Here is a 135878-nt window from a genome sequence, read left to right on the forward strand (position 1 = left end):
GCGGGAAGAAGACGGGCTCCTCCCCTGCAGTTTGGGTGTGGGTCGGGGGCTTCGGGGGTCGCCGCCTCCAACCCCTTCTCTGGAATCTCCACGCTGTGAAGTCGTACTCTTGGGTTCGTGGCACCCTGTCGGTTGTCATGGAGACGACTCGTTACACACTGGCGTTGTCATTGGGGGTTGCATGGGTATGAAGAAGGTGGCCCTGGTGAGCGGGTACCCCCCGTTTAGACTGAATCACAGCGGAAGCTGCTGCATCTTTTGGAAAAGGATGAACCAGCGGCTGCGAGGGAGATGAGGCTTGCTCCAGTCCTGAAAGGCGTTGGGAGACGGGGAACGCAGAAGGGCGAAGGGACTGGTCCTCTCTCCCCCCGCCCCCCGGTCCAGCACATCGCAGAGATGACTTGGCAGAATGGCTGCTGGGCCACGCTGTCGGCTGTGACTCTGCTTTAGGGAAACTGACCAGAGGAGACGTGTCCTCGCCAAAGGCTCATGGGATGGGGTTTCTCTCTATGATCACACTCAAACTGCAAAGCTGTGGACCTCCAGCAAGAGAAACCCACGGTGGGGGCAGATGGAGGAGGGTGGCTAATTATACAGAGGCCCAGGCTCCAATCCAGACAGACAAAACTGATCCCTGGGGTAGGGCCCAGAACTCTGTATTTTAACAAGCACCCAGGGAAGTTCCGCTCCCTGAAGTCTGAGGAGCACTCATCTAGGAGGAGGGCTGTACTTTGTGTTTATTCTCTAAGATGTTAGGAAGACCCCTGTGCCCAAACCCCTCTAGGGAGTCAAGGTGCCAAGGAAAGATGGATACAGGACATTAAAAAACCATGCTCTGGGGGCACTTGAGCAGGTAAAGCCAGCAGCTGTTACAAAATGACCTGCCTGAACAGAGCCTCACCTGATATTTGTCGATTTGCCATAGTTGAAGAATATTGCTGAATTAACTTAAAAGGCATTTAGAAAAGCATGACATCAAGAGGGAAAAAACCCCTACAGCATTCAGAAAACATGAAATTTTCATTAACTTATTTTTGAGATTGTTTCTGAGTTTGATAAAGGTGTTCAGGTTAAGTAACATGATATTGGTTTTTTAAAGCTTGGAATTAAGTGTCTGTTGGTCTTGGGCAGTTTGGCCCAGTCACTTGCAAAAGACCAGTTTCTGTATCTCCCGTATGTGGCCTTGAAGGACCCAGCAGAAGTACAATCATTTGTTTTTTATTGAATGCAAAAGACTGGGGACAGAGTGTGGATTGAAACTTTAAAGATTCTGTCTGCAGGTGTTCCAGTTTGCCAAATTCTTAGCCTTCTTCACAAAGCAGCTAATTACTTTAAAAGAAATCTGATGTACGTCACTTTGCTTTAACCTATGATTTATAATGGGTCTGCATGAAACAGGGCTGCCTTTATTATGAACTGTTTTGCATCTACTTGACGTGGGAGCAAACTTTTAACAGAGGAGAAATTGTGTGAGGGTTTGCATTCTTAAAAAACAACAACTTACGTATATGTGAAAAGCCTGCTTAGTTTGAATTATTCACCTGGACTATCTGGATTAAACGCCCACTGGGCTTGTGTGGACACCACCCTCGGGAGGCCAGGCCCGGCTCCACGATGCACAGGTTGGGGAATTCCTGATTATTACCTAGTCCACCTACTGCAAGGGGAGTGGAACGCCCAGGACTTGCTATGATGTGCAGGCAGAGCTCAGGAAGTGCTGCCTGGGAAGGGTGAGCCCTTTTAACACCTCGGGGTGGTTTTGTCAGCTGCTCTGGGCGTTAGGCTTCTGAGGCTCTGGGACTGCAGGGCGCAAGCTCAAGCGGCCCAGGGCTCTGCCCCCATTTGCCGAGCTGGGCTCTGTCCGTAATAAACAACCGCAGATCTGCTCTAAAGCCAGAGATGCATGCTGGGGGCTGCGTCTTATTTAAACATTTCCCATCTGAGGCTTTTGGACTTCAGGAAAAGCACTTCTTTAGAAATCAAAAAAGTGGTGAAGGAAAAGCAGGGATAAATGCTGAGCACTGATTAGATCGTGAGACTCCCAGGAACTAACAGTTGCCTGTTCATTAGGGAAATCACTTTTGAATGACCCTGGCGCTGTGTCCCAAGCTTGGATTTGGGCAGAAAGAAACGATCTGGACTGGTGATGCATGACAGCATTTGGTCATGTGGAAAGAATGATCTTCAGGGAAAATCACACCCTCGGCAAGGGATTTTTAGAGGCGGGGCAAGCGAGAGCCAATTCTGACAGTATCCCAGCGTGGAGGGAGCTAAGCTGACTTAGTCATCATTGACTTCTGTTTCTCTATCTTCCTCCCACCTCTACTTGTGTAACTGTCTTTTGGGGAGGGGTAAAGTCATACTAAGAAAAACAACAGCACTGTGAAAAAGAGGGAGAAGAGATGGAGAGGCTGGAAGGAGCTCTTGAGTGATGGATGGGGCAGACGGGGTGAATGTAGAGGGGCCTTTCAGAGCCTGAGAGAGCTGGGTGGTCCCCCTACCCTGAGATGCTGGGAAAACAAGAAAGGATGAGGGAGGCCAGCAGAGATAAAGTTGGCTCAACGTGCCGTACACACTCAGCACTCTGTAAACACGAGCTTACTAATTAATCATTGCGAACACTGTGGTCACCGGGAAACCTTCGATGGATTGAGGAGGTGCTCAGAGGTCAAGATGTAGGGGCAGCCCAAGTACCCATTTGGAGCGATTGGAGGGATGATAGCAGGGAACAGGGTGGGGGACACAGCCCGGCTGGTCTCAGGGGCTCCCGCACCTCCTGCCGAGTCCGGAAGCTGTGGGAAGTGTGCACCGGGGCAGGAAGGAGCCATGTCAGGTAGGCGCTTATGGGATGCGGAGTGAGGCAGGAGGGAGAGGGCATGACGGGGACAGCTGCCGGGACCCGTGTGCGGATCATTAGAAACCAAGCCATCTATCTGTAGAGCTCTCTTTTTGTGGTTATCTTAGATGCGATGAATCTACCTGAAAACCGAGGTCGCCTTGCCGATTAGCGGCATGCGCTCAACTGGGCTGGCTGGAAAAAACAAACCAACAACAACAACAACCCGCTCCCCCAACCAGGCATGTTTTCTGCTCCTATTAAACCCCAGGCAGTTTGCTGTCCAAGTTTACCAGGCCTGAGTTTCAGCCTATTTTAAACTCTCAAAGAGTCCGGGTGTATGTGAGTGAGTGAGTGAGTGAGTGTGTGTGTGAGTGAGTGAGTGTGTGTGTGTGTGTGTGTGTGTGTGTGTGTACCTGTGGCTTAAAGCCCGGCAGAGCTGCACCTCAAGTGCCCTCCTGGACCCCGTCCAAAGGTGGCAAGACAACGGGCAGCCGATTACGATTTGTATGTTATACTGTGAAAGGAGCCGTGTATCCACACCCAGGCAATCGAATCGTACTTATTAAGTGTGTTGGGCACCGGGCTCTGGTCCTGGGATTCTTCTGGTCCAGGGCAGGAGTAGGGGGTAGAAGAAAGACTTGGTGATTTGAAGAGTGAGACTTGTTGTGCCCCACGCTGGGGGACTGGGAGAGGCTACAACTCTTCCTGCTAAACAGTCCTATGGCTGGAACTCAGCACTATTATGACCTGCCAGGAAGCTATTAATAAAGTACCTGATGCCACCCCACTTCACAACACAACTTCCTGGGGGTAGGGAGCTACCTGTCTCTCTGGTGCAACGTCAGCTTCTCAGTGCTCAGCATGGGGCCTGGCCTGGAAGAAATAATTGTTGAATGAATGCAAGATAAGTTGCTCTGTCTAAGGCTGGGGACAGACAGGGTGTTTTCTCCGGGTCCCCTCCAGAGCATCTGGTGGCCCACTTTTAGGTCTCAAGGTCACTGCCAAGAAAGAGAAGCTGCTAAAGTGACACCTCTATGTACCCACATGACTCAACACAAAAGATAACAGGAGCTCTTCAAAAACAAACCTCTCAAGTGTCTGTCCCCTGCTCCTCTGAGGACAGTGTCAGCGGCGTTAGATAGGGAGGCCAGGTGACCTGCTGGTCCTCGGGCATCGATGTGGCCCAGAGGTCATTTAGAGCTCTCTGCTCAGCAGACGGGGTCGGGGGAGGAGGGATAAATGGAAGGTACAGGTGACCCCCACATGTGGCTGCTGCGGGGACACCTGAGAATTTGGGAAACCAGAGGGAAATTGTAAAATTAGCACAATGTCCAGATAGGCACAGTCAGATGAGAGGGAGGGCACCGCGCCTCGGCCAGGGACACCTGACCTAAGGTATTAGCTAAGGAAAGCAGGTGACTCTCACAGGGGGCTAGTAACCAGGTTGCCCAGAGGAAGGGTGTGTGCGTCACGAAGGCTCGCTTCTCCCAGGCCGGGTCCAGGCTCACTGGCCGAGCTCCCGATTGTCCAGCTCTGACAGTGAAGGGCGGCGTGAGGTCAGGGTTAGGAGTCTGCAAATCCCCGTGGGGTGACCTTGGACAAGTGACTTTACCTTCCTGACCTCACACCGCCCATTGTCTTTAAAATGGCAGTAATGATCTCCTCCTGGAGCCCTTGAGAGGATTAAGTGAAGAAGAAAAAGTTGTGTAAAGTGTTTAGCGTAGTGCACAGCCCATAGTAAATAAAACTCAAAATGCTCTCCACGACGGAGGCGCTGAGAGTCTGCCTCCCTGGTAGTGACGTGCAGGCGACAGCCATGCAGGTAGTAATGGTCTAGTCCAGGCGAGAGTTTAACACAGGGCCGGCCTATCTGGCCCACTGCCTGTTTTTATAAACAAAGTTTTATTGGAACACAGCCCTTCTCATTTGTGTAGGTATCATGTCGCAATGACAGAGTTGAGTAGTGATGACAGAGACTCTCTGGTCCACAAAGTGGAATGGCCTTTTAATAGGAAAAGGGCTTTTCCTGCCTGGCATTGGTTCCAGACTTCACTGAAGAAAGCAATATTGGGGAGCAGTTAAGGGGACAAAGTCTGGGTTCTGAAGCTCTTGGCCTTGGGCAGGTTACTTCCTACTCTTCGTTGTCAACAGCGAAACAGGAGTCCTACACATGGTGAGTAATGGCCAAGCAGGCTAGTGTCCGGACTCCGCTTAGCATAGCATCTGATGGCTTGCCAAGGGCAACATAAAAAGTTTGCTGTTATTAGCTATTAAACGTCAACTGTTGAAAGGCACAAAGGAACTTCCAGAAAAGGGTCACCGCTGCACGCTGCATTTTCTACAGAACACCCAGCAGCAAATGCCAAAGATGGGCTTTCCCAGGCAACATAGCCAGTAAATCAATGATCCCAGCTCCTTTTCCGGGGAGCAGTGGATCAGAACAGGAAAAGAAAGGGGAGCAAAGGTCAAGGCCAGGAGGTCTAGCACAGTACCCAGGAGTACCTGGTGCAGAGTAGGTCCTTAGTGTTCGTTGCCTAAATGAATGAAGGCTGATTATTTAACTGTAAAAGTGATTTATCAGTCAAAGGGCACTTCTGGTTTCTACGATGATAAGACCACAGTTAGCCCAAAGATAAAATGTTCTGCCTCCAATAACTTCGTGTCTTAGGAATGAAAACAATGTGCTCAAGTGGAGAGGAAACTCAGAGCAAGGAGCCTGCTCAGGCTTCCCACCGCGGGACAGAGGCATTGAGGTGGCTTCCTGGGGGAAAGGGTAGGCAAAGAAAAATGTTTAAAAACAAAGGCAGGCATGTAAGGTCACGAATTGGCCCAAAATAACTTGGGACACTGAGCAGACGGATGCAAGCAGCACACCTCCCCGATGGAAACCAGGCCAAGCTGATAAGCTGAAACAGTCTACCCTCGCCTGGCGACCCAGCTCCTGCGTCAGGAGGCCTCGGCTCAGAACAGAGGAACGCGCTGGCATTGGCAGGTCGGGCTTCCTCTCATCGTCAACGTGTGGCTTTCATTCCTAAGACCCTGAAAACCTGCGAACCACTCCACGTACCAGGAGCTCACTTGGGAACGCAAATCCAGAAGCTGTTTTTTCTGCACACTCACGACTCTGGTTTCCAGAGCAGCAGGCAGTGGTGGCTCTGCCAAGTCCCCGGAGAAGGGCACCTTATCTGTAAAGTCACGAATCCAAGAATCCACATGGGCTGCCGTTAGGGAGGGTGGAAGGAAGTTGTCTTCGTTTCTTGGGGGATCAGAAGATTGTGAGGGGGTGGGGACTGCAGATGTCTTGTAGTTTGATATAACCTCAGGGGAAAGGTTTCTGGTAGCTTCTCAGAGGAGACTGTATAACAGAGTTTCTTAGTAAAGGTCACTTTGGTTGCACGTAACAAAAAATCAAACCAGCTGAAGCAAAAAGGGGGAGAAAAGCCAGTTCCCAACCATCCTGACTCTTCAGCTTTGCCTGCCCTTTGATCCTCTAACTTCCCTCATTTTCTTTCAATAAACTCCCTTTCTGCTTAAGTCAGCCACAGGAGGTTTCTGTTGTTTGCAACCAAAGAATCTTGAGTGACACAAAGGGTCCTGGTGGAACCCAAGGGCAGACCCAGGAACTGGCTCTCCCAAGGAAAAAGACCAAGGACCAGAAACTTATCAGGTATCAGCTGGACTGCATTCAGTTTCAAATAACAGAACACCGGATTGTAAAAATTTGGAGCCCCTCCCAAACTGACTCTGGCCACGTGATTTGCTTTGTCTGATGGAATAGTAACAAAGCGAGGCAAAGGAGAAGTGTTTGTTCTTTGGGGCTTGGCCTCACCTGCTGCTCCTAGGAACCTGTGCCCAGCCCATGTGAAAGAGCCTGGTCTAGGCAGCTGGGTGATGAGAGACCACACTAGAGACAGGCTGTCCCAGCTGATGCCCCTCCCGGCCGGGGTTCCCCCCAATGGGGAGCACCCCTGGCCTCTACTCATGGATGACGGTAGCACCCTCCCCGCAACCCCCTCCCAATTGTGACAACAAAAATTGTGTCCAGAAATTGCTAGATGTCATCTGGGGGGCAAAATAGCCCTGCGACTGAGACCCGCTGGCCTAACCCAACTTGCCTGCCAGTGACAAGGCGTGTAAATGAGGCCATCCTAAACTCCCTAGCCCCAGGCAAGCCAGCCCAGACCAGCACAAGCGCCCAGCTTAGCCCATGGAATCATGAGAGATTATAGTGTCATCTTCAGTCACTATGTTTTGAGTAGTTTGTCCCACAGCACAAACAGGTACACCTGACTACAGTGGCTGAAACAGGAAGAAATTTATTTGTCTTCCACAACAGCAAGTCCAGAGGTAGGCAGTGCAGGCATGGTGCTGAGCACAGGGATGCTGCCCCAGGCCCTTCTCGACTTTCCATTCCATTGCCCTTGGAGGTGGGCTTTGGCCTCTGGCTTGTGGCCTGGTGATCCCCAAGTGGCTTCTCCGGCTCCAAGTCTGAGCTCCAGGAGACAAAAAGAAGACCAGGTAAAGGGACAAAGGGCAAAATCTCTATCTTATTGAGGACTTGCCTTTTATTGCAGAAGAGAAGCCCTCCCCAGGGGCCTTCACTTACATTTCATTGGTCAGAACTGAACAACATAGGCAGCTCTAGCTGCAAGGGAGGCTGGGAAAACAAGGCCTATGGCGATGTTAGCTTATATAACAGAGGGAGGCGATGACGAAGGGGCTGGTAGGTAGTATCTGCTGCACCGTCTCTCTGGGGGTCTTGGGTTCTTGTGTCTATTTGTTGCATATCTACCCTAGCATTCTCTGAAGACTGGCTTTGGTTCTCCAAACACAAAGTGGGAAATGGCCACACAGCTCTGGAGCTGCATACGACTCCCAGCTCCAGCACCACTAATGACTCATGTGGCAACCCAGAGTCCACTTCCAAACACTAAAAACGGAGATGCTGATTGGCCCAGCTTGAGTTAGAAGAAAAACCTGATTGGTCTGGCTTGGGTAGGCTATCTATTGCTTGACCAACCAGCTGTGGCCAAGAGAGCAGCAATAGGTAGGACTAACCTGATTTAGGGGGAGACGTATTCTCCGGGGAAGGGGTGTGTGGCTGCGGAGCCACCCCAAAAGCTACCTAGTTGAAGGAGTGAAGAAAGGAACTTGCCATCATGGGTTGTAATGTTCATATGATAAAAATTAACATGTCCTTTGAAAGCCCTAAAATATAGTGGAGTCATACAGTCATTACATTTAACTTATGCAAATTCAAATATACATGTTTAACCAACAAACAACAATTTTTTTCCCCCACAAAACTTGGCTCCCAAACATGAGCCAGCTGCTTGGACTACTTACTGCTTAACCAAGTGATCTCTGATGCTGGAGAAAAACTTGCTGTTTTGGGCTTTTGGGATGTGGTGCATAATAAATAATACTATGGTAAAAAAAATTTGCAGGACTGTGAAGAGTATTTGTAAGATCAGGTAAGGCTCACCTTTCTCGCTGACTTCAGATCCTAAGCGCGTGTAAGATGTCCCTTCAGTGGAATATCTTACAAAGAAAATCTATTTCCTTCTAGTTTTAATCAGTATAAAGAATGTGTTTGGCTTTGAAATATGAAAATATTTTTATTATGGCTTTTGAAAAAGAAAAAATAAAATGATATTCTGGCTCTTCTTCCCATTTATTTTGTTTGGCGGTCGTGGCCATACGAAGGAGGCAGTAAGAAGCCAGCTGGCCGGAGGGAAGGTGAAACACGGGAGAGGCAGAGAGTGGAGCAAGAGAGAGGAGGGTCTCTCCGCACACCATGAAAAGGGGGCGTGTCTGCCTGGGTGGTGCGTGCTCTTTGGTGACTGGGCACTTGGCCTGTCCAGATGGCCTGGGACTTGAACTCCTGGATAATCTTGGTGTAGCGGAATGAGCAGTATGAAATGCAACTAGAAACCTGGGTTCCAGGCCCAACTCTTGAATTTGCTCACTATGTGATTTTAGACCGGCCACTGAACCTCTCTGGGCCTCAGCTTCCTCATCTGTTAAATGGAGAACATACCACTCTTTACCTCCCAGGGCTTGGGGAAGGACTAAATGAGAAGTGTTTTGAAAACTGCGCAGGGCCATATAGATGTTAATCATTATTATGGAAGTGATAACCCTGATGGGTGTTCTAAATGTGTTATAATAAACTCAGATAGGAAAGCACTGTTCCACAGCCCCACCCTCCCTGAGGTTACCATTCTACCCTGAGGCCCTAGTATCAGTCTTGGGTTTTCTTAACTGTAGGTTTCTTAGAGCTCCTTGGTGGTGTGACATTTGGGTATGCCACGAGTCAAATGTGGAAACACATAATTATATCTATTAGACCCAGGAGTCTGCGTTTCAAACCTGTATTCTCCCTATGCCTGAGTAGGTATACATTATTAGGTATTTATAAAAAGAACCCCTTACCCCACACACTCCAAAATAGAGCACTGTGCAAAACACCAGTCTAGGAGCGGAACACTAGGGTAACAACCTTTCAAGTCCTACAAAAGCATCTTAGTATGTTGACACAGAAGAGTCACACTGACTCACAGAGGATCGTGCAAGGCCAGCGGGATGACATTTCTAGTTCCTTCCGCCAGGCTTAGAGAACAGAAGACTCTGGCTGGATTTGCTGGAACAGTCTCTCTTCAGCGTCTCTCTTTCTTGGTCCATCTTTGAGGTGGCCTTTCTGGCTCCAGCCTTCAATGAGCAAGAGAAACAGATGTGCAAACTCGACAATGGCAGTGAGACCCCCAAACTTTCCACTCAGATGGTTTTTTCTTAAACTCAAAATAAAACTTTTCTTAGAGAAGAGTATAGTATTGTATATTTACACAGAGATATGAGCAAAAGGAAGCTGAAATGATCCACCATTATCACACTACTCAAGGTATGCATTATGAAGATGTTTAGGTTCCAGCCTCCCAGATATACAGGTAACATTTTCCCTTCTTATCTTCTTGTCTTTGAAACCAGGAGCTTCTTAGAATGGGCACATTCACTGGGATAGAGTATCTTTCTCTTGAAAAAGCTGTTACTGAACTGCAAGTGTCTTATGTGTCTGCTGTCATAGGGAAATGCAGGATATTGGAGGGGGTCTATTTAGCCATTTTCCAAGTGCTGTCCCCTACCCCCACCTCCCGGAAGCCATGTGTGTGACCCTAGCCCTGGTCTAGTTGATTGGAAACTTGGCACAGGCTGGGCTTTTAAGATGACCATTCCCAGTATTTGGGGTTCATGGGCTCTGAGAGGTTACTCACTCCCTGGGCCAGTCCTTTGAACCAAGGGACCTTGAGGTCACCCCTTCCTGTCACATGACTGGAGATCAGCAGAGATCCAGAGAGATGCACAGAGGAGATGTGATGTGTGTGTGTATAAGACGTGAAGCCTGGGTCTTACCTGTTCTCTCCTGAAGCCAGACTCTCTTTCTGCTCTTTGTTTTTATGAGATACTCACTCTGGCTTCCTTATAAAAGCCCCCTCCCTCTGTCTGAATTGGTTTGTATTCATTGCAACCCAAGAATCTCTCTCTTCCTCTTACAGTTCTGCACCTACTGCGGGTTCATTGTAACTTACAAGTTTCACAACTGGCTTCAAATTCCGGCCCTACTTCCTACAGGTTTGGTTTTGACTCTTGACAGCAAGGACACACAACTCTTGGGGGAAGAGGGCTGTGAGGAGGCGAATTTCAGCTTTGCCACATACTAACTATGCGACTCTCAGTTTCCTCATCTGTCAAATAGGGACCAGAATATCTGTCCTGCCTTCTTCTATGGCCGACAGGAGGTTTGGGGTAAATTTCAACAGAAGAGCTGTTGGACCATCTTGTGAGCTCTTCTTGCTTTCAGACAGGCTTAAGCACCCACTCCCGCCACCTGGGCAGGAGGCCGGGAAGTGTCTTGAGACCGCGTTCAAGGGCATTTTGGGGTAAGAAGGGCTAATGTCTCTGCTCTAGCCCACAAAGCATCCTTGGTCAGAGCACCAGGGAAAATGAAATGGACAGCCAATCTTGGAGACCTTTTCTCCACAAACCACCTCTCCTTTTTAGCCCTTTTGATTTGATTTTCAGTAAAACTGCTGGCTGGGGATGGCTCCCCAGTGCCGGTGCCCTGACCCCGCGTGGGGCTGGCTGTCGGAATTAGAGCCAGGGAGTTAGTTAAAAAGAGTCCTCAGTTCAGGGTCCCCTGCTCCAAGATCTGCCAGGAACCTGGAGGTTTGGTCCACTTTATTAAGTGACAAGAGCGAGGGAGCAGAAGGCAGTCAGAGTGGGTGACAGAGGAAGAGAAGTAGAAGGAGAAATTTGAAAATGCAAATGGGGGCAGGAGGGACAGGGGGAAGGCGGCTGGGTCTGCTTGAAGCCTGGAACCACAGGTGATCGCCATGGGGCATTCATCTTGGGTGTTTGGAAGCCCGTGGCTCACCCTTAAAGAATGAAAAGTCACAGAGAGAAGCCAGTCATTTACATAGTGACACCCAGGTGGACATTAACTCCACACAGGGGAGTGGCTGCTCCAGGCGACTTCGAGCATTGGGCTCTAGAAAGGCGCCGGTCTGTTCTCACACAACCTCAGGCCACCGGTTAAACAGCCCTTCTGGGAGGCCTCTCCTGGCCCTTGGACTGGGTGGGTCCCTGCGGAATACATTACTGAGCTCAGTCCCCTGGCCTTTGCCCTTTAAACATTATGTACAAAGTAATTATTTCATCATTACTTTTTTTTTTTAAGTGACCCAAGAATATAAGCCAGAAAGCAAGCAGCTTTGTGCATCTTCATTGGCCCAATCGGGGGTTTCTCACCCTTTTTTTTTATCATTATGGTCCTTCCCTAAAGAGTCTTCTTAGACATTTCTGCCTGATTGCCCCCACACCCATGAAATGTTAATATCACAGATAGCACCGTATGTGTATCTGTGCTGTACACATTTTAAAAAAGGAAGTTTTGCTCTCTCAGGAGTGACACTGCCCGCTCTGGGGACTAGGGACCGAATCCCACACCGGGGCCGCACCTGACGCGTGGAGGAGGCGCTCGTAAATATTTGTTGAATGAATGGGGCCTGGGAGAGTGTGTATCTTTTTGTTTACTTTTCTGTCCCCAGTGCCTAGCACAGCATGTGGCCTGGACTAGGTATTCAATAAATATTTGTTAACCAGAAGATTTTCCTCATTAGCCTGCAACTGACAAATCATTATAAAAGACTGTTAGCTGCAATGAAAATAAAATTAATGAATGACATTGTGGAGGACAGAAAACCATACCCCACAGGACATTAAATTGGAAGGAACTGCCAGTTCTGAAGCCTGCTGGGGTGGAGGCTGCTTTGTGAATGGGCAAGACTGAGAGATCAGATTTTACTCGCCCTTTTTCAAGGTGGCCACGGTGACTCCATACCCACACGGACTCAAGGCACATGGGGGAGGAAGGAGACCTCAAGCCACGGTTTGCAAGGAGCCTGGAGGAAGCCTTTCTGTACCGAGGAGGTCCTAGATGCCAAGCCTCTAAGTGTGGGCTGGGGGGCTCTAAGAGCAGGGAGCTCATCTTTGCTCTCAGCTGAAGCACCGCCATCTCTCCACATTACCCACCTGCCTTCTGTGAAGACCGGAGGTGGCCTGAAATGCCAGCAGGCTTCACAGTGCAGAGGAGGACATGTTCCTACAACATCCGAGGTATCGGCCGCTCTGCCACCTCCGCTGTCACCTTACATCCCCAGCCGTCCTCAGACAGACCCTCACTGGCCGGCGCTTTCTGCCTGCTCCCGGGCCCCCCATATATATGCTCGAAGAAGTGACTAGGCTCCCTCTCTTTCCACTTGGAGGGTGGCAAAGGTCTCAGATCTAGGGGGGCCCTAGGGACGCTCTCTGTCCTCTTAACATCCTGCCCTGGGTAGCGACTACCCTCTAGTCTTAAAAACAGGGTTGAGAAGGGACTTTTATTTTCCTAAGAGTTCCCTTACCTAGAATCGTTTTTTCCAATGATAATTTTGTTGTTTCGGATTGACTGTGGCCTTTTATCCAACTCAAATATATCTCCTTTCTCTTAGCCAGTTAAAATGTGTTTGCTTTTAAGCTTCCTGAGAGCTTGCTTCTGGTCTCTGCAAAGTGGGAATGTGGTTTGGGTCAATTCCAGTTCCTGGGCTGAGCTGTGAATGGCAACGTTTCAGCGTGTTTAAGATATCATAGTCTTGATTCTCAACTCTTAAGAGTATTCTAGAGGATGCTTCCTTGAAATTCAAGAGAAATGCCACACAAAACGTATTAGGTTTATTACCTGGACCTTTGTTATCTCAAGGCGGGTAAGCGACACTCACCTGGGCGTTGAGTTCTGGCTCGCCTCCTTGGCTGTGTGGCTCTGGACAAATTGCCTAAGTCTCTGAGCCTTAGACACCTCATCTGATAATTGGGGATAATAGCACTACCCACTGCATAGGGTTGTTGTGAAGATTAATTGAGAGGATGCTTAGCTCCGTGCCTGGCATGTACTAAATGCTCAATACATAACACATGTGGGGTTACTGACAACTGGATTTCCTACTGACCTCCTACTGTTTTCTCTCTTCTCCTTCTGGCTCACCTGGGAGTTTGAGTTCTGCATCTTGTTCTTCACCGTCTCTACAAACATTCGTCTCTTAAACACAGAAAGAATAGTGGCACACTTTAGCTCAAGTTCTTCTTTGACCTTTGCGTCAGAGCAAAATGGATTTTTCTTAACTTTCAGCTGCCGCCCATTTGGATGGAACGTCGGGCCTTCCCAGGGACGGGTCTGCGGACGGGACTTGGCTTGGGGGCAATGCCGCACCACCTGCTGCGCCCCTTAGGGACCTCTGCTCCAGGTTCGGGGGCAGCCAGGGGGAGGAGGCCGGTCAGCCGACGGCCCCTAGGGGACTCCCGGGTCATAGGAAGAGGCTGCAGACGTGCAGTGGGTTCCCACCCGGGTGTCCCAAGACCGAAGCACAATGAGAGCCACAGCAGCTAATTTCCCTGTCAGGGACGAATTTGGAGCTTCCCCTGGGGTGTGATTACTGTTGCTGACCCTATTCTCCTCAAGACCCCCAATCTCAGGGACAGTTTGCTGAAGAAAAAGCATCCCCTAGGCTCTGGGGACACAACAGAGAGAGCGAGAGAGAGAGCTGGGGCCTCCCCTCTCCCGGATTGACACTCTCGCAGGTGGCTGTGCAGGGGTGCTGGGAAGGGGACACAGGGCGGCGGGGGTGGGGGGGGTTGTTCTCAGAGAGCCCTGAGCACCCCCTGGGGCCACCAACCTGCTGCCTATAGGGGCCAGGGGAGTAAAAGAAGTGACGCAAGCTGGGGGCGGGGGAGGGGCCTGCCAGCCCCCAGGCCAGCGCCTTTCTCAGGGGCCCGAAGTGGCGGCTGCGGCACTGCAGGCCTACAGTCGCCACATCTTCTGAGTTTCCCGGAGAAGCCAGAAATCCAGAGTATTCCCTGAAAGTGCTGTATCTTGAAATGCTAATAATAAAAAAAAAATCCCATGGGTTAAATGAAAACATCTGTGGGCAGCCATCTTGTGGCATCTGCTTCGGAGCCCACGCCCTCGGCCGCTAGTAGGTGCGCGGTGAACATCTGCGGGTGCGGTTGCCAGGTGAAATAGAGGGTGCCCAGTTAAATGTGAATTTCTGAATGAAACCAAAGAATTTTTTTAGTGTAGGTAGGTCCCATGCCATATTTGGGACGTACGTATAGTAAATAACTGCTGTTTATCTGAAATTCAGATTTAACTGGCCATCCTGTTTTGTTTTACCCCTTTTCGTTCTGACAGCCCTACTGGACATTCACAGAACTCACGGAGGAAGGAAGGGCGTCTTTTGGGACGGGGCATAGCTGCTTGTCAGTCTCTTCCGCTTTTAGGAAAGGTGCTAACTCTGCTCTCAGGGCAACCGTCTCCGTCTCCGGAGGAGGTTGAGGGGCCTGCATTTAACCAACAGCTGCCCTCCAGACATTTTCTGTGGCAAAGTCTTTGAGCCTGCAGCTACTCACTATTTATGACAAACTTAGTTGAGAGGAACCAAGCTCCGAAGACAGTCACCATCCAAATTCCCAGATATTATAAAGCAGTGCTTTTAAACCAATGACCCCCCCCCTTTCTTTTTTTGGTAGGACAACTCTTTACCCAAGCAAAATCCCTTGAAGAACATGGCATAAGATGATGGAGAGCTTCCCCGTGGAAGCGAGGGTGTGTGTGTGTGTGTGTGTGTGGAGTCACACCCTCCCGTGGCACCCAGAGCCTCCAGGGAACCCCTGTTTGAACACTGCTCCAGAATATCTTCCTGGTCTTCAGTGGACAGCTGGGCGCCGAAGGGCAGAGTCTGGCCCCCGCACAGCTGCTTTTCCTGGACTCACTGGGATGTGCGATGACATCAGTCTCAAAAGCTGTTCTCAGACATGGCTCAGCCAACGTTTCATTGCTATTCTTAGGGATGTTGTTCATTATATCACACGATGTCCTCTCTGGGGAAAATCCAGTATTGTCTTTGTTCTGAAGACACTTCTGAGCATCATGTCCATCTTATCTCGTGGCCCCGCGACCTCTGGACCATGCTGGGTTCTCCATTTCCCATTGGCCACCAGAAAGCCCCCAGTCAAATGAGGCTCCCCCTTTGGTAGATGGGGAGGAGGTTACAATGGGCACTTTCATCCTCATTCCTGGCTCTATTTTATACCCACTTTTTCCTTTCATTCACCCAGGTATGTAATTCTTCCGGGCACGGGTTCCGGGGGCTCCCCACTCTTCTCTTCTTCTCTTACAACCTCGTCTCCAAGACCCCAAATCATTTAGAGCCTAAAATGGTTGCCACATCAGCCAAAACTGGGTGTGCACTTCCCCTCTGCCCTCTCTCCCCTCCAGATACTGAGGCAGGTGTGTGCCAGCCTCTTAGGCCACGCCTTCAGCCAGCAGGCAGGGGACGGAGCGGGGCTGGGCCGGCGGCCGGGAGGGAGTGGAGGTGTGCAGCTGTTCCTTGTGCTGCACACGCTGGCATCGACACCCCCTATGCTCTTACCCTTGAAAACACTCTATGGACTTTGTGCCTGGCTGCGAGGTCAGGAAGGTCCTCCATACCTGCTTCTCTTTCTCTTTGAAGGAACAGTTGCAAGGTGTTGATGCTTTTGCACTTCTCTGTTCACGATCCTCTAAACGTTCCTGAGTGAAAATACGAGGTGAGCGAGAGAGCGTTTAGGCGAGCGACAGAGCGTTTACGTGAGTGAGAGAGCGTTTAGTGTGTCCTAACCTGCCCCATTCTGGGACACACCTCTGAGGAGACCTGGGGATTCAAGAGTTGGTGGGCTAAAGATGGGGGGCAGGCGAGGGTCTTTTTCTTCATCTTCTACCCATACACTGTGCCCCGCTCACTGTTTTACTTTGTCATCCTTGTGAGGGCCAGAGGGTACCACCTCCAACCCCCTCCCCCCACCCCATTCTCATCCTACCAATTTCTACTCCGTGGTCAAAAAAACACAAGTGGCACCGAGGGAACCAGGATCTTGCGACTATCTAGGCCCAAGAAAATCTTTGAAAGCACTGAGTTAAAAGAGTGATAAGAACGATGATGGTATCAGAGCATCTATCAGAGTGGTCGCTCCTATGCACTAAGGGTTTTGTATCATGGAATTGAATGCTATGCGTTAGGTGCCATTTTTATTCTCATCTTAAAGACAAGGAATCTGAGCTAATCAAGTAGAGGAAAAGTTAGGGGCACGAGCCCCGTGGAGACCATCCGGCAAGGCTGTGGCCCCACCCCTTGGCCAGGATTTGATTGGCTGGAGATTTGATTGGCAGGCGCGCGCAGCGGCTTCTCCAGCCTGGAGCAGCCAGTGCACTTGAGCCTTTCTCACCCTGGGGGCCGGAACGAAGGGCTGAGAAAGGGCTGGCATGCTTCCCAAATGGCAACTTCTGTGCATTTCAAATTTCCCAATTAAAAATTCCAGCCTTAACCTAAGTCACAAAAAGTATCTGGGCCTTTCTTGGCTGTGGCCCTAGCTGTATTCACCAAGCAGAAAAAGGTTCACAAAAGAGCTGCCTGCTTTGCGGGGGACGGGGAAAGCTGGAAAGCGGCTCCGGGTCTGCGGAGCCTGACAGCTGGCAGGAAGCTCTCCGGAGGAAACACAGGACCCCTCCTGCTCAAACACTCCCCCCGCCCCCGCCTTCCATGAGTTAGTTGCTTTTCCTCGCCCTTGTAGTAACCAAACGTCGTCGTATCATTGAACCCTCCCGGTGTCCCCGTGAAGTCAGATCCCATTGCTACTGTTTTTGGTTGTTTTTGGTGACGACCCTGAAATATAGAGAGGTTAAGCCGCTTACTCAGGGGTCGCTCGAGGGCAGAGGTGGGGCTGGAACGGTATTTGTTTGACTCCAAAATCTGCCTGCGAACGCTGACAGGCATTGCCGCCTTCTCTAATGATGTGGGGCATAGACTAGCCTGAGCGCGGCCTGGGCCACCGTCATCGTCACTCGTCCCCTGGACGCAGCTGCGGACCCAGGACATTCCAGGGACATCTGGAGGCCGATGACCACAAGGTTCTCCGTCAATGCCCAGCACTGAGGTTTTCTCAGCATTTGATATCATCTCATTTTCATGAAGGTATTAGTATGGTAGCATGACTTTTGATTCTGGAACGTTCTGCTTGGTGAAGAGATGCTCAAACATTAAAACTACAAACTATGTTTTTTGGAGAAAGGGGGGTGGTAGTTCTGAAGCTCAAGGTGAGCAATTTCATTTTCCAGCACTTCAACCAGGCAGGCCATTCCTGTGAACGGGTGCAATTTTATACAGGAGACTGAAAAAAAAAAAGCTGGCTCTTACGTGGAAATATTAGGTGTAAAACTTAAAAAGGAATTCTATTTTTCTTTAACTTCCATGTTAAAAACGAGTATATACTCCTTGGAAGGAACCAATGCCAAGATGGATGTGTAGAAGTTCCCTTCAGAATCCAGCAAAACTTTAAACATTTATTATTTTTTTTCCCAACAAACAGGAGTTCCTGACGACATATGAACAGCCAACCTTACGCGCGCAACCAAGCCCTGGCGGGAAACCCCAGGCGCCGCGGAGAGTGCAGGTGCGGGGGGTGCCCTGGCAGGGAGGTGGCGAGGCTGGGGGCGGAACAGTGGCCCGGGTGGGGGAGGGCCGCCGGCGCGCGTGGGAACCCTGCTTCCGCGAGGAGCGGCCAGGTACCCTGACCCTCTGTCAGCCTCGGCGTCCCCGTCCTCCAACGGGCTGACACTCACCAGCATTCCTTGCAGGGTTGATGAGACAGAGGAAGCACGTGCCCTGTGGAGCGGTGCCTGCCACTCCGTACGCGCTGGATAAATAATGCCACCAGTGTAGCTGCCATGCTTACGGTTCTAGCTCTTAGACATCTTCCCCTCAACTGTGTAGGCCATCAGCTTGAAAGTCCCCAGCCCTAGCTTTTCCGGGGTTCCTGTCACAGGTTCAACTTGGCCATTTCAGATCCTTCTCCACGGAAGGGTGTCTAATGCCCAGCAGGTGGCCACAGCCCCTGCATTGTGTATGAAGGGGGTGGCCCATGAATAATGCATGTGAAGCCTGATTATGTAAATCCGCAGGCTTTCTTACATTTTTAGCCAGCACATGACAATGGCCTTTTCTGGGCCCTTGGCTGTCCCATTCTGAGGTCTGGTGTCTCTGATTTGGGGCCTAGCCTGCCATGCCCTGGGGCGGGGGGCGGGGCGCCTCAGAAGGGATGAGCACCCCAGAGGGCGCATCAAAGGACAAGTCAGAGCTCTGCCCCTGGCTCAGCTCTCCCTGGCGTTGCTTGGTGTGACGCACGCAGACAGGGGTTTGTGATGTTTAACTCAAGAGAGGTGAGCACCAGAAACACTGTAGCAGTGCACCTACAGAGCAGGGCGCTGCTTTCAGCTCTGGGGCTCCCAGCCAGAGAGCCTGTGGTCGGGAAGGCTTGCGGGATGGAGGGCAGACTTCTGCAGGGAACTCATCTGAGCCAGCTCTTTACCTGCCAGCTCTGCACGAAAGGATACTTTCTTTAAGGACACCCATCCATCCCCGTCCACCAAATATGTATTTATTGAGTGTTTCCTCTGTTCTGGACAATCAGAACAGTGAAACCAAAATCTCTTATTCTCTGAGCGCTTATTCATCTATGTCTCCCCAGGAGCCAGCAGAACAATAAAAATACGAATAATAGCCTCCATTTAAAAAAAATACAGATGAGTTTCTGAGAGGTTAAGAAACCGGCCTGAGATCACACAGTGAAGGGCAGCTCGAGGGTGTAAACCAGCGCGGCCAGATGCGAAAGCTACTCTGCCACCTGCCTTTGCCTGGAATCACCCGGGAGCGGAGGGGCAGCCCCGGAGCTTCTGCTCCGAGCCGGGCTGCTCACCTTGTGCTGCCTCATGGCCCTGTTGAGCCGCTTCTCCTGGTGCAGCTGCTGCTCCAGGCGCTCCAGGGCCTCCTTCAGCAGCGCCTTCTCCTCCGCCCCCTTGTAGACGTCGTCCTCCAGCTTTGCCACCTGTGACTGGTACATCTGAACGGACACTTTGCTCTGCCTGAGTGAGTGAGAGACACAAAACCTCTTTTCCCTTCATCTTTCTTACTCACCATCAACGTCCCCGATCAGGGAGGTTCTGCAAAAACTCCCAGATACTGCGAACTTAGGGTTTTCATTCCCTGCGGGAGAGAATGACTTTGGGGGAGTGGAGGGCAGAATAAATAGCAAACCGGCTGAATCAGGGAAGTGTGAGGGGGGCAAAGGGTGTGTGGCCGGCCCGCCCCATTTCCCAGAGTGGGTGGGGAGAGCCGCGACCACGGAGAGTGTGACAGACGGAGCTATGGAAATTCACCAGCGCCGAAACCTAAGACAAAAAGGTGCAGCTCGTTCACTGGGAGAGCAGTGAATGGAGGACCCTGAGCTCTTCCGTGTCTGCTGTCTCACCAAGAGACTTGCCACTACCAGCCTCTCGTCAGAGTCCTCGTACTTCAGTTATTCCACACCCTGGTCTGTGTCCTCCTGCCCTGACGTGGAGCCCGGAGAGGGGAAGCCTGGGCCTGTCCACGGGGGCACAGCCATACCTGAGCTGTTCAGCGTCCTTCTCATATCCTCTCAAAAGCTCCTCCTTTCTCTCCAGCCGGTTCTTGAGTTGGCTGATCTTATCGAACACCAGGTCGAGGTCCCTCTGTCGAAGCTGGTTGACTCTCTCCCTCTCTTTGGGGGAGAGGTGTTTCATGGACACGTGACCTGCCATTTCCTTGATGTTCATCAGACTCCCGAGCGTTTTGCTCATATCCATGTACTACAAGGAAGGTGTTTCTCCGCTAGGAGGCCCGGCCTGAGGCCGCGGGTGCCAGCCCCATGGAGGCCAGTGCCTAACTCTGATGCGTTCATTTTGGCGGTCACAGGGCACATAGTTTGAGCGCAATTGGGGTTTTTAGTGTGACTTTCTTTTCCCCACATTCATTTATACTATGCCTTTTTGAGAACTGGGGGCAGGGGAAGTGACAACAGAAATAAACATTCATCCTTACTCTGCAGGTTTTCGAGGAGGCCGGTCATGCCACGCCTGGCCCCTGCGGGGGTAGTAGACGGGTCTTGCAGAGCCATTATAGCTGCCACGTATATGTGCAGGGCGGTGTTTAAACCGCCCCGTGGTTCACACTGACTGCGGGGGACCCAGGTTTGGGCAGGAGGCTGTATGTACGTACCAGCTTTTCACTGAGATCCAAAGCCTCGGCCACGTCCATGTTCCCCGGCTTCTTGGGGGCTGAGTTGGCAAGGCCATTTTGAGCCTGAAATAAAAAAGAGTTAAGAACTCTTGGCATGCCATCATGGATTTCTGCACCCAGAAGCTAAGATGCTGTGTAGTTACCAAAGAATAACTTGGCAGAGTTGGTTTTCATTTCAGTTCCTGACCTTCTGGTCTGATTCCTTTGTCAACTGCTTTCTTGTAACTGTGTTCCTACCCTCCAGAACGTGACTCTCTTTGAAACAACACATCATTTGTCTTGTTCTTTGTTCACTGTCTTTCCAATAGACCAGCTCTTGTCCCTCCCCCTGCTATTTAGCCTGGGCACATTTGGTTGTTAATACTGGGGGTGGCGGGTGCTACTTGTATCCAGTGGGTGGAGGACAGGGAGGCTGCTACACATTCCACAGCTCACAGGATGGCCCCCCAACAAAGCGTTACCTGGCCCAAAATATCCGTGACATTGAGGTCGGGGGACCTTGGTCTAGATGACAAGCTCCCAAAACACGGGAGCCACGTTGCTTTTGCTCACTGTCCCACTTCTTGTGCCTACTGGGGCACTGGGCACAGAGGGGCACAGAGTGGACATGTTTGTTGAATGAATAAATAAAGGTTAAATTGAAAATAGCCCCGCCATTTTACGAAAGGAATCTGATTTTTATGCAGTGGAAACTACACCCTCACAAAAATTGGCCCAACCTTCTCCTAGTACTAGACCCTGGCAGGTGAGTGTCCCTTCAGGTTCTTTCTAGAGACACCGCAGGATGGTGTTTTAGCTGTGCACTCATTAAGACCCCAGCCAGCTGGCTGCTCGAAGTCCTTGCCGACTGCTTGGAAAAGCCACCAGACCGATCAGGAAACCTGAAGGACCGCAAATAGCCAATAAATCTCCTTAAAAACTCAATTGGGCTTTCAGGGCTCGCTATGCAGCATCCCTTCGTCTACAGCATTTGCTGGCACTAGGCTGTAAACCTCTGAGATTTAAACAAAAACCCAAACACAAAAGTGTAGAGGCCCCAGAAGGGACTGTGCCAGATAGGAGTGGACATATTTATTATGCACTTGCAGAGATGAGAATAAGGGAGACCATTTTAGGGTGGCGATGAACTGGGCCCATCTGCTGCAGGCTGCGTCCTCTGCTCCCCTCTACAGGTCCCCCCTCTTTTCCCCAGGGAGCGTCACCTGAGGAAGGGCCTGGGCTTCCGGGTTCAGTTACCCAGACCCTGCCCCCTTCTTTGCAGCCTAGCAGGATGCTGGAGACAGCCTGCCAGGGTCACAGTCCTGGCTCCATAATTCCTTACTCTGTGACCTTGGGCGAGGCCCTTGACTTCCAGAAGGCTCGGCTTTCTTCTCTGTAAACCAGGGATAATGATAGCAACTAGACACAGGCTGCCGTGAGGATTAAATGAGATAATGTGTGTAGAGGGCTTAGCTCAATGTCTGGCACAAGTCAGCACTTAACAGATGTCAGCCACTCTTCCTCCTGCTCCTTCTCTTCCTTTAACTCCAGTTACTGCCAACCTGGAAGCACTGAGGTCTTCTAAGAGAGTGGGGAGCTTTGGTGCTTTGCGGTGTCAGTGGCGGGATCAAGGGTCATTGCCAAAAGGAAGGAAAAAAATCTTGGAAGCGGGGTCAGGATATGAGACCCTGCTGAACGCCCCACCTGGAGACTGTCCCCCGACTCCCAACCTCAGAGTCCAGCTGCAGCAGCGAGCCCCGCCCAGGAGCTCCTGGGACTGACCCCGACCTGGGCTCTCCATTGTCCTGTGTCAGTCACACATCCAATCAAACATCCATTTAGGGCACAGGGTACCTTCATCCTGCCACATAAAACTGTGCCCTCTAAGAAAGGAAGACTTTCTTGACTAATACTATTTAAATACTACTTAATAATAATAGTAATAATAATAGCTACCCTTTATTAAGTGCTCACTGTGAGTGAGGTGCTGGGGTAAGGACTTTACATAATTATCTCCTTTAACTTTTTTCATCATCATTTTTCAACTGGGCCACGGAACCCAGGAAGGTTAACAGCTTCGCCTAAGGTCACAGAGCTCTCAGCGCTCGGATGTCAACACAGGTCTCTCTGATTTCAGAACTGGTGTCCCCTCAGCCGTGGCTGCCACTGCTACCTTTTATGTGTTCATGTTTTTCGGTTTACAGCAAAAGGCAGACTTTAGGCAAACTCATGGCATGATGTTATAAGCCCGTTGAATATTTTCTGCAAAATATAACACACGGTGTGCAATGGAGGGTCCACCAGAAGTTGACCTGGCCCAGTGTCAGTGCAAAGATATATCATGCTGTGCACAAGTGGAAGGTCATCTCTCTCTTTGAACATCGGACCGCTGGTATGCAAGGCACTGACCGGGCGGTACAGACAACAGCCCATCAGGGCGGGCCTGGCCCCAAACCACTGATACGCACGGCCGTGCCAGGGCGCACAGCTAGGGTCGGCCCTCATGACCCCCTCCCCACCTGTCGGTCATGCAGAGACAAACTTGATTTGGCTACCGCTTGGATCTCTGTTCTTGAGAGAATTGGCCAATCAGGTTTTGCGTCCAATATTTTCTGGACATTTTTCTCCATTCTGAGAGTCTTTAAGTCTAGACATGATTCACCCCGGTGGTCCTTATGATCTAGAAAAGAAATAATGTAGATTCAAAAGAAAGGCTTGGAAGAAGCTATTGCATGTCATAACCACAATCACTTTTTTCTGGTCCTGTCCAAGGTCACGCAGCTAATGTGAGGCCGCCGGAACAGGCACGGGACTTGAACCGGGGCTTCTGGGTCCTAGCCCAGTGCTCCACCAGCAGCAAGCTCAGCACCTGGAGAGCCCTATGCCCTCTGAGCAGGTATCTGAGGAGGTTCCCCAGGGTCAATCCTGGCACAGTGTTGGTCCATGAGAAACTTTCCAACAGGCCACAGCGAAATAAGAAAAAGTAGGACAATGTATGTGGTTTTCATGAAATCCTATTTATTTAATAACAAGTTCTGCACGTGACTACCTTTTTTTTTTTTTTTTTGGTACTACAACATCCTCTTGGTTATGAATTATAGGCATAGAAGGCGGTGGTCCTGGCAAAGCGGTCAGACCCCAAAGTGAACCCCAGAGTTGGAGGCCGACTAGGAAGGAGGAGACTTACTTGACGAGCAGGCCTTCTCGAGCTCTTTAATTCGCACCCGAAGTTCAGATAAGGCCTTTTTCTGACGCTGAATGACTTCCTCGTGTCGGGACCCCTTGCACTTGACCCCCAGGTCACTGAAGGACTGCTCCTGCGGCCAGAATGGTACAGACGACAGCTTTACTAGGGGTGAAGCTTCTCTCATATTCGAAGGAGCGTGAACAATAGACGTGTAGCAGAATCCTTACCACTGGGCTCTTTGGAAAATATTTCTTAAGGGGCTTCAGCAGGGAAGGAGTTTACAATTTTCACTTCGAATATAAAGCCTTATCTAGGAAGATTTCCAACTTTCCTACCTATTTAGCGTAACTATAAACAAAAGATCCCCTCGTTGTTTCCTCCCCACGTTTTGTTTATATTTCATCTAGGCTTGGGTTTCCATATGTTGTCATTACAGACTTGTCTCTAAACAACACATCAAATTCTGCTCCAGAAGGGACATTTTTAGATGAGAACACATGATACTTGCTTCTTAACCGGTAATTAGGATGGTTGTCTAACATTTGCCGGGGGAATTGGACAGACGGGCTCTTGGCGGGTCTGGAGAAAGGAAAACCTCCCTCTGAGACCTCTGAGCCCTTAGAAGAGCGCTGTCCCACCTGCCATGAGGGGAACCTTCTCCGTCTGCGCCGCCCACCCCGGTAGCCATCGGCCATGCACCTAGAATGGAGCTTTCAAGGGTGCAGACAAGCAAAGGTCTTCTCCATCTTTTATGGGTCATGCGCCCCTTTGAGAATGCGGGATTCCTTTCTCCAGAAAAATTCACAAACACACAGTAAGTTGCATACAAATTCTGGGGGTTCAGGGATCCCCCCGAAGACCAGTCATGGGCTCCAAGTTAAACAACACTTCTCTAGGGGACACAATTCCCTCATTCACACAGTCATTTATTTCACAAAGATTTACTGAGCACCTCTGTGTGTCAAGCCTTGTTCTAGGCGCTGGGGACTCAGGTGGGAACAAAACAGGCAAAATTCCTACTGTCCTGGATTCTGTGCCCTAGTGTGGGGAGACGGGCAATACGCAAGAGGAGCGTGGAAAATACATGGTAGACAGTGGTAAGTGTTAAAGAGGGAAAAATGGCAATGGGAAGGGGTATTGGGCACAGTTTTCAGTTGTAGATAGAGCTGCTAAGGAAGGTCCCAGTCAAATGGCAAGAAAAGGAAGAAATTGACAATTTGGTTCTTTTATAACAATTTTGGCTCATTTCATACACTCAGGAGATAAGTATACATATGTAGAGAGCCAGACGCTGTTTGAGGCACCGGGACGAGATCAGGGAAGCAGGCAGATGTGCCCTGCTGCTGCGGGGCTCACGGCGAGCAAGCAGACAGGCATGGGGATAATTCTAGAAAGTGGCCAATGGGCCAGGAGAACGGAGCTCTTGCTTTGAATCATCAGATGCTTATGTTACAGGCCTGTCTGACACGTCCCGGGCCCTATGGTAGGCACGCTGGCCACTGAGGGTACCAGCCCACGGCTCCCCCCGAGGAGCCCGGCGGCCCGTCTGAGGTCCTCCTGGGGCTGCAACCTGTACCACCCCCCATGTCCCCTCCACTCGCTCCTCCAGGCTCCGCTCCAAGTCTCCTCTTGGGGAGGCCACCCCGAGCCCCTGATGGGAAAGAGCTCCCCTGTCCACCCTCTGTCCTGAATCCTGCTGTGTATTTCCTCAGACCACTGTCCCCTCCGGACATTTTGTTTGACTTTTACTTGTTTACTGCCTAGCTCTCCCTTTCCAGAATGCGGGCTCTGGGGGCAAAATCTTTGTCTCCAATGTGGCCTGTGCCCCAGCATAGGAGATGCTCAATAAATACAGAGCCCGAGTGAAGTGAAGTCAGAAACAGAAGCTGGAAGGAGCTTGCTCTGCTTTCCAGCTGGGACCAGGACTTGGCAGCAGTGAGAAGGGGTGCTCCGCCTGGCTGCACTTAGTAGGTCCTCACTGGGCCCCGTCCCTGCCTCCAGCCCGCTTGCAGGACACACAGCTGGTCTACTTCCCGGTCAGTTCTACGCTGGCCTCACTCTCTTTGAAGTGACACCCGAAGCGTGTGGGGGAGTGTGTGTATGTGCGCGCGCGCGCGCGCGCGCACGCGTGCGCACCTACAGTGTGCAGAGGGGCGGGCAGGAGATACTGACCCTGGGGTGGGACAGCCTTTCCTCCGCATGAAGAGTGTGCCTGAGCCTGACGTGACCCTTCACTCACGGCCCTTCTGGGAACTTGTTTATTTAGAGAGGATGGAGATTCTTTCTCATACAACTCTTAAGCCCTCTGACCCACTCTGGCTTAGAAAGCAGGAAGTGGCCTGAGCTTGGAAACCATTCTGAGAAGGAATAAATCCTTTTTTCCTTTTATCTCGCAGCTGCCCTCCTCCTCTGCTAATCCCGCCTCATAACCAAAATGAACCATCATGGCGACCAGTCAACAGTCCATCCCAACACACCCGTGCAGAGTTGGAAGGGCCTGGTGTGGGCGGAAACCCTGTGCGTCCTCCTCTGCACCCAGCCCAGGGCCTGGCATACAGCAGGTGCTCAATGGTTGTTGAATGAGTGAACGAGTACAGGCCAGGTCTGGCACTTAGAGATCGGGACCCCGGCAGGAGTGAGACCCGCTCTCTGCCCCGCGGAGCGTAGCCGTGCGGACCCGCCGCAGCCCCGGCGCCAGGCCACCCTGAGCAGCACGGAGACACTTCTGTGGAGTGCTCTGGGCAGCGGTCGGTGCCAAGGACAGCTGCTGGGCTGCTGAGCCCTTTCGTGTGAGCTGTGTGCGGCCCTGGCTCACTGCTGTTTGGCAGGAGCGAGGCGTCTTTGAGGAAGCAGGAAGGCAAGCTGACACATTTGGCTCTGTTTCCAAGTGAAAATCCGAAGCCCATTACCGAACCGCCCTGCTCTCTAGTTTCATAAAGCAAAGGGGGAAGTGGCCCCTCGGGACTGCAGGAAACCCGGGCCCCCCAGCGAGCGCCCAGCCCACAGCCAGCCAGCCACGGACGACGGGAGCGTCACAGCCCCAGCCACGGGGGTAGAACGTGAGCGCCGCTGCCGTCAAGGGTGGTGTCACTAAGGCCGTTCTCACTCAGACACACTCCGTTTGCTGTGCCGCTGGGACTGCAGGCACGCAGGGGTTTCTGGGCAGCACCCGAGAGGAGTCCCCGTGAGACAGCCACGGGGCGTAAATGGCACCGCCCTTTGGGAAGGCACTTTGGCCCCGTCAAGCACCATTCAGGATGTCCTCTGGACCCAGCAATCTCACATCGAGGGGTTTGCTCTCCACACGTGTAAGGATGTTGGCTCAGTAATGTGTGAAAGCAGAAACCGCCTAAATGTCCACCCAGGGGGCGCTGCTTGGACAGAAGGGACACAGCGGAATTCTACGCAGCCATTTAAAAGGAGGAGGTAGATCTTACCTACTTACTTGAAAAGATGCCCCTTAAGTAGTGTTATTTAGGGAGAAAATTTATAGAGTACATATGGCTTGATACCATCATTTTGCAAAAAACAAGCTATGAAATAAATATGTGTGTGTGTGTGTATATAGATATGTGTGTGTGTTTGTGTTTATAAATAAAATTTATTTCTCAACGCACCCACAAGGTGGTTAGTGACTGTCCTTTCTCCCACTTTCCAGACAAGGGAATTGGCTTGCGGTAACCTCCTGAGGTCACGGTTTCTGAGGGGAGGATCTGGGCCCAGATCCAAGCCAGGTCTTAACCACCACGCAGACGAGCCTGGGTAAGGGTGTGGAAGGTCCGATGGCACAGGCTGACAGCTCTCTGGTGACTGCAGTCAGAGAGGCGGGCTTCTGCTCTTTAACTTTTACATTGCACAGAAGCAAGTACTATTTTTGGAACTTAGAATGGGAGTGTTTTCGAAAGCGGAGAAAGCCGCCACTGGGCCCTCTTCCTTGCGAGTCCTTCCCGGTGCCCGGGGTGGGGGCGGGCACTCACCTCCTGGCTGCTCAGGAAAGTGTCGGTGTGGACCGGCTCTATCTGCACCGAGATGTCACACATCTGGGTCGCCTTCCTGGGCTTCTGTCCCTTCTCCTTGTGCAGCTGGAGTCTGTGTTTCTCTTGCGAGGCTCTGGAGCAGAAAAAGTGAGTCACTGGGCTGCATGTTTCCAGGAGCCATGGGCTCCTTTTGTCCCCACCGGCAGAACAGGAGAAGGACCTGTGTCTTCAAGTCTCCTGCCCACAGATCGGTGGAGAATTTAGTCTCAGGGGACGTACAGGAGGAGAGTGGCCAGAGGGGCCGTCAGCACCCACCTGCTCTTCTTTCTACCTGGGTCTGCGGGACGCCTGCTATGCTTCTTACCGCGCGTTTATTGTGTGTGTGCTATTTCTTACTCTTTATAGGTTGGCCCTTCTATTTCTCATAACAGTCCCATGAATTGGGGACTCTCCTTGCCCCATTTTACAGGCAAGGACAGAGACACACAGCAATTTGCCCGTGGTCACAGAGCTTGTGAGTGGAAATGCCTGGTTTTGAACTCAGACAGCCTGGGTCTGGAGCCTGTTCTTTTTTTCTTTTTTCTTTTTTTAATCCTCACTGGAGCATATGTTAATTGATTTTTAGAGAGAGAAGAAGGGGGAGAGAGAGAAAGAGAGAGAAACATTGATGTGAGGCAGGTACATTGATTGGTTGTCTCCTGTCCATTCCCTGTCCCGGGATTGAACCCACAACCTAGGTATGTGCCCTGTCCAGGAATCGAACGTGCAACTTTTTGGTGTACAGGATGATGCTTGAATCACTGATCTATGCAGCCAGGGCTGGAGCCTGTTCTTCTAACCACTGTGTGAATCTGCTTTGGCCATGAGCCATGAGGTACAAGAAGCCACAGTATATACACAGGACGCCAATTTTACTCAAACTTTCTTGGGGAAAACATTATATTTATGTCAAAACAAGGATAAGCTGTGAATGAAAATGCAAACTCACATATATTTTTTAGACAACTGCACAGGACAGGGGTATTTTATATTTATTTTAAGCTGACCTCTGCTGCCCCCAGTTTATACATTTGTTCAATAAATATTTATATTTATTGATTTCCCTATGTGCTAGGCACCGTGCAAATGCTGGGAGGCAATTCTAGGCATAGTCTATGCAGACTCTGTCCTCATGGGAAGGTGGACAATTAAACACAGCCTGCCTGAGGGACCCCAGGCAGAGCAGGAACCCTTGTCTATGTTTGGTGAGGGTGAGGGACAAAGGGCTTCCTGGAGGAAGTGGCTGCCATCTGGAATGGTGGGCGGGAATGTTTGAGCAGCACACACTAAGCAAAGCCCTGTTTTAACTGACGAGGCTGTGAAGTAATGAATCACATCATCCATCCATCCATCCATCTGTCCGTCCGTCCACCCATACTCGTCCATCCATCCATCTCTTCAATCAGCGCTCCCCAAACCCCCCCTATTTGGGAAGGTTCCCCAGGCTCTTGGGCACGCCTGGGCTCCCCACGCCACGCAGACCTTCCCACACACCTGAGCGTCTCCTTGAGGACCTCCAGCTCCCTGTCCTTCCTCTCAACCAGGCTGGTCATCTGTGCCATCTTTCCCTTGAGCACACTCAGCTCGTTCTTTTGTTGCTGGACGAGGGCCATGTTTCTCTCCAGCTCCATCTTCTGCTTCTCGTTAAGCTCCCCTGGGGGTGGCATGAAAGCTGGGGAGGGGGTGTCCTGCCTTGGGTCTCCGCTGGGAACACGGCCGATCTGCCACGGTACAAGAAGGGTGTGCCCGCCCGGGATTCTCTGGGGGCTTCAGCAACAGCCAGGAGGCCTGCTTGCATCTTAGTGAACAGCAGAGCCATGGCACACGAGCGGTACCCATCAGTGAGTGCTGGCTCTGTGAGGACTGTGTGCTCCTGCTTCACCCAGGGTCACACTGGCAGGTGCTGTCTGTCCCCGCCTATGTGCCTATGGCATTTTAGGACACTCTGGCCTACTCTCCGCTGCCTGCTTCTGTCTCTGATTGTCTAAGGGTGTTCTAAGGCCTCCGGAATCTGCTCTGCTCAGGTGTGCGCCAGGTGCAGTTGCTTCCAAACAATGACAGGTACAGACGAGTACACAGCTCGGCTCCCCCACCCTTGCGTGGGCAACCTGAAGCTTTGAGCTTAGAGCTATTTCGCCCCACTGTAGGTGGCCTCAATGTGCACATCAACCCTTGGGAGCAGGTGTGTTGCACGTGATTTTGCATCAGAGGGAGGGGACCCTAGACAGGGTAGCTGTCCCTAGGTCCCAAAGCTGGTGAGTGCCAGGGCTTGTGCATGTTGCCCCGTCCCAGTGGGGAGGCTTTGCTCCCAGAGGCAAATTCTCAGTGGTAAAGGGGATTCTCCCCGAAAAAGAAAGCTGCATGTCATCGCAGAGGTCCAGAGCCCTCTGCACGGTGCTCCCCACGGCCCCTCAATACGCGCTCAGTGCCACGGCCGGGATACAGCTTTGCTGCCCCCGTGCCAAGGGCTGAGGCAGCCCGGGACGCAGATGGAGCGGGACGTTCAACGCCACGCTTCCCAGCCCCGTGTCCCTCTTTCTCGAAATGGGCCAGGGAGTCAGAGGCAGAGGCAAGTGTACACACCTCTCAAATCTGACATTCGGCCATGGGCTTCGGTAAGGTTCTTCCTTAAGCTCATGATGACCTCCTGCTGAGACAGGATTTCCTTCTGTGCAATCAGCAAGTCCTCTCTGAAATTCACATAAACACGCAAAGTCAGTCAGCTCCACCTCCGTGGTGCCTGGGAGGGGCCAAGTACAAACGCAAAGTGATGCTCCATCAGTGATGGTCCCAGCTAGGGGGAGGGGCCTATGCTTGGAGACTTCTCAAAACAAAAAGTCATTTTGATGTACCGTCATTAAAAAGAAATACATTGAGGTAGAGAAAGGGTCCCGGCTGAGTTCTATCTGAGGTGGTATCTCTCTCTGCCAGAGCACCTGTCAGCATGAACTGATAGGCTTGTGGCCTTTTGGTCTTCGGTGGAAAGAGGAGGGAAGACTATTTTGGGGGGCGGAGCTCAGGGATTCTCTGGAGACAAGGAAGGAGAGAGAAGGAGAGTACAGCTTCTGTTTGCACACCGGCTTTGTTTAGTTTCTGATGGAGACAGGTGGGGCGGGAAGCAAAAGAACGGTGTTCATGGGACCCTTTGTGGAAGTGTGGGCTTTGGGACCCAGATAACCATGGGGACACAGGCAGGGCAAGATGAGGACAGCTTCTTCCCCCACCACACCTCACAGGGCAGGACACCTTTGGTACCATGAGGCTCAGGGAGGTTGACAGATGGCTATGTCCAGTGATGGGTGTTCCATGGGCAAGAGCCTCATGTAACAGGTGAGGGGCCTCGCTGAGGTTTAAGTGGGAAGAACGCGGGCTGTGTTTCTGAGCACATGTGAGACACCTCGGCCCTGAGGAAGGCATGTCGTGTGCGCGTGCATGTGTGTGTTGGGGGAAGGGTTGAGGTCTTGCATGTTCCCATGGGGGCTAAGGGCCCTTGAGTGAGAATTCATGTCATTTCATTTGAGTTCACAGGCTTTTAAAATTCAGGGTCTTTTTAGACATTTGAAGGTAAAATATATATATGATGAAATAAAGCAAAATACCGACAGGTTGCATGTCAAAGTAAAAAGACTGGTGATCATTGAAACAGAAACAACTATATATGTATACATACATAGGTATGTATATATGTGTCTATCTATGTATCTACCAATCATCTATCTATCAATCTAATCTCCTTGGCTATAACTCTTCCTACTTGAGGGTGAAACTAAGACTCAAGGGTGTTTGCAGGCTAAGGAAGTGGGACCGAGAGGAGCAATGTGGCTGCTAACTCCTCCCTGGTCGCCTACTGGTGTCCTCAGAGAGTGCACGCACCCAGAAGTGGGGTATCTCTGCCTTTTGGGGCTTAAATCCCTGATGACATTAGACCTTGGTAACTGGAATTCGGTACAAGGATCAGGCTGGCGGTTTGCCTTCTTCCAGAACCTTCCTGAATCCTTCCTGAACCACATGAGTTCTGGCCTTTTCTTGTTTATCTGCTGCTTGGTGATAGCTTTCCCAACCACGGGTTTCATTTCTCTGGAATTGTCAGTTCCCTGAGGCTCAAGGAGCTGACTTTTGGGTTGGGAGGGATCTTGAAGGTCATTCCGTCCAGCCTCTTCACTGAGCCCTCCCTAGGGCCTCTCCACCAAGTGGTCTCCACTGTTTCAAACCCGCGCTGTCCGCATGCCTTGAGCAGGTACTTGGGGTAAACAGCTCACCGCAGCATTAGCTCGCATTTACCAAGCGACTTTGGGGCACCCAGCACGCACCTCCTTATTGTGTAAACAAGGAAGCTAAGGCCCAGCGAGGTGATGGGACTTGCCCAGGCTCATACAACTGAAGAAGCTTGAGTTGTGCTATGAACATCGAACCACCCACATCTTTTCATGACCCCATCCTGACTTGCTAAAAGAATCGAGTCATTCCAGTAACAGCAAGAAGAGCCCGGACTCGACTCCTTTCCCCAGATTGTGAAAACGCGACCAGGGGCCAGAGTTCGGTTGGCTGTTCTTGCTCTCGGCACACCAGGGAGGGTGTTCTGGCGCGGACCTGCCCTCTGGGTACTCACATCAAGTGGTCACATGCTGCGTCTTTGGCACTGGTCTCCAACGGGGGCCCTGCGGGACGGTCTTGCCGTGCCTCCTTCTCCTGGGCTGAACCAGAGGGACAAGGGAACGTTATCACAGTCCTGCAACCGATGCCTTCCTTCCTGATGCTTAGCTTACCAACGCGCCTATGTCTTTCCCAACTTATAAACACTCCCTACACCCGGCAGCCCTCTCTGCCTACTGGGACCCACCATATTTTCTGTGTCATAGGCTGAGGGCCCCCTCTCCCGCCACGCTGAGCTCGTGAAATCGTTCCAGCTACTCTGTGAGGCACAGATCATGAACTTCATACAGATGAGGAGATGGGCACAGGAATGGCGGAAGCTGCGCCCACTCAGCAGGCTGGCGAGAGGTGGGGCCTTAACCACCGGGCCACACCTCCTGCCCTACTTCCTCCTCTCCTCCCAGACAGGGTCTTGTCTGGTCCTCCTCTTCCACTTCCTCCTCGGCCCACTGCCTCTGGCTTCCACCCTCACCACTCAGCCACACGCTCTCTCACTCGCTCATTCATTCAACAATTCCTACGGGATGTCTGCTTTATGGCAGGCACTGGTCTAAGTGTGGAGACAAAGATGTGTCATCCTTCAGGTCTCAGCTTAGGCATCCTCCCTGTGACCTGGACCTGGGTTGGGAAACCGAGTCCCGCTCCATGTTCTTGTCATGGTGCCTTGTTCATCTTGGGTCACCTGTCAGGGTAGTAATTTGGTTCATTGCAGGGACCCTGCTTTCTTGCCCATCAATGTGTCCTCAGTGCCTAGAATGAACTCGAAACATAATAGACGTTCAATTAAGAGTGCTGAGTGAATGCATGCATGAGGTGAGCCCCGACACCTCGCCAACTGACTTGAGACCAGGACCGTGGCTGTCAATCAGGAGTGAGTTTGCTTTCCCTAGGGGACATCTGTCAATGTCTGGAGACATTTTAGGTTGTCACACTGGGGTGGCAGGTGCTACTGGCACCTAGAGGGCAGAGGCCAGGAATGCTGCTCAACACCCTACAATGCACAGGACGGCCGCCCAACTAAGAATTATCTAGTCCCACGTGTCAACAGTGCCAAGACGGAGAAACCCCAGCCTAAGGCCTCTCCTCCCAGAACTCCTCTTGAAGTGAGCGCAATCAACGACCTTGGCCTTAGAGAGTAGCTACAGTACTTCCCCAAGTAGCAGGCATCTTTGCCATAAGAAATGTCACCTGGATCATATGGGGCAAATAAATACTCACTGCTCTGAGTTCTGTTTTAGTCTCTTTTGAGACACAAACCCTGGCTGGTTCTGAAAGTGTTTTAGACAGAGTCGCCAATTGCTGCTGGTGGAGGGAAGCCTTCGAAAGGTCCCCCGCCCGGAAGGTTTCCACATAGAAAAGACGATCCCTGCCATGCGGCTCCCACGGCCCTGCCAGCCAGGGCCGCCAGCGCCTCTGCTGGCTGACTGGCTTGGCACAAAGGGCGTCCACACTTCTGCTGAACCTGCGCCTTGAGGGCCCCTAACCTTGTTGTGTGATAAGAACAAAAGGGAGCTCTGGGGAATGAATGAGCTTCTTAATGAGTGGAGACCTTTTCTTATCCACCAGCCTACAGGGACCCGCAGGACAATCTGAACCTGCCGCGACACTAAGATTTCCTCGTGGTCTCTTGGGACCTACCTGGGTCATTTTCCTTCAAAGTTGCGATCTCTCCTTCTATTTTCTTGTGGTGTTCAGTCACTTTTCTGAGTCTTTTCTCTAGACTCACGATGGTCTGGGAGTGCTGTTTGATTTGCTCCTTGTATTCCATGATTTCTTCTTCAAATCCGCGTTTCTGGGTTTCTTGTTCTTCCTGGAGAGCCTTCATTGTTTGCTGTTGCAGCTGTATCCGCCCTTCCATCATGACCTGGGAAAAGAGAAATGGCTGACACAATCCTGGGAGCCTGATCAGACAACAGCAACAGCCAAAACGTGGCCCCTTTGCACCCACAGGCACCGAGCGTGGTCCCACCGCAGGGCCTTTGCATGTGCTGTTCCTGCCGCGTGGTACACTGCTCCCCGGCTCCTCGCACAGCTGGCTCCTCATGTTTCAGGTCTCAGCTCCAGTGCCACCTCCTCCAAGAGGCCCTCCCTGACCACCTAGCCACAGGAGCAGCCTGAGACATTTCTATCCCATCACCTGTTTTGTTTTCCCTGAGGCGCTTACCACCATCCGAACTATCTAGTTTCTCTATTTCTCACTCCCACTTTCTTTACCAACATACTCCCAGCCTCAATCAGTGCCTAGGTTCCTGCCACAGCACAGGACCTAGATGCTCAGCAAATAGTCGCTGGATGAATGAATGAACACTTCTATAAGAAAAAAGTGGGTGGATTGGTATTTCTTAAAAACCAGAAATTACCAGTGGACCCAGATGGTGAATCGGACCCTTTCCCACGACCGCCCATCCCTGCGGCTCTCCTGGGCGTTGCTATCTCAGTGCCTCATCCTCGCCCTGCTCTCCGACCAGCCTTCTGCTCTCAGGCGACCTCACCATTCTCCTGTCCCTGTTCCCAGAGGCACACTGGGCCTCCACATTCCATCTCCTCCCGATATGTACGTTCTTTGCCTGAGAAACTCACACGCATTTGGCATAGTCTGAAGGCACTTTCGGTCGCCACAATTGGGGGGCGGGGGCTACTGGCATCTGGTGGGTAGAGACTAGGGTCCTACGTTGCTAAACAGCCCGCGGTGCGCAGGATGCCCCCCAGCCCCCCAGGAAAGAGTCCTCGGACCCAGAACCCCCACCGTGCTGAGGCTGAGAACCCCCGGTCTAAGCCACGTGTTCCCGCGCTGTTGGTCTTGCACGGAGAGGAACAGTCTCCCGTCTCTCACCATTTTTGTCTTGGCAGTTTCCAGTTCAGCTAATGTTTCACTTAATTTCACGCTGAGGCTCTCTGCTTTCAGACTCTCAGCCGCCTTTGTTTTTTGAGTCTCTTCTACCAGGGCCAGCGCGTCATTTAATTTATTATTTAAAACGTCTTCTTTTTGTGCTTTTAAATCAATTTCCTAGACAAACAACAAACATCAAATTGTAACAGAGATTCAGGAATACGTTTACCCTAGCCTCTTCCTTTCCTGTTTTCAGACAGGAAGTGAACTCTATTCTGTCATTGTTCTGCCGATTCTGAAGTCCAAAGTCCATGCTTTCTCTGGAAGGCTCCAGGTATTACAGAGCTCTCTTTTCTGTTCAGCTGACACCTTGCAATTTCTGGTCTCTGAACTCAGTTCCGCCACCTGGAGCTCCCTAAGTTCTAGTTCTCTTTTATGAGCGAGCCCTTAACATACCTGAGAGCTGTCGTTTCTCTCTCTAAACGTATTTTCCAGGATAAATGTGCCGAGTTCCTTCACCCGCACCTCCCCCCTCATCACAGGACCTGCCTTTGGGACACTCCTCCATGGTCCTCCGTGGCTTTGGCCCGGGGATGACCTCCCCTCCCCCTCGGGCCCCTGGCCAGCCTGGACTCCAGTCACCGCGTCCTTGTACGTCCTGTCCTTCCTCCCGCAGCCCATGCTCCCAATTTTTGACCGTCACCATTCTAGCCAGCCCCTGAGTCCCTCCTCAGACCGTGTGCCGTGTGGGCTTCGTGACAGGCACTGTGCCGGCCGCTTGACAAACTTCAGTTATGTATTTGACCTGCCGATTATTTTTAGAACAGTTTTAGGTTTATAGCAAAATTGAGGGGACGGTACCGCGATGTCCCATACACCCCTGCCCCACACACGCACAACCTCCCCCATTAGCAACACCCCCTGCTGGATGGTCTGTGTGTTACAGCCCATGAAACCACGCAGATGCAGCATCATCACCCAAGTCCACAGGTGACATGAGGGTTCACACTTGGTGCACATTCTGTGGGTTTGGGCAAGTGTGCAAGGACGCGTATCCACCATTACAGTGTCACACACAGAGTCTTCACTGCCCTAAAAACCCTCTGTGCTCCTCCCATCCGTCCCCCGTCCGTCCCCCCGCCTCCAAGTCCCGGATCTTTTTATTGCCTCCATAGTTTTGTCTTTTCCAGAATGTCAAGTAGTTGGAATCAAAGGGCATGAAGACTTTTCACAACCTTATCTACTCCAACCTGAAATTATTCCTGAGAAGTCGTGCTGAGCATTCTCTGTTGGTGGCAGTCTAAACTGGTGTGACCTTTCTGGGGGGTCATTTGGGAACATGTATCATGAGCCTGAAATGTTCATACCCTGGGACCCAGTATGTCTACTTTTGGGAGTTTATCAGAAGCACATACCCCCACACGTGCACAAGGACTGATGGCCAGGGGTGTCCCTCCAACCATCTTTTACTCTAGTGAGGAGTGAGAAGCTGTCTCAGGGCTGGACCGCAGGGGACAGGAAATGATTTGGGGTCCACCCGGCACAGTGCCAACCTGCGTCATCCTTCAGCGGCAGGTTGTGGAAGGATGTTCCATGATATGGAGAGGTTTTTATAATATGTTAAGTAAAATAGCAGGGTGCCCATCAATGTGCACAGTTGTAAGTGTAAAGTCACTTTGTAGTAGATCGGTATTTGGCGATGTCTATAACCCTCATCAACATAAAGACGGTCTGGAAGGAGTCCCATCATAATGTCACTAGTGGTGGCTCTGCTCAGTGGATTCAGGGGAAGTTTGATTTTCTTCTAAGTGATTTTCTGTATTTTTCAAATTTTCAAGAGCAAATCGGTGCTCCTTTTATAATTGGGGCAGGAAGCTGATTTTTTAATGAAAAACGAACAAACCCTGCCCCCCTCCCCTGACACCATTTTCGTCATGCAACGCCCTCTCCAGGCAGTTGCCTGATTCTCTTAGTGTCACCGCTGAACTCCTGATTCCTTTGTGGGTCTAAGCATTGCCGTTACTGTTGAAAAATCCCAGTGGGGACGACGCGTGGACCTGGCCTAAGGAGATGCTCGCTGCGGACCCTGCAGGTGTCCCGGAGAATCCACAGCAAACTGAGATGGAGTCTCTTAAGGGCCACGCAGCTACAGGTCACCCTGGTTGGCACCTTTACTCTTTGCCAGCTACTCAGCAGCTTAACCAAGGCCAGGAGAACAAAGTTCAGTTTTCACGAGTCTGAATTTATTTTGCTTCTCTACTTTCTCCTCTTTCTTTTATAGAAATTCTATTTTTGCCTGTGTAGATGAAATCAATCTTTCCATTGCTCTTCTGCGTATACAGCTCAAAGAGCATTCAAATGAGCAGCTCTGTGTGAGTGTATCTTTGACCTTGCGATCCCTTGGTCTTTGCTGGTAAGTGGGAAGTTGCTGCAGTGAGTCCCTGTTTCTCCTTGTCTGGTGTGATGCCACTGGCCTGCCTGGAGGGTTGTCACAAGACTCCGCCCTCTGAAGTCATTGTTGTTCTAAGGCTGTGGTTCAGGACACTGTTGGTTGCATAACAGAGTCCTCTATATGATCATCCTCAGGGAACATTCTCTCTCCGTCGAGTACCAAGACTGGTCCAATTTTCATGAACAATCAGTCCATTTTCATCTAGTGAATCGCACAACCAACTGGGCTTCCCCTTTTCACGGTAACTTAGAATAAAAATTGTGACCCCTTCATTGATGTCATGATACACATTTTTTTTGCCTTTGTCTCATTCCTGATCTATTTTATGCCCCAACTAATCTATGAAAAGATTTAATTTCTCCTTTTCTCATACCCCCACAGGAAGTATTTTATGGAAGGTCCCCTGGTAAGTCGTTTGGGGAATGGGGCCTGCTTTCTTGGGCTCCCTCCCGGCCTGCGCAGCGTGCCGCGTGCAGGGAGCCCTCCAGAAGCTGGCAGGCCCGCGTCACCCCCACACTGTGGCCTGCCTTCCCTGGACACAGTGTAACACAGCACCCAGGGCTGACCTGTAACCCAGGTGCGCTTCACTGACATGTCTCCCTCGAGCAGTGACGTTCCAGGTGCACCTGCGCCCCTTGGGCTGCTTGTTAAAAATGCAGATTCCTGGGCACACCCTCTGGCAGAGTCAGAATCTCTAGGGGCAGCAGGATCCCGGAAATGGGCAATTTTGGGGAATCTTTCTTCAGAGAAAATGATCCAAGACTGATGCGAATATACTTTCTTTAGTCCCATCTGGTCTTGAAAACCTTTTGAAATTGTAATTGCCTGTATTTAAATTTACCCCACTGTTGTCAGGCTGTTTAAAGCATGTGTTTATTGCGTGCCTTGACTTTTCAGATGGGGGCCATTGAGTGTGCATGCGTCCCTGCTCTGTGGGGACCCAGGAGGAGCAAACTGCGTCCTACAGCGTGGAGGTGCCCAGGGCAGGGTCATGTGGCAACTTCTACGTCTATTGCGCCTGCTGCTCCCAGGAATTACCATAAATGTGGTTTCAGGTGAAGGTGACGGTGACGATGATGACAACTTTTGGTGGAGAAACGACCTCAAGGTGATCAGAAATTCAAGTGCCCCTGTCCCGACACCACCCCCCTGCAGCCCAGGCCGCCGAGCCCGCACAGGACTCAGGAACAGCAGAGAGAGGAGGGGTGATGATGAAGGGCCCTGGAATCCTGTGGTCCTGGGTGTGGGTTCTGCCCCTCTGCTTCCCAGCTGTGAGCTAATACTAACACTAACACTACTGATAACGATAGCAGCCAACACACACAGCGTTCATGCAGTGCCAGGTACTTTTCCTATGTATTTTATGTGCACATTAACCATCGAGCATTACAGCTCAGTGAGGTCGATCTTTTGGTATCATCTGTGTTTCATAAGCGGGGACACCAAGGCACGGAGATGGTGAGTAACTTGCCGAATGTCCCACAGCCAGGGAGTGGCAGAGGTAGGACCGAAACCAGACCACCCGCCTCCCGGGCCTGCCCTTAACCGTGCCGTCTCCTCCGCGTCTTTCCTCGTTGGGACCCGTACCTCTTTCTGCTTGGTTAGGCGGTTCTCCAGATCCTGCACTCTTCTCTTCTCGTTCTCCATGGCCTCCTTTGCTTTTTGTTTCTCGAAGGCGATGCTGCTTTCTAAAATCTGGAAGTCAAGGACAAGTGGTTTGAGGGTGTGCGCATGAGAAAGAAAAGGAAATGGATTAGTAGTTAGTTGCTGAAACGGTGAGTCAGGGTTCAGGAGCAAGAGCTCAAGGAACAAGACACCCATTGGAAAGAGATGAGAACCTGGAAGTCCCATCTAGGTTAGTCATGCGTGTAAAAGGGAAGGTTATTCATCATTCAGGATTGTGGGGCTCGTGTTCAGGAAGTGACATGCTGGTGAGTTTTCAGCTCCAGGTATCTGGCGCTGAGCCACTGAGTAAACGGGAGTATGTTGGCGCCAACGTGGGCCTCCTTTGGGAGTACGTGGCTTCCTGGGAGGTGGGGCATGAGGGGCAGAGCCCGGAAGACACCTTCTGTCCCAGCAGGCCAGACACCTGTGTCTTCAAAGGACATTGATTGTCTCTACCTAGTCTACAAGGCTTGAGTCCCAAAACTGACGCCCTGGGCAGTTTGGAACTGAGACCATGTGCCCCGCATAGGCCTGGTGATGGGGAGGAGACTGGAGTCCAGCCTCAGCCACACACCCCCAGGAGGTACACAGCCATGGGGGTTGGAGAACTCCATTTCCAGCTCATGGAGCGCTGGCCGCTATGCCCCCGTAAATACATAAAGTTCACAAGGAAAACATTTTCTATATATACACGTACATGTGCAGACAAAGACCAGAGAGCTATGTACCAAGATGTAAATAGGGTTGTAGGGGAACTCAATTAGAGATGCAATATGGCTCCAAAAGCAAAGGCATCTGGGAAATGCTGGACTCTGTTTAACCTTCTGTGACTGTTTAACTCTCTGCAGCCTCAGGCTTGGCTGACTAGCCAGAAAACCGGATGCGGCCCAAGATAAACCTCGTGCCCCCAGGAAGGAGGTTAATGCAGGTACAGAGCGTGATAACCGCCTGATGTTATCTGTTCACTTAAGATGCATTGTTCTTTCTGGTGGTCTCTGTGACTACTCTCAGTATGGTTTTACGATTAACCCCCTCTACAAAAGGGACCCTGTCCTGGGAGGGGTGTGGATTTTTCCTGGCCCGCCACCACTGCGGGCAGCTGCTTTGCCCATGTATGCAAGTCTCTCCTATTAAAACTCTTAGGAATTTGAAGAAGTGCCTGTCAGTTCTTTAGAACTGATCCTGAATTTAGACTTCAGGGGTTTTCCCCCAACAGGTTATTTTGGGAGAGTTGGAAATTATCGCAAGTTACATTTTCTTCTTTTCACTCGTCTGTATCTTCTAAATTTTCTTTAGTGAACACACACTACTTAGCAAAAAGGAAAACTACTGGGAATGGGATGCTGGCGGCAGGAGGAGACTTTCGGGATGCGCAGCCCTGGAGGAGGGACGCGCAGCCCTGGAGGAGGGACGCGCAGCCCTGGAGGAGGGACGCGCTTTCCAAAGCCGCTGGTTCAGCACAGCAGCAGCGGCCTCGCCCACCCGCCCCGCTCTGCTCTGCACACGGGCCTCCCCCGCCCCGGGGGGAGCCCTGACCCACCTCCCTGCACAGCTTGGTGTTACCCTACTGTCAAGTCCCCTTAAGAAGGTCTAGACCCCACCACGGCTGTCTGTGTCCCGCCTGCTGTGAGGGTCTCTGTGGGAGGGTTCCTTCCCTTCTTTTCTTATGCGCTGCTTGGCACGTTTCAAATGGAAATACTAACGGTGACACCGAGCACTCTTTAAGTGTTTGCAGCGTGGGCATCTACACTGCAACCCCCCAGAGAGCATCTGCGCAATCGCCCCCATTTTACAGGTGAGGACAAGGAGGCTGCAGGTGAGGCAGTCAGAGGGCAGGTAATAAGGGGCCAAGGTCACACGCCAGGACGCGGTGGGGCAAGCTCGGATGCCTGCGCCCTGCCCTCACCACCCGGACGCTGGCCCCTGGCCCCTGCCCAGCCTGGCCTGATCCAAACCCCACCTGCCCGCAGGCCGGGGACCGGCTTCTGTGCTCACAATGAGGCGGGAGCAGAGATCACTACACGGCCCAGCAGGTGCCCGAACTTCAAGACCCCACCCCAGCCCACGTGTATGAGGGATGCTCAGGGGACAGCCGCTGACCAGTGTTTGGGTCAGACACTTCTCGAGGCCTGCTCTGCGTGGCGCGCCCTCAGCCACCAGCACTCTGACCCCACTTCCCTGCATTGACCGGCACAGTCCCACGGCCAAGGCCTTTGCTTGATGCTCCATTCCCCGCCCCTGCTCCCCCCTCACCCTGCGGGGCACCCAGCCTCCCTACCCCACCTGGACTCTGACCTCTGACCTCACTTGGGCAGGTGCTTCACAATGAGTGCATTGACTGACTCCTCACATCAGACCCCTAGGGTGACCTGTCACCGCACCCACATTACAGAGGAGGGCACTGGGGGGCAGGGGGGACGGACCAGGGCTTGCCCAGGGCCACACAGCACGGCAGGGCAGAGCTGGGGCCTGAACCAGAATGGACACTTGGCCCACCAAGCCCTCCGGCCAGGCCTCGCTTCCCACGGCCTGAGACTCCCTCTGGCGCTCTCCCCGCGCCCTTGTTTCGCTTTCACCTTGTCCCAGCGTTCACCCCGTTCCTTATGCTCCGGTCCCTGCCCCTGGCTGACTGAGGTCCCTGTCCTTGGCGCCTGGCCACTTTATCCAGTGACATTCTCTTCCCCCAGATGCTCCTCCATGTCTCAAAGGCCACCTCCTCAGAGAGGGTCCCCCCCACCTGCAGGCCACTCTCTGACCCACCCCTGCGGAGCCACCCTGGGCATTTATTTAGGTGGTTTTTGTCCCTCCACCCCAGGGAGGGGACACTCTGGGAGGCATGGTTGGGGCTGTCTTGCGCCCCGAGGCCTGCCTTTCCTGGCAGGGCTCTGGGCCCGGCCCGGGCTGGGGGTGGTGGGCGGGACACGGATGTCTCGGGCTCTGTGGGATGGCGGCTCAGACTCCCCCGCGCTCCCCCGCCCTGGTGTCCCCTGTTCCTCCTCATCCGCTCCAGCAGGCCCTGAACAGCCGGTTGGTTGCTGCGGCCACCACGGGAGCTCGTCCTGTTCCTACCTACTCTGTCTGACTGCGGGTCTGTGGTGTCCTCACTGCAGGTGGGGGGCGCTCTGCTCGCTGGTCCTGTGAAACCAGGAGGCTGGAGCCGGGAGGGAGTTTTCCTCTGGCGTCCGGGCTGGACTGCATCATAAATATCCCCTGGTGACGATCAGGAGGACGCTGGCTGAGGGGCTGACCCCGACTCCCCCCCAGGCGATCTCCTGGAGGCCACGTTTCTTCCCAGGCGGTCACCCTGTGTGTGCAGTCCATTTCCAAGGACTTTATGTCTATTCACTCATTGGATCCTCTGAGGCAGGGGCTGCCGCCACTCCCACTTTACAGATGAGGAAACTGAGGCACAGGAGGTGGAGCGATCCGCGCTAGGGTAACCGGCCAGTAAGCAGTATGAGGTGACTGGCACTGCCCACGTGACCACCACACACCATGAGGACAGAGACACACAGCCTCACGCCTGGCTGCACAGCCCCTTCCGCTGGGGCTTGGGCAGCCGCCGCCCCCTTTATGTCTCTGTTCCTCGTACCTCCTTCTGCTGCGTTAAGTGGTTCTCCAGGTCCTGAACTCTCCTCTTCTCTGCCTCTAAGGCTTCCTTTGCTTTTCTTTTCTCGTGGGCCATGCTGTTCTCCAAAACCTGAAAATCAACGGCCCGCCTTTTTCAGGGCCTGCACATTCAGGGGGAAAGTAGCCCATTGGGATGACGCCGAGAACTACAGTGGTAGCTAACAAGCTGGGAGCGGTCTCAGCGGCCGGGGTGCACGGCCAGCACCTCACGCACGGCCTGCTCTCACAGCAACCCTGTCATCGGAGAAGTTAGTGGCGCCAGTTTTTAGACGAGGAAACCGAGGGACAGAAAGCTGGTGTGAACCCCGGGGCCATGCAGTGGGCTGGCGGTGAGGCCAGGACTTGAACCCCGCGCAGAGGAAAGCTGCCTGTGTGCAGGGGCCCCCGGGAGGCAGCAGGTGCGCAGAGGCAGCCAGGCCTTGTCTTATTCGGAGTCCGAGCTCTTACCCCTGTGCCAGGCAGCCTCCCCGATAAGAAGAAGAATCTCATTAATAATGGAATTTCCCACTATTGAAATAAATCTCTTAAAGAGCCTCAGGTCTCCAGAGAAGCGCAATGTATTGAATGAATGAGCCACAACAAACCGGCTTCTAGAGGGGGTGGGGCTGGGCCTCTCGAGCCGAGTTCTGACAGGGAAGACAGTATGGTCAGGTGCTTGTTATAAAGGTATTCTATTTAGGAAGCTATTTGCCGAGAAGCCATTCAGTTAAATGGCTTAATGCAAATCGCTGAGGGATATAAATTGTTGCCACAAGAAAGGGCACCTCAGCTTTCCAAAGCGTTGTGTTTTAAACACCATCTGCCGTCAACTGTCTGGAACTGGGAACGTGGTTAGGGCCCTCGGGTTTGCCTGCAGAAAGTATTCACTCGACAGTCAGGCAGCGATGCTGTGTGTGAGTCATGACTTCATTGACTTCAGTGACGTCAGCGAGAAGTCATTTGAGGAACCCCAGCCCCCAGCTGTCCGGACGGCAGCCCTGGACAAAGCGGAGCGGCAGCAACCTCCCGGGGTGAGGATGGGGGGCCACATTTATTCTGAGTGTTTGAGGCAGGTTTCAGAGTAAGGTATTTTCCTGTAATTTGTGAAGGAGACTTTCTGGGCACTTTCCAGTGACTTGGGTTGGGTCCAGTGCACCTGACCTCAGGTCTACACTCGGGACTTCCCTCTCGGGGGCTCCCTGCTGCCTCACACGCAGGTCTTGTCCCCTCAGCAACTTCGCTCCCAAGTTCCTGGGCAGGTAATGGGTATTAACCGTTAACCCTGAGGACTGTATTTTATGCTGTTGACAATTTTCCCGACAGGTTGTCAAGACTACAGCGCTAGGGTTCCCTCCTCGAGACCTCCATGCCTTTTCCCGAAGCCGCTGAGCCCTCCCAAGGACAAATTACTCTCGGAAGGTGCCAACATGCTCTACCTGCCATCCCCTGAGGTTCTGAACTCACTTCTGTGACCCTCAGACTGGGTTAGGGCTCCAGCTGACCCTCTCTCCCCAGCCACGTACCTCCTTCTGGCGGGTTAAGCGATTCTCCAGCTCTTGGACTCTGGTCTGTTCTTCCTCTAATGCTTCCTTCACTCTGCTTTTCTCTTGAAGAAAGCTTTCCTCCAAAGCCTGAAAGCCAATGACCGTTGTTTAATGGACATAGTTACCATGGCAGGAACCTGGACTCTCTGCCAAGTTAGCGCTTCACTACTTTCACAACAACCCCAGGGAGAGGGTGGGCAGCCAAGAGCCTGGGATTGGGCGGCATGGGGGGCAGGGCAAGGGGAGGTGGGAGGGGCCCAGGTCAGAGCCCCAGGCCAGCACTTCCTCGTTGTGTGGCGACTCTGTCTCTCTGAGCTGAGTACCTTCTTCTGGTGGGTTAAGCGCTTCTCCAGCTCTTGGACTCTTCTCTGTTCTTCCTCTAATGCTTCTTTGGCTCTGTTTTTCTCTTGAGTAATTCTTTCTTCCAAAGCCTGAAAGCCAATGGCTGTTGTTTAATGGGCATGGTTACCATGGCAGGGACCTGGACTCTGGGCCAGGCGCTACCTGGGTTAGGACCTCACACGTCACAGAGCCTGGGGCTCTCATGGGCGGGCCCAGACTAGAACTCCAGGCCCATTCTTTCTGGTTGTGTGACCTGGGGCAAGCGAGAAGCTACAGAAGCCTCAGTTTCCCTCTCTGCACACTGGGCCCAGCAATAGTGCTTCCTACATTGGGTCGATGTGAGGAGCAGATGAGATGGAAACACGAAATGCTTGGCACATGAGAACCAGTCATTAATAAGGGTCGCCATTTCTTCTGTCATCTCTACTTTGCAGAGGAAGAAATAGGACAGAGAGATTAAGGAATCTGCCTGATTTTCTAGTAAATCACTGGAGCAGGGATTCAGACCCTGGTCCAGGGGACTCTAGAGCCTGTGCTCTAAACCAGGGGTTGGCAAACTACAGCGTATGGGCCAAAGCTGGCCCTCTGCTTATTTCTGTCAATAAAGCTTTATTGGAACACTCCATGCCCATTGTTTGTGCATTGCCTGTGAGCGCTTCACAGTACAACAACAGAGCCGAGCAGTCACGACAGGGACTGCGTGGCCTGCCAGTCTGAAAGTATGTACCATCTGGCTCTCTGTGGAGAAAGCTTGCCGACCTCGATCTAAATCAGTAGCGTGCGCAGAAATCGGGTGCATGCTGTTAATAGATAACAATAAAAGAGAATGGTAGCTCAATAAAGGAACCTAAAATGTCTTACCCTTGCAACAGAGTCCTCAAATAAGTCAGGATTCCTGAAAAGCTTAATTAATTAATTTTTAACAAAGACTTTATTTATTTTTAGAGAGAAGAGAAGGGAGGGAGAAAGACAGGGAGAGAAACATTGCCATATGAGAGAAATATCAATTTGTTGCCTCTCGTACACCCTCCACTGGGGACCTGGCCCTCAACCCAGGCATGTGCCCTGACTGGGAACTGAACTGACAACCCTTCAGTTCGCAGGTCAGCGCTCAGTCCACTGAGCCACACCAGCCAGGGCTAATTAATGAATTTTGACACATGTACTTTTAGAGAGGGTGGGGGTGATGGTGCCGTACAGTATGGAAAAGGTGCATTTAAAATTGGGGCACCTGGTGCTAAAGGCGGGGGGGACAACACTTTTGCACACGTCCCTGGGGCCAAGCTGATCACCATTAAGTGTCTGGGGAATGATGACCCTTGATGGGACCGCAGTGAACGTGAGCAGTGTCGCTGTCCGGGTGGCCTCTCCCTCCGCAGCGTGTGGGGCGCGCTGAGATTGGTTGTGTCTAACCGGGGTGTGCAGCCGCCCCCTGCAGCCCTGTCTCTGTCAGGATCGATGTGATAAGTGCGCGTCTGGGGGGCCCAGGCTGGTGCCCAAGGCGGTGTGGAACGTGGCGGGGCTGAAGTGCTGTGCACCCACAGTGGAGAAAGTCAACCCCCAATTAAAAATAAAACCAGGCATCCGGAAAGGGCAGAGCTAATCAGGGAGGAGCGAAGAAGCAGGTGGAGAGTTAGTTCTGTGAAGGTGAAGGTTTGTCTCTTGCTGGTTTTATTTTCCTCTCTGTTGAACGATGCCGGCTTTTTGTATATCTCATTGCCCTTTCCAAATGGTCGCACCTTGATTTAAGGCTGTCGTTAATATTGCCTTGATGCGGCTCAGATGTGATTTTGGTCAGATCGTTCTTCCTTTTCAATCCTTTATTTCATGAAAGGCAGACAGGCAGAGAAAAAGAGAAGAAGAGATAGAAAGAGGAGAGAGATTTCTTGAGGGCACGAATTGGAGGACGAAATGAAACAGGCAGAGGTCCCTGCCTCGTGGAGGGGTCTGGGGGTGATGTGTGTCACAGAGAACAGACGGAGCCAGAAGTCACTGAACTTCGGCTGGTGAAAGCAGGAGGAAGCGCAAGCCCAGTCCTCCTGGGAGGAAGAAAGGACGTGCAGGGGAAGGGCCAGGGTCCAGCGGATCCGGTGCTGCCCTCTTGAGGGGAGTGGGGACGGGGCGGATGTGGTGGAAGTGCCGGGAGGGCTTGCAGGTCCTAGTGCCTGGGCCCCTCCCTCAACCCCGTGGGATTGGAACCTGGGGAGGGGGCCAGAACGTTCTTTTTTCATCTCCTGAGTGACAAAAGGGCAGCCAAAGTCAGGAGCCACTGACCCAAGAGGGTGGCCATGAAGTGGCTAAATCCACGGTGGGCCCTGGATATCAAAAAGAGATGAGAACGGGCTTCTTAAATGCTGGTTCCTGGCCTTCTGCGGAGACTCTAATTCCACGGGTCTGGGTTGGGGCCCAAGAATCTGTGTTTTTAACCAGCGTCCCAGTGGCTCTTACCAGGCGGCTTTGGGAAAACCCTACTCTGAGGCGGTGCTGCTGAAAGGCGGTCTGCGGGCTGCACCATCAGCAACAGCTGGGAGCTTGTTAGAAATGCAGAACCCCGGGCCCCACCCCAGACCTGCTGAGTCAGAGTCTGCATCTCACAAGATCCTCAGGTACCTTTAAGCTTGAGAGGGGACACAGCTGTGTCCTCTAATTGGCTTGATTTCTAGAAAAGCGGGTAGCAATGTTTGCCATTTGTTTTCTCTGACATGTGTAAAGGAAAAGCAAAAGACTGAAATAAACTGTACAAAGAGAAAGCAAAAGACTGAAATAATATAAAGTTGGTCTCGCATACACTTAGGAACAGCCTGTCAGTTACAAACTGGGACCTGCAGGGTCCCAGTGCATGGCTTGAATTTGTAAAATCAACTGCAGTATATAAACAAATGAGGTATCGTTACTGTAGGTAGTTAACTAGTTATTAAATAGAGCAAAGGGAATTAGACTCTGAGCTTAATAAACTGGGGAGCATAATAAGCCTGCTTGCTTAGCCAAGAAGCTAGAGCATTTACAGACTCATTCACACACTCTAGGGGACCGCTTAATCCTCAGAACACAGGAAATCTTCCCGGGAGCACTTGGTGGGGGTGCAGGGGGAGGTGCTTGCCCATAGAGGCCTGTCAGTCTAACTAGGGGGCGGATCTATCATAAACCCGCAAAATCTTGCAAAGCTGACCGGTTATTTGAAAAAGCTCCTGGTTATAAGCCCAGGGGAAAAAGAAGATCTCCCAATCTCTCTCTCTCTCTCTCTCTCTCTCTCTCTCTCTCTCTCTCTCTCTCTCTCTCTCTCTCTCTCCCTCCCCCCCCATCCTTCTCTCTCCCTCCCTCTCCCAGTGACCCGCACTCTCTGTCTGGGTTTGCACACTCTCTCTTGCCTGGGAGCACGCAACCACGCGGGCCCAGCAGCAACTGGGACCCACAACAGAGGGTGCGGCCTCCAAAGGACTAAGCTTTAATATGAAGCAGAAACTCTGGACACTGGCCTTTGCTTTGGCCTTGCTGAGAACAAGGTTGGACTTTTTCCAGGGCAGGACAGATGGAGGTGGGACATTGGAAACCCAGGGGCAGATTTTCACCCAAATAAACCTCGCTGTCACAATCTCCCACGTGTGGGTCCTTGGACCGCTTTCCTTGCAGGGCCACGGGAGAGCCTACTTTCCACGGACAACACTACCAGTTTCAGAAATTTGAATAACCTTTCCTTTTCCAGTTGATTTTGCTCTGAGTTTTAGAATTCAAGCTCCATGTTAATTCCTCCAACATCATTCATGTGTTTAAATAATTTAGTTCCAAATACCAAATGAGGAGTTGCTGAGATTTCTCTATCTGAGTATATGCTCTTAATTTCTCAAAGAAAAGGCCATTTCGTCAGCTTTCAGGAGTACAGAAAATGACAGGGACTTTACCGTCTTTTCTTCTATCAGCCACTTCACTCTGGCTTTCAGCTTCTCCTCTTGCTGTAGCCTTTCCTCGTTCAGCTTCTCCTTCTCTGCCAGATGCTCCCGCAGCTTTTCTTGCAGCAAAGACTTCTGAGTTTCCTGAGAACTGCTGACCTTGATCTGAAATGAGAGGAAAGGACACTGAGGCTGACAGGGGACAGGACTAAGGACAGGAGTCACTTCAACACGTTTTAGTAAGTTGTTTACCTTGACGGTGTGGGTGGAAAAGGGCTACATACTAAACGTGACAAGCGCAGGGGAGGACTGCGTGGTGGCCTTACAAACTCAGAGACCTACAGTAAGCACAGAGGATGGTCTGCAATGAACACTTTCCACCTAAAAGCAGGTCCTGGCAGGCAGTCCTGTTTTAGGCCAGTGTTTTTCCCTAACAAAGGTCATTCTTCTCCTTAACTGAGCCTGTCTGTGGTCTTTTTGCATCTAAGATCATGTCTGTTGGGAATGTCTGAGTAATCTCTTTTTCCTGACCCTTCAGGGCATAATCTCCCCCCAGGGATCCCCTCCTTGTTATTATGTTAATTGTCAACTATCTTATACCCACCTTTGTAAGGGAAAACTGTGTCTATTCCTTTTACCTTTTATCCGGTCCCAGGGATTTCCCTGCTTTGCTTTCTCCCATCTCCCTGATCCATCACCAGTGGATTTCATGTGACCCCTTTTGTCTTCCTCTTTGACTCTGGTATATACAATAACTGGTAAAACTACCATTCTCTGGAGCATTTTCTCAATCCTTTGAGATTTTACTTCCCAGCAATTGTTGTCAGTTTGGCTCAAATAAACTAATAAAAACTCTTACAGGGTTCGAAGTTTCTTACGTTGACAGTGGGAAGGACAAAGGTTAATACAAAACTTTCTTAAAAACAGAAAACCCATGCTTACTTAGCCTGGCTACTAGTAAGAAAGCACTCTAATGGTTAAGAGCTAAGACTCTGAATCTAAATAGAATCTTAGCTCTAGTTTTTTCTAGATGCTTCTTCATTTAGAAGGTGAGGTTAATAATACAATCTACCTCTTAGAGTTTTAAGGATTAAATGAGATAATGATGGAAAGCTTTAAGCACACAGTAGGTGCACAGTAAATGGTAGCTATAATCATTAGTTGTTATTTGCTGAGTATAAGAGAAAAAGCGGTGAGCTAGGGTCAGAAGGCCTGAGCTCTTGTCTTGACTCTTCCCCCAACTAGCTGTGTGACGCTGAAATAGTCACCTAGCCTCTGAACTTCGTGTCCATATTTGTAAAATAAAGAGAATGGACTGGATCAGGGCAGACGAGCTACTGTCTGCAGGCCAAATCTGGCCCACCACCTGTTTCTGTAAATAAAGTTTTATTGGAACAGGGCCATGCCCATGATGCTCATTCATTTCTGTGTTTTCTACGGCTTCTTTTGTTGCTCTACAGCAGCAGAGTCAAGTGGGTGTGACAGAGATGGTATGACCTGCCAAGCCATCTGCAAAGTCGTCCGCAAAGCCATATTTACTCTCTGGCCCTTTACAGAAAACGTTTGCTAACCCCCGGACTAGGTGGTCTCTGCGCCTGACCACAGTGGTGGTCCCAATGCTCCACCCTTCTGTGTCTTGGGCTATGAAACCTTCAGTGCCCACTCTATCCTGCCCCCTGACATTGAGCTCGGTCATGTGACTTGCTTTGGCCAATGGGATGTTACAGACATAACACAAACAGGGGATGATTACAAAGCACTCCATGGTTGGTCCTGCTTTCTCTCTGCTTCTGCTAACCATGAAAGTGCGCTCGGGCTGGCCTGCTGGCGGATCGAATACACTGAGAGGAGCAGAGCTGCTGCCGCGGAGGCCAGCCAAGATCAACCAGCACACAGACACGCGAGCAAGCCCACCCAAGATCAGCGGATCTCCCTAGCGGCAGACTCCAGGCAGTGAGCAGTGATGGGGGAATGCCGCTAAGGCTTTGTGGGTGTTCATTACACGGCATTATTATGGCAACAACTACCCGGATGATACAATCCCTAAGGATCATTTTGCCCCTAAAACATTTGTTGACGTTATGTAACTTTTGGTAATTCTGCTACCTGGACTCTGGCCAGCTATACTTCTTCCTCTGCATTTAAATACAATTTTCAAGATCACCTAAGCCTTTCTGGTTTTTGCTAGAGGGAAACAAGCACCTGCCCTTGCTCTCCTGGGTGATCCCAACCACTCTGTCTGAATCTCTTCACGTGCAAATGGAGATCTCACTTCCCCTCTTGGAGGACGTGGACTGACCAGCTCACAGAGAGAACGGGGTTAAAATGCTGTGTAAATGCTCAGGGGGTGCCAAGCTGAACTTTCCAAATGCTAAAAGATTACCTGAAGTTCCTGGGTCCGAAGTGTGATTTTTTGGTAATGTTCCAGAAGATATTTCAGATACAAAGGCAATCCTTGAAAAAAAAAAGAAGCAAGGAGATTGTTAGGTATCTATTCAATTCACCTCCTTTGCTTTCCAAATGATGTTTTACGGAGCTGGCCAACTGGTGAACGGGGGTAACGCTGCCCTCCCCCATCAGGAAAATGTGAGTTGCCACCCAAACTTGTGCTTTTAAAATGGCTGATCAGCTTGGTTAGGCTCAAAGCCCAGTCTCCTTTGGGAGGTGGAAGATAAAAAAAAACAGAACATCAACAGAACACCTATTGACTGAGTATCCACTGTGCGCAGAGCTGTGAGCTGAGTATGGGGCGATGATAAGAAGCTTACGGTTCAGCCTGAGAGACAAGGTCTAAATGCCTGAAAGGGGACACGCGGAGCCTCCAGACAGCACGTCAGCGACTGCTGAAGGCGGTGGGGGGAGGAGTGTGAGAGTCTCAGCAGAGGAGAGATCAGAGAAGGCTCCTTGGCCGGGAGCCACTGGGTGCGGGCAGAATTCAGAATGAAGAATGTGCTGGGCTGAGCGGCGGCCGGAGAGACACCAGGTCCCGATCCCTGCGGCCTGCGAATGTTGCCTTCCAGGGCAGAAGGCACTGTGCAAATGAGGCGGAGCTAAGGGTCCCGAGGTGATGGGGTGGGATCGTCCTGGATTACTGGGATCGACCTGGTACAAACGCATGGGTTCTTATAAGAGGGAGGAAGTGGGAGCTCTGCCTCCAGACAAAGAGAAGGTGATAGGACAGAAGCAGAGAGACTTGAAGATGCTACGTGTCTGGCTGCGAGGAGGGAGGACCGCGAGCCCAGAGGAGAAGAGAACAAAGCTCTGGAGACCGAAAAGGGCAAGGAAGCAGATCCCTTCCTGGAGCCTCCAGCCCAGTGAAACTGAGTTTGGACTTCTGGCCTCCAGAACTATGAGGGGATAAATACATGCCGTGTTAAGCCACTGAGTTGGTGGTAACTGGTTACAGCAGCCATGGGAAAGCCAGAAGGGGCACGAAGGCAGGTGGGGCGTGGGGGACGCAGAGCATGTCCGGGCCAGGGCTGAGCTGAACTGGGCTGCAGCAGATGATCGGGGGGCGGGGGTGGACGGGAAGGCTGAGGTCACTGCGTGGCAGGCCTGGAGCGGCAGCGTAAAATGTGTAAACTTGATTTTTTCAGACATCATTGAAATGCACCGAGCGTGTCCTGTGTGCCTGGTGCTCCGTTAGGCCATCCACACATGGCCCTACTGTGTCATCTGCTCATCGCCCCATTGTACAGATGAAGGCGGTGCAGCGGGGAGTGTGAGGGTCTCAGCAGAGGAGAGATCAGAGAAGGCTCCTTGGCCGGGAGCCACTGGACGCGGGCAGAATTCAGGATGGAGGGTGTGCCGGGCTGAGTGGCATCGCGGCTGATGAACGCCACACCGCTGGCCAGTGGCGGAGCCCGGACTTGGGCCCAGGAGGGTGTGACTCCATGCTCTGAGTCCCTGTTACTTCAGCTGCGGGTGGAGTAGTGACTGGGCTTGATGGAGAGCGTTTTCTCCCCTGGGAAAATAACTGGGATGCATTAGAGAGGAAGGAGCTGGCAGGGTTCCTTAACCACGGCACTATTGACACGTTAGGCTAGACAATTGGTTGTTGTGGGGCCATCCCGTGCACCGTAGGATGGTCAGCAGCGTCCTGGCTTCTTCTCACCAGAGGCCAGGAGCACCCCCGCCCTAGTAGTGGTGATAAAAAATGTCTCCAGACATTGCAGGTGTCTCCTTGTGGTGAAATACCCTCCTCTGAGTTAGAGGCCGGGTACTCGCTAAGGGCCCCACGCATGCCCAGGTCTTCGGTGCTGATGTTCTAAACCAGGGTGAGAGAAACAGGTATATGAAGAGAGAATGAGAGAGAGAAAGCCTTTTGTAGGAGTAGAATACTGGTCCCATTGTGAGACAGAGGAGGAGGCAGGTTGAGCTGATGTGGGGGGCTGGGGAGAGGGGAGCTCAGTGTTAGACATATTGCGTTTGGGGTGCTAGAAGGTCTCTAAGGAGAGGTGGTCAGCAGAGAGCGGGGCATGCTCGGTGGGTAAGACCAGCCCAGCTCATCCAGGGTCATTGTGTGAATTGGGGAAGAGTGCCCTTCTTCCTGGGGGACATGGCCCCAGCCCGGGGCTCCACCTGCTACCTGGGCAGGGCTCCCTTAGGTGGTACCAACCTGTACTACTGTTCCTAGCAGCCTGGCCACTTGCCGGCACTGAGTGGGCGTGGCTGTTGAAGTGCATGGAGTGGAGAATCACTTTGTGAGAAGGGAGATGAGACAGGAGGACCACGGGCTGCATTGGAGCAAACACTCAGGTAGGGAAAGAACTGGAGGAAGGGGCAGCCGAGGACACATGAAGACCCTCAGGAGAGCGGCAGGGTGTGCCAGGCCCAGAGGGCCCAGGGGTGAAAGGGTGTCGAGACAGAGAACCAAGGGTGCCGGGTAGGCCAGAGGGCACAGAGGCCGGGAGAGAGGGTGGGCCGGCCCGCGCAGGATGGCTCTGTGCCGGTTACCCAGCAGGGGCAAAGCAGAGAGGCAAAGACAAAGTAGGACGATGGCAGTAAGACAGGGTGTACCACACTCCTTCAAGGTCATCAGGGAGAGAGGAGGCAGATAGCAGAAAACGAGCGGAAGCAGCAGTGGGTTCCCGTGAAAAATTACCATCCTGAAGTGCCTGTCTGATTGTAAAGAGAAGGAGTAGAGAGAGAAAGGCTGAAGGCCCTGCAGACGGAGATCCTCGTTCAGGACCCTGTGCACTGTTCTCTGGGAGGGAGCGGGGAGGGGAGACACAGGGAAGGAGAACACAGTGGGGAAGATGGAGCAAGGGGAGGAAATGTGGGTGCGGAGGGAGAGAGGCGGGGAGCTGAACGTGCTTGTGCCCAGGCCCCACTCTCCGCCCATGCAACCTTCTGAGAATTTCCATCACGGAAGAGTGAGAATAATATCATGATAGCTATCAAGTATTAAGCACCTGCTGTGTACCAGGCACCCAGCCAAGAGTTTATACATGATACTTTCTCACCATCATAAACAACCCAGCAAGGAAATGTGTTTGTCTTCATAGGTGAGACAACAGACATTCGGCAAGGTTGGATTACAGGTCTGGTCAGTGGTAGGATCAGAATTCAGACCTAGGTCTGCCCTTCTCTTTTAAAAGAGGCTGGAGGCTCCAGAGTAAAGGGTTGGGTTGGCTCATGTGGAGTGTGCATGGGGACAGGTGCGTTGGGTGGCTCCAAGTTGGCAGGGAGGCGAGATGTCCGGGGTTGGGGGGTTGTTGGCTTGGGCTGTAAGAACCTGGCAGGAGCCTGGATTTGCAGTGGCTGAATTGGGAAGGGTTTGGGATTGGCCTCAGATGCAACCTGGGACCCAGGAACCCAAGGGGAAGGATCTAGAGAAGGTTAGGGACAGGGAGTCAAGGATATTGAAGAGGAAGAGAGAATGAGTGACTATGCTTCTAGATTCAACGTTGAACAGTAATCATAATGAAATTTCTCTCCTTCGGAGAAGGAGCATTCTATCTTATATTTTGGGTTACAAAAGTTTCATGTGCCTATTACAAAAATTCAAACATTGCAGAAACCTGCATTGTAAAAAGTGTTCACTGCTGTATCTTCAGTGGCCAGCACACAGTAAGGCCGCAATAAATAGCTGTGGAACGAATGAGTGAAAGTGAAGGCCCTAGACGCTGGGATAATACTCTCAATAGGTTTATGTCTTTTCTCCAGAGTTTTCTTTTGATCACGTACTAACACCATTAAAAAACAAAAATGGGAGTACACTGTGCACATTGAATTAAGACTTGCTTTTTTGTCCTTAAAAACACTGCATATCTGGGATGTCAGAGTAAGAGCGATTTTCTACATATGTAGGGAAGCCTTCTGTTTGTGACAAAGTCTAACAGAAATAGACACAAAAACTGAGCTTGCAAAAGAAAAAAATGTAGAGTCCGCTCTTTCCTTTATCAAAAGGAGCCGAGAAACCAGGCGGGAGGCTCGGGGAACTCAGTTTCAAGGTTCTTCCTTAGATGTTTCCTATCTTTCAGGCTGGACCACACAGCTAATCCTTCACCAATCAAACCTTTTAGTAGCAATTCCAAGCTCTGGGCCTCTCCTGACCTAGCCAAACAGCGCAAGCGGCTTCTCTGTTTACTGGACCTGGAGTCCCCTGGGGAACTTACTTCAGGATTTACAAACCTAGCTTGTTAGGTATGTTTTATCTCCTAGGACAATATTCTGAAAGGCAGGTAGTATGTGACTAAGGGCAGGGGCTTTGAGAACAGAGAGACCTGGATTGAGTCCCTGCTTTACCAGTTGGCAGCTGGGATACACGTCCCATTGTCATGGCTCCAGGAAAGTGGCCAGGGAAGGGCTCTGGCTGCCACCCACATTTAGGCCACGTTAAATGACACGTACTGGAGGCTGATGATGATGGCAGACCACATTCATGAAGGCTCTGCGACCCAGGCTCTGCGACTGGTGTGTTCACATGTCATTTTATCCTCACTACAGCCTTAGGAGAATTTGGCCCCATTTTATAAAGAAGTAAACAGAGGCATAGAGAAGCTGAGCAACTTTCTCACACAACTAGAAGGCGCGCAGGCAAGAGGCAGAGCTTGGCTGGTTTCCAAGGCCCAGGTTCGGGAGCGTCTGCCTGGCCCAGAGGCAGACGCAGACACCAACGGGGCTTCCTGGGGCGTGGCTCAGGGTGGGAACGAACACACTTAGCTCTGTCTCTGCCCAAGCTGATGACGGAACCTGCCATCTAGAACTGGGCGTGTACCTGGGGCCCCTCTGGATCCCTCAGAGGGAGTGTGGGGTCCCAGAAAAAACACAGGCTTCAGGATCGCAATGACTTCAGTGGGGAGTCCTGACCATATCATGCACCAGCTGTGTGGCCTTGAGCAAGTTTCCTAGTGTCATTGAAACTCAGTTTCCTTACCTGCAAAATAAAGGCAGTAACAGTCTCTAGGTCATTGGGCTGTGGGAGGACAAAAGTATGTAAGGCTTGCAAAACAACTCAGCTATTCGTACCAAGTAGGAGCTCGGCAGTCTGCGGCTGCTGCGCGTCTCAGGAACTGTACGCACAGGCAGCTCCTAGGAGCGCCTGTGGGGGGTACGGGATGACCGGGGACCCCTGCTGGCCTCGGTAATGGAAAGTACCGGAGTCACCCCATCACGGCAAAACACTAATAAAGCATCTCTTGAGCCAGTTTCTTCATTTCTAAAATGAGAATATAGTACCTGCCTCATAGAATTATTGTGGGGATGAAATGAGACAATGTATGGAAAATGCTTAGAAGAATCCTTGGAATGTAAGCGCTTGGTAAGGAATGATGACCACCGTCGTGACCACCATGCCCGTCACCATCGTCCTCCTCCCCGTCCTCCCCATCATCATCATCATCATCACCACCACCGTCAGCCTTGTGTAGAAGGCTCTGGGTTAGGAGTTTGGTGCAGTAGCACTTAATGCAGAGAATATATGGAAATACCCTAGCTTATCTCTCTCTCTCTTTTTTTCCAGTCTGGTAGGACGTTGCCGTACTATTGCTTGTACTGAACGATAAATGCCTTTTACCACCAACTTCCGGTCCTGATGGATGGGTGAAGGATGGGCCCTGCTCACTGACCTTCTTGCCATGACCCTCTGTGCTGCCTCTCTGCCTTCTTAGAGCAAAGTAGCCGTAATCCCAGCGCACAGTCTGTGTTTCCCAACACGTGTTCCCTGGAGCATCGTTCCTGGAGGTGTTGGTTGGGGGAGGGGCGTCAAGGAAGGAGGAACGTACTTTGGGAGTGCCATTCTTTATCCCGTCCTTACAGCCCGCTGTGCGCCTTGGTACCGAAGGGGCCTGCAGAGGCCTGCTCAACGTTGCTCGGGCCTCCTAGCGCTGTGAAGGAGGCGGGTCTGTGAAATGCTGCCTAAAATGAGTCTTCCTGGAATTGCCGGCCCGGTGGCTTAACTTTACAATCTGCATTTCTTTATGGTAACATAGGACTCGATTTGGACATGGGCTACAATGACTAAAATATCTTGGGATTGGGGAGGGGACAGGCCACACAGAGCTTTTCCCCACTATGACTCTGGATCATGGTCTGTCTCTATTTTAGTTCAAATCTTAGGAACAGCTAGAAGTGTGGTCACGAGTCCCCCGATTTCACGTACCCTCAGGACCCTGCCATGGCTGCAACCACAGTAAAGCTGGGACTGGAGGGCCACTGAGGTGTTGGGAGAAAACCAGCCCCTTCTCTTCTATGTTACATATAGGTGTTGATATAAAAGTTAATTTTGTTTTCTCCCTTTTTTGGGGGGGAAGAACATTATACCACCTTCTAGATTACTTTGGAGACATCCTGACTGAGGGTGTAGCATCATCCGAGTTGAAAAATCACTCCTCTGTTGTCATTCATTGCTGTAGAAATGTGAAATCCAGGCAGCCTCAATGAAGGGCAATTTGGCAAGGAGCGTCAACAGTCCTCAAAGTGCTAGAGCTTCTTAAGGTGTGGCCCTGGGCTCTCCCTTCTCTCTCAGTAGTTTCTTCCTGATGCTATCACACATACGGCTTTGACAATCCACCCATCCATCCATCCACCGATCCATCATCCATCCCACAGATGGTAGGCACCCACTGTGTGGCACATGTTCTTCTGGGTTCTGGGTTACATCACTAATGTCTATTTCCAGGATAGACATCCAGGGTGACAGCTGCATCCTTGGCACCTCATCTTGGGTGTCTCACGGGCACCTCGCACGCATCCTTGCCCTCAAACCGGCCCTCATGCAGCATTCCTTGGTCTGGACTTCGGTGAAGGAACTGCGCCTGTCCTTTTGCGGCCAGAAACCTGGATGTCTGTCGACCCCTTTCCCTCAGTCCCTTTTCTTCCCCTGGGATCCAATCCCCGCTGAGTCCTGTTGCTATGCCTCTTAAATGCCTTGGGAATCTTCTCCCTTTCTCCATCCGCACCCCTGTTCTAGTGCTAGCCACTGTCATCGCCTGTGACAGCTCCTGCCTGGTGTTCCATGCTGGCCGCCTTCCAGTGTATTTTCCACTCATGGCCAACATGACTCTCTCCAAGAGCAAACCTGCTCCATCGGTTCTTTACTTAAACCGTTTCGTGAGCTGCTCTTAGGATAAAGCAGAGCTTCTTATCAGGGCCCTGTAAGCCCCCACGTGACACAGCCCCTGCTGACCTCCCTTGCAGGCTCCACCCCGCCCCCACGCCTATTTCTAAATTCAGCCCTTTGTGTCTTCCATGCACCCCGCACCCTGCTCCTTTTACCCAGGGTGCTGCTTTGTCCCCCTCCCCTTTTTGGCAAAGAACTCCTATGCATCCTGCCCCTCCCCCAACCAGGTCTGAGTCCTGCACTGCTTGTTTGTAGCAATCGTCACCATTGAAATTCTATGTGAGTGATTTTTCGATTAATGCCCACCCTATGCCTCCCCAAGACCACAAGATCTACAAGGGCAGGAATAGTGCCTGCTTTTCCTCCTCAATATTTTATTATACAAAATTTTAAATGTGAAGTGAGAGGAATTTTGCAGCCAACACCGAAACACCCCACAATCTGGATTCTGCTGGTTTCTGGACCCATCATATCTCTGCCGTGCATGGGGCCTGGTGTCTGGGGGGCCTGCAATCAATCTTTGCTGAGTGGAAGTGGTCCATGCCCTTCCATGTCTAGGATGTTAAAGGTAAGGTGCACAGGTACAAGACTGTGCAAGAATGTTTATTTCAGCACTATCTATAAGTGTGGAAAACTAGAAGCAACTTAAACGCCCATGATAGGGGACTGGCAAAGTACACTATGATCATTGTACACAACAGGATTCCTGACCATCAGTAACAAGGATGACGCAGATCGGTGTGCACTGACAGAGAAGGGTGTTCCTGGGGTACCACTGGGAAGAAGATGAAAGAGAAAGGGTATAACACTATCTTTTGTAAAATTAAAGAATCAACAAACATAGGGCTAGTGCCTGTTCTACGCCAGGTACTTTATATGCATCTCTGCATTTCAAAACTCACAACAACCCTACAGTTGGAAGGATGAGTGATCCTTATTATTCCCATTTGCTGGCAAGGAAACTGAGACATAGGGTAAGTGACTTGCCTAGGATTACACAGCTATTTCCATGGGAAAAATGCCTTGGGAGTCACATACGGAATATAATAGTAGGGACAATATCAAATGCCGGCGAGGGTGTGGAGGAATGGCAACTCTCATTCATTGTGGGTGGAAATGCAAAATGAAACAGATGCTTTGGAAGACAGCTTGGTGGTTTCTTTGAAAACTGAATATGCTCTTACCACATGACCCAGTAACCACACTCCTTGACAGTTCCCTCAAGGAGCTGAAAGGTTATTTTGCACAGCAGCCTGTGCGTGGATGTTCAGGGCAGCTATTCCTAACCGCTAAAACTGGCAACCGGAACCTCCTTCAGTGAGAGAATGAACACGCCGTGGTGCTCCCGGACAGCGGAGTATTCATTACTCAGCACTAAGGAGGTGTGAGCTCTCAAGCCTTGAAAAGCCGCGGAGGGAATGTAAATGTTGACTACTAAGTGGAAGAAGCCAATCGGAACATGCTGCATATATACTATACAATTACAACTCTGCGACATTCTGGAAAAGGCAAAACTATGGAGACAATGAAAAGATCAGTGGCTGCCAGGGGCTGGGGCAGGGGAGGGGCGAACACAGAGGCAGAGCAAAGAGGGTTTTTAGGGCAGTGGAAATACTCTGTAGAATATGTAATGGCAGATACATGTCATTATAAAGTTGAGCAAACCCACGGAACATCTAACACCAAGTGTGAACCCTAAGGTCAGCTACGGACCCTGGACAATAATGAGGTGCCTCTGTAGGTTTGTCAGTTGCAATAAACGTACCACTCTGGTGCCTGTGTAGAGGCAGAGGGCAGATGGGAAGTCTCTGTACTTTCCCCTTAATTTTGTAGTGAACTGAAAACTGTGCTGAAAAAGCCTATAAAAAATATATATACAACAGCAGTTACTGCTGAGAGATAAGATTGAGTACGACTTTGATTTAATTTTCCTTTGGCCTCTGTCACATCTCGTTTCCCTTCAGGGATCCTGTCTCATGTGTTTTCTCCAAGGAAAAGCACTTCTCCAGGGGGTGAATGAAGAAAGTCGAGAGAAGGGCACACCTGGCTGCCCGCCTAAGGAGCCTTCCTGAACAGATGTCCCACCGTGATAAGAGTCAACGCGACATTTTAGAGCCATGCAGCTATGTGAGAAAAAAAGTTCCAGTAACCTTTGTCGGAGTTGGATAGCTGGATCCCGACGTCACGGAGGAGACGCTCGGCTTCCTCCAGCCAAGACTGCAGCAGGCGCAGGATGTCCAGCGCCACCTTCTGGAGCCCGGAAATCGGCGGGCTCACCTGAAGGCAGTGGAGGCGGTCCACCTCCTTCTTCAGGTCCTCGCTACAGCAAGGCATTTTCATGCAGGCCTGGAAGGAGATGAGACCATGAGGGCACGCCACTGTTGCCGCAAATAGCGCCTGACGTGTCCCGTGAAGAACAACGTTCTTGACTTTGCCATGAAGCTAGCAGGGCCACATGTCAGCCAGCTGCACTGGGGTGGCCCTGTCGGTTTTCTTTGCTTTTATTTTAATGGCGGGGGGGGGGGGGGGAGCTGGGAGGAAGCTTTTATTTTTTTTGCACCTTAACTTGGGTTTTTGGTGGTCAGAGGCCCCGAGGACGCCTGTTCCATTTCAAAGCCAGATTGGCCAGGACAATTGGCTGAAATGAGAACCGAATTTGGCTATTTTTATTTGTCGAAATTCCTGCTGACATCAACACACAGGCTGGTCAGAAAGTGTGGTTTCCTGATTTGAAAGAGCTGACAAGCCAACATTTGCAAAAACTCCCCAAATAGTAGCTGCTGATTTCCAGAGAAGCAGGAGCAGCTGCCTGCTCTCATAGGCAGGGTGGGGGCCGCGGGGGCCGCGGGGGCTCGGCCAGGCCCCCTGGTCCTGTCTCCATCACAGCCAAAGACAGCCCTTCCGTGGCTGAGCCAAGGAGAAAACGCAGTAAAGAGCAGGGGTGTTTCCTTGGCTTCTCTGGAAACAACACAGGGCTCCTCCCGCCCCTGGAGGCCGTGGCCTCCTAGGCCAGTAGGTGCAGTGATTTAGGCACCTCTCCTGAGGCCACACCAACTTCACCTGGGGGCAGTTTTTGAGGTCCTTCACTTTCAGCGCTCAAAGAAGCTCCTCGGACAAGAGAAAGGTATGCAAAGATGGAGAGCACTTCTGCCTAGCCTGCTCCGCGAAGGCTGGCCCGTTTCCCGAACAAGCAGCACAAATTTAGACAAAGGGGACAGGTGTGAAAAGCAGAGAGGGGCCACCTGGCAGCTGTCTAGAGACGCCTTCAGCTTCTCGACGTTCTCCGTGATTTCCTCCTGCTTGCAACTGCTGAGCTGCACCTCCGCCTGCAGGCTCCGTTTTCGCTGCTGGAAGCTGATGCTGTCCTCGGTGACCTGGGTGATCTTCTCTAGTAACTGGTGATAAAGAGGAAAAAAAAGATTTAAAATACAGGGTGGCTCTGGGAGGAGTAGCCGGGCACCGTCATCCTGTCTCTGCTGAGGAAGGCGGTCCTGGTGGGTTTTGGCGTGGCCCTGGATGGAGGAGGCCATAAGCTCTGGCACCAGGACATGTGTCCCGGGATTGCAGATGGTTTTTAAGATCCCAAGGCCTGTCTTGTTGCCATCCATTTGTTCTAGATTTTCCTGCCTCCGAGGAGTGATTCATAACACAGCCCAATGCTGGGGGCCCATGGAGGAGGTCAGGTTGTCTTGCGGCCATCAAAGGCATGTGACACGGAGGGTGGGAGAGAATTATTGGAGGACAAACGTGGCCGTCACTCCAGCCAGAAGTGCATCTGCGCGGCCATCCTTCCTCTTCAGAAGGAAGGATCCAGCGTACGTCGTCCGTGGGGAGGCGGTCCTTCCTCCCCGTGTGAACAAAGGTTGCACTTACCTGTCTGGCGACCAGAAATACCCTGAGTGATTTAACTGGATAGTCACAGAAACATTTCAAGGGAGTTTAACTGGCTTTTACTTTGAAAGCCAAAAAAAAAAAAAAAAATCCAATAAAATCAAAACAAATTTTTATGGTGTAGCAACAGTGTGAGAAACCTGGGTCACCAGCAAAAAGCAGGGACATATGCTCCCAGTGTCTGCAGCCCCAGGTCCCCAAAGAAGACAGCGCACGAGCGGGACCAACCTGTTGGTCGGTGACGGGCTTGTCCGGAAATGGCTTCGCTCGCCCATAGGTGGCCTGGATGACTTGACTCCTGAAGTGCTCCAGCTGCGGCACAAAGCGAAGGGAACGGGTCAGCAGGGCAGCCGGAGCCGGCGAGCCCGGGGGTGGCCTTGCCATCCATCACCAGGAGGCTCGCAGAACTCGGTCAGAAGCACCTGAGCACCGTTAATGGTCGTTGCGGGTTATTAAAATCTCCACGCCTCGCTGGAAGGGGCAGTGCACACGAAAGTGAAGGCAACAGCAGTCTGTCATTACTGTTTCGGCCTGCCCGCCTGCCCCGGCTGCTGCATGTGGCCAGCACACATGTCTCAAGCCCTCAGAAGAGCCGCTCGCTGCCAACTAACCAGTGGGAAGCCCGGGGCCGGGGGCGCTCCGCCGTAATTGCTAAGCTGGCACCAGACGGTGACAGGAATATTGAGGCTGTCAGCCCAAGGAGACCGTGTAATCAGCAAAGGAGCCAGCAGGCAGGGGAATTCCCCCCCTTCCGCCGTGTCGCGCCTCACGCCACATGTGTCCTGGAGACTCCGTCCACGGCATGCCCCTTTGTGTCCCCAGGGACTGGTACAGTGCCGGGCACAGAGCAGACACTCCATAAACATTTACCGAATGCCTGTGAACGGGAACGTCTGTCAGAGGCGGAGCCCTGGGCTTCAGCCCCACCTGCTCTGAGTGCCTCCTTGGTGCTGGTGTCTTCAGCATACGGCTGGTGGAGTGGCTCAGTTAAATTAAATCAGGGCTTATAGAATTGCAAGTTCAAGTTTCCCTGAGGAGGGAGAGGCAAAGGAGCCCAAATTTATCTGGGAATTTACTAGCACGGTCGCCCCTGGCCTGGGTTTTTGGTTCACTGGCAACACATGGTCATTAAAGACTCTAAAAAACCAAAGTCCTGAAGGGACCTGAAGGGCCAGTGAATCAGCTTAAAAGTCAGTGGTCCCGAGATGCCGGAGTTCACTGCACACGGTGGGGTTCTGGGAAAACGAGCAGGAAGTCGTGACGCCCCTGAGGACACCCCTGCGGTCGGCCGGCCAGAAGCCGAGGGGGGTGCCACAGCTGAGGGGGGGTGCTGGCTCGTCCGAGGAACAGGTCATGCGCAGCGGGCTCTGTGAGCGGTGGCCCCCCGTACTCCCAGAGACCTAGAGAGACTGCTCAGGGGTGGAGGGACAGGTTCTCTTGGACGATGGGCTCGGCCCTGGGGTCACTTGCCTGGGGAAGGGTGACTCTTAGATAGAGATCAGGACCGTGGCGACAAGGTGCTGGGGCGGAAAGCCTGGGGACAGAGAGGGCCTCATCCTCTCTACCTCTCGAGTCTAGACCTGAAGGACTCTCAGTATCTCCGAGGGTGCTCTCCAAGATGACTTGATCCTAAGTCATAACCAGGACCTTGGCTCTCGGGCAAGCGGCACAGGTGATGCCCTCAAATCAGGTGTGTGCCAGGGAGTGCGGGGTGCAGGAAAGGTGAGGGGCGGCCCACGTGCGCAAAGGAAAGCCCGGCAGGCAGGAGCTCGCCCTTGCCAAGGGGCTGGCTCCCTGTAGGGGAAACAACCCTGGGTTGCTGGCGGTGGACGTCTGTTGATGGAGCCTTAAAATCCGCCCAATATCAGCATTGTTATTTAACCCGTGTGTGCCCGTGATGAAGATCAGCCACTCTGCTGGGTCAGGCTCGGACACTACCGAGTGGCAGGGCTTTGGGGACTGGGCTGGGTGGGATGGATGGACCCTGAGGAATGTAGTTCTTAGCCTTTTTTTTGTGGTTCACAGATTCTTCTGAGAATCCACATAGTCGCCTGCTGGATCCGCCTTCCCAGGAAAACGTAAAAAGCACAAACACACGTACATGCTAAACGTTCTCGGACACCCTGGATCTGTGGTTGCCAGGAGGGGCTCCTTGAGGAGGAGCCCAAGGCAGGCTGCCCATGGCAGGCCATGTTCTGGAGGGTCCGTGCCCCTATCCTGGCTTCCATTTGCTCTCCCTGAGCCTTTGGTGACGTCTCATTTGCATATTCTGGCCCTTAAGTCTGTGCCGTGTGTGTGTGTGTGTGTGTGTGTGGGGGGGGGCGGTGGAGGGGGAGAGCCTGGGCCGTCCTGGGTCAGAGCATTAGACACATGGTGCCCCAGAGCAGCCGGGCCAGGCCTGCCCACCTCCCTGCCCAGAGATTCCCCATCTTTCATGAGCTTTGACATTCTGGGGTTTTACTTTCTTAAGAAAAGTGGTATTTTGCCCGGGCTGGTGAGGCTGAGTGGATTGAGTGTCGGTCTATGGACTGAAAGGTCACTGTTCGATTCCCAGTCAGGGCACATGCCTGGGTTGTGGGCCAGGTCCCCAGTTGAGAGGCAACTGATCGATGTATCTCTTGCACATCAATGTGTCTCTCCCTTTCTTTCTCCCTCCCTTCCCCTCTCTCTAAAAATAAATACATAAAATCTTTAAAAACAAAAAAAGGAAAGAAAAGCGGCATTTCCTTATGGACACTGACGGGGCATCTGCTGGGGCCCCGAGGAGGGGAGGCAGCGGTAAATGTCAGGATGAAAAATGACAGGGAGAAAGTGCTAGAAACACCACTGGGGTCAAGAGGCGCAACCCCCCCCCAGAAGTAACAGCAGGGCTGGGTGACTGGGGCAGGGATTGGGGAGGGGCTGCCCGGTCAGGGTCCCGGGCAATGGCGGACCACCGGAGTGGCAGCTCCCCCGCAGGGAAGGGCCCTTCAGGGACATCTGCTGGGGCGCAGGAGCCACGCAAAGCTCCTGCCCATGACACAGCTGGGAGAATCCGACCGCAGCTCTTGTCCTCCTTGTGTGCCCCCGCCAGCCACCTGGGCGTGGAGCGTCCTCGGGGACCGTGGGCTGACGAAGGGGGCTCTGGAGCACGGTCGCCTACCTGACCTACTGCCCTTTCCAAATTGACTTTAATGAGGTTCTCTCTGTTCCCCATCTCTTGTAACTGAAGCAATTTCCTTCTGGAATCCTCCTGCAGCTTCTCTTCAACCTGAAAGGGCGATGAAAGCAGGCGCTTGCTGCTAATGCGACCGTAAGGCACTCTGGGGAAATCCCTCCAGGAGGTCTAATGGCCTCGGGGGAGTCCCCGAGGGGCAGGGACAGCTGCGGCCCCAGTGGCAGGGGTCACAGGCGTGCACGGGGTGTAGGCGGCCGCGCGGGGATCCGGCTCCCAGGGCAGAGGGCCAAGCACTGCATCCTGGGCTCCCCTGTGTTTGCCCGACCGCAGACTCCAATCCAGTTCGGTCCTTAACAAGCCCTATGACCCCGGGAAAGTTATTTCCCTGTTCTGTGACTCAGTGTTCCCATCTGTCCCGCGGGAATGATGATACTAGCACTGCCTCATAGAGATATTGTAGAGACTCACGATGGTTAGACTAGTGCAGTACTTCTTACGGGGCTCGAGTACTTAAGCCACTCTGGGAGGCTTGCTAAGCTATGAATCACAGCCTCTGCGGGAAGGCGCTAAAAGCCGGAAGCGTGTGGATGTCTTCCCCCTTGTTTGGGGAACAGTGAGCTGGGGGTGCTCGCTGCTGCCCTCTGCTGGCCATCATGGGACCCTGCAGCTGCTCGATTCATTTCTCAACAAGAGACATTTTGGCACCATGTCTGAGCCCAGGGCTCTGGCATTATCAGGAAATGGGGCAAACTCTCCTACATAAATGAAAGGATTTTATATTAAAATAACTTCACAAGCTATTAATTAGGGAGCTGCAGGGGGGAAGGTTACACAGATGTAATAAAAGACCCAGACAAACCCTTCACAGCTCACTTCCGGGCAGCATGGAAGCCTCCAATGGGCCTGTTGTCTTGGAAAAGCCATCTGACCTCTCTGGGCCGAGTTTCTGCCATAAACAAGCCTCCCAGATCTAAATGCACTCTGACTCCTCTTTCTGCAGACTTCTCTACACTCTTCAAAAGCGAAATCCAACCCTAAACTCTGCCCTTATCTACACCCCCCTCTGTAAAGAACAGCCCCCGGCCCCCACCCCCAGCGGCCCCCTTCTCCGGCTCTCGCGGCCGGAGGTCTCCGAGCCCACCGCTCCGACCCCCTCACGCCAGCCTGCTTCTCCACTCCCGCCCTGCGCAAGACCCTGGCCAGGCACTGAGAACCTTCGGCCTGTGGCAACTGGCCTCCTCGCCTCTGTTTTCATTTCCTTCCAGAACATTCTTCATGGTACTGTTCTGATACAACAGGGACAGAAATATTCTGGCTTTGGGCTACTAAGCCTTGATTCCCTCATCTGAAAAGTGAAAAGGACAGTTTCTAGGTAGAGCTCTTGTGAGGAGGAAAAGAGATGAAATGTTTGGCAAAATACACGAGAAATTATAGCCATCATTTTCACCATTCCCATTGATCACACATGTAACCCTGTAAGTCCCCTGGGTAGGCCTTCGGGAGCAGCTCCTCGGAGCCTTTGCCTTTTACGGCCCGAGGGCAGAGCGGAGGCAGAGCACCAAGCCAAAGGCCCAGGGAGCCCTGTGAACTCCAACACAGTAAGTAAAAACAAATCCATACATAGAAAAATCATAATAAAACTGCTCGAAATCAAGGGAAGAGAAAATCTTGAAAGCAGCCCAAGAAAAAAAACCCCAGAGATTATGCAAAGGTATATTAGTTAGGCTTGACAAGGACTTCAAAACAGAAACGACAGGAAAAGACACTAGAGACATGTGCCCAATGCCACCTGTGAGGCGCTGAAGGAAAATAATTGCCAACGTGGAATTCAGGTCTCAGACAACAAGTGCGCTAAGAACGGAGATTAAACATCCATTTTCAGACACAGACACGCAGCTGAGAGAACTTGTCCCCAGCAGAATCGCACTGAAGGAAAACTCTCAAGGGTGTTCCTCCTTCAGACAGGAGGAAAATGACACATTTGGAGGGGGAGGTAAGTGAGGCTGAAGTGTTCCAAAGTCGTCACGTTGTCAAGGACAAGGGCAGAATAATCAACTAGTGCTGGATATTGGTAAGTGAGGAATGCATATTACAGTCTTTAGGATGACCACTAAAATACTGGATTTTGGTAAATCAAGGATGAAAACTATTGTCTTACTATTCCTAAAGGGGTAGTTAAAGAGTGAAACATTTCCAAGCTAATAGAGAAAAACATGGAATGATAGAAAATCATCAATTCAAAGGAACACAAGGAAGGAGAAAAAAAGAAATATAGCACAGAAATGTAGTTCAACTGGCATTGAGCAAGAAGGTAAAGTTGAACCTCAATATATTAGCGATTGTGTTTTAAATAAATGGGCTAAAAGACAAAGTTTCTCAGACTGGATTTTATAAAAAATGACAGACTATTTAGAAGAGGAAAAAAACTCTTAAAGATTGACAGAAAAATTAAGAAGGTATCAAAGGTTTTTTTCCCCCTTAGTGGGAAATATTAAAATTCTAAAGTTATATGCACCCAGTAATATAGCCTCAAAATATATAAAGCAAAAATTGGCAACACTAAAAGAAGAAATACACAAATCCACTAGCATGTTGGGATTTTTAAAGGCATACCTCTCTCAAACATAGAACACACAGACAGAAAATTCAGTAAGAACATTTAAGTTTGAATGACTTCATTGGCAAACTTGATTTAATGGATCAGTTATTTTTTGGTAACTTTACAATTAAGATTAGAAAGCAGCCCTGGCTGGTGTGGCTCAGTGGATTGAGTGCTGCGCTGGCCTGTGAACCAAAAGGTCACCTGTTCGATTCCCAGTGAGGGCACATGCCTGGGTTGCAGGCCAGGTCTCCAGTAGGGGGCATGCAAGAGGCAACCACACACTGATGTTTCACTACCTCTCTTTCTCCCTCCGTTCCCCTCTCTATAAAAATAAAGAAATAAAATCTTAAAAAAAAAAAAGAAAAAAGATTAGAAAGCAGTCTGGGCTAGTGGCTATACACAGGAGCTTTGGAGTCAGGATTCAAATTCTGCCACAAGTACTTTATGTGAGTAAATCTGGGTAACTTCCTTCACCCCCGTGAGCCCCCGTCTTCCCAACTGTAAAGTGGGGTTAATACCAGTATTGACCATTTGGGCTCATTATAAAGGTTAACAGAGATGATGGGTGAGGAGCGCCTGGCCTGAGGGGTCACTGGGCCAACACTGCCCTGGCCGTACCTTGCTCTTTTCTCGAAGTGTCTTAGAGATCATGTTCTGCTCAGCACTGCTCTTCTTCAGCTCCTCCCTGAGCTTCTTCATTTCTTTCTCCATGTCTTGGATTTGCTGAAAGAGAGTCAACAAAAGTCAGCTTCCCCAACAGCAAGCAGGACGTGCTTTCCGGGCAGAAAGGACTGAACCTCCATAACTCATTTCATCTGGTTCATTAAGGCGGAAACAGTCTGGTGTGAGCTAAATTCCGTCCCTTGGGGGAAAATTCTACATCTGTAGAGCAAAGTAGACTTCTTTCAGTTGATATATGGAAGGTGCTGGACAAAGGAAAACGATTAGTTTCTTTTGAAAATCAGCATGTACATTGGATTAAACAGTACAAGATACCTGTCAACTCATTAGGATCTCTTAGGGAATAGTTTTGAGATCAGTTTAAATAAGTGCTGTTTGGAAGTCACAACAGGCACAGTTTGCATTAATGAAACAATGCAAACCTTCTTCTTCCCCCTGGGGGCAGAGCACAGGCACGGTCCTGACTTGGGGGACGGCCCCTGTCCGTGTTACCCGCCGAAGGCGCTGTGCTTCCCAGCGGACGGAAGCCGTGCGCCTGCTGATGTGGACGAGGATTCCCTTGGCCCAGGAAATGAACATTTTCATTTTAATGGTCATATCCTCCTTGTGTTTTTTATAGTCACCTTCTGTATAAGGTAAATAAGGTAAATGACATCTTCTTGTGTTTACGCATTGGTATAATGTTGATGTATTTAAATAAAGTTACTTAAGGAAGACTCTGTGTTCATAGTAGCGCCCACGGCTATGGTAAAAGTGTGACAGCGGAACCTAACATCACCGGTCCGGGGGCAGGGACCACAGTGAATCTTTGGCAGCATGTGGTGGCCACCTGGCCACCGCCCGTCCCTGTCCCCATCCCAACCCCAGCCCAGCTCCAAGGGAAGCCCAGTTCGGGCGGCGGGGGCGGGGGGGCTGGAGCCAATGCCCAGGGAATCCCAGGAAGGGGTGTTTTCCATGGTCTTTCCACCCATGCCCTCCCAGAGGCAGCAAACCAAAGCATTATGAGACCATCCTAACAAACCACCATAAAGCCCCAGACTTTGAGTGATCTAATAGGCCAAAGACCCTCAGCAAAACCTGAAGGTCAAAGTCTAGCCTTTTTGTGGACACTCAGCCATGAGAAAGTTCTACTCACGCATTTACAGAGTTTTAACTCCTTCTCTTGGGCTTCCCGGTGCTCCTTCTGAGCCTCTTCCCTTTTCAGCTCCTCGTTGAGCACCGAGCACTGTGGAGAAAAGAGAGACCACAAGGCCACGTGGGGTTGTTTGGGGGCTCCAAGTCCCTAGGTTCGCCTCTCGGAGCCTTTCCTGCTGTTTAATCCAGTCACACCGCCAAATTCCGAGAGGCAAGACCAGTCGTGTCTGATGGGTGCGTGGGATCCTTGTGCTCCCTGCTCATGAGTTCTGAGGAAGAAGGCGTCGAAATTCTCTTTCAAAAGCCAGCAAGCTACACCCCAGGGAGAACCCAGCTTTGCCGAGTCTGGGTGCTTAGGGAGGAGGAAGGGGATGATTTTCGCCCGCGGAGCACAGCTTTCAGGAGCGTTTGGGTGGTGCAGGCTCACTAGTGAACGCGGCTGGCTCTCTGTGCTTTCTGCAGTTTCACATCAGAGACACAACTGCCCTGGTGTGGAAGGGTAAGTGGAACAGCTTTCTAGAGCACAATTCAGTGACAGGCAAGAAAGCATAAAGAGGTGCCTTCTTTTTGACCCAGAATTTCCCATGTTAGAAATGTATGCCAAGGACAGAGAGACACCAGCGAATCTGTAGATTCAATGATGTGCTTCTCAGCATTGTTAGCAACATTAAAAAAAAACCAAAAACAAACAACAAGTGTCCAAAAAAAGGAGACTGCTTTATTGTATTAAGGACACCCAGGAAAATATTATGCAGCTTTTAAGACCCATGATAAAAGTTTTTATTCAATTACATGGGAAAACAGTAAGCATTTAAGATTTTAAAATGTGCACAGTATAAATTCACTGTGAGATAGAAATACATAATTTATTTATTTATAGGTAATATATAAAAACAACTCGAAAAAAATATATTGAAATATTAACATTGAGCCCTGGCTGGTGTGGCTCAGTGGACTGAGTGCCAGCCTGTGAACCAAAAGGTTGCTGGTTCGATTCCCAGTCAGGGCACATGCCTGGGTTGCCGGCCAGGTCCCCAGTTGGGGGAGTGCAAGAGGCAACCTATCTGTGTATCTCTCTCACATGATGTTTCTCTCCTTCTCTTTCTCCCTCCCTTCCCCTCTCTCTAAAAATAAATAAAAAAAATATTTACAAAACAAAGAACAAAAAACAGCGTATATGTGACAAAGTTTCCTTAAATGTTAAAAAAATTAACCTTGATTTCTTAGGGTAGCATTTCCTCTCTCCTCTTTTTAATTTTGTTTTTTAATGCCATCTACTTATTTTTCTAAAATTCACACCACGACACACATTACTTTGAAAAAGAGAGGCTCCCAAATGCTCATGGAAACAATACTTCTAGTGGGGAGGGGCCTGCGTGCTGCCGGCTAGAGAAGAAGGCAGACCTCGTGCCAAGGTCAAGGAGGAAGGGGAAACGGGAGAAAAATAATCCAAACGCACTCCAGGAAGTAGAGGAGCCTCACAGGCACTGTTTTTCCATATTTCTCCCTCTCAGCATCGGCTGAATCTCTCTCTCTCTCTCTCTCTCTCTCTCTCTCTCTCTCTCTCACACACACACACACACACACACACACACGTACGTCTACCACAACACAAAACTGATCACAGGAACCTAGGACGTCAACGTGCTCCGGAGGAACAATGGCAGAGAGTTTGGCGAGGCGACCGACCAGAAGCAAGGGCAAAAGAACACAAAACCAGCTCACTTCTGAGGAGGGGATTTTGTTATCCCCATTTCACAGACGGAGAAGTGGAGGCCAGGGAGGTTACCACAGAAGCAAGCCCTGGAGTTGGCCCCTGTCTGTCTGACCCCAAAGCCTGATCAGGCTGTGCCTTTCACCAGCTCCAAACAGGGTCCCATCCTGAGCACCAGACGCCACTTCTTTCTTTTGGAACTTCACCGCGGTTCCCACCCCGGCACCCACGCAGCTGATCAGGCAACTGCGGTGGATCCCAGTTGCCGCCCTGAGATGAAAGGTATTGGGTTTTACCGGGACTCACCGAAACAGACAAATCATACAAATACCAAGAAATCTTATGCTATTGGAGGAGGATTCTAAAGTCAGGACTGAAGGAAAAGTGTGTAGAGAGTCAGTTACATTTAAAAAGCTCTTAACTTGCCCACCAGGCTCATCCTCATACGCACCGAAGTCTCAGGGCAGAAGCGAGAGTCGCACGTCTGCGTCCAAACCCTCCAACTTTCTGCTGCGGGAACTGGTGGCGACTGGGACCGTGAGGAAGCCAGCGGTCCCCCTGCCCCCAGAGAACCCTCCTCCATTTTAATATGCAGCCCTGGCTGCATATTGCAAGGCATATGCTAATCGCGTACGTGCTGTGGGATCAAACAAACTAACTTACAATAGGTGTTAGGAAGGGTTTGCTGGATTTGAAAATACCTCTTGCTCGTTCTGAGCCACATACACGCTCTTTTTTGAAAAGCTGCAAAGAACGTGGCTGCCAGCGTTTAGTCTTTCCAGGACGCCCACCCAGCAGCTATCCTGCCTGTGCCCTTGGGCACCGCCTCATCTCACCGAGGTCAGGGAAGGCAGGAACCTTTGGGCCCACGGCCAGTGAGAAGAAGCGGTTCCCTTTGCCTGACAGCTACGATGCGATGTGCGGAGGGTGACACCCGACAGCTGACACTCACTCTGGAGCTGAGGGTTTCCAGCTGGTGGTCCTTTTCTTTGTTCTCATTTTTTAGCTGGTTCACCTCCTTTTGGAGTTGTTGAACTTGCTCATCCTTTGCTAACATGTCTTTTTGCAAAGAGGACACCATCCCTGTTTAAAAAAAAAAAAAAAGACTCATCAAGGTCAAAGAGGCAATAGGATCACTGTTATCACCACTGAGAGCAGGGGCGGGGGCTGTTTGTTACTGCAGCATAACCCGGCCCCGTGCTCGGCTTATGAACTTGGACATGCCTATGGAGCGCCTGGGATCTTGCTGATGTGCAGGAGGTCTGGGCTGGGGCCTGGGGCTCAGGGAGTGACCCCGAGAATGCCAATGCTGGTGGGGGCGGGGACCGAACTAAGTGGTATCCGAGACGGGCTTGCAGCGTGGATGAGAATTGGAGGAGCGGATGTCGGGGAGGAAGGCAAGGGCCCAGCGAGTCCATCCTTATATTTCTGGTGCCCAGAACAGGACCTGGCCCGCAGGGGGGCTCAGCAAATATCTCAGGATTGTCCAAGTTAGAGAGGCGCATACGCAGGGGCCTGACTGGACAGGTGGGCTGGGGTAGAGGAAGAGGGTGTGTGTAAATAATGAGGCTGAGGAATAGCCAACGGTCAGGCTGGCCCCGGGCACAGCACAGCGCACAGATTCACACAGAGACGTGATTCACACACGGCCCAAGGCTGTGCTGAGCTCCTGGAGCCGAGCACACACTTTCTGCCGTGTGCTGGGCACTTTAAGGACAAGACGCCCAACCCAGACTCATTGCCTGCTCCCCATCACCTGTGTCTCTTCCACCCCTCCCTCTCTCCTGATGACCCCATCCTCTTCAGTCTCTAGAGGTGTCTTCTTCTGCTCTAAAACTCCCCGTCGCTTCACATCACCCTTAGAACTAGACCCAGGCTCCTCCCTGAGAGCCAGGCCCTGCTTCCCTCACCCCAACCCGTCTGGCCCCGCAGTCCCTTGTCCCACACGCCAGCCCTCTGGCCTTGGCCCCTCCAACACAGCCAGCTGCTCTAGCCTCAGGGCCTGTGCGCTTGCTATCTCTCTGCTCTTCCCTTTCTCTTCCTTAGAGACCTGTCCTTGCCCACCCACAAAGCTAGTCTCCCTTTGCTTCACCCCCTGAAGCACTGTGCCACCACGTTGCCCAGTTTCGTCTGAAAGGGGCTTGTTTATTCATCTATTTTCTTACTCTTTTCCGACACCCACTCCCAAATGCGAGCCTTGTGAGTTCAGAGATGTGTCTTGCTTGGGGTTCTCTCCCCGGACCTAGAATAGGCCCTATGCCTAGTAGGTGCTAACTAAACATGAAGGAATGAAGTCCATTAGCCTCCCCTCCCCTACCCCGTTCCCTGCAGTGGGACAACCTCCGCAGGTCAGTTAGAAAAATGTTTTCCCTTGGGCCCAAGTGCCCTACGGTGACATGGGTCAGACAGCGGATGCCTTAAAGCGCTGACCCCACGTGGTCCGCATTCTAGTTGTGTTTACAGCAAGCTGGCGTCTGGAGCTGCCCGAGCCACAGGGCGTCCTGTGTCTCCTGGTGAGGCGAGCGCTCTGCAGACCTCTGGCTCAGAGGTAACATTCGCTCACATGTTTAGCAGAGCCTGCCCTGGGAACTGGAGGGCAAGAAACCTCCCAGAGGGGCAAACTCTAGTTCACTGACACTGGCTCCCCAGTGGCTGCTGAGCGGATCTCTAAGGCCACACTCCAGCCCCGGGGGAAGGGCGCCGTGGCCCTGGAAAGAGGCGGCCGGTGGCTGCGACTCTCAGCCGGACTCCAGGGAGAGCTCACCTGCGGTGATGGCGTTGTCCCTCCGTAAGTTCTCACCCTCGTTCTTCAGGGATGTGATTTCCAAGTTCCTCTCGGACAGGGTCTGGCACAGCACCTGGCTGTAGCCTTTCTGTAGGGCACTGACCTGTGGGTGGAGGCGACACACAGTCACAGGGGGTCAGCCCAGGTCTGCAGGACACACCTCCAAGGTTGGACAGCAAGTCGGATTGATCTTGGGTTGGGGGGTTGCGGAAACCAAGCTTCTAAGTTTTAACTAGTGCAGGGGACAGGAGAGGGCCTGGTCCTTCAGTGACCACAATTTCATGTGTAATCAAAACGCGCAGCTTTGTGCCTACACAGGAGCTCAGGCACAGTGAATACCCGATCCCTTATGACCTCTGAACTTCCTATGACCTTTGAACTCTCAGCTATATATAGACCAGCCCTTACTTAGTTCCAGATCATCCAGCACCACTGGATGCAGAGAAACGTTCGAGAGAGGGGAGCAGGTCATAAAATTAATTCCCTCCAATGCCAATAACAATCACTTATGTCTCATAGAACACTCCAGAACTTACAGAGCCCATTCACAAATGCTACTTCCTCGACAGTGCATCACAACATCACTGAATGCTAAAGGTGCCGTCACTGTTCCTATTTTGCAAGCGAGCAAATTGGGACTAAGAGCGGTGAGGCCGCTTGCTCAGGGTCGCAGGGCGAGGCCGAGGTGGAGTTAGGATTCAAACCTCGTTCCTGGTTCCAGTGCCCCCATCCTGCCCCATGGCTCCTGGAACCACTTGTAAAGGCTGGAGGCTGCCAAGCAGAGCATGGGCTGGGACCTTCAAATTCTGCCTCTGCCACTTCCAGGCCGTGTGAACGTGGGGAGGACAGCAAACTTAGTCTCAATTTTCATTCTGCGAATGGGGCGATGGTAGCCCTAATCTGATAGGACTGTGAAAACGATTCTAATAAGTTAGTATGTGTGCAAGTGCCCCGATCATGCCCGGCACGCCATCTGCGGGTGTGAGCTGTGACTACCATTTCACCTGACTCCCCAGAGCATGTTTTTGCTTCTGTCTCGGGGGAGGGTGGATTGGTAATACTCTTGTGCGCATTGTAAGCCTTGTCTCGGTGCACTTGAACCCCAGTGTGACTGTTGTTAAGAGGAAATACAGGAATCCTGGTAATGGTCACATCGTGTTGTGGGCATAGCATGAAAGAGGATGGGGGTCAGGCAGGCACAGACTATGGGTAAGGGCCTTGCCACCAGGTGGCGCTCATGATCTTTGTTCTTGGTTTCTGTCCCTCAAAATTTTGTCATTCTCACGCAGGTAGAATTAACGGATTCATCAAGGTTTCATTTCATTTTCTGACCCATTTCCTGCCCCATTATGATTCATATTCTATGACATTTGGGGCAGTTACATTTACTTTTTCCCTGGGGCATCTGAGACATGGGGGGGAGTTTTGTTAGAAGGTGAGGGAACAAAGGACACTGTCCCTCACCTTCCCCAAGGCTATGCTTTTGCACGTTTGTGTTTTGGAAACTCTGAGTGAAAAATTTCTTTTACCTCTTACTGTTCTCTGTGGAGTAAATGCAACTTTTCCATAAAAAGTACTTGGAATAATTAAAAAATTGTTTTTCCAGCTCTCCTCAGCTTAATGCTTTTATTTGTCTGATATCAGAGGCACAACAGAAACTTCCAGAAGGGATGGGAATTCCCCCCCTCCAAAAAAAAAGACTCCAGTGCTTCTAACAGATATAAAATATTTCAACTGAAGTATAAGTTTTAGGATTTCAGATTGTGGGAAAACTCTTATAGTCTTCAAACCCCTTCATTTCTTTCACTACCAAAATAAACATCCATATTGTCTATGACTGGCATAAATACCAAGAAGTTTAATGTCTGTTCTGCTGTGTAATAAAGTAGGCACTGAATCACGAGAAAGCTAACAGCAAGAGACAGAGCAATGGCTTCAAGATAGTAATTGGGCTGCTCATCAGCAGAGGCGTACAAGTGCCTCTGGAGGTAGGCGTTTTCCAGTGATACCGTGGCGGAGTGAGGATCCTTGAGGGCAAACCATTATGCACATACTACCAGGGGCACAGGGAGAACATATAAAATAATCAGACCAATAAATCAATCTGCCATGTGGTATCCAAGCTTCTGGCTGAATGTTCTGCAGGCAATAAAATATTTAAGAAACTAAAATATGAGTGGATCAAACTCGATTTGAGTTCCAACCCAGTGCAGCCTCTTGTTCAGATATGCCTTGTTATAAAATAGTCTCCTTCAGTTACAAGCGAAGACCACGGAATGGGGCAAGGCCACAGTATGGTGAGTCAGTATAATTATTTCTAGATAATTTCTCCATAAAAAACCCCTTCCCAGATATTACCAGCCACTTCAAACAATACGCAAACGTGGCGGGCTGACAGTCAGAGACTTGTGGGAATCACACAATGTTATATGTCAGATACATGTCAACTAAAAAAAGGTATGTGGGGAGTATTTATCCTCGCCCATGTACCTGGACAAGATGTGTCCCTCTTGTTCAGGAAAGCTGTGGAATGGGAGAATAACTAAAAGGGATATTTCTCCATCCACTGGCCAAATGGGGCTCAGAAAAGAACAATGCTCCCCAATGAGTCAGCTACACGTCAAGGCGGCTGTCTGTAGTAGTAGTTCCTATAGGGCAAGCTACTTTCATTGTTTTTTCCAAAACGGGTCCGAAGGAGAATCATTTGTTCATTTAAATGTTAGGATATGTATTTGTTTACTTGGTTATTGTCTCCCTCATCAGAATGTAATTGGGGGAAGGCAAGGATCACGCCTGCCTTGTTTTCTGCTGAATTCCCCGAGCCTGGAAGAAGGACGACAAAAGGTAGGCACCCCACCAATATCTATCTGAATGAGTGGACACATGGATGAGCAAATGAATGGACGGATGAATGAATGAACAGGTGTGGTGCTATCAGGCGGAAGGACCATGGAAGGTAACCAGGTCTAGCTTTGGCCTCATGGAGTGTACAGTCTCCGGGAGAATCTCCAAGGTCCACTGTACACAACCTATGTCCTTTTCTAGGGCATCGTGTCTAGGACGGAGACTGTGCAGCTTGAGTTGGTTACAGAAGGGAAATGCAGTACCGGAACCAGGGAGTAGAGGCCCCAGGCCTGACCAAGGCTTTACACAGCACCACGCACTGAGGCCAACATGCATTAGTGGCCGATGTCTTTTTCTCATCAACTTCACTGAGCTATAATTTATGTACACAAGCTATGGTCAATTTTAAAGTAGTTCTTAAAAAAAAAAATTGGATCTAATTTTCAAGAGGAAGACCATGACTGGTCTTCCATGCAGAAATTCTGGGTGGAGAAGTTTTGTTTGATGAAATTCCCCACGAGTGAGCCAGCAGCTGCCTTCGGGGTGCGGTAAAGGCCTCTATGTTTGGGATACTGGGGGCCCTGTCTCTCCTTCTCTAGCGAACTTCCCACAGCTCTTTCTGGCTGGGGGTGGGTGTGAGAGGTGGTCCCCAAAGCGACAGAGCTGGGTGGAACTATTATAGTGGGGCAAGAGAACACAGGGCCAACAAGGAGCTCAGGTCGTGCTGCCATCGCTAGCTAGCTGTGCGAGCTGCAACAAGTTCCTGGGTGTCACCGAGCCTGCCTCGGTCTTCCCATCTGCAGAATGCATGTGTTGGAGGATCAGGAAGTTCGAACAAGCTAATGCATCTAAAGCACTTGTACCAGTTCTTGTGCAGGGTAAATGCTTCATCAGGGTTCATATTTGTTCTCACTAGGCCAGAAGCCTGCCAAGTCTCTGACCGCGGGGATTTGCGCCCTTCCTGCCATGCTGTGCTGACCACGCCCTTCCTAGCTGTCTGGAGGGCTCCCCTGAGCTCTCCTCAGGCTCTGCCTGAGAGCTCTCACCTCGTGCCCTGATGCTAAGACCTCGATCGACTTGTCTCAGAGTCCTACCTGGCTTTTCAGGTTCTGGATCTCTCTCTGTTGGTCGTCGATGTCTTCATCCGGACCTGGAAACTTCTGCGAGGTCACCTGCTCGCTTCTGGAGGTGGCTGTCTCCAACAGCTTCTGACTCAGACTGGCCAATTCGTTCTGCAGGTTCATGATCACAGCATCTTTGTACTTGGATTCAAGTTCAAAATCCGAGAGACGGCTGACTTCTTTTCCCAGCAGCAGAATTATTTCATCCTGGATGGAGGGCAGATGGGAAGCTTACTAGGTGTGGGGCAGGGGGCAAGGCAGAGCTCATTTAAACATATACAGGAAAAATGCGATGTGATTCTTTCTGGAAAGTGGGGGCAGGCGGGGAGGGGGGCAGGCAGAGTTGGGGAGGCAGGCGTTCCAGGCTCCGTCACTTGGAAAACCTCATGGAGACAAGAGTTTGGTTAAAATGATCTCCTTGTGTCTAGACTCCTGTAAATGGATGCTTTATGCCTCACAGGCACTAAAACTTTCCTTTCCCCTAAAAATTATACTTTCATACCGAGGACACTAGCCAGTTGAGACCTTTTGCTGCTAGAAAGTTTATTTATCATATTTTTTAAATTTATAATATTCAACCCAGTACATTGGGGACCTAGAGAAGGTAATTAGAAGAACGACGTTCAATTTGACCACATTCTGCTTATAATGAAGGCTATTTTTTAACTTCAAAAAATTTAATATATTCTGAAATATTTCCTGTCTCTTTCCACTCTCCTGGTATTTCCTGCCTCTTTTGGTTATTCATGTAAAAATTTATTCAGGAAACTGAATCTGGAAGGTAAATGAGGCAGGAACGGTGATTTATTTATGTGGGCTCATGTAAACTCTGGGTGGAAAAAAATCGCCGGCTGCCTTTACCTGAAGGTATAATGAACGCGGCCCCCTATCTCTCTGCAAGAAAAAGTTCTGCAGCCAAAGAATTTGTGAGATTATTCCCCAAAGGGACAAAAAATCCCCCAGACTTGTCACTAGAAGTCATCAATAAAATGTCAGAAAGACTGAAAAAAAAAATTCCCAGATGCATTTGCAAATGCAGCTGTAGGATTTCTGCTTTTAAAGGAACCCCTGCTCTTCCCACCATTTTCTCTTGGTTGGAAGGAGGTAAGCGGGCCACTTCTGGGCCAGCTCACTGCCTGGGGAGCTGTCCCAGCGGCCTCACAACCTTGCAGCGTCCCGACCCGGGGAAGGACGGGGTCAGGAGGGGGCCTGTCTGCTGCTGCCAACCGCTGTCAAGGCTCTTCCCTTGGGTCTCTGCAAATGCTGTGACAAGATGTCAGGGGACAGCATTGTATGCTCTGTACTCCTGCGCAGCCTCCCTTGTTTCGCCCCATGCTAAGGCACCCAAAGTCTCCCCTGTCAGCCAGGTGCTTGTAATTACCATGCAACAAACATTTATTGAGCAGCTACTGTGGGCCAGGCCCTATGCTGGGTGCTGGGGTATCAAGAAGCCTGCAGGGGGCGGTGTCCAGCTGTGGATTCTGGCTTTCTAGGGGGCATCCCACCCTTCCTCGAGGGAGCGCTCCCCCTTCCATGTGGTCTTGGTAAGGCTGGAAATCCTGTGCCCTGCTCCTTCCTGTCCCACCTCCCCATGTGTAAGTGACTCAGGCAGGCCGATCAGTTTTCTTGCAGATGTCACTTGTCAATTACAGAGGGAAAGGATCCCACTCCTTTTGGATCATACACTTTAAACGGACAGTCTTGGTTGCTTGAGTTTGTCTTTCCCCGCACACCAGCCAGCCTGCTGTTGAAAGCCAAGCTCTGAGGACGACAGGGGAGAGACTGGCAGTGGGGACTGTTCTGATGGTGTCAGCTGAGCCCCTGGATCCAGCCGTGCCTGAAGCTAGAAGGCCTTTACATTTTCCAATAAAAGGAGCCAATAAGGGCTTTTACGTTTTTTTGGCTTATGCTAATTTGTTCATTGTCACTTGTACTTGAAGGAGTCCTTGGTAAGGACTTGGTAAGTCAGGGCATAAATGGCTCATACACAGAAAAGAAAATGTAAATGTGGTTGCATTGTATTTCCGGTTTAACAGCTGGGGTGGATTGGAAAATGGCCACAAATACGTTGCAGCTTTTGTTATCTGGCTGTGGAGTCAGCTTCCCCCGCCCTGTACACCTGGGCCGGCCCTGTGACTTGCTTTGACCAACTAAACGCGGTGAAAGTGATGCCGGGCAATCTCTATGCAAGCTCTATGCAAGAGGCCACCGGCTGACCGTAGTTCCATGAGTGAGGCCACAGGACAGCAGAAGGACCTTCCAGATCAACCTGGAAAACAGTAAATTGCTGACACTAAGTGTTGCGGTCGCTTGTTACACAGCAGTTGATACCTGATATGGCCTCTGAGCCTGGCTTGTCAACTTACTGCCCCATTTCTCAAAGTCTGGTCCCAGGACACCTGCGTCAGAACCTCCTGTGTCTGATCAGAACCCCGAGTGGTTCCCCTCCTCACAGACTCCGAGCAGGGCTGCCGGCTCAGGCCCTGGGCCTTCAGGAAAGCAAGATATCACACGACTGCTTCTTTTAGGATAATGTTCAGGTTGTGTCTAAGGGAGAAATCAATCCGGACCCGCCCCAGGATTGCTTGCGTTCACCTGTTCCGACTCCCGATCCTGTTTCACGTGCTAAACCTCTCTGGTTCTCTCCCCTGACTCAGTCCTCTCTGACCTCTGTGTTCACCTCCTCCTGCCAGGAAACATGCTTTCCCACCACCTTCCATCCCTCGTGGCTGACCAAACAGTTACTTGGTTAGAATTCCAACGCTGCCCCTCACGCTGTGCAACCTTGGGCAAGTTACTTAACCTCTCTGAGCACCAGTTCCCTCATCTGTAAAGTAAGGATGAAAAAGTTTACTTTTAAAAGGTGGTCAAGATTTACAAGGTAATTGCATGTCTAGTGCACAGGACACGGTCCAGCACAGAGTAGGTGCTCAATACATTGTGGCTGTAGATGTCGTTCCTTGGGATAAAATGAGCAGCTCCCAAATCTTTGTTTGAATGTCCCGGGGGTAAGAGGTAGTTTCTTGGAAGCAGTAACAAGCGCACTTCTAGAACAAGAGGCCCTGGCAGTCCCTCTGCGGTCCTGCTTGCTGCTGCGGCTCTGTCCTTCCCCTGAGACCCCTCACCTTGTCCTGCTGGGCCAGGTCCTGGTCCATGTAAACCTCCATGCAAGGCACTGCCCCGGGAATGCCCTCGGCCACCGACTGTCCCGGCAGTTCCGCGGCGCTGGTCCACACTAACGCGAGATCAACAGAGAGCACGGGGAGAGCGTGAGTTCCCTCAGGTCCTAAGGACTCCCTCAGATTAAACTTCACATTCATTTCCCACTGAGATTTATGTCTCATGGAACTAAAAAGCGACAGAGTGGTGTATCTGTTCCTTGAATAACCACGGAAGTAAATATCACAGACATGTCAGAACGGAAGGAGCCTCCTCGTTCCTCTCTCCCGGTGTTAACTGTGCTGGTTCACTCTGATGTGTCTCTTTCCAGGCTTTTTCCTATGCCACAGAAGAGCTGATGATGCTGGGCAGGTCATTTACTCTTTCAAATCCTTAGTTTCCATAAGGGACACAGACAGCCTCTGCTATAAAGGGCCATGTGAGGATTAAATGGAATAACGATGTGGAGCAGGGGGTGGCAAACTACGGACCTAGGGACAAATCTGGCCCTCTCTGTTTTTGCAAATAAAGTTTTATTGGAACAGAGCCACAGTTATTCATTTACCTATTGTCTGGGGCTGAACCCAGCTACAATGGCGGAGCTGCATAGGAGTGACAGAGACCGTAGAACCCACAAAGACTACGGTATTTACTCTCTGGCTCTTCACAGAAAAGGTTTCCTGCCCTTGATCTAGAGCTTTTCGCATGGAATGCTAGCTATTTTTATAGCAATAAAACAAAGAAAACGTGTATATATTGCAGAGATTTTTCTCCGGCTTGCTTTTTCATTTGACAATATGTCAAAGATATCTTCCCATTGTCAGTATTTATAGGTATACTGCATTCTTTTAATAGTAGCATTGAAATCCATTCATTGTACAAGTGTCCCTAAATGTATTTAATTGGAATATACTTGATAGATACTTGGTTTTGATTTTCTGGATTTTTTTATCCTCACTCCAGAACAGCCTTATTGATTTTAGAGAGAGGAATAAGGAGGGAGAGAGGGTGAGAGAAGCGTTGGCGTGAGGGAGAAGCATCAGTGGGTCGCCTCTTGAACGTGCTCTGACCAGGGACAGGGCCTGCAGCCTTGGCATGTGCCCTGACCCAGAATCGAACCCATGACCTTTCAGTTTATGGGATGATGGCGTACCAACCAACTGAGCCACACCGGCCAGGGCTTCCTGATTTTTAAAAAAAAACTTACCCCCAATATTACAAGGCCTATTTAAATGACTTCCAGGGCTTCTGGCTTTGTTCTGTTTGGGGGCCCTGCCTCACATCACATCGAACATATCAGAATGTGTTCACATCAACACCGAATACAATTGCTTTTGGTGTAGGAACTTTTGAAAGGCTTTCTATAATTCTGCTTTTGAGCTCACTTGGCTCCGAGCGCTGTATTTTAAATTTCCAACCGACTATGATTTATGAGTGCGTTTTTATCTTCTTGTGAAGTGAGAAATGGAACCAATTGTTTTCAAGGGGAATGAAACATTAATGAATGTTAACATTAACCATTAATGAAGTGCGCACCGTCACATCTGTGGACATTTATTTAGTCCTTTATTCATTTTGATTCTACACTTTTTACTTAATGTGTTTTAGAGCCGATGATTTCCCTCCAGGTTGAGATGAGCAGAACCCTTCTCAGCTGCGCCCAAGGTGCTTTCCCTGCGGGGGCAAATGTATCCAAAGTCAGACACCGCTGGGGGCGGCCGGACCTTGGTCACGTCCCTTCCATGCCTGACAGCGGCCATCACTTCTCGTTGCTCTCTGAACGTGGTCTCGAGCCGTGTCCCCTGGGAGCGCGCCCTGCAGCCACCCTGACCATCCTCTTGAACTCGCCCCATCCCTCCCATCACATGCCACTGACAGTCCTTGCACACTATTCGCCCCACATGCCCTTAGTGAGTGTCACTCGCCTTTCCGCGCTCAGCTTGAGTGTCACGCCCTCTGGAACACTTTCCTGATCTCCCACCTAAGTCGGGTCTGACAGCCATGAGCTCCCGGGGCACCGGGGACCTCTCCCGCCTGGAGTTGTCATTTTATAGATGCTGTTCTAGGATGGTTTTGTTAATGTCAGAATCCCTGACTATGTGCCCGGCGACCAAGTCAGTCTGGGGCCCTTAAAATGAGCTTACTAATCCCATTTTACAGATGTGCAGCCTGGGGCATAGACAGAGAAAACCTCTGCCTGAGCTCCCTCCGCTAGAGAGAGGTCGCACCCCACCTGCCTCCGTTCTGTTGGGCACCTACGGGTGGAAAAAGGTGCCCAGGGGAACTGAGGACAAAAGCGCAGCGCCTGGCCCACACTCATAACTGGTGTCTCACGGAAGGCTTGTCGGCCTCTGGTGCTTCCCAAGTGTAAATGCTGGCTTTCATGACAACACCGTGTGGCAGGTACTGTTACCAGCCCCACTGAGACACTGGGGGAGGCCAGGCGCAGACAGGGCCTGACTGGGGCCACCCAGCTGGTACGGGGCACAGTCAGGGTCTGGCCCAGGCCGTGTGGCTCCAGAACCCGGCACACAACCATCACGGTACTAGCAGGTCCGCCCAGTGTGGTGGACTGACGAACGAGGGTGCGAGTGCCTGATGAGACGGCTAAGGCGACCGACTGTCTCGTGAGCCCAGGACTGAGGGGTTTCCTGGGATGGGAGGCTTTCGGTGCCAATGCCGGGGAAGTCCCGGGCAAAGGGAGATGAGAAGGTCCCCGAGAAATCGTTGAGAAAAGAAAGCTCCCCACCCAGCCACCTACATTCCTACCATGGCAGAGGCCTGCCGCTCCGCCAGGCGGTGGGACTCAGGGAAGAAGCCCTGCAGGTGCCAGCGGATGCTCTGGTGTCGGAGGTCAGCAGGTGTGCTCGCCCCACCCTGGGAACACCCGCGCCACCCAGAGCATGCGCGCTCCACACTCTCTCATCACACTGCGCATGCGGGGATCTGGGGCCCAGAGAGCCAAGATGGCGATTCCCTCGCTCTTTCTCAAACACTCTGTTCTCCTTTTGTCTTCCTTTCCAGTCTCTGGAGACAGCTGCGTCGCAGGCGGCAGGAGGGCTAAGTGCTGAATAAAGTAAGGGGGCCACTGAAGGGCCTCCTGCGGAGTTTCATGGACCTGTTCCAGCAGCCGCCCAGGCTCCCCCTCCACTTCCCCAGCCAACTCTCAGATCAGAAGACGTTTATTTGAGGCTCACTTCCCCCACCTGACGCTCTGGGATCCCAAGCAGCCGAGTCCCAACTAACAAGAGCAGCACTGACTGGTAGAAAATCATGTGAGCTACATAATGCAATTTTAATTTTTCTAGTAGTCACATTAAAAAGGTAAAAGGAAGAGATGAAATTAATTTTAATGATATTTTTATTTAATGCAATATATAAAAATGTTATTTCAACATGTAACCAAGACAAAAAATATTGAGATACTTTTATTTTTTTTAATCCTCGCATGAGGATGTCATTAGGATATGTTTACTGATTTTTTTTTGGGGGGGGTGGGGAGAGAGAAAGAGGAAGAGAGAGAGAAAGAGAGAGAAACATTACCATGAGAGAGAAACATCATTGGTTGCTTCCTGTATACACCCTGCTCGGGGACTGAACCTGCAACCTAGGTATGTACTTTGACTGGGAATCAAACCCACAGCCTTTTGGTATATGGGATTAACGCTCCAACCAACCAAGCCACACTGGCCAGGGCAAAGGTCCACACTTTGTTAAGAGAGGCAAAGGTTTTCTTAGAACCCTAAAAAATCGTGTTTTTTTAAAAAATCAAGAGCCAGCTTGGAGAACTGGAGCATAGAGTTTGCTCCAAAGCATGGACTAGAGAGACCCAGAGGCTGACAGTGGGGGAATTTCCACCATGTGAAGTAAAAAGTGCTTCCCTGGGTATAGGGCCGAGGGTCAGGGGAATGAGGATGAAAGTTTGAAAACAGATGAGACCTGGGTGAGAGGCTGTGGTAATAAAGCCCAGGCAGACGGGAGGGCCTCTAAGCCATGGGACGACTCCTTCTCCTCTTGGGGAGAATGTACGCCCCACAGGGAAGCCCCAGGTTCATCATGGCATTGGAGAAACTGGTGGCGAAATCTACTGATTACAGTGGAAAAATCAAATGGCTGAGTAAAAAAAGGAAAGAAAGAAAGAAAGAAAGAAAAAAAAAAACCCAGCTCATGAGTCCCACAAAAAAGAATGGGTAAAAAACCTCTCTGTAGGAACCTACATTTGTTCCTGTCTACTGTTCTTGTACATTGTTTATTTGTTCCTGTATTTGTTATACAGGACAAACTACAAAAGATCAAACTAACAAGGATCAAAAGAACAAACTAAAAAGGATCAAAATAAAAGGAACAAACTCCAAACATGGAAAAAAATGAATGAATCTCAAAAATATTGAATTGAATTTAAAAAAGCCTTTCAAAAATAATACATACTACATGAACCTGTTTATTTGAGATTCTAGAACAGGAATATCTAATCCATGGTAGAAAAATAATTCAGGAGAAATACGTTTCTTCTGAAGGGCTTTTGCCTAATAGGGTGAACCCCAATAGGAGATACCCCCCCAACTTGGACTGACAGAGTCAGAGGCTCACAAAAGGAAAAGAAGCTTTTGGACTCCCAAGTTCCTACAGGCAGGAAGCAGAGGATAACACTGTGCAGCTGCAAACATGCGATACCTTTCACATGCTTGTGAAAAGGCAGGATGATTCTGAGGGCGGAACTAAGGGACCGGAGTGTAGAGCTAAGAGCCATGGTCAGTTATTTCTGGGCAAGAGTAGGGCTGAAGCCTAGTCAAGAAACTGCCAGTGTTTTCCTGGCTGGATTTCAGAACTGCTTTGGGCCAGTGACTCCTGTGTGTTTCCTGCTCTTCTCCTTTTGGAACAAGAGGAGCCTCTGTAGCAGTTAAGCTATGTCTGTCCCACCAACGCTATGCTGGGTGAGAGGGACAGACAACTCGTCTCTGCGGTTCACGGGTCTTCAGATTGGTAGCAACGATATTTGACCTGACCTTAAGAAACTCCACCCATGAGCCCCATCTGTTCCCTGGACTTCATTTAGATGAGACTCTGGAAATTGAGCTGATGCTGTAATGAGGTGAGACTTTTGAGGGCCTTGGGAGAGGCTGAGGTGGGGGTGAATCACGGAGGACCGGAGGGCAGCGTGTGGTAGCCAGCCTCCAAGATGACTGCCAGGAGTTCTTGCCGCCTGGTATCCAGGCCCATGCGTCATCTTCGCCCCCTCTGGATACAGCTGACTGTGTAACCAGTAGGATATTGCAGAAGTGACAGAGAGTGACTTCTGAGGCTTGGTCATGAGAGATTTTGCAGTTTCTACCTTACTGTCCTGGATCACTTGCTCAGGAGGAGCCAGCTGCTGTGTCATGAGGACCTGCCAAGCAGCCTTCTGGCGGTGTCCGCGTGGGGAGAAACGAAGGTCTCCGCTGACGGCCACATGCGTGCACTCTCTTGCAAGCAGAGGCTCCAGCCCCAGACAAGCCTTCAGGTGACTGCACCCTGGCCAGCAGCAGCTTCACTGCTTATGAGAGACCGTGTGACACAGCCGCCCTCCTGAGAGGCCTCCAAATTCCTGACCTACAGAAACTATATCATACTTTTGTGGGGTTTTTTTTGCTGTAGGCTGCTAAATTTTGGGAAAATTATAATTCAATAATTAATAAATAATACACATGGTATGTTAATTTTACATAAAAAACTGTTGAACTCTAGTTAATGGTATATATGCTAAAATATTTAGGGGGAAGACTACAGATGTGTGCAATTTACTTTGAAAAGTATAAAAACATAAGCTGGATGAATGAACGAAGAATTGATAGATGTAATAAAGCATACAGAAACATGTGAATGGTAGAATTAGATGGGGTTCTCTGAAAAATTCTTTTTACTCTGCTATATGTTTGAATATTTTCCTATTAAAACATTAGGGGAAATGGCTGAGTAATTTCTTGACTTGGGTGGTAGGTACATGAGGGTTCATTTGATGACTGTGATGGCAATGGTGATGTCAACTGTAGAGACACATGTCATTGACTTCTTTGTGTATTTCACAGTCATAGCTATTATTTGCATGGCTGAGGAATGGACAAGGTGAATGTTCCTGAGCGACTGGGGACTCAGAGGGGCCCAGGGCTGGGACTCAGAAACAGGGAACAGAATCTTGACACCAGGAGCCATGGAGGAAATGCGGGAACCCTGCCAGGGGCCAAGCCGACCCAGCCACTCCGCCAGCGCCAGCGAGGCTGGTGAGGCCAAGGGACAGTGACAGACAAGAGGTCTCCTCCCCTGGTGCCATGAGGCCTTCCAGAGGGAGCGCATGGGGGAAGGGACTGTGGAGGCTCAGCATCCCCAAAGTGACCAGGCTGTGAGTGACAGCCACCAACATAACCAGCCTTAAATTTGATGGAAAAACATTAGGTTAGATTGAATTTGTCACCTCTGGGAAGCAATTTTCCTCCATAAACCTCAGCTCCTCTCACCTGTAAAATGGTAATAAAATATTTAAAAACCTCCCAAGGCAAGGGTATTTCTGTACATTGGTGCCAAAGTATATAAATTTACATCCTGCTACATACTCATCTATATGGATGCACACACACAGGCACACACACACACACACACACACACACACACACACACCACGGAGGTACCGATGTGCGCATGTCGGCAGAGCCCAAAGTCTGGAGGGATCTGTACCACAATGTCCCCGGGGGAATCGGGTGACAGGTGATCTCTGTTTTCTTACCATTTTTTTTCACAATTGACTATGTTGTATTTTAGAGCCAGAGAAAATAAGCAAAAAAGCTCCATGCGTCCTCAAGGCTGTAAGCCCATCCCCAAGCCACCGGTGCAGGCGCCCATGGATACCTTGCTTGATGATGGGTGAGTGGTGGGCGCCATCCACCACGAAGGAGAACATCTTCCCGCCGGCACTCACTGGCCGCTTGTGGGAGGCGGGCGGGGCCCTGGTGGGCCTGGGGAACCCCTGGGACCAGCTCTTCTGCGCTGGCCGGGTGCCGGGGTGGAAGGGCATCTGTGGCGGCAAGGGCGACTGGTTCGGCTGCTGTGTGGCCTGAGGGGGCTGTGGCCGCGGCCAGGGCGCTGGACCCCTCGCCCAAGGGAAGGAGACCTGCGGGGTAGACAAGAGGGTCCGGGGAGGTTTCAGTGGGCTGGGGCGGTCTCCGCGCCCATGTCCCAGCCACATAATTGCAGCCCTAGGTCTCAGCTTGTAAGTCACTTCCCTCAGAAAGTGCCTGACTCTACCCAAGTTTGGGACAGCGGTCACACCGCACAGCAGTGCACCACGTTTATTGGGTGTGGCCTTCACGCCAGGCACCTTGCCAAGAGGTCCCCGTCCATGACCTCATTCAATGCGCCTGACCCCTGCAATGAGGCTGAGGCTGAGCAAGGCCTGGTGACTCCCCAAGCTCCCAGATGTGCTCGTGAGTTGCTGAGCTGGCAAAATGTCACCTCTAAGAGGATAAGGGCTTTGGGTCTATCTTGGCCACCATGTGCCCTCAGTGCCTAGAACAAACACCTGGCACATAAAAAACAGTCCTTCAAGTGCCAGCTGGGGAAATGAATGAGCAAAGCCCTAAGACGGCAGCCCAGCTGGCCAGGACCCCACAGTCCGCTTGCTTTCCGTCCACACTGCGCGTGTCTCCGGCACCTGCAATCCATTCATCCCCCGGAGCTGAGAGCTCTGGGGCAGCAGGGACCCTGGCTGTCTCTTAACCTTTGGTCCTCGATACCCACCACTTCTGATCCTTGGCAGATGCTCCATCAATACCTAGGCAGGGAGCCTCTCTTTGTCTGACCCTGGGGACAATGATTGTAGCTACTCAGGGCGGAGAGTACATCAAAGTCCATCTAGCCAGGCAGCAGCCGGTGCCAAGTGAGAGGTGCTGATACCTGGCTTTTGTCTTGGTTTATTGCTAGTGGTGGTTTCTCCCTGTGCCTAGTGGTTAAACAATAACATCAGTGAGTGCTGCCATTTATGGTCATTTATTGCACTTTACTATATTCCTTACAACAGCCCTTTAGGGAAGGAGGTCCTCTTATCTCTGTTTTACTGATGAGGCTTGGAGAGCGAATGGGGGTCAAGGTCTGATGACCTCCCTCACTCTCTCTTTCTCTCTCCATCTCTGACACTCTCCTTTTTCTCTCCTCTTCCTTTCAGTCTCTCCTGTCTCTCTCCCTATCTCTTTCTCTCCCCTCCTCTCTCTCCCAATTCTCTTAGAAAAAACACACTTCCGAGTCAGAAGCTACGTCGAAGCTTTGTCGCCTACATAGGCCACATAGCGATCCTCCCCAGGGTCACGTTTCTCTTTCTGTAGAGAACATGAGCTCAGAGACGCACAATGAGAAACAGGACAGGGCGCTTCCAAAACAGGAGCCCTGGGGGACAGGACTTGTTATAACTTCCGGGGAAGGATCTTCACTCGCTCAGGCTCCTGAACCAACCCTTAGCAGCGGTTCTTCTCAGGCAAGTCAAGAATCCCGCGGGTTACCCCCGAGGGCTCTTTTGCACAGAGTGAGAATAGTGTTGCGGGAAATCAAGCCTCAGCTGCCTGCGGACGTCTGTCCAGCCTTCACAGAGACACTGGCCCACATTGAGTCTGTCTCGGGAGCGGGCTCGGCAGTGCCCGGCACTCCGCCACCTTCACGCAGTTTTGAATTTTTCTCCATGTTACCATCTCAGTCTCCTCAGTCGTGCTCTCTTCCTCCCTCGACTCTCAGAAGCTGCTCCTGCCCTTCTCCATCCATCCTGTCCCTCCCCCGCCCCGCTCGGGGGCTGTCCGGCCTCAGTCATTGCTAGACCCTCGCCCCACTCGTTTGGTAAAGATTCATTGAGTGAATGGGCTGGAGGTGATGAGAGGTGAATTCTAATGTGCTTCACCCCGGCCTGCTGCAACACGAACCTGGGGGCCACTGGTAGGGCGGGGGAGTTCCCTTTCCTGCTGGGGCGCTCAGGCTAAAGTGCCTCGCCATCAACTAACTGCAAAAGTGCTAAAGGGAGGGGTCATGTCTCATGCCTCAAGTGCTCCATTGCTGTCGTGCACAGGTGGGAACCCACTCAGCTCTTTGGAGATTCTGGGGAATCTCCTTCCTTTTCTCAATTTGCTGTGGGTGGGGCTAAGTGATCTGCCAATCACATTCCCTGGCCATAGGGATTGGTTCAGCCGTGGGGCATGGGATCCAATCAGAGCTAAGGAGACCCAGAGAGACCGCTGGATACCAGGATCTGGAGTGACCTTGTGGGACCTGAGAATGTAGCCAAGACCTGGAGCGGGGCTGCTGTTTGCTGTGGTAAATAATATATGATATACCTTTTAGCATTTTTGCCATTTTTAAGTACTGCGTGTAGTTCAGTAGTGTTGTTAGATCTCCAGAACATTTTCATCTTGCAAAACTGAAACTCGATTCCCATTAAACAACTCCCATTTCCCCTGCCCCCAGCTCCTGATACTACCATTCTACCAGCCTGTCTCTATGGACTGGACTCTCTAGGTGCCTCAGAGAAGCGGACTTATACAGTATTTGTGTACTGGTGACAATGCATAATGTCCTCAAGGTTCATCCATGTTGTAACGTGTGTCAGAATTTCCTTTCTTTTTAGGGCTGAATAATAGTCCATTGTATGTATGTACCACATTTTGTTTATTCAATCCATTCCGCATCAGTTGACACTTGCATTGTTTCCACCTCTTGGCTACTGTGAAGAGGCTGCTATGAAATGGGGGAGCAAATAAGGACCTGGTTTTGAGTTCCAGCTGGGGTTGCACCCTGAACTGCTCAGCCTGGAGGCTGGCAAGAGCTGGTCGCTTGTACAGTAGCACCCAGAGCTTTAACAGTGGGGTCCCTAGAGGAGAAGGTACCAAAGATGAGCAAAGGCAGCACAGATTCCAAAGGGTAATGTGGGTTCAAAAATTAAAAATAAAGTTGTGTTTTCCTCTAAAGCTTGTTGATTGAGGGTGGCTTTAGTTGGGAAGTTAAAGTTGGTTTTCTCTAGTTAGCAGACCTGCTCTGCAATAGACAAGCAAGGTCAAGGTTCCCTAAGACGTTACTGCTGGTAACTACAAGGAAACGGGGCGGTGGGCGGGGGTGGGGGGAGAAAACAAGAGTCACGTGGTGAGGTGTCTCTGGGCTGTGCTTACCTAAGGGTGTCCGTGGAGCTTGGGGTCAAGGCCAGTCATTAACAAGCCTGTGTTTTAGAAACTTTAGTTAAAATGGAACAGACCGACAGCTGTCGGGGGCGGGGGGGGGGGGGGACCGGATGAGAGAAGGTGAAGGGATTAACCAAAGCACAAATATGCATAATTCACAGACACAGGTAACAGTGTGGTCACGGCCGGAGAGAAGGGGGTGTGGGGGCTGGGCGGCGGCAGGCAAAGGGTGGGGGATGGGATCTTTGTGATAAAGTCGACAATAAAAATAAAGGGGAAAAAACCATGCTAATACCCTTTCTGTTTTTTCTTTTTCCCCTTCTGTTATCTGTGGTATATTGCATGGTTGGTTTTTCTGTTCTGTTTTTGAGGGAGCATATGTTATATTCCTGATTTCTTACCCTATCTCTAAAATAGCAGATTGTCAGCCACCTGGATCCGCTGTGACCATACCCACTGCTGAACTTGTATCAGCTTGAACAAACACCGGTCAATGACTTACTCAAGAAATCACACTCCATTTTTTTCTGAGTATCTACTTGTTCTTTGTGCTATCGCTCCAATATCGGCTTCTAATTCTGTAAAGGGCGTGGGCTGAAGGGGACACCCTCTAGAAATTAAGGTAGTTTGTACCTGGGGCGCCTCAGGACTCATGCATTTTGCTGGGAAGCCCCGGAGGCTGAGTGGAAGGTGGGGAAGCGGACTTTGCCCTCAGAGAGCCTGTCATGTGCTCTGCTGTTGGTGAGAAGTCACTGAGATGCCATAGCTGTGAACCGTCACGCAGAGGAGGTGCACGGATGCCAGAGACTGTGCTGTGGCTTTAACAGGTGTGGCTTTACCTGTCACCAAAATAATCGTGGAGTAGGGGGAGCATTTTTACCCTCATACTGTGGAGTGAGAAACTGAAGCTCAAAGAGGTTAAGTGACTTGCCCAAGGTCCCACAGCCTGGAAGTGGTGATACTGTTTGACTCCAAATAAAAGGGTAGAGACGTTCAAAGGACACAGCAACCAACCTGGAGTAGCTTCCAGTGGCCAAGGCTGGACTCATCTGAGCAGTGAAATAGATACTGTAGATAGGATTGTACCCCAAAGTATACAATCAGTACACATGCATCCATACCGACATAATTGGGCAAACATGATTGGGCATCAGTTATACAATGATAGCAGTGGTCCTCATGGCCTCTACAAACATTCTGAAGGAGGAAGAGGAGCCTGTGATGAACGAATAGCTGCTTGGCAGATACTGGGAACTGAAGCTCAGAAAGGTTAAGTGGCCGTGAACTTGGGTCTATGGAAGCCCCAGGGCCTGGCGTCTTCACTGTACTCTGGGCCCCATTACAGCGGAGAGCAGCAAGGACGACGACCCACAGAGGGTGCTCTTTACAGGATGTCCGGATGCAACAAGAGGGACAAAGGGTGGCATCCAGATGGGCACAGCGCAGAGCAGGCTGAAGGGAAGCCCACGCACAGGCAACCATGGTGGGTGCTGTGGTGCCCCTGGCTGGCCCTGTGGTCAAGGCGGCCCAGAGCCTGGCTGCGGTCATTGCTGATGGAACCCTGCCATGTCCGGGAAAGGGGAGGGCTCAACCTGTTCATCATTCTGGGCATTTCCATTCGGCTTGCCACCTCCGGACTGAGAAAGGCACGGTTTCTCCATTTGGGTGACACGGGTTTCCTCACGCGGCTGCCGTGGGAGAACACCGCCACTGTGACCAGGACGGCTGGGGAGCACTCAGAGAAACAGCAGCACACAAAATCCATGGTACGGCAGGCACGGCCGACTCTGTGACTTCAATTTCCCACACCAGGCGCTGAGGCACAGACCCCACGCTCTCACCTAACGATGGCTTCAGGGCCCTGCATGTGGCCCTGCGGGCCAGGTCCTGCCCAGCTCCAGGCGGCCCGTCCGCGCGGACCCTGGAGTGAAGGTGAGCCTGGAGCTGTGTGACATGGCGGCCCTAGGTTAGCCTTTGGTGTGAGAGATGCTGATTTACAAAGCCTCCTCCTCCTCCTGGGTGTCAATGTCCTTTTCCATCTTCTGTGTCATTCCGTGGGTAATTTATTTGCACACGGATCCATCTGCTAGCTGCGGGGGGCGGGGGGTCTCCTGTCCAAAGGAACACTCACGTAGGAGACGCTGTGTTTGCTTGACTCTAAAGCTGAGAGTGATGACGTGCCGGTCATAGGTGCCAGATGCTGGGCTAGGCGACCACATGCATGCCCACTGAACACCACAGTAACGGATGTGGTAGGAACTATTATTGCCCCAATTTACAGTAATGGGAAGGGGGTCTTTGAGAGGGGAAGCGATGTGGGCGGGGTCCCACAGGCAGCGTGTGCTGTGCTGCAGAGAGTGACTCCGGTGCACGCTAACCGCTGCGCCGCCTGCAAAGGTACTCGATTCCCTCCTTCTCCCCACTGGCCACCCCACCCCCCAATAAAACACTGTCACATCCCTCACAAGGGGTTGTGGTTGCCACAAAGCCTAAAAGAAAGGTTTTCGCTGGGAACTCTTTGTTAAGAAGAGCACAGTTCTGATCACCCCAGGCTTACGGCGTAGGACGTTCTCCTTGGAAACTCGCTGGGGGTGTGTAAACAGGGCCCTTCCCTGGGACCCAAAAATCCATCAGCAACGAGAGCATGCAGGAATCAAGGCGGCCACAAAGTTCTTTGAAAAGTGGGCCTCAAGATGTTTGAGGAGATGCTTTTCAATACCGCCTTTTTTCCCTTTGTTAAAAAAAACATAACGCAGGTCCGGGTGATCAGGAAATAGAATTCTTAGGAATGTGTTGCTGTCACAAGGCTGCCCTCACTCAGGCCCCAGAAAGGACCCTCCATTAATAAGAGCTGAGAGGACGCTTGCACCAACGCCTCTCAATCTAGGGCCACTGAGGAGCACCCTTGGGGTTGGGGAGAGTCCTGCAGGGAAAGCCCGTGTCTGGAAAGGCTCGGGCTGCCGTGACGTGCCCGGGGCACAGGCCAAGGGGACATTTGCGCAGCTGCTTGCAGTCACTCGGGGGAAGAAGTGAGATGCTACTACATGTAGTAATGAGTTCAAGGGATCTCTGTATATTCAAGTGAACATGAAAGTGAGCTTTGCTCCATTTGCAAAGCAGCTGGTGAAACCACCCTAGTTAGTGTCAGACAAAATGGTGTTCTCCCCTCCGTCATCTGTGAGTGGGGAGAGTTGAATTCGCGTTGACTAGCTGTGTGGCCCTGGGGAAACGACTTAACCTCTCTGAGCTTTGGATTCCTTGTCTGAGACATGGGGTCGTGAGAGAACCCACCTCCTGGGCTGTTGGAAGCATTAAATAAGGGAAAGCGGGTGAACTGCTCGGCGCAGCGTCATCAGCGTCAGGGATTCCTCCTGCTGCTCTGCTTCTCTTTTCACAAAGTGCCCTCCTCTGGTCAAGGTTAGGGCTCTTCGCCGCTGCTTCCCACACTTGCCTGATGTAAGACGCGCCCCTTAAAACGAAGCGCCCCTTCCACATTTGAACACCCATGTTGATGACAATCTTACTGGCAATAATCAAAAGGTGGAAGCAATCCAAGTGCCCATGGAGGGAACGAGGGATAAACAAAATGCGGTCTGTCCATACAGGGGAATATTATTTGGCCTTAAAACGGAAGGAAATTCCGACACGCGCAACAGCCTGGACGAACCTTGAGGGTGTTACACTAAGTGAAAAAAGAGGGTCACAAAAAGACAAATAGGGTAAGAATTCGCTTATGTGAGGCACGGAGAGTAGCCAGATTTATAGAGGCAGGAAGGATGGTGGCTGGTGGCGGGGAAGGAAGAGGGGGTTTTTATTTAATGGGTATAAAGTTCGAGTTTGGAAAAGGAAAAAAAAAGTAGGGAGGTGGTTGCATAACAATGAGCATGTGCCTAATGCCGCTGAACTGTACAGACGGGAAATTTTATGTGTCTTTTACCACAGTTTAAAAGATTAAAAACAAAAACAGCCCCTAGGCACCCGCACGGCCTCTTTCTGGGGGCGACGTGGATGCAATGTCCTGGAAGCGGCCGGCGGCACCGGCCGCAGGGCTCTGTGACTGCGCTGCAATCGGCTGCGCTGTCCACGGACCGTGGGCGGAGGTCACGTTTTATAACGTGCGCTTCAGTGAAGCCCTTAAAAGCAAACAAACAAATGCTGTGTTCACGAGAAAACTGTTGGGGATGATGGGCGTGTTCACAGGTGCATATACATGCCACTTTAAACGGGGGCAGTTTCTTGTATGTCGATTGTATCGCCATAATGCTGTTTTTAAAGAAAGCGGGATGGTAGTCCGCATAGGAATGAACTCCTTGTATTTTATTAAACAATGCCCTCTTTGGATGGGCATTTAGATTTCAAATTTTATGCTCCTGTATATGATATTTTAATGACTGTCTTTGTATAAAAAAATACAGATATCACTTATTTGCCCCTCCCCGACTTAGAAAGCCACAAAATCAGAATTTCCCAGGGAGGTGGCCTGGGAACCTGTAATTTTACTGAACATTCCAGACAAATCTTGTAATCAGACAAGTGAGAGAAACATGGAGCCAAACTTCCCAAACTTGGATTTACAGACTTTGGTTCCTAAATAAGCCTATAAATGCACCATACAAGCAATGTAAACTGGGTCTCCCTTCTGTTAGGATCAGGGTGCACCAGGATCACCAGGGAGCTTGTGAGAATGCACGTTCCCAGGCCCCGTCCCCAGGGAGTGTGTGTAGGGTCACCAGATTTGTATAAATAAATTCATGACTAAATAGATATATAAATAAAATATATATTAAGTCTGAATTTCAGACAACCACCAAATAATTTTTTGTAGCATAAGTGGTCCCTTGCACTATTTGGGACATATTTATACTGAATGATTATTTGTTGCTTATCCAAAATTCAAGTTTAACTGGGTAGCCTCTATTTTATCTGATAACCCCAGGTTATGAGTCCTCGGGCCTGGGGTGAGGCCCAGGGACCTGCCCCGTTGGCCTGCTCTGCACGTGGTGCTGATGTGGGGCACCCTTAGAGCCTGTGTTAAGAACCCCTGATGGGTTCCACCCCCGTCTGGGTCAGGAGCCCCTCCTCAGGGCTTCCAGCAGACGCTCGTGCACTCCAAGAGCAAACACGCTTTAATGCTGGTGCAGGTAGGTAGGGTAAGGCGGCTGAGCAGCAGTAGAAAAAACTGCCCCAGATTTGCCAAGCCAAACATGATGGATGCGGCATCATGGCCCATGCAGCCTGAGGGAGGCCGGTGACCTTCTCGGAGTGTGTATCTAGGACTGCCTATGAGTCCTACACCCCAGGACTCTGTCTAGATCCTTTAAACTTTACTTATTTATACTCAGCCTCATCCCAGAAAGAATTTCCAGCCTCAGAGGTCTCAGGCCACGCAGCGTTCTTGGTGGTGGAGAGTGAGTCTCTGGAACACACACGACAGGTATTGTGTGTTCCTCATGAACGGGCTCTGTGCTGGGAGTTTTACAATGATACTCTCATTCAGCCCTTGGGACAAGCCTGCACGGTCTTTGCTGTCATTGGCCCTGCTTTGTAGATGAGGAAACTGAGGTTCTCCGGGGTTCAGTGGCTTGCTCAAGAGTGCACGGTGGAGGCAAGCATCCGAGCTGGGAACCGAAGCCTATGTCACCAACGACTGTGCATCCTGCCTCCCTGCTGAACTGTATGTCCCTTGTGACTGAACTTTCACGGGCAAGTTTTGTGTTACATTCTGCTTGAACTGGGGCCATACTTTAGGCCCTCATCCCAAGAACACCTCTGATCCAGGTCACAATGGCAGCTGCCATGTGTTGAGTGTGTACTCAAGGCTGGACACTGACTTACACGCTTTACAGATAGATTATTCTCAAGACCACACACTCTTTAAGCGCAGACATACAGAGAACTCTGGCCGAGATCACAGAGCTAGGAAGCTGCAGGGCGCTCACCTGCCTGAAAAGGAAGCATCCATCTCCAAAAGCACGCACTTGCTTTCTATCTGCCCTCCCTAAGCTTCCCATTTTCAGGAAAACTCGTGGAGTTCTCCGTTGGCCCTTGTAAAACTCTTGCATGTAATTCCACAAAATGCCCAGGAAAGGGCGCAAGGACTCGCTCCTCCCAGGACCCACCGGGACGGGTCTGAACTTCACAGAACCACGTCCCAGCTGCCACTCGCGTGTGCAGCGTGAAGCCAGAGCGACGCGCTCCGGATCAGCTCCACCGCCGGCTGTATCTGAGCCTCGGGTACACGATAGGCAACACGGCACCCCTGCCCACCCTCCCCTATCCGCCCCACCCCCGCCTGACCCCGCGGCACTCACCGAGGGTGGGTTTTCGATGACGAGTTCGTAGGTCAGCCCTTCAGACCCAAACCTCAGGATGTCTCCAGGCAACAGCTTCACAGCCACATTTTGAATGTGGCACTCGTTGACGAAGGTGCCGTGGAGGGAATTGAAGTCCTGGAGAACGAAGCTGCCCTCGGCCTCGTTATATTCAATGAGCGCGTGATGGTTGTCGATGTCAGCGGACTGCAGTGGAGGGGAGACAGTCAGAGCCAGGGAAACAAGAATAAGGACGGGGCCCTAACAGTTACTAGTGCCGCTGGGTGGCAGAATGTGCCGAGAGCCTGGCCTGGCTGAACGCTCACCACAACGCTCATTTGAACAGGAAGACGCTGAGGGTCTGAGAGATTAAGTGACTTGCTCAAGGTTACACAGCTAGTGCATGGTGAAGCTGGGAGGTGTGCTCTCTCTGACTCCAGACCCAGAGCAGGCACCCGAGTTTGCTGGGTGGGGAATCAGGCACATCAGAGGCAGAGGGACCTAAGGAGTCTGAATGGGCACTGCTTAGCCAGGGAACTGGCCCTTTCTGTTTCCCAGACTCCACACTGGTATGTGTTTGGTTGTTCTGAATGGCAGGAAAGGGAGCAGAAATGGCCCAAACACAAACCAGGAAGGTCAGTTGGCAAGTGACCACTAACTGTTCATTTTCTTGCAAGGAAAATGCCAAGTTGGTGGAATAGGGTATAGTTCAGGGGAGATTTTGTAATGATGAGATTTTGTCATCCATTCATTTGTCCTATTCATTTTTAAAATAATGTTTTTCTTAATATTGCAAAATGAGAACGAGAGAAATGCACAAAGATACTAAAGCCACTTAGGATCCCATCCCCCAGAGGCAGGAACTGTTACCACTGCTTTGCATCCTTCCAGTCTTTTTTTTTTTTTTAATGTTTATAATCTTTAAAAAGTTTAAACAAAATTGAGATTATGCCAAACAACACCGTTTAATAGCAACCTTTAAAAGATCTTGATGAAGCTTTCCCGATATGATTAATTATTTTTATCGTTTCATAAAAGCCTATTGGAATTTATCTAACTAAAGGGTCCTGGGTGTGACAACGCTTCCCCGAAAAAGACCTCAGACGGTGTGTCTGAATCGGTAGCGGGGGCAGAAGTCTCCTCTATAGTTTCACTTTGACAAGAAGAGTGAGCAAAACTCAGCACCCAGCAGGAAATGCCACATTCCCCTGGATCGGGACCCAAGACACTGCCTATGAGGCACCCCCCCACCCAGCCTAGAACTGTGTGATTATTTTCTGTTTACTTTCTCACAGTGTCTCATAGAGCTTTCATACAAAGAGGACTTGTACTTCCAAATCTACACTGAAGTCCCATAATAATACACAATAGCTTATATTAATATAATAGCTTATATTATATAGCTTTATTATGGTATTGTGTAATAATAGCTTATGCCAATAGAATATATTAATTAAACACTGCATGCCAGAAAGTTTGCTAGGTGCTTCACTGCATTATCCTGTTTCATTTCCGCAATAACTCCTCATTTTGTAGCTGGGGAAACTGAGGCACAGAATTATTAAATTTGCCCAAAGTCATCCAGTGTGACTGGCCTGGCTCGTACCCAGGTTTCCTGATTCCAATGTCTGCTCTCTTACTCACTTTGCAAATGTCTGCCAAATACTTTGGCACTCAAAATACTGAAATGCAAAAAGAAAGCAGGAGTAGCTTTCATTTAGAATCAAAGGGTAGGTAAAGTGATTCCCAGATGAGAAAAAACTAAAGGAATTCATCATCACCAAGCCATTATTATATGAAATGTCAAAGGGGCTTATTTAAGAAAAAGGAGATCAAAACTATGAACAATAAAATGGCAATAAATACATATCTCTCAACACCTGACTCTAAAAAACAAACTAAGCAAACAAGGAGAACGGAGACAGAATCATGGGTATGGAGAACGCTTTGATGATTGCCAGATAGGAGGGGGGTATGGTGGAATGGGTGAAGAGGTGAGGGGATTAATAAGTATAAATAGGTAGTTACAGAATAGCCATGGGGATGGGAAGTATGGTATAGGAAATGGAGTAGACAAAGAACATACACGCATGACCCATGGACATGAGCAATGGCATGGGTATTGCCTGAGGGAGTGGGGGTTGCTGGACGGAGAAGGGCAAAGGGAGAAAAACTGGGGCAACTGTAGTTGCAAAATCAGTGGAAAAAAAAGTCATTTGCTTTCCTATACACCAGCAATGAACAACTGGAATTTGAAATTAAAAACACAACACCATTTACATTATTACCAAAACCATGAAGTACTTAAATATAAATCCAACAAAATATATACAAGATCTGTATGAAGAAAACTACAAAATGTTGCTGAAAGAAATCAAAGATCTAAATAAATGAAGAGATATTCCATATTTTATTTGCAATTCCATAATGATATCTGATGTTTAAGCACGTCTTCTCATATGCTCATTTGCTACCTGTATATCTTCTTTGGTGAGGTGTCCAGGATTGTGCAGATCTTTTGCCCATTTTTAAACTGTTTTTTTTTTTTTAATTGCTGAGTTTTAGGAATCATTTACTTTGGAAACATGTTTATAGCATCTTTGTTTATAATTGCCAAAAACTGGAAGCAGCCAAGTTGCCCTTTAAAAGGTGACTGAATAAACACATTGTGGTACATCCACACAGTGAAACATATTCAGTGATAAAAAGAAGTAAGTTATCAAGCCACAAAAATACATGCAAGAATATTAAATCATATTGCTTAGTGCAAGATATCAATCTGCAAAGGCTAGCTACTGTATCATTTTAACTCTATGACATCCTGGAAGAAAGTAAAACTAGAGACAGTGAAGAGATCCTGGTTGCCGGGGGCTCAGGCCGGATAGGTGGAGCACGGAGGTTTTTCAGGCAGCAAAACACTGTGTGTGATACTGTTTGGCGGGAGGCATGCCGTTATACATCTGGCCAAACCCACAGAGTGTACGACGCAAAGAGTGAGCCCTCATGTCAACTGTGGACTTCAGTTACTAATAATACGTCAGTATCGGTTGCAACAAACGTACCGCATCGACTGGAGGTGCTGGGAAGAGGGGAAACTATGTGAGTTTTGGGCCGGGGTTTTTGGGGAACTCTCTGTACCATCTGCTCCATTTCCTGTAAACCTAAAACAGTTCTAAATGTATTTTTTTAAAACATTAAAACTCATTAGTTTTTTGGGAAGTGCCACCCACGCCTTCTTCATCACTATCCCCATTATCCCTGTGCCCTGTGCACCCACAGTAACCCGTCACAGAGAGAAATTGTACGTGTTGCATTGTGGGTTTTCTCTTCCCAGGCCTCGTTACTTTCAGTTCCTTAAAAGCTGCCGTGCCATTATTAAGAGATCGAAGCGAGCAGAAACTTTTGAATGACTTTGCAAAATGGAATGCGGTTCTGCCACATGTCAGGCCCAGAGAGAGCGCCCTAGTCCCACCCCAGAAGACCGCGGGCTCCCTCCTCTTTCCTGGGCAATCGCTCCCAGCTCCTGTGGGCAGAGCGTGGGCTGAAGGTGTAGGCTCCGCCCTGCTGGGCTGCCCCTCTGGGAGACAAGCTTTTCCTCCACTACCACCGCCATCACCGTCATCATCATCACCACTAGCTAATGTATTTTGAGCTGGGCCCTCCTGGAGCACTTTGCGTGTATTCTCTTATTTAATCTGTACGACAGTCCTACAGAGGGGGTTCTGTTATTACTCCCATTTTATAGATGAAGAAGCGGAGACTCAAATGGTGAAATGGGAGAATCGCGTCATGTTGAAACCCAGACAAAGACGCTCCAGGCAAAGACAACTATATACCAATACCCCTTCCGAACACTGGTGCACAAATCCTCAACAAAACTCCAGCAAACTGAGCTCACCAGCACATCGAAAAGAATACACACGCACGGTGCAATGTTATTCAGCCAAATGGCAAGAAAGAAATCTTGCCATTTGCAACAATATGGATGGACCTCGAGAGCGTTACACTAGGTAAAGGAGGTCAGGCAGCTAAAGGCAAATACTGCATGATCTCATTTATATGTGGAATCTTAAGGAAACCAACTACAACTGAGCTCATACAGAAAACAGAGTGGTGGTTCGCAGGGACAGACAGAGGGGGCGGGGTGGGTGCCGTGGGCGAAGAGGGATCAACAGGTACCAACTCCCACTTGTCAAATAAGTAAGTCCTGGCGGTGCAATGGGCAGCGTGGTGACTCTGGTTAATGATATTGTAGCGCATATTTAAAAGTTGCTAAGCGAGTAAATCTTAAAAGTCCTCCTCAAAAGAAAAAAACCGTAATATGTCTGGTGACGAGTGTTAACTAAACTTCCTCTGGTGATCGTTGTGCAACATATAAAAATATCAAATCATTATTTTGTACACCTGAAGCTAACATAATGTTATATGTCAATTATACTTCAATAAAAATAAATAATAGAATAAAATGATTCTATACCACGATCAAGTGGAATTTATTCCTGGAATGTAAGCTTGATGGTCCAACGTACAAAAATCCATCAGTGAAATACATCACATTAATAGAATAAAAAAAAAGCATAGTCATCTCAACTGATACATAAAAGCATTGAACAAAATTTAATGCTCTTTCATGATACAAAACACTCAACAAACTAGGAAGAGAAGGAAATTACCTCAACATAACAAAGGCCATAAATGAAAAGCCCGCAGCCCACATCTTCCTCAAAGGTGAAAGACGGAAAGATTTTCCTTAGAGATCAAGAACAGAATAAGGATACCTGTTTTTGCCACTTCTATTCACCATGATACTTGAAGCCTTAGCCAGAGCAATGATATCCAAACGGGAAAGAAATAAAATTACCTCTGTTCAAAGACAACATGATCTTATATGTAGAAAAACCTAAAGATTTCAGACACACACCAAAACTGTGTTAAAACTAATAAATTTAGCAGCAAAGTTGTAGTATACATAATCAACACACAAATCAGGTACATTTCTATAGACTAACAATAAACAATCTGAAAAAGAAATTAAGAAAACAATTTCATTTACAATAGCACCAAAACCCCCCCCCCCATGACAACTTAGGAATAAGTTTAATAAAGTTTAATAATCAAGTTGGTAAGAGATTTGTACATTGGAAACTACAAAATGTTGCTGAACAAAATTAAAGAAGACAAATAAATAAAAAGACATCCTGTGTTCATGCATTGGAAGACTTAATCATGTTAAGAGGCCATTACTACCCAGAAGGACCTACATATTTAATGCAATCCCAATCAAAACCCAATGGTATGTCTTTTTTCAAAAATAGAAAAATCCATCCTACAATCCATATGCAATCTCAAGGCATCCTGAATAGCTAAAATGATCTTGAAGAAGAACATAAAAGCTGGACGTCCCATACTTGCTGATGTCAAAACTTATTACAAAGGTATAGTAATCAAGGCAGTGAGGGAAGGGCCTAGGCCCTAAGTTCAGACTTATAACCAATGAAATAGAATAGACAGCCCAGGAAAAAAAAAAACATTGTATATACAGGGTGGGGCAAAAGTAGGTTTACAGTTGTTCATATGGAAAATAATACAATAATTAATAAATACTAATATAAGAATAAGCTCTGTATTTTGCACACACAACTGTAAACCTACTTTTGCCCCACTCTGTATGGTCAAATGATTTTCCACAGGGGTGCCGATACCATTTAGTGGGGAAAGGACAGTGTTTTCAACAAATGGCTCTGGGAAGACTACCAAAGAGTAAAATTAGGCCCTTACCTCACACCGTATACAAAAGTTAGCTCAAAAGGGATCAAAGACCTAAACATAAGACCTAAACCTATAAGCCTCTTAGGAGAAAAGCTTCATGACATTGGATTTAGATATGATTTCTTGCATATGATACCAAAAGCACAGGCAACCAAAATAAAAATAGATAAATTGTGTGCATCGAAGTATACAATTAACAGGGTAAAAGGCGATCTATGGAGGGGAGAAAGTGCAGTGGTACTTCGGTCCTCGTCGTTAATCCGTTCCGGAATTCATGCCGAGTGCTGAAACCAACACGTACCAAACAATGAAGCACCTTCTCTTGCGGGGTGGCGTTGTGACTCATACAAGTTCCAGCAAGCGCGACGAGTCCCAAGCAAGCGCCGAGTGCCGAAACATTTTTTTGTTGTCAAAATGCGACAAGTACCGGGTTCGACGACTTCTGAAGCCGATGAATACCGAGGTACAACTGTATTTGCAAATCACATATCTGAGAAGGGGTTACTAGCAAGAGTATAAAAGAACTCTTATAACAACAAAAACCAAATAACCTGATGAAAAGTCCATAAAGAACTGGACTAGATAGACAAATGGCTAGCAGGCCCATAAAAAGATGCCCAAAATCACTAATCATCAGGGAAATGCAAATCAAAACCACCGTGAGATATCACCTCATATCCATTAGGGTGGCTACTATCAAAAGCAAATAAAAAACAGAAAATAACAAGAACTGATAAGGATGTGGGGCAAAGGAGACACTTGTGCTCTGTTGAGAACGTATAATGGTTCAGATGATATGAAAACAGTGGGGTAGTTCCTTTAAAAATTAAAAATAATCATTTGATCCAGCAAGTCCACCACATCTGTGTATAAATCCAAAAGAACTGAAAGCAGGATCTTGAAGAGGTATTTACACACCTGTGTCCACAGCAGCATTATTCACAGTAACTAAAAGGTGGAAGCCACCCAAGTGTCCGCTGACAGAGGAATGGAAAAGCAAAATGTGGTGTAGACAGACAGTGGAATATTATTCACCCTCAAAAAGGAAGGGGATGCTGATACATGCATGAACCTTGAGACATGACGCCCAGTAAAATATACCAGTCACGAAAAAGGCAGGTACTGCGTGGGTCCACTTATATGAAGTTTTTAGAGTAGTCAAGCTCCCAGGAAGTAGAAGGGAGGTTGCCAGGGGTTGGGGCGGGGGGGATGGGAAATGAGGAATCATTGAATGAGGGCAGAAGTCCAGATTTGCGAGATGAGGAAATTTTGGAGATTGGCTGCACAGCAATGTGAATATACTCATACACTCTCTCTCTCTCTCTCTCTCTCTCTCTCTCTCTCACACACACACACACACACACACACACACACAAGAATATACTTAATGCTATTGAACTGCCCACTTAAAATTGGTTACGATGATGAATTCTATGTGATATATATTTTCAAACACACACACACACAGTGACTCCAAGTCAAGATACTGGTGCAATGTCAGGATTTGAACCTCAGTTTAATGCCAAAATCTGTATGTTTGGCTTGTACCCTATGCTTTTCCAAGTAGAGAATGATTTAATAAAGAGACAGGAAGTGGGGTGGAACTGAACATAGAAAACAAATGCATTGTAAGAAGCCACCTGTATTTTAAACATCTTCTCAGAGCACAGACTGAGTGCATAAAACACCGAGACTTTAAGAAATTCACTGATGACAGGCTTGTCTGCCCAGATGACCGCTGGGCTGCGAAGCCCAGCTGCCTGTTAGCGGCAAAGCCCATGCCAAGGCTCAGAAAGTCCTGAAGCCTTCCTCTGGAGCCAGTTTTTGATCTTGCATCATCTGGACCTCGGAAGCCCGGTCTCTGATCTTATCCTCCCGGGGAAGCACATGGCCTGGTGGTTGAGGGGTTGGGGAGGCAAGACAGGGTGGTGGGTACTAGACTGGCCTTGGAGGCAGGTGGCCTGGGACCGAAGTCCAGCTCTCCTGCTCCCTAGCTGGCTGAGGCTGGGCAGTAGCCTATTCCCTAGGTGCCTCTGTGTCCTCATCTGTAAATGGGGACAATGATAAAACAGACATAAATCACTGGTGACCTATAAATGAGGGGACACATATAAAAGCTCTTAGAAGAGAAGTTTGGCACATAGAGCAAGTGTGAAAATGTTCAAGAGGATGGGCTCTGCAGTGCAAGTCCTGTGGAAGCCTTGAGTTCAAGTCCCGCCTCTGCCACTTTTCAGCTGTGCAGCCCGGACAAGTCTCTGTGCTTCTACGAGATCATTTCAATGATTTTGATGGGCTGTGCTTCATGGGACTGACCAAAGGCACGGTTTGGAGACATTTTCAATGTAACATTTTAAAAATTAACTGGGGTGTGTGTGTGTGTGTGTGAGTGTTTCTTTTTTCCTCTTGGCTCTTGGGCATCTGTAACCCCCACCCCCTCACTGCTTCAGGAATGGGATGTAATTTAGAAATGGTAAAAGCTGGGGTTTCCAGAAGAATAAGGATATGAGGAAATGGCAGGCTCTGGTGACACAGAGTCTGGGAGAAGGAGCAAAGAGGAAGCTTCTCTGCTTCCCAGGCCAGCCCAGTCCTGCCCGCTGCACCTTCCAGGGGAAGCCCTGAGGAGGGGCGAGACCTCAGAAGAGGCTGGTTCGTGAAGCCGGCCCGCCTGAGAGCGGTTCTCAGCCCCCAAGCCTCCCTGGGCGACCTCAGGCAGGCCATTTCGCGAGTCTGTGCCTTGACTTCCTTACCTGTAAGATGGGAGAAATGACAGCGCCCTCCCCCCGGCCCCCTTGGGGTTAAATGGTAAATGCACACAACAGTGCAAACAACAGCGCCTGGCACAAAGTAGCCCTGGGTAACCATCAGTTATGTCTGTTATCAATATTCCCCGCCAGGCGACAGCCTTGACCCTCCTCCTTCCCCCCTGATCCCTTCCGGCCTCCATGCCGGGCTCCTGTCTCCTCGCCTGCCCCTCAGACATGCTGCTCCCCGGGAGGCCAGGGTATCTCCATTTCCGTCCCTCTCGGTCCCCCGCGGGCTGGGGCCCCCGCACCCCTCTCAAGCCTCAGGTTCCCCAACCCCCGGTTCCCATCCAGGCCCCGACCACCACCTGCTTCTGGATGCTGGTGTCACCTCCCGTCTTGCAGCCCGGCCTCCCCCCTCCCGTGTCTGACCCTGTCGGCAATGATTTCCTCACGCTCACAGCTCATCCAGCCGCCTTCCCCGTGGCGCCGGGCACTGACCCTACTGAATCCTCTGGAAAGTACAACACAGTCCCATGACACCACCCGCTTCCTGTGGCGACAGTCCAGGCAAGAGATAGTACTGGCGGCGGCGGGCAGACGCTTTCCAAAGACATCCGTGCCCTGACCGCTGGAGCCAGGAACGTGCTCCATCGCTCGGTAGATGTAAAGGTTACTAATCAGGGTCTTAGAAGGAGATGAGCCTGATTATCCAGGCTGTTCTAATCCCACACGCCCTTGGAAGCAGCGAACATCATCTGGCTGGATTGGAGAGATGAGCCAGATGCTGAGCAGGAGGAGGACCCACGGCTGCCGGCTGCACATGAAGGAGGCCCAGAGCCACGGCAGCCTTGCGAGGCTCCGAATGACCTGCCACCGACAGCCAGCAGGAAATGGGGACCTCAGCCCAGGACTGCACAGGCTGGATTCTGCTAGCCACTGGACCTGGAAGTGGATTCTTCCCAGAGGCTCCGGATAAGAGCCCCGGCCGTGGACACCTTGATTTTCGCCTCATGTGACCTGGAGCAGAGGAACCAGTAGAGTCCACCCCAACGGACTGAGATAATACATTTCTGTTGTTTCAGGTAGAAAACAAACACAATAATCACAATTGACTACAATATTCACCACCGCCAGGCACTGTTCTAAGCACTTCGCAGTAATTCAGTCTCGTAACAGAGCCACTGCCACTATCCCCATTGTGCACATACAGAAACGGCGGCAGAAGGTGGCTGGGTAAGTTGCCTGAGCCCACAGTTCCCGAGGGCAGGGCCAGGTGCCCAGCCAGCCGCCTAGTGCCCTGCCCCCTGTAGCTGGGCTCTAGGGCCCCTCTGCCTAGTCTCCCAGCCAAATAACAAAGGTCATTAATTTCTTCCCCATTTAAAAGCCTTCTCAGGGAGAGGTTCCACCTTCAAACGAGTTAAATGTTAAACACCCAGCCTGGTTTACATTTTACACTGTGGATGTGAGCGCTTCCGAAGGTGTAGGGAGTTTTCAGAGGAGTTTATCTGAGTCAAGCTGATGGCACATGTCAGGGAGCAAGATCTCGCACGCTCCTGAGAATAGCAGTTTCGCATTTGAGATTAAGGAGGGAAGTAAGGGAGGTCACATGGAAGTGGGCAAAAAGCAAGGGAGGGATCAGATTACAGGGCAGGCAACTCGGCCAAGTGCTCTCTGGAGGGCAAATGCTTCCTGGAAGGGGTATTACTTCTGGCATTTCAAAGGTGAGCTAATCTAGATGCACAAGAACAATGGGCAGGGCTGCCCTAAAACCTTTCACTAAAGAAGTTACAGTCTTCCGGCCTGATTCCCCACCATGACCTGCCCACTTAGGATCACCCTGTGAGATTAGTTTCTATAGGACCCCTCCCCGCCTCTTTTTTCCCTCCACCTGTTGCCACCCACCTCCAGACCTCAGCACATGCTGTTTCAATATCTAGGATACCCTTCCCTGCCTGCTGTGCCTGACAAATCCCCAGGCTTCCCTTTCCAGAGGCAGCTCAAGCTTGGTCTATTCTGCAGTGCTTCCAGGCCCCCGATGGGATTCTTGGGGAGGCCTCTGTTGAGAGCCCAACGCTCCTCTCCTCTTCGTGGAAAGCACCGGGCCAACACTTCCGCCTTACCCCAGCCCCCCAGTAGATGGCGCCACCCAGCTCCACACTATGAATTTCCCAAGCTTGGTCGACTCCTTCACGATCCCAGTTAACTCACAAGGAATTGCAGAGATTAGATTTTTAGAGGTTCTCAAAAGCTAACTTTACACCCAAAGACTGAAGCTTCTTTCTTTAGAAGATTAGAGTTAGTCTAGAATCTGAAACTTGGCCCCCCCTTATCTGACTAACTGGGTGACTGTGGACAAGTTACTGAACTTTTCTGAGCCCCATGTCCACGTCTTGACATGAACATTAAAACGGTAATAGTAGTCCCTACCCCATAGGATTCTTTTGAGGCTGTAATCCTGTAAATACATATACAGAGCATACACAGAATATATATTAAAACATGTACGATGTGTTAAGTAGTTTATAAATAAATGCATAAATGCTTGTATTATTTGTACTTTCAAAAGATTATGACCTTCCACTCAACATCCATTAGAATGGCTGCTATCAAACACACTCTCTCTCTCTCTTTCTCTCCCCAAACCCGAGCTCCAACAATGCCAGAAAAATAACAAGCGTTGGTGAGTATAACCCCGTGCACTGTTGGTGGGAATGCACATTGGTGCAGCTGCTATGTCAGTTCCTTAAAATATTAAAAATAAAATTATCACATGAGCCAACAAGTTCACTTTTGGGTATCCCCCAAAGAACTGGAAGCAGGGACTTGACGAGACATTTGCATACCCATGTTCAGGGCTGCCTTATTCACAACAGCCAAGAGGTGGAAACACGCCGGTGCCCATTAGCCGACGAATGGACAAGCAAAATGCGGTCTATACAGGGATGTTATTTGGCTTTGGAAAGCCAGGAAATTTGAGAAATGCTACAGCATGCATGCACCTTCAGGACATTATGCCGAGTGAAGTTAAGTGTCACAAGAAGGACAAACGCTGGTTGATTCTGCTTATACGAAGTGCCTAGGCTGGTCATTCGTGGAGACAGAGGGTAGAGTGGTGGCTGCCAGGGGCGGGGGGAGGGGAGAGCAGGGAGTCAGTGATTCTTGTGGACAGTGTTTCCGTTTCGCAAGATGAAAAATTTCTGGAGGAACGGGGGAGATGGTTGCACAACGACATGAGTGTACTTAAGGCCACTGAACTGCATATACTTAAAGATGGTTAGGATGGCAAACTTCATGTTATGTGTATTTTACCACCAAAAAAAAAGAGAGACAGAGAGAGAGAAATGATTATGATCTAGCCCTTTTCTCTGACCTTTTTCCTGTTGGAAGCCACGCACCTGCCAGAGGGAAGTGGGCCCATCACTGTTGTGCTGGGCACTGACCAAGGACATCAGCCCCCATTTCTAGTGGCCAGTTCTCCCACAGGGGAGAGGACAGTTCCTGAGGGACTGATGAGATCAGGGGGTGAATGCCCAGGGGAACAGCGCTCTGGGGGGCGCCCAGGGGCGAGGAGTGTGGGAGCTGGACCCAGGCAGGAGGGTGAGCCAGCGAGTACGTCGAGTAACTGCCCCCCAGGCCCGTTTTTCTGTGGATTTCCACACGGAGACCGAGAGGGGAGGAGTCCATATCCAGACCATATGACTCAAAATGTAGGGGTTTTCTCCTAATAAGACAAAAGCACATTTAAATGACACGGATGCTGTATTTCACCCCCTACAGCAGTGAAGACCCAATAGTGAAGGCACCGGGACCGAACAGATGTCCACCGCTGGCGGCACACTGACTACATCTGTAAACTTCTGCTGGGCAACTGGCAACACCCGTCAGCTACAGACGTACATGCCCTTTCCCACAGCGGACGTACGCACACACGTCCGTGGAATGATGTAACAGGACCGCCCCAGCAGCCTTGTTTCCTAATAATAAACGAGATTATGGCTTGGGCTCCGATGGGTCTTTCTGAAGGGCAGCCCAGACCTGGAGGGCGCCCGGCATAGGGACAAGAGTCATCTGGCTGTATGGCTTGTGGTGTGTGTGTTTGACCAGTCTAGCTCCACAACCTTCAGAGCCCAGATGAGAAGGGGCTGACACATGCTGGAGAGATTGTTCCAGCAACGAGAACAGGGCCAGCCGGCAGAACGCTGTCCACCAAGGGCAGAGGCCCGGCACGGACACATGAACCCCCTGTCATTTCTGTCCTTGGTTTTTCTCCTCCACCGCCACCGTCTCAGCCACAGCTCTGTGCTGACTTGGGTTGTCAGAGAGCTCAGTCTTCAAGGGGATCCTGAAACTTCCCCAGTGCGGGGCCACGTGAGTTCTTGGGGACCGGTTAGGGTCAGTCGGCTCTCCACTGTTTAACCTTCCCTTCTATTTTTCTCAAAACAAAGTTTACTGAAATAGTACACACACACGCATGTGCGCACGCACACCCCCCCAAACAGGAGCTCCCCCACATCTGAAGGGAAGAAGCATGGGTAATCAAGATGGTGGGGTCCCCAAAGCGTGCCACCACCGGACCGTGGGGAGCATATAAATGTGAGGATTCCTAGGCTTTACCCCAAACCCACAAGGTCAGAATGTCTAGGGGCTCATGGTGAACAAACACATTGAGACATAAGAAAAGTTCGACACCCAGTATTTCTTCATTCTGGAAGAACCGAGCCCCTTTCTCAGCAGAGTTTAAATAACAGCCATATCCAATTCTAAAAATTACAGTTCACAAGACACATCAGATCACACAAATTATAATCTACAAGGTTTGGCCCTGAAATGAGCAAGGGCGAGCCTTTCCAGCCCTGTAAAATGGGAGAGGGCAGGTTCTGACTGCCAGTCTGCACACGGCAGCCAGGGTGGTCCTTTCAAAATGCAGGTCTGCACTTTGCTTAAAATCCTGCAGCGCTGCCCTGGCCAGGTAGCTCAGTGAGTCAGAGTGCCGTCCTGATAGGCCAAGGTTACGGGTTCCATCCTCAGTCAGGGCACATGCAAGAATCAACCAACGAATTCATAAATCAGTGAAACAACAAATTGATCTCTTGCTTTCTCTCTAAAATTAATAAATAAAAAATTTAAAAAAAAAACACCTTCAGTGCCTTCTTCCCACTCCTCTTCAGATAAAGATCAAAATTTTTATGGCAGTGCAAAGGAGACTTCCTCATCCCTTAGCCCTTCCCCTCCCCCCTCTTAACTCTGGACACACTAGCTTCTCTCAGTCTCTTGGGCACAATATGTTCGTTCACCCCAGGACCTTTGCACGTGCCATTCCTTTCCTCTCTTGTCTAGTTAAGTCCTCCTTGTTTCTTTCCTTTGGGAGGGAACTATTCGTGCATTTGTGGGATCTTTTGACTTACGGCCTCTGTCTCCCAGCAGATTCCTGTCTGCAGGGACCATAGCTGACTTGGCCACTGCTCTGTCCCTGGGACTGTGTCAGTGCTAAGGCTCCAGGTGAATATTTGTGGAAGGAATGAGTGACAACAACAGCAAAACCTCGGCTGGTGAACACAGGCTTCCTACTGCTCCTAGGGAACCAAACTCCTTACTGGATATAGGAAAAAGTCTGGAGGGCAAAACTCTAAATATCAATATTAATTTCCTCTGATCCAAATGATTACAAGTGGCTTTTCTTCCCTATAGTTTGCTTTCCCTCATTGTAAAAAAATAATAAGCATGTAACTACCTTCCAATGCCAGAGAAAGTCAATGATTTCAGAATACAGGGTGGGGCAAAAGTACGTTTACTGTTGTTCATAGGGAAAATAATACAGTAATTAATAATAATACAAGTATAAACTCTGTGTTTCATATACTCACAACTGTAAACCTACTTTTTCCCCTACCCTGTATTATATCAACAATCAAAACAATATGTCAGCCTTGCAAATGAGTGTAAGTCTTTAGAAGCATGACTACCTATTCTTTAAGATTTATCCAAGTTAAAAAAAAAGTCTTCTTTATTTTCTAGAGGTAACCTCTGGGTAATTTCAAGGACAACTTTTTATTAATATCTGAACTTAATTTAATGGCATGACTTCTAGTGAAAACTACAAATTGACTTTTGAATTATACCTTAGGGTGGCCCAGGACCAATCAAGGGTGAGTCTTCTAATCAGAAAGGCCCAACAAAGTCAGCCGACGGGGACAATTTTCACTGTGTCCTGTTCTATAAAACTAGAAAATGCTGACATATTTGCAGGTTTCCATTTTTCAAAATGGACCTGTGTCCCCACATCCCTTTTTAAAGCAAATCTCCTCTCCCAAATCCACTTAAGTTTTGGGAAGAGAATTTGTCTAAGAGAAGATAGAAGTGCCCACCAAGCTTACTCACGAAACATTTGGCAACCCATGTATCATCTGTTCTCCAGGGAGCCAATATAAGCCTGCACTTCTGGAAATGCAACTTATTTCTTCATAAATCAATGTGACTGCTGCTGGCAGCGGTGACTTCTTAAATGAGGTCCAAGGAGCGGTAAACAGTCAATTATTTTTCATACAATGAAGGCAACTCAATTTCTGTCCACATAATAACTGTCCTCATTAATTCCCTTTTCCAAACAGCTTGTTAATATCAGTGGATCCTCATCGTATGCCTGGGTCCCCCTGAGGATTCTTCTCAGCCTCCATTTGATGGAACAGCAATAACAGACTTGGTGTCATTTACTAGCATCAGGTGCCAGGCACCTTAAGTGCATTTCTTTCTTAATCCTCACAGACCTGTGGGATAAGTGTTTTGTAGACAAGGAAGATGAGCTCAGAGCAGTTAATTTGATTAATTTGCTTTAAGTCGCACAGCCAGAAAGTGGTCTAATGAGATTCAGTTCCAGGTCTGTCTATCTCCAAAGCCTGTGCTTTTGAAAATTACTATTGTTTTCTAATATCATAGGCAGGTGCAAAATAGAGCTCTCTGTCTCAACTTTGGCCAGGCAGGAAATAAAGCAACTTGAAATCTATGCCCTGTTATGATAAAGGAGAAACTGAAATTCTTATTTCTTTTTCTATTTTACCCCCACTCTGTCCACTGAACAGATCTGTGTTCTTGTGGGGAGACCACAGTATGGATGAGAATCTCAAGGGGAGGCCCACTGAGTTATTTTTAAATCTGTTGAGTTTATAATAAACACTCTCAGAAAACTAGGGAATAAGGGTGCACTTTCTCAACTTGTTAAGAACCTTTACCAAAAACCTACAGTTAACATCATACGGAATGTTTTTCCCCCTGAGATCAGGAATAAGAAAACAGAAAGGTTTGCACTGCATTTATTACTCTTATTGAACAGAGGACTGGAAGTTGTAGTCAGTGCAATAAAGCAAGAAAAGGAAATTAAAGGCATTCAGATCTCCTTTTCTCAGAGGACAAATAAAATTGTTCTTTTTGCAGATGACATGACTGTGTATCAAATCCCAAGAAATCTATAAAAAGCCTTCTAGAAAGTTCAGTTAAGTTTGCAAGTTACCATATAAACATACAAAAATCAATTGTATTTATTGCCAATGACATGTGGACTCCAAAAATAAAAATATAATACCATTTACAGTCAGAGAGGGAGGAACAAGTGTAACTATAACAAAACATGTATAGAACTTAACATGCTGAAAACTACACAACACTCATGAAAGAACTCAAAGACCACCTGAACAAATGGAGAAACATGCAATGTTCATGGATGGAAGATAACATAGTAAAGATGTCAATTCTTCTCATGAGGATATATAGGTTTAAAAACAACTCCTATCAAAATTGCAGCAAGATATTTTGCAAAGACAGACATTACTTCAATTTGTATGGAAAGGCAACAGAATTAGAACAGGTTAAAAAAAGTTTTACAGAAGACTAAAGTGGGAAGAACCACCGTACCTGATTTAAGACTTAGATAGCTACAGGAATCAAGACCATGTCATTGTGGTAGAGGGAGAGGCATAAAGATCCATGAAAAGTAATTGGGAACTCAGAAATAGCCACCACCCTCCTCCTCCCAGTATGATGATTTTTGACAAAGTTGCAAAAGCAATTCAATGGAGAAAGAACGGCCTTTTCAACAAGCAGTTCTGGAGCAACTGAATATCTACAAGTAATAAAAATAAAACTTGACCTAAACATATACAAAAGTGAGCTCAAAAAGTTCCATAGAGTTAAACATAAAACTATACAACTTTTGGAAGAAAACATAAAAAGCCTCAGGATCAAGGGCTTGGTGACATGTTAAAACCAGGATCTATAAAAGAAAAGCACGATAAACTAAACTTCATCAAAATTTAAAACTTTTGCTCTGTGAAATATTCTGTTGAGAGAAGGAAAAGACAAACTCCAGATGGGAGAAAATACTTGCAAACCGTATGCCTGACAAAGGACGCGTATCTAAAATACATAAAGAACTCTCAAAACTCAATAGTAGAAAACCAAATAATCCGATTAGAAGTGGGCAAAAGATACGAGGAGTCACTTCACCAAAGAGGATATGCAGATGGCAAATAAGTACTCATGAAAAAATACTCAGCATCGCTACCCATTCAGGAAATGCAAATCAAAATCATGATCAGATATCACTGCACACTAACAGCGAAAATAAGTACTGGTGATAATGCTAACTGCTCGCCGGGATGCGGAGAGACACGTCTCATCCATTGCTGGTGGGAATGAAGTATGGCGCAGTCACCCTGGGTAACAGTCTGGCAGGTTCTCTAGAAACCAAACACATACTTAACATGTGATCCAGAGATCCCACTCCCGAGCATTTATTCCAGGGAAATGAAAACTTATGTCCGCCCAAAGACCTGTACACAAATGTTTATAGTAGATTTATTTGTTACAGCCCCAACCCGAAAACAATCAAAATGACCTTCAATATGTGAATAGTTAAACAAAGGTGGTGTGTCTATACCATGGACTATTGCTCAGCAATAAAAGGGACAGGCTAATCTGAATGGGTCTCAAGGACATTACGGTGATAAAAGAAAAATCTCAAAAGGTTGCATATTATTTGAGTCCATTTATAGAATAGTCTCAAAGAGATAAACATTATAGAAATGGAGAACAGACTGGTGGCTGTCAGGGTGCAGGGACCGAGCTGGGAGGAGGTGTTGTGACTATGAGGGAATATCACAGGGGAGACCTTTGATGACAGAATAGTTCTAAAGCTTGATGGCCACACACGGTTCCCCACATGCAACAGATGGCATAGAGCCAAACACATGCTTTGTACCAATGTCCATTTCCTGGTTTTGATATGCTTATGGCTAGATAATAAGTAACCAATTAGGAGAAACTAGGTGAAGGGTAGCCAGTATCTACCTCTTTTCTATTTTTGGAACTTCTCGTTAATCTATAGTTATTTCAAAATAAAAGGTTAAAGGGCAATCTGTTCAGTGAGGTCGGAGAGAGACATGCCTTTCCCAGTTTTAAAGGGATTCCATTGCTTTCTCTCTCTGCTTCAATATTTTAATCCCCTTCAATAGTTAAAAAAGGCTGAAAGCCACTGCTTTCATTATTCCTTCCTTTCTTCCAGCTTCTTCCTTGGAAGTCAAGGAGCTGAGGCTCTGGACCAAACCACAGCTAATTCAGAGAATGAAATGAAACAAGAATATGCTGAGGCCATGCCCACAGCTTTACTGCTTGGACAATAGTCCATGGTATAGGCACACCACCTTTGTTTAACTATTCACATATTGAAGGTCATTTTGATTGTTTTCGGGTTGGGGCTGTAACAAATAAATCTACTATAAACATTTGTGTACAGGTCTTTGGGCGGACATAAGCTTTCATTTCCCTGGAATAAATGCTCGGGAGTGGGATCTCTGCCACTTTACTGCTTGGAGGTCTGTGGCCTCTGAGGAGCCCACAACAGTCTCCAAAGACTCTGGCAAGCGCCACGGCCAGTGTAGCTCAGTGGGTTGAGCATCATCCCGCAAAACAAAAGGTATCTGGTTCCATTCCTGGTCAGGGCACATGCCTGGGCTGTGGGTCTGGTCCCTGGTTAGGGCATATGTGAGGGGCGGCCGATGTTTTTCTCGCACATCGATGTGTCTCTCCCTTTCTCTCTCCCTCCCACACCCTCTCTCGCCCCGGCCGGGCGGGCACTCCGGTGGCTCTGGCTATCAGGCCTGAAGCAAGGGAAGCAAGTGAAGGTGACTGACTCTACGCCCGCCTTCCAAAGCACCGCATCAGGCTGCTGGGGAGGGGACAATGAGTGAGACATCCCCAAGCAGGGTCGGCCAAGGACAGAGGGCACACGGCACTTTGCATCAAGCTCATTTTCACTACATTTTCCAGGGAAATCCAGCACATTTGAAAATTAGTTATTGGCCGCACATCAAGGGAAGATGTGGTTGTCAGCCAGAGGTTGTGCTTCAGGAGACACTTGAGTCCACAAAACAGTAAGAGCTTTTGGAGGGGGCTGGGGCGGGGGAGGGCTGGGGAAGGGGCGGGAAGAGTTCTTACCTCTAAAACAAGGTCTGAGTCTTCATGCCTTCCAATCGTAGTACTTTTATTCAGGATAAAGAAGCCTTCTGCGCTCTTTAGATAGGCTTTCATCCTCTCTGCTTTCCCTATACAAGGTTTTCAGGAAAAAATAAACATTTGTTAGAAAGATGTAGCCCTCTAATTATTCAACATCATATTTGGAATGCGTGAAATATATCGGCGCGTCCGAAGGAGGGGTCAGGAGAGGTGGGAGTGGGTAGATGGACTTACCAATGATCACAATTATGATTTTGCATATTGTAAAGACTAGCTCTTCAGCTGTGACGTCTAGCATAGGTGAGCTTGGTTCTGATAATCAAGTAGAAGACATTTTTATGTAACTCAGAGCACAAGCTAAAGCTAAAACCACCAATGACGAATCCAAATTCCCCTGTTATTATTCTCCACTCCCCTTAAACTTGGTATGGGGATACTTATCTCACATATCAAGTATTCACATTCAGTGTTCCTAACCCTCCACTTCCTAGCTCTGTGACCTTAGAATAAGTAGGTGAGCTACTTATTCTCTATGCCTCAGTTTTCTTATCTGTAAAGTGGGGTTTATAATACTCTGTACCCCAAAGGATTTCATGAGGATTAAATGCAATATGTGTGAAGCATTTAGAATGGTGACTGCTATACATGAAACACACCTATGTACTACGACTCTCATTATTGTCATTAATCTTGGGCTTCTTGAACTCTGATCCAAGGACCTCTAAGCTTCTATAGAGCCTCTTCAAGTATCGATTCAGTCTTTGAGGAAATGAGTTTTAAATGACTTTTTTTTTTAGAAAGTTACTCAACTTCTTCATATACTTAGGAACAAAAGGATGATGTAGGCCAGGTACCAGGATTGTAGCTTGGCCATATGATCAGGACTCTGCACATATATTTTCCCAATATTTTATTATAAAAATGTGAAATGCACAGAAAGGTTGAAAGAAGTGGATGGGGAACTCCTGTATACCCACCTCCTGGATTCTACAATTGCCATTTTGTTGTATTTGTTTGATCACATATCTATCCAGCTACCATTCATTCATCCATTTTGTATTTTAATGATGCATTTCAAAGTAAGTTCTATACAGGTTTTTCAAAACATAAAAATTTCAGTGACTTCAGCAGGTTCCAAAATAGTGGTGCTACTTCACATGATGCTTGCATTCTGATTTGAGGTGTGTCCAACAACAGCGCGACACCCTCCATCCCAATGCCATGTCAAAGAACGAAAAGTCCCTCTCTTTTCAATGGAAAGTTCACAGTGAAATGTGAAGTTGCTGGACTGTGGATTTTACAAAGCCATCTAGCTGCGATCATGTGCATATCAGGTCTGGCTCTGCTTTCCATCAACATCTCCATCAGCATTTCCCGAAGCCCCACAAAGTGCCAGGCACGGTGCTCTCTGTTTATACACATCGCTTCTTTTTGTCCTCACAACCACCCTGCGAGCTAGGTATCAGTATTGTCCCACTTTACAGACGGGGAAACTGAGACTCGGAGAGGCTAAGGTCACATAGCAGTAAGTCTCAGGGAGAGAACTCTGAGGACTTCCATGTCACTAGTGCGCTATCGTGCGGTTCAATTATCAGGCATCCATGGCTGCTGGGAGGGACAGAGTGGGGTCAGTGAGTTACACTGCCCATTGACACGTGGGGGCAGGCAATAACGGAGAGTCTCTGAAAACAGGATTCTATCCTCTGAAAGGACCCCCCCCCCACTAGTACGAGAAACAAAAACAGGCCACCTAGTTTTATTTTATATTGTAAACTCTGAGGCCTGTGGATGCCTTACAAATATCAAGGCTTTCATATCATGAGAAACAAATTTTATTAAGTTTGCTGTCATTAATACAGGAGGGAAGACATTTTTCCAAAAGAAGCGTGCCCTCTTGCCATCAAATCATTTCAGTTGTTCGTCTTCAATTGCAGGAGACCGTGTTCTCAAGCAACACGTTCAAGCCTAATTAATCTAGAGTATAAATGTGCAAGATGTCTCTTCTGTGGGAAGGCCGTTCAACTAAAGCCCAACACTTGGGTGACGTGCATATCTGCTTTTTCGCTCTCACCCTAGATGTTCCCAGGGCTGGTGCTCTCTCTCTGCTCTGATGTCTCCCCTTAGAGGTCTCCATCTGACTGCTCTGGCTAAAGGCACCCTCCAGCACTGCACTCTCTGGCTCGCCTGTCTCCCGGCTGTGCTCCCTTCCTTGTACTTACCATTCTCTGGCATTTCCCTATTCTTTTATTTATTTGTGTTTGCTGTTTGTTTCCCTTTCACTAAGGTATCTGTTCCAGGAGAGCCAGAACTGTGCTGTTTTTGTTGACAGAATTCTTCATGGGTTTCTGGTGTGGGTACCATCTTCGGAGCAAAGGCATTGCACTTTCTTTCAAAGGCTGTCTGTAGGGCAACCCGCCTGGGAGAATAAAGGTAACGCTAATAACGAAGATATCGCCTCCTTTGGGGGCAATGGTCAGGCAAATTTGCTAGTGGCCCCTTCTAGAGATTGGGGTTTTCTGTGCTTAAAGCTTCTTAGCTGGGATACAGACCTACTGAGTGCCCAGCACCCACCTCTGCTGTTCTGCGCCACCCCAAGGAACTTTCAGGGCAGGGGAACCAGCGTGGATGTGACGCTCTGGTTGCTGCTGCGTCTGCTCCGTGGTGAATAATAAAGGCGTCTGTCTGTGGCGCAGACGTTTCCTGTCTTCCGCCAGCATCTATAAGGTGGGCAGGCTAACGCCTCGCCTCGAACCCTTCGGAGTTCCTGACGGCTTTGTTCTTTACCTCGTATCCAGCGCCTGGAGCAACACCTGCCACATAGTCTGTGCTCAGTAAGTACTTGTGGCATGAAGGAAAATTCAAAATGACGCCTCAAAGCAATTAAAGCAGCTCACTGGCAAGGAATCTTTGACCGGAGCGGCCTTCGTTTACCCTTCACTATCTGTCCTAGATGACTTTTTGGAAAACCTAAAATCTCTTTAGCTTTTGGGTGGGACAACATTTCTCCACCTTAATCTTGCCCTGTGCTGTCACTTCCCTGCCTGCAAGCACTGCAGAAAGTAATTTGAACGCGTTCAACTCTGTAACCTCGTTCTCAGTGCCACAGAGCACCAGCCACCGTGAAGCGTGGGCGTCCCCCGACCCTGCGTTGGGTCAGAATGGGCTGTAGCAGCAACGTTTCTTCTGACGGCTGCCAGTCTGCAGTGGCCTGGGAGCTGTCAAGTTCCTCAGAGGGGAGGTCAGGTAAGCGGGATCTCTGACCACTGGGTGGTGGTGTCTCTTAAGTCCGGAGAACCTAGGTGCGCCCTTTCTAATCCCAGCTGTACCCCACGGGGCATCCCAGCGGTGGTGCCAAGGGGGTCCTAAAGCTTCCGCGCGGGCTACCTCGGTTTTGGAGGGCTGCACTTAGGAAGGATTGGTGTTGAGGCACTTCCTCTGGGGCGCTCCTGGGGACAGGAGTCTGGATAGGAGAGGGGCTGGGGTGAGGCCGGGTCACTCCCCGCCACCCCAGCCCTTGACCTCGCAGAGCTGGCCCGCCAGGCCCAGGTCTCCGCCCGCCGCCTCCTCGCGTGCCGCACTCACCTGGCCAGAGGAAGACGCCCACGCTCCGTCCTCCGCTGAGAGCCTGGCGGGCTTGCGAGGCGCCAGGCCCGCTCCGGGGCGAGGCCTCCCGGCCGCGCTCACGCGGAGTCTCCAGCCAGCGGCCCGCACCCCGCGCACCCGCCCGGCTTGTGTACACGCGTCGCCACGGCAACGCCGCGGGGCCGCCGACAGGGTGGGGGCGTGGCCTGCGCCGCGGCTGCAAAGGGCGAGGGGCCGTGCGCTGGGAAAACCCGTGCGGAGTACCCCCTGCTGCGAGGCCTCTGGGCATCCGGGACCTGCCACGGAGGGGTCCTCAGCCCGAATTCACAGATGGGGAAGACGGGGGAGAGTAGGGGGCGGTTCGGAGCTCACAGGAGTGGCCCTAAAGGAGCAGACTCAATCCTTTAAGCTGGGTGCTTTGGGGTTTGAGAGGGTGATGGAGCTGAACCAGGAGAAGCTTGGGGTTAGTACCCCCTGCCCCACCCAAGTCCCCAGTGCTCCTCGTTGCAGATGAGAAAATAGAGGAAGCTGGGAGGACCACCACTTCTGGGAGTGGCAGTGGGCGTGGGAGAGGGATGGGGTGGAAGGAATTATATTAAAAAAAAACGAGGGTTTCTTCCAAGTGCTGGGGAAAAGGTATTTCCAAACCCACAGTCCTGTCCTTCCTTGTCAAAACTGATGTTTATTCATTCATTTGTTCTTTTTTTATCTTTACAAACAACCCCTGAGTCCCCTATAAGTGTGAGACAGTAGCCCCAGGGTTGACCTGGGTCAGTCACTGTCCTTAAGGAGCCCCGCCACCCATGGGCACTGCAGAGAAGCCCAACTCAGAAATGTCAGCGATGATCATTATTTCTATCAAATCACTAGATCTAAGCAGGAAAATAAGGCTCAGGGACGTGGAGGAATGTGTTCAAACTGGCATGGCTAGAAAATGCAACAGGATTTGAATCTGGGTGGGTCCCAGGTTCAAGGAAGGTTCCCCCCACCTCCCTGGGACTGCAGGTGACAGTTGTCACAACCACAAGACACACATGCTTTCCTTCATCTCTGAACCGGCTGGGCTCCTGTCTCGCTTGAAGGCCTGGCTGTGCTGGAGGCCGGGAGGGAAAGGGGACCTAGGCCAAGGTGGGGAACCCAGCTCACCTGCCAGACGCTGGGCTTCCTTCCTGGGGAACCTGTGCCCCCATTAAAACTTACTCATCCCCAGCACCTGCCCTGGGTGTTCCCCAATTAGGGCAAGCACACCCACTGCACCCCCTCCCCAGACCTACCTGCTGTTTGTCCTGTTGGCCCTGGCAATCCAACCCGAAAGGAACGCCGGCCTCCAGCCCCAGCCCACCTGCTGGGAGAAGGAGGGAGGCTTGCCCAGCTTCCGGCGGGTGGGAGAGCCAGAGAAAGAGAGGGAATAGGAGCAAGGGAGGCCAGGGGCTGGAAGAGAGCATGACCAGCAGGCGGTAGCCAAACTACCGAGCAGGACGCCAGCTGGGAGAGCTGAGGGCCTAGTGGAGGCTCCGCAGCCCATTCATAACCTGATCCGAAGGGTTTAGGAAATGCAGCTTTTATATATGTGCACACAGAGATACAAGAAAATGAATTAAAACCATGGAAAGAACAGGTCACTGAGCCCTCCCACAGCTGTCCTCACCTCAACCCCTGGCGGGAAATGAGAACACACCCAGGTTTTCCTCAAAGGGACTCCTCTACTGCTGGCTTGGAACATTCATTTCTCTTGCGGATCAGTCTTCAATGTCAATTCCCCTTGGTTCCCTGGGCTTTGCCGCAGGGAGTCAGTCTGTACCTTCTGTTTGAAAACTGCAGATGAAGCGTGCCGGGCCCCCTTTGGTGGGCCTGTTGTTTTGTTTCATGCTGTCTGGGCCTCACCGGCAACGCGGACATCATAACAGCATTAACTGTGAGGATGAAGCGAGTTGAGATGTGTAAAGCACTACACTGTGACTGGTGCGGTAGAATCGCTCTGTGAGTGTTTGCAATTTTGTCTTTTGTTTTCTCATGATGTGGGAGGACAGCCCGATGCCAACCCAGGTCACAACACCCCCGGGGAAACATGGCTTGGCATCAAGACTCGGTCCCTACCCAGAGCAAACCTGACCTTTGAACTGCCCCAAACCTTTTTGCCCAGTGCTCTGGGATCTTTCTGGGTGTGGATGTCACAGGCAGGCTGAGCTCCCACCCCTGGAAACTCCCAGAGGGGATTCCTGAGGACTCAGCTGGTGTCTGTGGGGTGGTACCTGTTGAACTATAAATTTGAAATCCATAAATTCTACTTCTGGGCATTGGGCAAACAGACCATTATTACTATTATTATTATTATTATTATTGCAAGTAACAATGAACTTTTATGAATGTAGTTAACAAAACCAGCTAATATCTATTAAACCTTGTTAGGTACCAGCTCCCATGCTATGCAGTTTTATTTAATTCTTAGCCCAACTGCTAAGAACCGAGGCACAAAAAAGTCAAGTCACTTGTCCAGGTACAAGTCTTGTAAGTGGTGGGTTCAGGATTTGAACCCTGGCTGTTTAACTCCTGAGTGCTATATTTTTTTGTAAGCTTTTTATCAAAAAAGAATACAGTAGTGAAAAGTGAACATATCATATATGTACACTTAAAGAATTTTCACAAAGCATATGCACCTACTTAACCAGAACCCAGATCAAGTGCAGGGTAATACGACCTCCACCCCCAAGTCCCTCTGTGCCCACTTCTGGTCATTGCCTACCCACTACTCTGACTTCCAACGTCCTAGATAATTAGTTTTGCTTGTTTTTGAATTTCATATAAATGGAATCGTACCAGATTCCATTTTCTGCCTGGTTCACTCAACATTAGGCATGTGAGAGTCAACCATGTTGTTTGATGTTTTATTCATTCTCATTCCTGTAATGCATTCCATTGTATTAGCTATCTACTCCTGCATAGCAAATTATGATACACTTAGTGGCTCAAAACAACATGCGCTGGCCACTTCACGGTTTCAGTGGGACAGGAATCCCAGTACTGCTCAGCTGGGTCCTCTGCTCGAGGTCCTTTAGGTTCAGGAGTTGGCCGGGGCTGGGGTCTCATCTGAGGCTCAACTGGGAAAAGATCCTCTCTCAAGCCATGCAGTTGTTGGAAAGATTCAGTTCCTTGAGGCTTGGAGACTGAGGGTCCGTCTGGTTCTTCGTGAGGACTTCTCTGTAAGGTAAGTCCATAAAATCCTGTAGCAAGATGGAAGTTACAATTTTATGTAACATGATCACGGAAATGACAGCCTGTCACTTTTGCTGCATTCTGTTGGTTAGAAGTAATGTATAGCGCCCCCCCCCCCCCACACACACAAGGGAAGGGGCTTACACAGGTGTGATCTCCAGGAGTGACTGGGAGCCATTGTATGAGTCCCTTGGCTCTGGGTGCCTTCAGTGGCAAGCCTGCATGAGCCCTACCTTTGGAGAAAGCCTCTTTCAATCAACAGAAAGCCTCTCAGTGTATCTGATTGAGATGACCTCATCCTTTGTCACCTTCTCCCTTGTTTTCTGGAGGTTTTGCAATGTCTCGCTTACCGTCTGCATTCTTTTCTTATTTGAACAGTGCTCCCATTTTGAGTTCTTTTTGGGGGGGGGGGGGCGTCATTCCCGTCACATGCTTTTTATCTTCCTTTCCAACCTCTTGCCTCTCTAGACATTTCTTCTCAGGTTTCCTCTGAATCATTTCATTTGGTCTAAATATATTCATTTTTCCCTTCTTCCTCACTGTACTCAACATAGATCTCTCTTTCCCCCAGAACAACTGTTCTTTTCTTTCCTATCCCTCACCCAGATCCTCGTCTTTCACCACGCTTTCTGACCTCTCCTAAGAACTGATTGTTTTTTTGAAACTTAAGTTGCAAAGATCATCCCTTCTAATCTGAATCTGAACTGGGATCGCTGTCAAGAAGCAAGGGAGACAGGAATGTTGCTGGGTAATTAGGATCCTGCACAGAAGGGCTGAGTGCTCAAGGGGAGTGTGTGGGTGGGGGGGGGGCGGGTAGGGGGTGTTTAGAGGGATCTGGGGATGGAGAGGGAAGTACGTTCTTCTGCCTGAGGTGGTGCTTGGGGGCAGGGGTGGGGTGGGGTCAGGAAAGGCACTAAAAAAAGGAAGCATTTGACCCGTAAAGGGTGGGTGGGGTTTCAGGAGGTAGAGCAGGGAGAGAAGACCCTGGTGGAAGGAAGGCACAGTGAGAATAGAGGCTAGAAAACATGTGCTGGGAGAAGCTGAGTGGGTGGTACAGAGGGAGCGGGGAGGCTAAGCGCTGAGAATGCCAACCGAATGGCCGTGGCCAGCCTGCAGATATGTTTGGCTTTCGTACTGTGTAAAGACTTTTAATTAGTTGCTGAAGGGCTAGGCCTCTTTCTGTGGAGTGACAGAGAAACGGATTCAAGCTGGCTTCAGCATGAAAGCCAATTCACTGGTTACTATAAATGAAAAGTTTAGAAGAAACAGCTGGGTTCAGGCCCAAACAATGTTGTCAGGCCTTGGCCTCTCTCCAGCTCTCAGCAATGCTTTAACCGTGTGGATCCAACCATAGAAGAACCTCTGTATAATGGTCACAAAAAGGCTGCCATTGCTCCAGACTTTATATCTTCTCAGGTTTGAATCCCATGAGGAAGAGTGAGAGTCTTTTCCTTAAAGTTCCCCTAAAGGCCTCATTGCTTCCTGTTTTCTCTGATTGGATCACAGGGCCATTCCTGAGTCAAGTATTTCAGAACAGTAGGCTGCTGTGCTCTGATTGGCTGAGTTACATGCCCACTCTTGCAGCCAGAGACAGAGTCAATGCCATCTCTGAGAGGCTGGGCTCAGGTTGGGAGAAAGGCGTGGTCTACAAAGCGTGGTCATAACACCATGGTATGTTAGGAGAGAGGCGAATTGATATCTGGGTAGCAGAAACTTCAGATGTCTACCACAGCGGCCAACATGTATAGATCATTTTGATTGACGTTGAAATCTGGACTTACGCCTTTTCTTGGAGAATGGGAACATCTGGTAGTTCCGGGCTCTGTTCTTGCATATAGACCGAGAACCTGCTAGGATGGAGAAGAGGCTGCCCTCTTTAGACACGGCCTGTGTCCTCCCGGCCCCCTGAGCTGCTCACAGCTCCTCTCTGGCTTCTGGGAGCACTTGAATTTTCACTCCCAGCCTAACTCGATTCTGTATGTAGATCTGTTCCTCCTGCCTGAATGGAAGTGCCAGAAGCACAGGGGTCAAAGGGCTTTCCCTGTGCTCCCACGAACACCTGAGGACAAATGCCTGGCCCTTTCGGATCATTTTGGCCCTTGCTCATTTTTAAATCATTCTTTTAAAAAGATATTTAATACATAGTGATTTGAGAATCTGTATCTGATCATTTCAATATCTGAAACCTGTGGGCAATGGTATCCACCTCTCATTTGTTGTTTCAGCTTATTCCTGACTTGCTTCTCATGGCTTTGGTAATTTGATTGCGATTTCACTTTTGATTGACCCGTGGGAATCCTGAGGGGCAGGACTCCTGGCTGCTTTCCTCTGTTTGTTGCAGCTGGACGCCAGGGATGCTAATACCTTGTGACCAACTGCATCTACTTCCTCAATGTGGAGTTTCCCCCTGAATACATGGCATGTAAATTTGAACCCCAGACCCATGTGGTTACAAATCCTCAGGGTGAAAATCATTATCACTGTTGGAGCCATTATTAATTTTTTCCTCCAGAGCCACGTTGAAAATAGGTAGCTTCATAGGCCCCCTTTTCTGGCAGGAAAAAAAATGGGTAAAGCCCTCCCTGTTCTAGGATGTCCAGCACTTTGCAGGTGCTGGCGTAGTACAGGCATCTTGGGCTGCGCTTGCGCAGTTTGCAAAGGCCCGAGGCTGGACCTCCCATTTCCCACACCTGTTACCTCCCCCCGCTGGTGGAGGTGTCTGCCATCTGGAAGCCCTGGCTTCCTCTGTTGTGTACACTTTGGCTGTAGCTCACTCTGCCTGTGCGGTGTGTGTTTATGTTCCTGTGGGATTGCTTACGTTAAACATTGTTCCTTTTTTTAAAAAAAAAACTCATGAATTGTTTATTTCTGGAATATTCCATTGAACATTTTCAGATCGCCGTTGATTGCGGGTAGAAGTGTGGAAAGGCAGACCATGGAGAGGATGACACTGCTGTGTTCGCCTAGTGAGGCAAAATTCCTGTTACAGTTTAAATCTATATGTGCTTTGTTTCTTATCATGATTGTAGTTTCTTTTTTAAAAAACTTAATCTGTATTGCATTTGTTTCTATTACCATTTAGTCCCCTTATAAAAGTTGTTCCTTATTATGGGACTTTGGAAACATATACAAAAGTAGAGAAAATAACGCAATTGACCCCATCCCGCTTCAACATTTTTCCAATCCTCTTTTACTACTTTTTTTATTCCTTTTTGATTTTTTTCTGGGTTAATTTAAAGCAAATTATGTCAGTTTACCCATAAGTACTTCCTAACTGAGAGGTCTTTTTTTCCCTTGTGGATGACAAAGGGGCCACATACTGAACCTGCAAGCTCCGGGTGGTGGCTGTTACGAGCTCAGACACCAATGACAAACACAGAGGATTCTCTGAACATAAAAACCCCTAACTAAACGTGGGTCACGGCTGGTAGGCATATCTGACGCCCATAGCTTCCTTGACAAAGGTCGGTCTTTAACTTAAGTGAGACTGTCTGTTATCTTTCTGCATCTAGAATAACATACATTTTTTTTAAAAAATATCTTTTTTCTAGAGAGAAGAAGGGAGGGAGGGAGGGAGGAAGAAATATCAATTTCTTCACTTATTTATGCATTCATTGGTTGTTTTTAAGAGGGAAAAGGAGGGAGAAAGAGAAGGCGAGAAACAGATGTGAGAGAGAAACATCAATCAGTTTCTTCCCACACCTGCGCTGCCTGCAACCTAGGCATGTGCCCCAACTGAGAATCAAACCCACGACATCTTGGTTTGCAGGATGATGCTCCAAACAACTGAGCCACATCATCCAGGGCCATTGGTTGATTCTTGTATATGCCCAGGTTGGGAATTGAACCTGCAACCTTGGTGTATTGGGACGATGCTCTAACCAACTGAGCTTTCTGGCCAAGGCTTGGATAACATACCTTTGAAATGTCAGAGTGATTTCCTTTTCCAGACCCCGTAGGGTACAACCCCCACACGGAGCATGAGACCACGGAACCCCTCATTGTTACCTTGTTGCCTGCACACCATCTCTATGTGCTGTGCAAGCCAATTCTTAGCTCTCCTGCACCCACCAGTGTAAAGGATGTGTCTTTCTCTTTTGCCTTTTTATCCAACCCCAGAGATTCCCCACTTTGCTTTTTCCCGCCTCCTTAATCTACCACCAATGGATTTCATGTAATCCTCTTTACGCCTCCTTCTTTGAGTCTAATGTATAACATAAGCTGCAAAACTGCCATTCTCCAGAATGTTTTCTCAGACTGTTGAGATTTATTTTCCCAGCAATTGTTGTCAGTTTGACTCAAATAAACTCATAAAAATTCTCTACAGGTTTGGACATGCCTTATGCTGACACCCTTTACGTTACCCTACCTTCCCCCCAACAACATTATCACCCCTCACAGTACTTACAATAAATCCTGAACATCATCTGCCACCCAGTCTGTGCTCAATTTCCTTGATTCTCCCCAAGTGTCTTTGAACTCTTTGCTTGTTGGAATCAGGATCCAGACAAAGGTACACATTGCAGTTGGTGCTTGTGTCTCCAAAATCTCATTTATCCTGTACCAGCAACCCCCTCCCCAACCCTCCCACATACACCTTTTTTAGCAGCCACAGATCTGTTGTGGAAACAGGGTCCTTTGTCCCGTGGGATAGTCACATCCTGGATTTGTCTCACTGCCTCCTCATGGTTTCAGTTAACTCGCTCATCTCTTCCCCGTGTTTCCTGTAAACTCCTGGTTAGTTCCGGAGGCCTGATTAGATTCCAAGTCTTTTTGTTGTCAAGACTGCCTCACAGGCAGTGCTGGGTGACTCCTTCTGCATCGTGCGCTGAGCACATAATGTCTGGTCGCCCCGTGTTTGACAATACTGAGACGGATCCGCAGGAGCAACACTAACATGCTGAGCCATCCATTACGAAGTCCTCATTGGCTCCCTCCACCCCCATAACTTTTTTTATTTGTGGCAAAATACACATAAGATTTACCATCTTAACCACCTTTAGGTGTGCAGTTCTGTAGTGTTCCTTGCATTCACCACCATCTTCTCCAGAGCATCTTTAGCTTGCGCAGAACGGAAACTCTACACCCATTAAACAACTCCCCATTTCCCCTCCCCCAGCCCCTGGCAACCACCACTCTACTTTCTCTCTCTCTGGATTTGACGACTCTCGCGATCTCCTGTAAGTGGAATCACACAGCAGTTGTCCCTTTGTGACTGACTTACCTCACTTAGCACAATGTCTTCAAGGTTCATCCAAATTGTAGCACGTGTCAGAATTTCCTTCCTTTTTAAGGCTAATAGTCCACTGTAGGTATCTACACTGTGTTTTGTTGACATCCATTCATCTGTCGATGGACGCTGAAGCTTGCCAACTTTTTACCTAATAGTTTGAGCATCCTTTGAGGATCATGCCCTAGATCCATTATTTCTTTTGGGGTTATAGGGTTGTGGCTCTTCTGTCTGACTCCATTTGTAATTATTAGCTAGAATTCTATAGGGAAGGCTTTTCCTTCAATCGTTTATCATAAAATACAATTTGTTCAGGGAAGGCAGAATGAACAATTGGCTCTTTCCTTTGATGTGTCAATAGTCAGAGTAAGAAGCAACTGCCAAAGTGACCAGTGAGTTTTTTAAAATAGCATAGGGAACCGTTGATTTAAAATGTGTGCCAATCCATTGACATGATGATTTGGTTTGATGCGCATACTGTGCCATCTCAGGGGTCCACTCAGGCTGGCTCCCGCGTCCTTTGTTTTTCCAGGTGGAAACCACACAGCCTTTATTTATAACCACCTGCCTCTGTAGCGCGTTGGCGTGGCCTTTGAGCAGACACCTCTCTGCCTCAGTCTGCCTTCCCTGGCCAAGGCAGTTGAACACGGTGAGCTCTAGAACCATCCCTGCTCAAAACTCCATTTTTTGTAGCATTTTCACATAAGGCTTACCCATCAGATTCTCCTAGTCCTGTGACCCAATGCAGCTACCAACAGCTTCATTCATTTGACAAACATGGAAATTGCCAACCAGGTGCTACTATTTTTTCTGCTTCTCCATATTCCGCACCGCCCCCCTGTCCCCCGCCGCCTTAAGTGGACTTCAAGCTTTGGTTCTCAAACAAGAATATCTTATCCCCCGCAGAGGACTTCTATTAAAATTTATCTTAAAACTAGAGTTCACATACAATATTCGTTTCAGGTGTACAGCATAGTGTTTTGACATTTCTCTCTCTTAGGAAGTGATTACCCAGGAGGCATTTGACAATGTCTGGGGACGTTTTTATGAGTGTCACGCCTGGGAGGGGCTGTTGGCATCCATCCAGTTAGCAGAGGCCAGAGATGGTGTCACACATCCTGCGATGCACAGGACAGCTCCTTTCCTTAATGTTAATGTCATCCAGCCCCAAATGTGTACTTCTGAGAATTTAACTATACTTGAAGGAGGATGATGAGATAGTCTGTTTTAAACACATCCACAGAACTTAGCCATATAATGTTCCTCTCCGACTGCTTCTGGTTCAGTCTTATTTCTGGCTCCTGTTTTGTCCCTTGAGACTTTTCTATTATTGGCCTAAGGGAAGATTAATGGACAATTTTACTGTGTTCAAGTCAATGGAAAAATTTGAGGGCTTAAAAATTTTTTTTAAGCTTGGGAGGTGAACATCAAAATGAAATTTTATCCTACATAGCCGTTAGATATTTTGGGCCCCAGCATCTCTGCAATTTTATTGATTGAATGGATATTTTCAACAGATTAACTCTTTTTTAAAAAAAATTTTAATTTTATTATGTATTGGTTTGGGGTGGATAGCTTAGTGGTTAGACAATCATGTACTCTACCCTTGGAAATACCCTTGGTATTCCCAGCCCCACTGGCCCCACTTGCGGTTAACACAATATATTGACTATACTCCCTCTGCTGTACTTACACCCCCTGACAGCATCGCCTTTTAGAGTCAGTAAAATTATTGTGCTCTGCTGCTCACAGCTCCTCCTGTAAAGGGTGTGTCCCCGTACCCTTTGCTCTGCTCTATTTGTGTTGATTTAAAAGAACTCCATTGGTGTCCTTTTACCAGTGGCAGCTGCTAGAATTGTGTGTCCTTTCCTATGCAAAAAAGTCAATTTCTGGATTAGGACTTTGAATCTGATGTAAAGCTAATTTGTCAGAAACAAAAAAGGCAGCTTTTGGTTGTATTTCTGGTTCAACTTTGAAAGAGGTAGGAATTAGATAGGATGGATGTATTTCTTCACTTGTTCATATCAAGTACTCACAGTTTCTCTTCCAAGTGCATACATTCAAGGCTTGTCATTTTGTATCTGCAAAGTAAAAGAAAAGCTGCTATCACACCATTACATTATCTTTCTCTTATTTGTGTTCTGTTAAAGTACATGCTAATGGTTTTTCTTGACTGGACATAATTGTCAAGGAAGCTTTCTGAAATAAGATACCTCGAGGACAAATACAAAGAGTATTTTCTTGGCTTTAAAGTTCCCACAACACACCTCGCAAATTTTACAGATCAGGGCTAAGTCCAGCTGATCTCTGAGGAGTGTGCTGTATTATTTGACACTGTTTTTTCCTGAGAAGAAAAGCTTATAGCAGAAAAGGACTTGCCCTAATTTTTGTTCCCCAAACTGTATTTTAGTTGTTTTATTTTGTTATATTCCCTTTGTTCGTTCCAAGCATGCTTTCAAATAATGCACCATTTCTCAGTCTCTTTCAGTTTGTAAGTACTACTCACCATTATCTTTCCCTCTATGATTCAGTTAATACATCCCAGGTTTTAATGCAGAGTTGGGGATGAGGAAGGGGAAAAAAAAAAGAAGAAAGGGAAGAGAAATTTGTTTTTATCATGCTGTGGAGAATTAAACTTATAGTTCTGGATTAGAGAGGGATTAGAAACCAGTCTTTATAAAAATGACAGTTAAAAAAAGAGAAAAGTACCACGGTCTGGCTGATCTCCAAGGATGGCTGTTTCCTGCTTCCTTTTGATGGAGCTGACATGGGTGGCCAGGCTCTATGACCGAAGTCCCCTCTGTGCAAGAGGATGGCTCTTCATTCAGGGCAGGGTTTCTCAACCTCGGCCCCACTGACACCTGGGGCAGAATAGCTCTTTGTGGCGGGGACCGTCCTATGCATTGTAGGATGATTGGCAGCATCCCTGCCAAATATCCCCTGGGCAGCAAAATCAATCCTGGTGGAAAACCACTGATTAAAGGTGAAATGTCTTGTTGGCGCGGATGTTTAAGCATCACTGGGAGCTTAAACACCTCCATGCTTTGTCACGTGTGGCACCTGGGGGTTGGTCGGTATCAGCACGTCATCCGCCTGACTGCCCACCTTGGACCTTCAAACTCCTGGGGTCTGCTTTTCCCTCAGGGTGTTGGTGTCAGTGAGACACACGTGTTTGGCAGCCAGGTTGGCCTTGAGCAAACTCGTTGCAAGGACTGTGTTTTATTTCACTTTGTTTTTTAAGGGCCTCATTTTAAGGACTTCTGGTATGGACATGTGTCCCCTCCAGCAGGTTATCTGGATTAAATTTGCATCCATGAATTGTGTGCTCCGTCTGTAGCATTGTTCCCTCTGTCTCTCGGTCATTTTGCTGCCCCAACCGCTGCTCTGCATCGAGTATCGCAGAATCCGTCATCGACGTGCTCTGTTTGCTCTCACCTACCATCCCAGCGTCAGGCACTCTGGGACATTGAAGAGACAGGGGAGCGGCTTTCTCCTCTTGGCTCAATGTGAACGCTGCTTTGGAATGATCTGGAGGCATCTCACAAACTGCCATCCATACGGTGGCAAGATCTCTGGAAAGCATGCAGCGCTCGCCACGAGGCCGTCATGAGGGGTGCAGTACCCCACCCATCGGAGGCTCAAGCTCCCTGGCCGGGCAGGGACATAGCACGGCCTGCAGCAGGTCTGAGAGCTGGAGGCCCCCTGCACCGGCACCGCCGTGGGCTCACCCTGACCTACAGTCTCGGTACTCTCTCTGGCTGCCTGGTGCTGGGTCGGTCTTAGTGGTTTCCCCTCGCTGGTGACCTGGGATCTGAATGCCGCACAGCAGAGAAAGCTACCTACCAGACAGCGTCGTCAATGAACTGTAGGACTCTGGACAAGTCTCTTTTCTGCTCTCGGCCGGTGGCTGCCCTGCTGAGTTATTGGGTTTGGCTCACTCTCCACTCCCTGGATGTGGTCCTTGTGGGGAAAAAGATTCTGTGGCCAAAGTGGTTTGGGAAATGCTCTGCTCGGCAGCGTGTGGAGATTGATAATGTGCAGAAGCCTATGAGAGAAGACTTTCTGAAATTCCCTGTACCCAGATACCCACGGGGCTCACTGGCTACTTTTCTCCAGTGTCCCTTCCCCCAGAGACTTTTCTGACCCCCTGTCCCCTCCTCCTGGCCCTTGCCCTGCCTGCCTCATTTTTCTTCACGGCACTCCTTGTTTGCTGACATTCTGTTATGTATGTATTTACTTGTTCACCTCCTATGCCCTCTGCCCAGAATGTAGCCTCTGTGTCAGCAGGAACCTGGTCCATTTGTGTGCAGTGTCTCCCTAGCACAAGACACATAGTAGGTGCTCAGGAAAAATCCGTTGAGTGTATAGGTTTTGTTTAACTTGGGGATTTCCAAATGGATCTAATCAGGGACCTTTCCCACTTCCACCCATTAAAATCCAGGGGAGCGATCTTGGGGCCTCACCAGGAAAGTGGGTCTCTAAAACCCCAATGGCTGTGCTTCTTAAGAGTCACTTTCTTAGTCCCAGACACCCGGTTCTGAACCTATTGACAAGGCGGCATGAGACTGAAAGTCAAACAAGATGGGTCGTCCATGCTCCGCGAGGGGAAGTGCCGCCCCCGCGCCTAGGGAGCAAGGCCTGCTCCAGGCTGGCCCCAGGGCTGCTCCCCTGGCCTGACTTATGCGGCCCCGCGGCCCTCGCTGGAGCTGGCTTTCAGCGAGGATTCCTCACATACTGCTCAGGGCACCTGGTGAATTTCCCAGAACATGTTGGCAGAAATGAGCGTGAGGCCCATGCTCGGAGAAGTGCTTGGGCTCCAGGCTCTCCATCAGGCGGCTGTGGTCGGGTCCCGGCTGCCGCGCAGCCATCACTTTCTCTGCACCAGGGACAGCTTAGGTACCCACCTCGAAATCAGTGACCTCCGTTTTGCTGGCGGAGAGATCCAGGCTCCGGGCGGGGGCGGGGGTCCCATTTATTGCCCAGTATTGTACCTCCGGGAAGCAGCCGGCCTAGGATTAAAGCTATGTCCTCCCTGCTAGAAAGCCCACGTGCTGTCCTCTGAGCCCTCAGACAGGATGGGGGCTGTCCTCTCATAGCTCTGCACTTGCACACTCTGCCTGGTTTGTTCTGGGGACTAAGTGGTCCTTGTCAGGACCTTTACGGCAACATGCGAGCTCATTAAACCTCAGAGGGGCTCTATGTGTATGGCTCTTACAGTGCGAGTCAATGGATCCATCCATTTCCAGCGATACAGCCGAGTCTGTTTTCCGTTTGCTGCACGCTGGCAGATTATTTTGGCTTTGCAATTGCACACTGTCCATCCAGAACCAGGTCATCTCAGGACGTTTGGCACCAAGGAACAGAAACCCACTCCAACTTGTCTGGCAGACGGGACTCTACTGAAAGCAGCTTAGGGCATCCTACAGGGCGTGTGGCCAGGCTAAGGAGGACCCAGGCCAGGAGAGGCAAAGCCTCTGATCCATCTCTTCTTGCAAATGGCTGCTTCCTCCACGTCCCTCTGCTCTGTCTGCCTCTCCTTGCAGACCAGTTTTCTTGTGCGCCTGGCTCCCCTGTGGCTTTCTAGTTTATTGTACCCATTCAAATGGCTAGTCCAAAATCACCATGGTTAATGTCACCCAAGGTCTCAGGACCCGTTTTCGGAAACACTGCCCAAGCAAGGACCCTTCCCACGGAGAGCAGGATTTTAGCCTCACTGCTGCATCCCTAGAGGCTAGAACAGTGCCTGGCACACAGCAGGAAGTCACTGCATATTTGTGGATGGGCTCGGCTTGTTCAACCGCACACACGTCCCAGGCAGCGCTCTCTACCATAGCCCCTCACAGTCCGGCCTTTTGCCTCAACCATCTGCTTGCAGCCGCCCTTCATCAAAACTGTAACCAGGCTGAGAAAAGTGAAAATTAACAGTGAGAGTAGGCGACCTGTGCCCTACGGGCCCAGCGCTGCCGGCGAGGCAAAGGCAGTGTCTGCCTTCCAGGGCTTCGGCTAAATTAAGGGGTAGAGCTAAAGGGGGGAATTTGTTGGGAGGACACAGCATCTTTTATGGATCCCAAGGGCAGAAGTACAGCTGGGATTCCCAGGAGACAGGACCAAGGACCAGAAAGTCATCAGCAGACGCCATCTCTGCGGTCTCATCGTTCATGTCTGCCTCTTTCAGCAGTTAGGTTCGCTCTCTCTCTACAGAGCAGGTCCCCTGCTTCACTCTCCTGTGTCCCATCCCGATGGCTCCCAAGCAGCCCCCTAATCCCTGAGACCACATCACCCGATGGCCTCTCAATCCATCCCAGGACCAATTCCTGGGAACAAAGGTCACAGCTCACCCAGCTCAGCTTCTGATTGGTTCTCCTGGGTCAGGTAGACACATACTTCGGGTCCAATCAGTTGTGACCTGAGAGGGTGTAGGTCACAGGACACCAACATGGCTGCTGAGATTTCTCCTTTTGGTGGGATGGGAGAGCTCGGTGGGAATTTTCTCTGCTATTTCACAGCCCCGGGTCCATTTAGGGGGCTCAGGAATGGGTGGGTGGCTTCTTGAATTTATCTTAAGAACAAAAATATGATGCAGAGGAAAAGGCTTTTACTTTTTTAACCTTTTTTTTTTTTTTTTTGGGTAGTTAACTGACAGCTCTGATAGGTCGGAACCAAGGAGCAAACACAAGCGAACTCTGGCAAAGTCTGAGGTGAAGATGACCCGTGCTTGGACAGGTGGCTTTCGTTTAATAGTGCAGATAACTCCTTAGCCTCTCTAGGCACGATTCAGGCCTCCAGCCTCTAGCCAACATGCTCTACATGTTTGTTTAGACAGAGGTGAATCCATGCTCTACATTTCATAGGCTAAACATCCATGATACATTCTGAGTCGCATGAATAACTTCCTACTCGGTTGTTCCCACACATAGAAAACAAATAGGGTCCTTGGTGCTATTCCCGCAGTATTCCTGCCCGGAGGAAGAGTTG

The 135878-nt window shown here is 49.8% G+C and overlaps 1 protein-coding gene across 1 annotated transcript; it reads right to left on the bottom strand.

The window, feature by feature from the left end:
• Window positions 1-9433: 9433 nt before the first annotated feature.
• Window positions 9434-116953, bottom strand: FHAD1 (forkhead associated phosphopeptide binding domain 1). Its single transcript, XM_054579635.1, has 33 exons — window positions 116861-116953; window positions 97863-98069; window positions 88253-88514; window positions 81340-81449; window positions 78188-78421; window positions 74229-74352; window positions 72417-72547; window positions 69752-69841; window positions 68554-68658; window positions 65319-65426; window positions 62405-62488; window positions 61528-61680; window positions 60436-60631; window positions 51104-51174; window positions 48733-48885; window positions 44815-44922; window positions 44471-44578; window positions 42931-43038; window positions 39261-39368; window positions 35225-35398; window positions 34030-34255; window positions 32348-32432; window positions 30322-30428; window positions 29233-29392; window positions 27700-27832; window positions 23723-23852; window positions 23091-23215; window positions 20536-20619; window positions 19906-20126; window positions 19217-19382; window positions 15918-15998; window positions 13416-13469; window positions 9434-9550 (listed from the first exon to the last, which is right to left on the bottom strand). Exons 1-33 carry the CDS (start codon window positions 116951-116953, stop codon window positions 9434-9436), a joined length of 4416 nt encoding a protein of 1471 aa, XP_054435610.1.
• Window positions 116954-135878: the final 18925 nt, after the last annotated feature.

The sequence above is a fragment of the Pteronotus mesoamericanus genome, unplaced genomic scaffold (assembly GCF_021234165.1).
Source record: "Pteronotus mesoamericanus isolate MK-2021 breed Mesoamerican mustached bat unplaced genomic scaffold, CSHL_Meso_final contig_557, whole genome shotgun sequence".
In the NCBI taxonomy this organism is placed as follows: domain Eukaryota; kingdom Metazoa; phylum Chordata; class Mammalia; order Chiroptera; family Mormoopidae; genus Pteronotus; species Pteronotus mesoamericanus.

What these genes read in the sequence shown, in the direction of transcription:
- FHAD1 (XM_054579635.1), bottom strand. Translation starts at nt 116,953, where the DNA reads ATGAAAGCCTATCTAAAGAGCGCAGAAGGCTTCTTTATCCTGAATAAA. An exon ending in GCAGCATGTGACCACTTGAT is followed by an intron (nt 30,429 to 32,347) that starts GTGAGTACCCAG and finishes TGTGAATTTCAG; the next exon opens with AGAGGACTTGCTGATTGCAC. An exon ending in CCGAATGTCAGATTTGAGAG is followed by an intron (nt 29,393 to 30,321) that starts GTGTGTACACTT and finishes TGCCACCCCCAG; the next exon opens with GGGAGCTTAACGAGAAGCAG.